Source organism: Dromiciops gliroides, chromosome 3 (assembly GCF_019393635.1).
Source record: "Dromiciops gliroides isolate mDroGli1 chromosome 3, mDroGli1.pri, whole genome shotgun sequence".
Taxonomy (NCBI): Eukaryota; Metazoa; Chordata; class Mammalia; order Microbiotheria; family Microbiotheriidae; genus Dromiciops; species Dromiciops gliroides.
In genome coordinates, this window is record NC_057863.1 from 595,119,586 (window position 1) to 595,250,955 (window position 131,370).

The 131,370-nt window shown below is 44.0% G+C and overlaps 1 protein-coding gene across 7 annotated transcripts; it reads left to right on the top strand.

The window, feature by feature from the left end:
- The first annotated feature begins 18,253 nt into the window (after positions 1–18,253).
- NFYC (nuclear transcription factor Y subunit gamma) lies at positions 18,254–112,284 on the top strand. 7 transcript variants are annotated; one of them, XM_043994730.1, is made up of 12 exons: positions 18,353–18,430; positions 53,164–53,342; positions 55,320–55,380; positions 76,861–76,973; positions 92,253–92,324; positions 94,426–94,539; positions 97,035–97,130; positions 103,079–103,255; positions 105,578–105,736; positions 108,713–108,820; positions 110,172–110,231; positions 111,463–112,284. In XM_043994730.1, exons 4-12 carry the CDS (start codon positions 76,869–76,871, stop codon positions 111,580–111,582), a joined length of 1,011 nt encoding a protein of 336 aa, XP_043850665.1. In that variant the 5' UTR covers positions 18,353–18,430; positions 53,164–53,342; positions 55,320–55,380; positions 76,861–76,868; the 3' UTR covers positions 111,583–112,284. The 7 variants fall into 7 exon arrangements, with proteins under 7 accessions (XP_043850667.1, XP_043850665.1, XP_043850664.1 ...); XM_043994729.1 differs by lacking the exon at positions 18,353–18,430 and adding an exon at positions 50,834–50,969; XM_043994728.1 differs by lacking the exon at positions 18,353–18,430 and adding an exon at positions 52,639–52,655.
- The last annotated feature ends 19,086 nt before the right edge of the window (positions 112,285–131,370 follow it).

Below are 131,370 nucleotides of genomic sequence, written 5' to 3' on the forward strand. Positions count from 1 at the left end.
CGCAGTGGATAGAGCACCGGCCCTGGAGTCAGGAGTACCTCAGTTCAAATCTGGCCTCAGACACTTAACACTTACTAACTGTGTGACCCTGGGCAAGTCACTTAACCCCAATTGCCTCACTAAAAAAAAAAAGAAAGAATGGTTATACTAATTTGCAGCTCTATTCAGAAAACATTTGTGTGCCCATCTTTCTAAAAATCCCCCCAACAGTGTCTATTGCCATGTGTTGTCATTCTTGCCACTGAAAAGTTTTGATCTGAGTTCTGCTTAAGGAAGATGAATCTGATAACCTGTTTAAGATGGATTGTAGGGAAAGAGCAAAGGCAGAATGACCTCTGGGGGGGTGTTGTCTAGACAAGAAGTCAACATAGATACATTTCTTTTAACTTTGAGGCCTGTGACTGGTGATGCCATTGGTCGGTTATGTTGTTGATTGTCCTTTGTTTCTGAAGAGGAACCATGACATCAGGAGGGTGATGTCTTAACTTGCAAACGAATCAAATTTAAGTGAGGCAGGGCTGTGCTGTCATCAACATCACTCTCTCCTCCAGAGCCATCTGGGTCCAGTGGCAATACTGGAGTCAGGACGACTGGAGATGACACCAAAAGAAATGGGAGACCTTGGCCTTTTAAAGCTAAGTTTCCCAGGTCTTAGTTTTTACGGCCATGACATCAGGATGATGCCATGACTTGCAGTGAATTGGATTTAAGTGAGGCAGATCCAGTGGCAAGATATATATCAGGACGACTGGAGATGGCCCCAGATGTGTAAGGTAATTGGGGTTAAGTGACTTGCCCAGGATCACACAGCTAATGAGTATCTGAGATGAGATTTGAACTCAGATCCTCCTAACTTCAGGGTCAGTGGTCTAACCACTACACCAGCTGCCCCCTAAAGCTAGATAAGTAATGGGGCAAAAGTGGGTAAAAGTTTGCCTACTCCAAAAAAAATAATCAAACTGGGAGGGGAAGACTCTTTGGGTTTCTGACCAGAACAGAAACAATTGTTATTTACACTCACTCTGAGCCATCAAAACCCCCCAAAATGACAAAGTGAGGCTTGGACTGGGACCCATTATTGGCCAATCAGTGAGAGCCAGAGTGATTTGGGCTTAAGTTGAGGTCAAGTAGCTCCATTTGAATCCCAATGGGCTTTACCAAAGTCCAGTTTCCCAGAGCTCTATTTCAGGAAATTATAAATAAAACTACAAGGGACAAAAGAGTTAATTGTCCAGGTTTTAAAAAAATGATACAATAAATAAGTAGGGAAGAGAAAAACAGAGGTGAGGAAGGGATTCCTAACCCACAGGGGGTTAGTTTGAAAGGACAGATTTGGCATCTTGTTAAATAGGAAAAATGTATGAAATCCCCTTCTTTGCCAACAATCTCAGAAAATATTTGAGCTTTACTTATGGGGAAACCGGGGCCCAGAGAAGATAGTGGTCTTGGCAAAGTAGTGGGGCTAGGATTAGAAACTGTGTGTTGAGTCCTTCCTTGAAGCGTTTTCTCCTATACCATGCTACCTCTGGGTAGTAATGAGGAAAAGAGAGGAAGGACAGTTGGAGAGAAGGAAGAGGATGCTGGAGGTGACAAGAGTAGAAGGGAGGAATCAGTTATAAGTACACCCCCAAAAAAACCCTACATTCTGAGGGTTCAGTCTGGTGGGTATAGAGGGGAAGCTATCAGATCTGGTGGGAACATCTCATGGAGCAAGGATATTCCAAGCATTGTTGTTCTGGAGCATCAGACTCTCTGTGACCCCATTTGGAGTTTTCCTGGCAAAGATACTGGAATGGTTTGCCATTTCCTTTTCCAGGTCATTTTACAGAAGGGGAAACTGAGACAAACAGGATTAAATGGCTTGTCCAGGGTCACAAAACTAGTGTCTGAGACCAGATTTCAACTCAGGTCCTCAAGACTTCAAGACTAGCACCTTATCCACTATGACACCTAACTGCCTCATTCCAAGCGTAGGAAACAGCAAGTGGATCTGGAGTCAGGACAACCTAGTTCAATTCTTGCTTGGTGTCCCTAGTTACTACTGTGTCTCCACACTTACTATGTGACCCTAGGCAAGTCATTTAACTTCTGTTCACCTTGGTTTCCTCATTTGTAAAATGGGAATACTAATAGTACCTACCTCCCAGAGTTGCTGTGAGGATAAGGGAAAAGAAGAGAAGGAGAATAAGCTTCTACTATGTGGTCCTTGATAAAATACTTGTGAAGTGAATACTTTAAAGTACTGTAGAAAGGCTATCATTATTATCATCGTTGTTGTTAGAGTCAGTTTACCGGTCATACATACTCAGCTCTTATTGTGATTCAACTGTTCAGAAACTTTCCATGGCCTAATAAAGTCCAGACTTCTGATTTCCATCCTCTATCATCAGGCTTTCATCTCTTTCCTTCCACTGTCCCTTTCTATGTATTCTATGCTCCTGACAAACTAAATGACTCACCTCCTTCAGCATCTTAACCCTATCCCCTGTCCCCACCCTCCTTCCCTGCCCCATGCAAAACGCCTCCCCCTCTTTGTTTACACAGCTCCCATACCTGGAATTCATACCCCCAAAACTCACCCGGCCCATCAAAATCCTTCTCTTCCTTGGATGTCTAGCTTGGGAGCCGCCTTCTCTAGAAGTTTTCCTTGATAGGTCCCATCTCTAGAAAATGAGAGTCATTCATTCCTCACCTATGCATTTATGGTCTAATCTATATTACTGGTTTTTTGTTTTTGTTTTTGGTGAGGCAATTGGGGTTAAGTGACTTGCCCAGGATCACACAGCTAGTAAATGTCAAGTGTCTGAGGCTGGACTTGAACTCAGGTACTCCTGAATTCAGGGCCAGTGCTCTATCCACTGCGCCACCTAGCTGCCCCCTATATTACTGTTACATGTGTCTGTCTTTGTCCTCTCTCTCCTATTAGTCAAATATGTCTTATGAGGACAGAGACCACATCATATTCATCTTAGTCTCTTCTCTAGTCTAGCCAGAGACCTTGTACATAGTTGGCCATCAATGAATGCTGATTTGAAATTAAATCACTTGGGGCAGCTGGGTGGCAGAGTGGATAGAGCACCAGCCCTGGAATCAACCCTGATTTAAAATCTGGCCTCAGACACTTACTAGTTGTGTGACCCTGGACAAGTCACTTAACCCCAATTGCCTTCCCCCACACACACAATTTAAGTGAGCTGCTCAGGGTCACCTTGCTAGTTAGCAGCAGAGCCTCAATTAGACTCATGGAAGGCTTTAGCTAGAAGGGATCTAAGAGAGAGTAGCCAGCCCTGAATAGGACCACTATGACATCTCTGACAAGTAGTCATTCAGTCACTTAAAGACCCATAGATTTAGGGGTCCCACTCTACTTTTGGATAGTTTGGATTATTGTTATTATTATTATTTTGCGGGGCAATGGCGGTTAAGTGACTTGCCCAGGGTCACACAGCTAGTAAGTGTCAAGTGTCTGAGGCCGGATTTGAACTCAGGTCCTCCTGAATCCAGGGCTGGTGCTCTATCCACTGCGCCACCTAGCTGCCCCTGGATAGTTTGGATTTTTAGGAAGTTGGGACCCTCCAAATAGGGTGAGCCCAGGACATCCCGAACCAGCCCGTCTCACATTTGGGTAGTTCTAATTGTTAGGAAGTTTTTCTGACTTCAATCCTAAATTTTCCCCTTTTGCAATCTTTAACCACACAGCTCCTGGTTCTGCCCCTCGGGGCCGAACAGAACAAATCTGATCCTTCTTCCACATGGCAGCTCTTCAAAAATATAAAGATAGATCTTGTGTTCCCCAAGTCTTCTCTTCTCCTGTGGAAACATTCCCAGTCTCTCTCTTCCACAAATCCTCCTGACGTATGAGCTCAGGGTCCTTCACTGTTCTATGTTGTCTGGAACCTTTCCAGCTTATCAGCTTCCTACAGAAACTGAGGCAGACAGAAAGAACTGAGCACACCATCCTAGATGGGGTCTGACCAAGGCAGAATGCAACAGGACTATGACCTTCTTGTGCAAGGAAGCTACGGCTCTTTTAATGCCATCCAATATTGCGCCAGTCTTTTTGGCTGCTGTATTATTCTGTTGCTTCATATTGAGCTTGGAGTCCACAAAACCTCTAGATCTTTTTTCTTTTTTTTTTTTCCAGACAAAATACACATCCTCTCATTGGTTCTAGTTTCCCTCTGGGAGCCAAGCCTAATCCTTGTTCATTGTAATAGCCTTTCACATACTTAGTCTTATAATTTAGAGTTTATGGCACCTCAGAAATCATTTCTTCTCCCTCATTTCACAAATGACAAAACTGAGATCAAATAGGTGAAATAGTTTTGCCAAGGTCACATAGGGAGTGGGGACTTCCTCTAACTCCAAACCTAACACTCTTTCCACTTTACCATGTTGCCAACAAAAAGCCAGATGAAAGACTCTCATTTTCTAGAGCTGGGAAACTCTCTTCAAACTTAGGGGACCTATCAAGGAAAACTTCTAGAGGAGGTGGCTCCCAAGCTAGACATCCAAGGAAGAGAAGGATTTTGATGGGCAAGGTGAGGTTTAGGGGTATGAATTCCAGGTATGGGAGCTGTGTAAACAAAGGGGGGAGGTGTTTTGCATGGGACAAGGAAGGAGGGTGGGGACGGGAGATAGGGTTAAGATGCTGAAGGAGGGGAGTCTTCTTACTACACCATGCTGCCTTAGCCAGTGCCCCTAATCAAGCCTGTTTTTTCACTATCCACCCCAGAGCAAGCCATCCTTGTTCCTGTGTCGACTCACAGCAATGCTCCTTCCCCCATCCCCACTGGAAAGATCATTTTCCTCCAAATGCTATAACCAGAAATCCACCTCTTTACAAACTCCCACAGCCCCTAGAGTCTACATCCTTCACCAAATCCCCTCATTGATTCTTTATTGTCATTTAATTGCTTCATAGGTCATCTTCTCTCCCCAACTAGATTCTGAGCTCCTGCATGGGTTGGTGCTGCATCTTACAGAAGCTAGAAGCAGCGTAATTTAACCCAAAAGTCAGACGGTCAATCAATAGTTCTTAAGCACCTTCTAAGTGCCTGGCACTGTGCTAGGGATAAAAATACAATTTTTTAAGAAGACAGTCTGTAACACTACCGTGCTGTAAGAAATGATGAGTGGATTGCTTTTTAGAAGAACATGGAAAGACCTGCATGAAATAATGAAGAGTGAAACGAGCAGAACTAAGAGAGTGTTGTATGTGGTAATAGCAATATTGTTTGAAGAGTAACTGTAAAGAACTAAGCTATTCTGAGTAATATGAACATTAAAATCAACTATGAGGCACATATGAAGGAAAATGCTATCCGTCTCCAGAAAAAGATACACATACACATATACAGACAGACACAGACATACACACACATAAACATACACATACACATCAAATGTTGGCCTTCTCTGATGTAGGTTTGAGAGGGAGGGAGACAACTGTGGAAATTTATTTTTATTTAGGGACCCTACCTTTGGGCTGAGATTAGAAAGCCTTAGGCCCTCAGGATCTCTTCTGTGTAGGAGGTGCTGGTGCCCCTTCCCATCTGCTTCAGCTGAGCCAAAAAGCCCTGTGGGCTGTACAAGACGTCAGGTCAGACAGCTGGGGGAAAAAAAGCCCCTAGCTCCCTTGACCTGAGCGGAGATCCCGGATAGCCTGTGCTGAGGCACGGGATGTTCGAGCATCCCCCCAGCCACAGCCACAGCCCTGGCTGGCGGATTACTTGGTGTGTGGGTGCAAAAGGCCCCGAGATTCGAGTGGAGATAAGAAAGATATATATAGACCTGGGAGTGAGACAGAGGGAGGACGGACTAGATAGAGAGACTGGAGAGCGGATGAGATTAGAAAGGTTGGAGGAGATGAGAGACGGGGGCTACAAGGATGCAGGAGAAGGCCAAAGGACTAGGAGCAGAGAAAAGAGAGGCCAAAGGGCAGACTGATGGAGCAGACAGACAGAAGGTTGGTGAGAGAGAAACACAGGGACTTCATCAGTGGCAGTAAGGAGAGGAAAGTTAGAAGCAGGGGGATTTACAAAGTGAAAGGGGCTCGGAGTTAGAATAAAGGACCTGAGTGCCCTAAGGCAAGAGGCGGCTAACGCCCTTATTGTATTAAAGAAAGTCCAGGCTCAGCAGGTGGGAGAGACTCAGTGGAAAGAGACACACCCAATGCAGTCAGGTTGTACATTTTATTTCCCTGTATTCATAATTTTAAATAGTATCTCATAAATAAACTCTGCTTTGATTATTTAGTTAAGAGGTTTCTTAATATTTTGCTTATCAATTTGGGAGTGGAGCAGTGTGGTGGAAATTTTTAAACGGTCCATACTAAATTAATAGCAGTCAGATAGACAGTCAGATAGCCAAACAGTCAAAAGTCCCCAGATTAGTCCTCCAGTCAGCTTTAGCCCCCAAATTAGCCCTAGTATTTCTACACAACTAAGAACTCAAATGTAACAACAACAACAAAAGACAGTACCTGCCATCAAGGAGTTTATAATCTAATGAGGAAAGACAATACATAAAAGGTAGCTGAGAAGGTGGGGTCAAGGTATCTGGCACAGGAAGGGATATGATGGATAAATCCAAGGAAGTACAAAGCAGTATAGCTATTGGGAGGTGGGGAGATGAGTGTGCTAAGCTCCTTTCTTAAACAGAGGTCCCTCCCCACCCCATGCCCCTGCTCTCCAGAGGATCCAATCAGAGGGGCAGAGGGTACTGATGAGATGTGAGTATAGGGAGATTCAATCTTGCAGGATAATGAGATTTCACAATGATTAATTTACTGGAGAAGGAAGACACAATGAAGAGGTTTATAGAAGTCCAAAAGCATGGTAGCTAGTGGGAGAAGGGGATCACAGGATCTCTATATGACCCTAGCTTCCTAGCCTTTGTATAAGAAGGGTCTATAGAGGCAATCTAGTTCAACTTCCTCATTTTATAGATGAGGAAACTTTGGCCCTCACCAGAAAGGTGAAGTAGCTTGTCCAAGGTCACAGAGATAATAAGCAGCAATGCCATAGGCCTACTGACTACAAATCTTTTGCTTTTTTCCACTGTTTCACATTGCCTCACTGACTCTGAGCACAGCAGTCAGGAAGCCTGGGTTCAAATCTAATGTAGTAGGTAAGTCAATACATCCCTAACTCAGCTTTGAATCCTAGTCTCTCTCACTACCTTGAAGATAAACTGAGATCAGACATGAATTTCCTTTGAAAACTAGAAATGGTCAGGCATGGTGACAAACCATTATTATCCCTGCTACTAGGAAGGTGAAGGCTGGTGGATTGCTTCAGCTGAGGATTTCTGAGAAGTAGTAAGACTAAAGCTAACCAGGAGTCAACACTAAGTCTGGCAAGCCCTCGGTGGTGGGGAGCTGCTAGGCTGCCTAAGGAGAGTAGAACTAACACAGGGCAGATTGAGAGCAGGTTAAAACTTATTTATTTGTGATTAACTGTGGGACAAGCCAGTGAGTGCCCACTATACAGGCTCAGTCATGAAAGAAAAAAGAAAACTGGAAATTAGAGCAACAATGAGTGACATGACCTTTATTTTTTTAATTTAGAATTTTATTTTTTCACAAATTACACATAAAAACAATTTTAACGTTGATTTTTAAAACTTTTTATTCCAAATTCTCTTCCTCCCTCCCTCCACTATATTCTTTTTTTGATATTAAAGTATTTTATTTATTTTTTTCCCGTTACATGTAAAGATAGTTCTCAACTTTTGTTTATACAAGCTTTCCAATTTCAGATTTTTCTCCCTCCCTCCCCTCCCTCTTCCCTCCCCTAGACAGCAGGTAATCTGATATAGGTTATATATATATATATACACACACACACATAATAACATTAAATATACTTCTGCATTAGTCATGTTATAAGAGAAAAATTAGAGCAATGACGAAAAATCTCAAAATAGAAAAACATCAGCACCAAAACCAAAAGAAATAGTATGGGGGCAGCTAGGTGGCGCAGTGGATAGAGCACTGGCCCTGGAGTCAGGAGTACCTGAGTTCAGATCCGGCCTCAGACACTTAACACTTACTGGCTGTGTGACCCTGGGCAAGTCACTTAACCCCAATTGCCTCACTTAAAAAAAAAAAGAAAGAAATAGTATGGTTCATTCAGCATCTATACTCCACAGTTCTTTTTTTTTTCTTGGATTTGGAGATCCTCTTCTATCATGAATTCCCTGGAACTCTTCTGTACCATTGCATTGGTGAGAAGAATCTAGTCCATCACAGTAGATCAACACTCAATGTTGATGATACTATGTACAATGTTCTTCTGGTTCCGCTCATCTCACTCATCATCAGCTGTAACATGACCTTTAAAACATACATGTATGTACATACACACACATACATCATCAAAGGAGATAAGTATTTTGGCAAACACTAAAGAATTAAGAACCAGAATATTCCTTCCAGGGTGATAGGAAGCAGATAAAAAATAATTAAAAAAAAAAAACTCCTCACATCTAAGTAATACTTTAAAGGTTACAGAGTATTTGCAATCCATTATCTCATTGGAGTCTCGTAACAGCCCCAAGGGAGGCAGGGTAAGGGATGTTATCTCTTCCCCTTGGACTCATACAGCATTTTGCTTTATTATATACTATAGTTAACTGTATTTGTGTCTTAGCCTTCTACTAAATATCCCGTCCTGTCTCTTTCACAGGGCTGTTTTAAAGATGGTATTGCATAAATAGGAGCAATTATTTACCTCCTCTGGGTCTACTATGGATGAGAAAATAACATAGTACTTTAAGGCTCACAAAGTATGAACCAGTGCTATCTCGTTTGAGCCTCCTAATCATCTTGTGAAGAAGGTATTACAGTGATAATCCCCATTTTACAGATAGGGCTCAAAAAGGTTAAAAGATTTGCTCATAGTTATCACCCATCTAGTGTCAGAGGTGGGATTCAAAACCAGGTTTTTCCTCAGTTCAAATCTAAAGTTGTTGGGTTTTTTTTCCTTTTAAAAAACTTTGCTTATTTTTCCTTCCAGTTCTGAAATGGATGCTTTTAAAAAATCATCACAGCTATTTATTTATACATTCCCCTCTCTCTTCAAATCTTCCTTTATAATAGAGAAAAAGTTAAGCATAAATAACCAGCAAAATAAACATATTTGATAATATATGGCATATTTTAATTTCCTACCTCTCTGTTGAGAGGAGGAGTCTGTGTTATGTTCTCTGTTCTTTGGAACCAAGGTCATTCATTGAAATTTATCCAAGTTCGGCTATCTTTTACTATTTTTATTTATTGTAGTTATTATGCATATTATTTTATTGTTTCTTATTTCTTCACTCTGCATCACTTCATACAAATATTCCTATGTTTCTCTGAATTTCTTCTATTTGTTGTTTCTTATAGCACACTAATATTCTATTATACTCTAGATGGCAAAAATTATGTTGGGAAATATGGCTCAGATGTAAGGAATGAGAGAGGCCAAATGTAAGAAGGTAGAAGTTTCATACCTATAGATCATTAAAACTTCCTTTGAGAAAAGAATTAGGAGGGTATTAGCCATGGTGAGCTGCAAATTAAAAAATTAAATTGATGGTATTTTTAGCATATGTAAAATGACTCATGATTGATGTGTTATCATTTCTGAATCAAGTTGTCTCTGCATGGTCAGCTCGTAGACTTGTTAGGGTAAAGGTGAAAACTAGGAGAAATAATAAAAGTGATAAAAAGATATAGGAAGGAATTAAAACAACCTAACATATAAGCAAGTATATAATGTGGAAAAATGGTAAATGGATGAAAGAATATCAATATTTATTATAACAATTTTGGACATTCATTTAACTGACATACATCAACTGTCATGATGAAGAAACCAAACGAGCTTAAAGCTTGTCTTCAATAATGTGCCAGGCAAAAAAAAAAATAATGATGTGCCAGGCACTGTTAGTAATGTTAGGGACACAAAGACAAAAAAGCCCCTGACCTCAAGGAAGGGGCTTAGCTTCTCCTGGGGAATATAGTATTGGCAGGCAAGGGAATACATGAAATATACAAAATGAATACACAGTGATGCACGGGAGCACTCACTGGGGGAATCAGAAAAGGCTTCTTTGAGGAGACAGCATTTCAGCAGTCTTAAAGGAAGCTAGTAGTTCCAAGAGGCAGAGGTAAGAAGGGAGAATGTTCTAGGCATGGGGGACAGTTTGTACAAAGTCTGGGAGGTAAGCGATGTGATATCATGTGTGAGCAACAGCAAGCAATTTAGTTTGATTGGAACTTAAGAGCCTGTGAGGAGCAGTAGGGTATAATCAGCCTGGAAAGGTAAGTTGGACCTGAAGGGTGAGATGCTTAAAATGCTGGAGAAGTTTGTATTTTATCCTAAAGGAAATGGGAAGTTACTGAAACTTTTGATCCAGAGTAGTGATATGGGCATACCTATCCTTAGGAATATACATTTGGTAGCTGTATAGAAGATGGATTAGAAAAGGGAGAGACCAAATACAAAAAGATGAACGGGGAGGCCCTTGTGATAGACCAGGAAAGGCTGATGAGGCCTCACTGATGAGGGCAGTGATGTGAGGAGGTAGGGGTGGATAGGAGAGATTTTGAGAAGATAGAATGGATAAGATTTGCCAACTGATGGTACATGAGGGGTGAAGAGTGAGGAATTGAGGCTGACTCCTAAGTTTTGAACCTGAGTAACTGGAAGAATAGTAGTATCTTCAATGGAAATAAGGAAATGAGGAGGAGGAGGAGAGGATTTAGAGGGAGAGACAATGAGTTCTGTTTTGACCATGTCAAGTGTGAGATGCTATGGAACATCCCAGTGGAGATGTCAAGCAAGCAACCGGAGACATAGCACTGGAGCTCGGGAAAAGGATAAGTGTGGCCTATGTAGATTTGGAAGTCCCCTAGATAGAGAGGATAGTTGAATCCACAGGAGCTTATGAGATCAGCAAGAGAGAGAGTATAAAGAGAGGAGAGGGCCCGGGTCAAAGTCTCAGGGTACACAGACAGATTGGAAAGAGGACATGGATGATGAGCCTACAAAGGAGACTGAGGATTGGACTGACCTGTAAGAAGAGAGTCATGATGGAGCAATGTCACAAAAACCTAGTAAGGAGAAAAGATCCAGGAGGGTGTATTCTCTGCAAATGGTGCAGAAAGGTAAAGAAGTAGGAAGAAAGCCTGATAATAATGAAAGAATTTATAGATAAAGTGACACATTGATTTTATTATACTTAAATGGAAAAACATTTTCATTTCACATTTTCACATACAATTCTTTCTCTACAATTAGATTGTGAGTTCCTTGGAGGCAGGAACTTTCTTTTTTCTATCTGTTTTTGTTTTTTTTGTTTTGTTTTGTTTTGTTTTGCAGGGCAATGAGGGTTAAGTGACTTACCCAGGGTCACACAGCTAGTTAAGTGTCTGAGGCTGGATTTGAACTCAGGTCCTCCTGAATCCAAGGCTAGTGCTTTATCCACTGCGCCACCTAGCTGCCCCCAGGAACTATCTTTTGTTTTTCTTTGTATCCCCCAGTGTTTAGCACAGTGCCTGGCACATAGCAGGTGCTTAATAGATACTTACTGCTTGACAATGTATATGGAAATGCTCATTTTATTTGGTGTTTGTTAAGTTCAGATTAAAAAAAAACTTTTCATGCAAGAAGTGGGAGCAGAAGCTAGACTGGAAAGGGTTGAGAAGTGTGTGGGAAGTGAGAAATCAATGAGCACAGACACGTTTTTCTCTAGGAATTTGGTGGTTAAAAAAGAAGCATTGATAAATTGATCAGGTGATGGTATGATAAAATGAAGAGTTAGTTTTTGTTTGTTTTTAGATGATGGAGAGATTTGGGAATGTTTGAAGGTGGCAGGGAAGGAGTTAGTGAATAAGAAGAAAATCAGAGAGAATGATTAAAGGGATAAGTTCCTGAAGGAATGGGAGAGTATGGAACCAAGGGTCCAAGTCGAGGGGTTGGAGTTAGCAAATATAAAGACCATCTAATTCTCTGAGAATGGAACAAAACAGAAGGATCAAGGGGACTTGGTCCCCAAATGTTTGATCTCCTTGCAAAGCAGATATGTGTTAGCCAAGGGCAAAACTGGTTGAGAATATAAACTTGTTTGTAAAATCTTACTGAGGATAGTGAAAAATTATGAGTAGTATCATGCCATAAAACAGAAATTTGTGGGAAGATAAAAACTTTTGAGGAAAGCTTATTGAAAGACATAATTAAGCAGTCATTCCAGGGGTATTTAAGCATGAATTTGGAAGGACAACAACGGAAGAAAGATGGAAAAGATCTGTAAAAGTTTCTTTTTAAAGTAATTGAACTAAACTAGGTATTTACAGAAGAGATATGTGCTGAAGGCAAGACAATTTTGAGAGCTCTGAGGGGGTCAGTTCTCAAGGTATCTGAAGAAGATACCCAAGATATAGGAAAAAGTATTCCAGACCTTACTGTTACCTTAAAAAAAAAGGCAACTTAACAAAAATGATAAGTACTGGCCCATATGCCTACTTTCCCATCCATATGAAATTTCTATAAGAAACTATACATGCATTGAGAGCAGTGGTATGCTGGTAAATATTTAACAACTAGCTCTCTGAAAAAAATATACTCATGACATACTTTTACATTTTTTTGTCTGCATTATTAACATTTTCTCCCTCACTTTCTTTGGAGGTTTTTTGGAGCGATCGTGTTATGAGTTCCGAGAGTTTCTCTTGCTACAACCAACAAAACAATAACTCAAACCCTGCTGATTTCCATGGTGTAAATGCTTACACAGGAAATTTAACAATTGGCTCAAAAGAGCTGCTGGAGCTGGCTCCAACATGCCCCAGGTTGGAGGCATCCCTGATAAGGGTGTTTAGAAGAGAGAAGGCAGGGGCAGCTAGGCGGTACAGTGGATAGAGCATGGGCCCTGGACTCAGGAGTACCTGAGTTCAAATCCGGCCTCAGACACTTAACACTTACTAGCTGTGTGACCCTGGGCAAGTCACTTAACCCCAATTGCCTCACTTTAAAAATAAAAAAAGGAGAAGGGAGGCTTTCACAAGAGACATTCTAAAGTAGGCCACTTTTTTTTTTTTTAACCATCATGCAATTAGCTAGAAGAGGTAGAAAAGCCAAGAAGTCTATATCAAGGAAAGATTACATAGGTAGGGACTCCTAGATGCTTTTGTTTGTAAATGTAAAGCCTTTAAAATGAAATCCACTTAAAAGAGTCTGACCTTTCAGTGCACACAGGGAAATATCTAGCAGGACAAAGAATGTCTACTGCCTAGAAAGATATGTGGCTGATGATGTTTAAAGTACTTCCAGCAGCATGTCTCAGACAGGGAAGAATTTCTGGTTCCAGAGTTGAACAGGAGAGCAGGCTGGCTTTTCTTTGGGAAATTACAAAGTTCTTTGAATGACCACATACTTCTGGAAACAAAAGTTCATTCTATAATTTAAACATCAATATTCTTCATGTGATGCTATATGGTTTCAAGTCCTGGGACACTAGACCCTGAAGAATGGAAAATGAATACTCTCTAAAGCCTAGATTCTTAAACTATGGGTCCTCATATGGGGTTTTGTAACTGAATGTGGGGGTTCTGAAAAATTTGACAACAGTAAAAGGTTAGGAATATCTATTTTATTACATCTATATACCCTAGGGTGAGTAAAAATTTCTTGGGGGAAAAGGGTTCTCTGAAAAAACTTTAAGAAGCCCTGATCTAAAGGTCTGTAGATGGGGCAGAGTGGGCATGAATACGGTATAGCATATTACAAGCAAGGAATTATGGAGAAGAATAAAGAAAGTTGCCCAAGAAATGTATGACCAGAAAAAAAAAAAAGGGTTGGCCACAGAGCAAGAAGGAGGAGTAACCAATAGACAAATTGTGGGCTCTACTGTTATTAGTCAGTCAGTCAATATGCATTTGTCAAGTGCCTACTATGTGGCAGGCACTGTGCTAAGTGCTGGGGATATAGAGAAAGGCAAAAAATGGTCCCTGCCCTCAAGGAGCTCACAGGTTAATGGGGGAGTCAATGTGGAAACAACTATGTACAAAAAAGACATAGACAGGATACATTGGGACATAATCAACAGAGGAGGGCACTAGAATTAAGGGGAACTGGAAAAGGCTTCTTGTAGAGGGTAGGATTTCAGCTGAGACTTGAAGGAGAAGAGAGTGTTTCAGGTCTGGGGAAAGACAGTGAAAATGCCCATAGCTGAGTGATGGAGTGTCTTGTTTATGGAATAGCCAGGAGGCCAGTGTTACTGGATCAAAAAGTGTGTGGGGAATGGGGGTGGCGTGCAGTGTAAGAAGACTGCAAAGTTGTAGTGGGAGAGACTTGTGGCAGGCAGATAGACCTGTCGCTTATTGCAAAAGTCCAGGTATAAGGAGATGAGGACCTGTGTCATGCCATGGTGGTGGCAGATTCAGAGAAGGGGGATGTTGCAAAGGTGGAGTCAGCAGGCCTTGACAATGGTTTGAATATGGGGTTTGAGAGACAGTGAAAAGTCAAGGATGACACCTCAGGATATCTACAGGAATACAGTTCAATGTATCCAGTAGACAGATGCAAGACTGGAGGTCAGCAGACAGGTATGGGCTGAATAAAGAGATTTGAGAATCATCAGCAGAGATTATAATTGAGAATTATCATCACAGAGATAATAATTGAATTCATGAAAACTGATGAAGTCACTAAGTAATACAGTATAGAGGTTAAAGAGAAGATGGCACAGGACAGAGCCTGGTGGGACACCCAGTTAGCAGGATGAAGATACAGTAAAAGAGCCTGGGGAGTGGTCAGATATGTACCAGGAGAGATCAGAGGACCAGGAGAGACTGGTGTATCAAAAACCTAGAGAGAAGAGCTAGGTGGCAAAGTGAGTAGAGTCAGGAAGACTCATCTTCCTGAGTTCAAATCTGGCCTCAGACACTTACTAGCTGTGTGACCGTGGCCAAGTCACTTAATCCTGTCCTGGTTTCCTCATCTGTCAAATGAGCTGGAGAAATCAATGGCAAGCCACTCCAGGATCTTTGCTAAGAAAACACCAAATGAAGTCATGAAGAGTTGGACATGACTGAAGTCACTGAACAACAATGAAAGGAGAGAGTATCAAGGAAAAGAGGGTGGTTTACAATGTCAAAGACTGCAGAGAGGTCAAGAAGTGATAAGGTCTTTGGATTTGGAAATTAAGAGATAATTGGTAACATTGGAAAGATTAGTTTTGGTTGAATGATGAGGTTGGAAGTCAGTTGCAGGACTGAAAATAGAGAGGAGAGGATTTGGAAGCACCTATCATATATGGCCTTCTCAATTTTAGCCACAAAAGGGAGAGATTAGGGATCATGGTTAGTTAGCAGGAATGGATGGGCCAAGTGAAAGCTTTTTGAAGAATCGGAAGATACGGGCAAGTTTGTAGACAGAAGGGAAACAGCCGCACGGAGTGAGAGAATATAGATAAATGAGGGACTGGGGATGATAGAGGGGACATTCTGCTGGAGGAGATGAGATGGAAAGGGATCACTTACACATGGAGAGAGTTTAGTCTTGGCAAGGAGATGGGGATGGAGAACCTAGTTTCAGAAGCCATCTGAGTGATAAAAGATGAGGAGGGGAGAAAAGGGAGCTCTTAGTGAATGGCTTTGGGTTTTTTCCTCCCAGTAAAATATAAGGAAAAGCTCTTAGCTGAGAAAGTCAGGGGAGGGGGAGCCACATCGGATTTGGGGAGGAATGTAAAGGTTTGGAAGAGCTGCTGTGGTGGGTTAACTAGGGAGGTGTAAAAGTATTGCCTGCCAATAGTAAGGGCCCCAGTTAGTGAACTCAGTAAGTTCAATTTTTTTTTCCTTTTAGTGAGGCAATTGGGGTTAAGTCACTTGCCCAAGGTCACACAGCTAGTAAGTGTCAAGTGTCTGAGGCCGGATTTGAACTCAGGTCCTCCTGAATCCAGGGCCAGTGCTCTATCCACTGTGCCACCTAGCTGCCCCAGTAAACTCAGTAAGAATGGTTGCATGAATCACCAACGCTGAAGCTCAGAAGGACAAGATTGGGGATATGAGAGGACAAGAGACTCAAGAGAAGAGGGCAACATAGAGTTGAACTGGTTCACCAATGGGGTCAAGATAGGAAAAAGGAGAGAATGGTTAGTATGGGGAGATAACTAAGGGGTCAAGCAACTGGAGGCGATGGTATGGATGAAGAGAAGAGTTTGGTATTGGAAGGCAGAGGGAGAAGTGGAAAGCCAATAGATTGTGATAAGAATGTTTCAGAGTTCATAAACATGGAGTGATCAAGATTTGTGGGTGAGCAGGACCAAGGGTATGATCATCTTAGAATAGGGTTAAAATGAGGTGGAAGAATAGGTCATGGGGGGCAGCTAGGTGGCGCAGTGGATAGAGCACCGGCTCTGGATTCAGGAGTACCTGAGTTCAAATCCGGCCTCAGACACTTAACACTTACTAGCTGTGTGACTCTGGGCAAGTCACCTAAACCCAATTGCCTCACTAAAAAAAAAAAAAAAAAAGAATAGGTCATGGGAAGTGAGTAGGTAGAGAAACTGGGAGGTTAGAATGTTTAAATATTAATATATATGTTAAATTACCTAGAATGAAGTTAGGAGTTGGGGATCACATATAAAATCCCGTTTGGCATTCAAGGCCTTCTATTATCTAGGTTTCTTTCTCTCCCATCCCCCAACCACTTTCCTAGTCTTCTTATACTTTATTGCCAGGCACATTCTCTTCCATTCAGTGATATGGGCCTTCCTTACTCTTCCATGAACAAGATACAAGGGTTTCTTGACTCCAGGTTTGTTTTTTGTTTTTTTAGTCTTCCAAATTCTTTTTTCCCCATATGACTATATACAGCTTTAATTTCTTCATCCAAAAACTTGTTGTTCATATCCTTTGACCACTTATCAATTGGGGAATGACTTGTATTTTTACAAATTTGACTCAGGGGGGGCAGCTAGGTGGCGCAGAGGATAAAGCACTGACCCTGGATTCAGGAGGACCTGAGTTCAAATCTGACCTCAGACATGTGACACTTACTAGCTGTGTGACCTTGGGCAAGTCACTTAACCCTCATTGCCCCACAAAAAAAAGTAACAAAACAAATTTGCCTCAGTTCTCTATATATTCGAGAAATGAGATCTTTATCAGAGAATCAACCCTCCAACCCCCACACATTTTCTTTGGCTGTTTCCCATGCCTGGAGTACTTTCCCTCCTCATCTCCACCTACTGGCTTCCAAGGCTTCCTTCAAGTCCCAGTCAAAATTCCATCTTCTACAGAAAGCTTTTCCCATCTCCTTAATTTTAGAGCCTTCCCACTGTTTATTATTTCCTCTTTATGCTGTATATAGCTTCTTGGCTTGTATTCGTTTGTTGTCTTCCCTATTAGACTGGGAGCTCCTTGAGGACAGGGAATGTCTTTTGCTTCTTTCTATACCTTCTTGTTCTTACCACAGTACTAAGCACATAGTAAGCACTTAATAAACGTTTAATGATTGATTGATTGGGGAGGACTAATTGTGATCCAGGTAAGAACTCACTGAAGAGGTAAAGGGAGTATCTTGGAGATCTGTAGACAACAGCTACCAACCAGGATTTTGATTGAGTGGCAGTGACCTCTGGTGAGTCGATTAATCTCAGCCTTGTTTTTTCATCCATAAAATAGGCTAAATATTAACATATTTTGCATATTATATTAATAGCACCTACCTCACAGGGTTGTTGTGAGGATCAAATGAGATAACACATGGAAGGTGCTAGATTGCCATCGTAATTATTATTAATTATAAAACAAGCTGGTTATAGTGAACGTCTAAGGTACACCCATCTCTTCCAGTTGTAATGGTTTGATTATAGGAAAACTGTGGATAGGGCATTTCCTCAGATGACCTCAAGCCCTTTGAGTTCCAATGGTTTATGATTTCTAAGCAGGTCGTTTCCAGTCTGGACCTTAATCTCCTCGATAAAAGGTGTGTAGAAAGGCTCTACAAACTCTGAAGCCGGTAGGGAAACCAGGAAAAAGCAGAGCACGGTTCGGCAGGCCCCGCCCCCTGACTTCCCCAGAAAGGGGCGGAGCCACAAAACTATGTCCCGCCCCGCCCGAGGGCCCAGACTTCCGCGCTTCTCCCGCATCTCGCGAGATTTGCGACTGCCCGCTTCTGCGCACTACACCCCGCCAGCAAGCAAGGCGCCAAAGGCGGGGGGAGGAGGGGGGAAAGGGGGAAAGTTGGGGGGGGCCAAGGGGGGGGAGACGGTGCGAACGGCGCGGCCGCCATCTTGTTTGTGCCCCCGCTCCGCGCTCTCTCCGTTCTCCGTCACTCACACGCCCCTCCCCCTCAGCCCCGAGCCGGACTCCTCCACGGCGCTGGGATACGGCGGCAATCCGAACCGTCTATCAAAGCAGCCAGCGGCGCGGCGGGTGAGTAAAGAAGGGAGCGGCGGTGGGCGGGCTGGGTGTGAAGGCGGTAAAGGGACTGGCCTGAGGGGGGCCCGCCGCGAGCTCCCGCGATTCCAGTACTTGGCCTCCCAGCTCCGGACCGTCCCGTTTTCTCCCTTCCCCCCACCTCCCTGCCCCGTAGCACGCGATGGTTCGGTCCGGCCCCGTCCCGCTGCCCCGCGCCGCGCCGCCATGTTGTGTCCTCGCGGGGCGCCGCCGCCTGCGCTCGCGGTGTCCGCGCGCCTTTCGCCGGCCCGCGGGCCCTCTCCCATTGGCGGAGGGGCCGGCGGCGGCGGCGGCGGCGGAGGGGGAGGAAGGGGGGCCTCGATCGTGATTGGTCGGCGGGGAGGAGGCCGCGGACCTGGCGCCTTATTGGTCGCGACGGCTCCGGACTGGAGGGGGAGGGGGCTTTGGGGAAGTGTTGTAGACTAGGGGTTCGAGTTGGCTCTTCCACCTTTCTTGGCTTGGGGCTGACTGAGAGCGAAGAGAGGGGTCCTACGGCGCAGGCGCGAGGGAAGCGGGCTGGGATGGGGGGCTAGAGATGGGGAGTCTGGAAGCTTTGTTGGATGTGGGGTGTCAACCCTGGGGGCGCCGGGAAAGGGAGGCTAGTGCTATGGGGGCGGGGGACACGGGATGGTAAGATCTAGGGGGAGAGACACCCATAGTTAGAGTGCCAGGCCCAGGGTGGGGAAAGGAGCACAGAAAGAGGGGTGCTGTGGGGTAAGCTTAGGGGCGTGTGTGTGTGTGGTTTGGGGAAGGTAAGCCTCGGTTTATGGTAGAGATCACACTACAAGCAGGATACAGTGTCCTGGGGCTCAGTGCCGTTGTTTGGTTTTTGATGGACACACAAAAGTGTCAGGTTTGGAAGCTGGGGGAGTGCCCTGTCTTGGCACATGCCTGGGTATAGGGGTACAGTTCTGGAGTCAGGAAGACCCGAGTTCAGATTTTGCCTCAGTTATTTGTGTGACCTCGGACCCCTTAATAGCCGATGTTTCCTGCAGTTTCCTTATCTTTAAAATGAAGATAATAATAATATCCACCTTGCTCGAAGTTGTTGAGATCTTATATGTAAAGCACTTGGCACAGTTCCTGGCATATAGTAAGAGCTCTGTAAATGCTTATTCCATTCTCTTCCTCTCACTTGTCTCCCCCTGCTGCTAGATCTGAGGGTATGATACAGGGTGAGTGGCATTATGAGGGAGTGATAAGTGTAGGGCTTAGTATGTGTTGGGAAGATGGGTAAGAGGGACGTCAAACCCTTTGGTATAGGAGAGGAGGAGGGGCACTGGGGCTAGGGTACATTTCTTTCTAGGTCTTGGAAAAGAAAAGGAGAGATGTCTGGTTTTTCAAGACAGTGATACAGAGATTCTTGGTCTGGTGTGCATAACAGGGAGTGATACTGGATCTTACAGGAAAAAGGAGGTCTACCAATCTTAATAGGCTTAAGGAAGGTTTTACTTGTCCTGAATATACTTCCAAAGAGCAAGAGAATTCATTTTTGGGGTGCAGCATAGAGAGTATAGTTGCCGTGGGAAGAATGCCTGAGCAACTTCTGGACTGTGGGGAAGGTACAACTTGGAAAGCCAGACCTACTCTTTCTTTTATCCTGAAATAACTGAAAGACCAAGCTGGGCAGAGAACCCAGCACCTGGCTCTTTTGTTTTTCTTTTTGACAGTCTTGAGTTTTTTCTTCTTTTTAAAATATAGCCTTAGCAACAAAAATAACCCAACACATAACTTCTCTTCCTTACATAACAAGATTTGACAACAGTTTCTGGTTCATATTTCATAATGAAATATGACTCTACTCTTCTTCCAGTCCAAAGTTTTAAAAAACCATGGAGCAGGGGGGCACATTCCAACTGTACTGAATCATACTGGCTCAGGTTGATTTCAGAGGACTCATCCTAAGCCACAGGGCAGGTCAAAACACATTTGCACCCAACTCTGGAGTTTCCATAGAGACAACATTTACTGGGTGGTGCTTTTTACCTGCAGTATAAGATAGTTGTAAACACCTGTGCCTTTAGACCATTTTCAGATGAGGTTTCCATCTTTGGGTTAGTGCCTATGAGTGCATCTGGAGTTTGGGGAGGAAGAGGGAATAGAAATTGGAGCTCCAGTAAGATTTTACAGATCTGCATGTGTTTCATGTTTTGCACATGGGCTTACTACAGGGTTTTTATTCATGTTTAAGTATTCTATATGAATACAATTTAGAGTTGAAGATGCTTAGAATTTATACATTCAGAAAGTGTTGATGAAGGGCTTATTACATATTCTGCTGCTTTTAGGAAGAGAAATACATGCTCACAGTTTCCTAGGGCCTAGTTTCTTAAACGGTGGGTCACTACCACATATGGGGTTGAATGTGGGGGTCTCAAAAATTTGGCAACAGTAAAAGGTTATGTATACCTATTTTATATACCCATATACCTGAGGTCACATAAATTTCTCAGGCAAAAAGGGGTTTTGAGTGGAAAAAGTTTAAGAAGTCCTATTGAAGGGGGGTAGGGTATGTGTGAAAGGCAGACAAGTACATGATAGATCTTATTTGATAAGTATTTGAGAAAGGTGCACACAGAAGTGTTCTGTGAAGTTGGGGATGGGGTTGGGAAACTGAGGCATTTGATTAGGGTTCCAAAGAATGGGAACGAATTTAATAAGAAAAGGGGGGATATCCTGGATACAGAGAATAACAAAGACAGGAAATTGGGAAAATACGGTGTTCAGAGATGTGCTGGAAAATGCTTTAACAACTGGCTCTAGAGAAGAAAACCTGTGCTCATGACACTTAAAAAAAATAGTGCTTAATTTTTTTTCAATTTACACATCAAGATAGTTTTCAGGGGGCAGCTAGGTGGCACAGTGGATAAAGCACCGGCCCTGGATTCAGGAGGACTTGAGTACAAATTCGGCTTCAGACACTTGACACTTGCTAGCTGTGTGACCTGGGCAAGTCACTTAACCCTTATTGCCCCTTGCCTTCCCCTCCCCCGCCAAGAGATAGTTTTCAATATTCATTTAAAAAAATTTTTTTTGGGGGGGGTGAGGCAATTGGGGTTAAGTGACTTGCCCAGGGTCACACAGCCAGTAAGTGTCAAATGTCTGAGGCTGGATTTGAATTCAGGTCCTCCTGAATCCAGGGCCAGTGCTCTATTCACTGCGCCACCTAGCTGCCCCAACATTCATTTTTGTAAGATTTTGAGTTCCAAATTTTTCCATTCCTCCTCCTTCTCTCACTTCTCCAGAAGCCAGCAAGCAATGTGATATAGATTATACATTATAATCATGTTAAACTTATTTCTACATAAGTCTTGTTGTGAGAGAAGAATCAGAACAAAAGGGAAAAACCACAAGAAAGAAAAAACAAAAAACCAACAACAACAAAAGTGAATCTTTTAGAATTCTCTCAGATCATTGTATTGCTGAGAAGAGCTAAGTGTCGTAGTTGATCATCCCCTGTGTACAATGTTCTCCTGCTCACATTGCTTTGCATCAGTCCACTTAAGTCTTTCCAGGGTTTTCTGAAATCCGCCTGCTCATTTCTTAACAGCACAATAGTATTCCACTACATTAATATACCACAACTTGTTTAGCCATTCCCCAATTGATAGGCATCTCTTCAATTTCCAATTCTTTGCCACCACAAAAAGAGCAGGTATAAATATTTTTGTACATGTGGGTCCTCTTCCCTTTTTTATGATCTTTTTGGGATATAGACCTTGTAGTGGTATTGCTGGGTCAAAAGGTATGTATGCACAGTTGGGCAAATTGTTTCTGAGTCCAAAGGTTAAGACTGCTCTGATACTTTTGGGGGTACACTGTACTTGCACAAGCACCATATAAATTTGGATTGAGGCAGTTAGGTGGTGCAGTGGATAGATTGCTGGGCTTAGAATCAGGGAGACCCGAGTTTAAATATGACCCTAGATGCCGTGTGACTTTGGCAAATTACTTAATCTCTGCCTCAGTTTCCTCAGCTGTAAAATGAGGACAATAGCACAAGCCTGGCAGGATTGTTTTGAAGATCATTAGCACAGGGCCAGGCACATAGTAAGTGCTATATAAATATTACCTATTATTGTTTTCACCAAAGGTAGTGTGTCAAAGTGGATAGAGGGCTGGCCTTGCATTTGGAAAGAAATGGGTTCAAGTATCACCTCTGATGATGGCAGTGTGTCCCTAGACAAGTACTCCAATTTTCTTAAGATTCTGAATCCCAGATTGATCTTTGTTGGAGGGAGTTTCCATGCTGAAAGCTCCCTACACTAATGAAGTGATAGGTCTAAATTCCCTTCTCTGTCTGTTCCCCTGCCCCCCCCCCCCCCGCAAAAAAACCAAAACAAAACCAAACCAAAAAACCATCACTGAAGACTGTTTAAGTGGAGTGACTTGACTAAGTCTGTTAGTAAAGAAGACTGGATTTGGAAGGGACAGAGAAGGCCTATTGTACAAGTGCTTGCCGTTGTGACTGATTCAAGAGGGGAATGATAAAGAGGATCTCTAACGGAGAAGTAAGAAATAAATACCGGGAGACAGGTGTAAAATGTGCATTAGGGTTTGGGAAAAGTTAGATGGCACCAGAGTTTCAGCCTTGGGGAGCTTGGAGGTCAGTGGCGACACCACTTATAGAAATAGTGAATTCAGGAGGAGGGACAGGTTTAGGAAGAGAGATCATGAACTTGGTTCTGGACGTATGTGTTTGAGTTCTAGGTGGGAGATCATAGAATCAGAGCTGAAATGAACCTCAGAGGTCACCAAGGCCAACCCCCTCATCTTAAAGATCAGGAAGCTAGGTTCAGAAAAGTCAGCCAGGGTCACACAGCTAGTAAATATCTAAGGCAGCATTAGAATCCAGGTTTTCTGGACACCCAAGTTCAGTTGTTCTATTATACCATATCTTCTGGGTCCCAGCTCCTTAAACTGTGTGTCACAACCCCATATGGCATCTCGTAACTGAATGTGGGGCTTGTGAAAAATTTGGCAACAATGAAAGGTTATGTATGGCTATTTTATATGCCTATATACCTAGGGTCATGTAAAAATTTCTCAGGTGAAAAGGGGTTGCAAGTGGAAAAAGTTTAAGTAGCCCTGCTCTAGGCAGTACAAGAGAATTCAGCAGTAGAGAAAGATCTGGTAATTATTTGTAAAGAATTAATAATGATCCAACCATTCTGGAGAGCAATTTGGAACTATGCCCAAAGGGCTATAAACCTGTGCATACCTTTTGGTTTTTTTGGGGGGGGGGGTTGTTTTTTTAGTGAGGCAATTGGGGCCAAGTGACCTGCCCAGGGTCACACAGCCAGTAAGTGTCAAGTGTCTGAGGCCGGACTTGAACTCAGGTACTTCAGGGCCGGTGCTCCACCCACTGCGCCACCCAGCTGCCCCCTGTGCATACCCTTTGACCCAGCAATACTGCTAGTAGGTCTGTATCCCAAAGAGATCATAAAAAAGGGAAGAGGACCCACATGTACAAAAATATTTATAGCTGTTTTTTTGTGGCAAAGAATTAGAAATTGAGGTGGTGCCTATCAAGTGAGGAATGGGCAAACAAGGTGTGGTATATTAATGTAATGGAATACTATTGTGTTGTAAGAAATGATGAAGAGGTGGATTTCAGAAAAACCTGGAAAGACTTACATGGACTGATGCTGAGTGAGATGAGCAGAACCAGAAGAACATTGATGATCAACTATGACAGACTTAGCTCTTCTCAGCAATACAGTGATCTGAGAGAATTCTAAAAGATTCATGATGGAAAATGCTTTCCACATCCAGAGAAAGAACTATGGAGTCTGAATGAAGGTTGAAGCATACTATTTTCACTTTTTTTTTCTTTGTCTCTTGTGGTTTTTCCCGTTTGTTCTGATTTTTCTTTTCATAATATGACTAATGTGGAAATATGTTTAACATGGTTGTACATGCATAACCTAAAAAAAAAGTATAAAAAAAGAAGTAACATTTCAAGGCATTGGAGGAAAAATTAAGGAAGAAAAACCAGAGAAGAGTACCAAAGAAAAACTTGGGGAACATCCCATTTGAGGGGTCAGGAAGAGATGGACTAGATAAAACGATAATCATCATAAAAGTAGCTAGAGAATTTAATAACTCTGAAGTCAGGAAAAAGCCTTGGTGGTCATCAGTGTCTAAAGATGCAGCAGGATCACAAAAGATGAGGATTGAAAAAAGCTGTTGTTGGATTTTTGAGATAGTTTTTGTAAAATTGTGGGTAGAGTGGAAGCAAGCAGTTAAATGATGAAGTGGATGTATCTTAGACAACTTTTTTGATAAATTTGGCAGTGAATGGGAAATGTACCATCACATTTTGGTTGGCTTAGAAGGTCTTTTATGGGATTGGGAAAACCTCAGTCCTAAAAAAGATATGATAGCCAGATTATTCTCGCAGGATTCAGATGGTAATGTTATATCCATGTGTAAGATGAAGTTTATAACTAGCTTTATAAGCTAGAAACCTGGCCTTGGAGCAGAGAAAATTTGGTTTAAGTGCTACCTTTAACACATACTGACAGTGTGATCCTGGGCAAGCTACTTTCACTGCTCAAGGCTGCTCATTTTATAAGACTCTTGAATTGCAGAACAGTTACCATCCTCATTTGTAGAGTTTCCTTATCAGTAGTTCCTGAAAGCAAGGAAGTCCCAGGTCCAGCAAGACTAAAGGAAAAATGAAGGCTTTGTAAATAGCAGCTGAGGAGCCGAAACATTTGTTCACTATGGGCGAGATGGCAGAATTTGCACACTGAACTTAGCCATTCTCTATATGAAATCAGTAATGTGGTCTTTAAATGTGAAAAATATTATGATTTCCGTCCTAATTCCATATTCTGTTAAGTCCAGGGGAAGTTTAAAACAGGTAGTATATGGAAAGAGCGCTGGGTTTGGAGCCTGGATTTGCCAGGAATGGCACCATTTCTGCCACTTGTCTGTGTGACCTTTGTCGAGTGATTTACCCTGAGTCTCAGTTTCCTTATCTAGATAGCAGAAACAGTGCTAATCTTGGAGTGAGAAGAGCTGATCTTGAGTCCTAGCTCTGTTTCTTACCAACTGTGTGACTGGGCAAGTTAACAACTTTCTCTAGGCCTTAAATTTCTAATCATGTATTAGAGTGAGGAGAGTTGGACTAGAAGATTATTAAAGTCAATTTAAACTTGAGCATTCTTGCTATGTAACAACTGTTCTTACTGTATCAGTAAATGTCTTGACTAAAAGCTAATTAAGTTACTGTCTGATTGTTAATGGGAAGCAGATTGGTGGGGGCTCTGATCTACAGGGATAGGATAATATCTTTTTACTTTCTGTGCTTTTTTCTTTTTCTTTTTTTTTGGGGGGGGGGTGAGGCAATTGGGGTTAAGCGACTTACCCAGGGTCACACAACTAGTAAGTGTCAAGTGTCTGAGGTCAGATTTGAACTCTGTCCACTGCGCCACCTAGCTGCCCCTTTTCTTTGTAGTTTTATATAATTTTTAATCCCTGTTACATAAGCATATCATATTTACAATAAATAAATTTGAGCATTCAGTCTTCATGAACGTCCTCCAGTGCCTCACCAGGGTCTAGAAGTAACACTGGCTTCTCCAAGGTTAGGTCATCAGAGTTGCCTTTGACGTGTCTTAACCACATTTCAGGGGTAAGCTTGGAGGAAGTGTGTTTCTTCTGAAAATCAGCGTAGTTAAGTTTTGAGAGGCTTGCACCAGAACATTGGCCTTCAGGTGTTGGGTTTGTGGGTTTTTTTGGCTATAGCAGTTTATGAATCCTGTCTTTGAAGAGCTTGGTGAACCATGACAGTGAGGGAACACCTACATTGAGGAAGGCCTAACTCTTTTGAAGTGATGTACATCATGTAAGAATTAGTTTGAGGATGGCATGCAGAAAATTATTTTTACTGATTTGTGGGGGGAAAAGACTTAGAAAATCTGGGTATGGGGTAAGTAAGTTAGTTATCCTTTTTAATCCTCATTTTCTCAGCTGTCAGGAGTAATACTCCTTGAGCTGTCCTACCTTCACAGGATTGTTCTGAGGATCTAATAAGATAATGAATGTCAAGTACATGGTAAACTGCCCGTCACTTGAGAGCCTCAGCCACTGTTCTTAACATGACTGACTTGCAGAGTTAGCACCAACCTTGTTCAGTCTTACTGGTGTCATGTTGCTAGAAAGGCTGAAGTGATTGGCTTGAGGCCCTCCCAAGGGCACTTTTGACAAGTTAAAGAATAACTAGCTTCTTCATTGTCATGACCAGGTTGGGTTTGCTTTTAAGCTAATATTGAATTCAGTCCAACAAACATTTCTTAAGTGGTAACTGTTTGAGGCCAGAGGCAGCACTTTTGATAGTATTTATTCATGAAGCCAACATTCCACCCATGCTTTCTCTGAATAGGACACGGCAGAATACCAACCAGTAGGTGAAGTAGATGGAAGAGACCTGGGGCTGGTCTGAATCATTCAGTGCCCACTATCAGTCTCTCTCTTGATTTAATAAATTGGGCGTGACAGTACTTGAACTATCTTACAGAGTTGTTGTGGGGAAAAATGCTTAGTAAAATCCTAAAGCACAGTGGACTGAACAAGAAATGTGGGAGACGAGACAAACACAGGGTATCCCCAAAGTCTTAGTGCAGGTTAAGCTCTTAAGGCTTAAGAATAGTTGCCTTCAAGTGTGTGATCAATCATTCAAATATGAGCTGCTCCTGAGAAAGCTAAGACATTTTAAAGTGAAGAAGTTATTCATTCGGTTCAACATTAAGTACTTGCTCTGTATGAGGTGGTCTGCTAGAGGGGAAGAAAAGAAGAAATGGTCTTTGCACTTAAAGAATTTACATTTTACTGGGAAATACCTCTTGTCCACTTGTAGGGGAATGCAAAGTCATTTGAAATGGATGAAAGTGGGGACAGCTAGGTGGTGCAGTGGATAAAGCACTGGCCCTGGATTCAGGAGAACCTGAGTTCAAATATGGTCTCAGACACTTGACACACTAGCTGTGTGACCCTGGGCAAGTCACAACCCTCATTGCCCTACAAAAAAAAAAAGAGGGAAAAAAGAGAAATGGGTGAAAGCAGTGATCAGTATAGAGCAGAGTTAATCTAGGAAGACTTTTGGAGGTGGGTTCCGTAAAAAAAAAAAAAAGATGGGAGAGGGAGTCAGGCAGCATTAGGACCATAGGCCCAATCCCCAGCAATCAAGTTGTATTCTTTGAGTATGGAAAATAGTAAGGAAATGTTAATGGCAGAGACCTTTTGAGTTAGTAAGACTCAAAGAAAGAACAGGTGCTCCTTCACCTCAGCCCGGTGTTGCTAGAGTACAACAGTGGCATTTGACTCTTCAATTGTAGGGTGATCCTCTGGTTTTTAGGGATTTTTTTTTCCCTTCCCTGGCACTGATTAATAAACTAGCTAGAAGGCCAATTTCTGACTCTTGGAGCTCAAGGATTTTTCATTCCTTGGAAGCTTTGGGCCTCGGGCTTCCCTAAGGGGGTGATCCTAAAGGAATGGGAGCATTTGTTCTCAAAAACTTTCTAGATTCTGGACTGCACTCAGAAAAGAGAAAGACAGCAATAAGAAGGCAGCCAGGAAGGCAAGTACAGGCTACTCATCTTTGGTTACTCCTGCAGGTCACAGGGTTGCATGCTTATTGGTTAGGCAAGGGTAGAGATTGGCCTTGAATGCAGATCTTCTGTTTCTTTTCCAGTGCCCTTTCTACTACACCATAAGTGAACAGAAGAGAGTTTGAGTGTTGGTGTCTGTTGGCAGGGACAGTGCGTACATATGTTGGATAGCTTTGGAAATGACAACTGAGATAGGAAGTTTGGAGTGTTGGGCTAAAATTTATAGTCTGAGGATTTGTCTTTGAACAGGGAGTTGACAGGGTAAACATTTTGAAAAAAGAGCAGCCCATTAGGAGAGCCTGGGGATGGAGAGGTGGTTCTAGTGGTCTGGGTAGGAAACAGTGTAAGGACCTAGGCTGAGACCTGGGGGCTATGGAGACAGAGGAAGGATGAACACGAGCAGAACTGCCAGGATAGACTGGACAGGTCTGGGAAGGGATGATGAGAAGTCAAAGGGAGCTCTCAAAGACATCACCGTGAATTTCTCCCACTTTGTAGTCTGCAGTCAGAACGTTATGAGGGTAAGCACTGGGTCTTAGATTCTTCATTCTCCATTAGCTCACAAGTTATCTGGGCTGTGCTCCAAATAGATGCTTGATAAGTAGCTGCTGAGTTGAATTGAATTCCCTTTTTTATAGTAGAAGTCAGAAGACCTACTTCATTTTTTCTTTGTGAAATGGGAATAATACATGCTTGTCTAATTTTTTGTTTTGTTTTGTTTTTGTTTGGTGAGGCAATTGGGGTTAAATGACTTGCCCAAGGTCACATAGCTAGTATATGTCAAGTGTCTGAGGTCTGATTTGAACTCAGGTCCTCCTGACTCCAAGGCTGGTGCTCTATCTCCACTGCACCACCTAGCTTCCCCTGCTTGTCTAACTTTGTAGGGCTGTTGTGTAGAGGGTGATTTGTAAATGATAAAGCAGAAATGGAAGTCATAACTGAAATGATCTTTAAATACATACAGATTTTTTAAAAATTAAAGAGATGTCATTCTGAGGGCAAGATAATTCCTCCTTCTTGGAGAAAAGGATGAACTGCTTCTCTATCAGTGTGCTAAGTTCCCAGGCAAGCACAATGGTGATACCAGGATGGCAGTGAAGCAATTCTGGGCCACTTTGAGGAGCTTATTTTTTATGGGGGGTGGGCGGGAACAGTGTCGTTGTATGTATATTGAAACCTATCTTTGAACTTCCCACTTCATGTTTTTCAAGTAGATGAGAACTCCTATGAACAACACGAGAAAATAACAAATATTATTCATAGTTGTGTTCATAAGCGTTTTATTTACATGATCCTAACTCTTGGTAATTCCCTTTACTACCTCACATTGAAATTTTTGTCTCTCTGAATGTATTTAGCATGTAATGTTGGACATCATAATTCTGTTTGGTCTGTCATCCCAGCCCTAGACTCAGGGGCCAGGTTTACCTAAATGATCCCCGAATGGTTCTCCACATACCACATCCACTTATGTAGATCAGGAGTTCTTAAAACTTATTTTAAAAATATTTTGATAACTATTTAAAGTCCTTTGAAATTCTATATATTTTACATTTGAAAATATTACTTGTAGAAGGGTTCTTTATAGGCTTTACCAGAAGGCTTTGCTAAAGGAGTCCATGACAGAAAAAAGGTTAGGAATTCCTGATGTAAACCAAAGAGAGGTACAGTTTCCATTGTCCCTGTTTTTGTTATTCAGTCACTTTCATTGGCGTCTGACTCCCTGTGACCCCATTTGGGGTTTTCTTGGTAAAGATACTGGAGTGGTCTGCCATTTCTTTTTTTTTTAGTGAGGCAATTGGGGTTAAGTGACTTGCCCAGGGTCACACAGCTAGTAAGTGTTAAGTGTCTGAGGCCAGATTTGAACTCAGGTACTCCTGAGTCCAGGGCCGGTGCTCTATCCACTGTGCCACCTAGCTGCTGCCCCTGCCATATCTTCTCCATCTCATTTGAGGGATGAGGAAACTGAGGCAAACAGGGTGAAGTGATTGCACAGCTAGTGGTTTGTTTTTTTTTTTAGACCAGATTTGAACTTGAGAAGATGAGTTCCTGACTCCAGGGCCAGTACTCATCCACTGTGTTACCTAGCTGTCCTTCCCTATTTTACAGAGAAATGGGGTCAAAACATATGCACTGGGAATTTACTTTGGGGCTTGGAAGCAGGAAACACGAAATCTGCAAAGATGTAGCCAGACCAAGGTTCATCTCCTGATTATAGCTTGTAATGGCTCTGTGACCTTGCCCAAATCACTTCTTCACCCTAAACCTTGGTTTCCTCCTCTGTAAAATGAGGGTGATCATTACTTAAACTACCTGCTGCTGGCAAGGATACAGCCTAAGAGATACATAGTTAGGATTATTATTCCATTCATCAGACGTGGGTCAGTTAAGCCTCACTATGTTTGAAGTCCTATGATCCATTGTCACATTTCCTTGCCATTACCCAATAAAAGTGAAACCAAGGATTATTGTAGGACAGCAACAAGAAGTAACTGATTTAAAAGGCTAGACTTCAAGCTGCTTGCTGAGCTTTGACTGTCTCCGTAGGGGAAGAACAGCAGATAAGAGTCTCAGATCAGTTATGACCTCTCTGAAGTTCATTCCATCCTCAGGCTCACTCCTGTTACTTGTGATAAAAGCAAACTGGTTTTGAGTTACTTGATAGCCAGAAATATTTCTTTTTCACTTTGTTTATATAGTTTTTCATGCGACAAGGGAGGCTACAAGGTTCTTTCACTGTTTTTCTACATTGACATGGAACACCTGCCCAACACCATCCCTGAGTGTATCCAGGAGAGAAATAGAAATGTTGGGTAAGGTGGTGAAGGATAGAGTCTCAGCCTTGGTCTGATCTATTTTGACAGCCAATTCAAGATCACCTTGACACAGAATCTTTCGTAATTGTTTAGTTTTCCTATGTAATCTGTCATATGAGAAGATTTCATTATAATGATGGAGGAAATAACCTCTGAATATGGGGGGGGAGGCTGGCATAGCATTAATGGTGTGTTGTATACTCTAGACCAACAGTTCTCAAAGTGTAATCTGCAGACCCCCAGGGATGTCCTCAAGACCTTTTCAGGATGTCCTTGAGGTCAAAAGTATTTTCATAATGCTAAGATGTTACTTGCCTATTAAATTACTCCTCCCTTTTCCAAGCATATGTCTGTGTGAGGCCAGATTTTCTCCATATACTTCAACCAAATCAATATATAGTAACAGATTGAATGTAGAAGCAGATAAGAGAATCCAGTTGTCTTCCTAAAACTAGGCATTAAAGGAGACTTGCAAAAATATGTAAAACAGTGCCACTTTTCTATTTGTTTTGGAAAAATAGTTATTTTCATAAAGATGTTTTATATTAATAGGTGATATGTTTATTCTTTTTAAATGAATTAATAGTAAATTTTTTATCATTTAAAATTTCTAATATAGTAAATATCAATACACATAACTCACGTTAACAGCTCTTTGGGATCCTCAACTGTTTTTAAAAATGCAAAGGAGGCCTGAGACCAAAAAAATTGAGAACCATTGCTCTAGAACCCCCTTCTTTATGTTGAAGAAAGATAGTTTTCTGACTGCCTCTGTGTGTTCTTCTTACATACTCTGTTCTGATCAGTAGGTGATGAATTTAAAACTGCAAGGGACCTTAGAATCATCTTGTCTGACTTCCTTATTTTACAGACAAGAAATTGAAGCCCAGGTCCTCTGAATTCAGATCCAAAGATGGTTTAGATGAGAAGAAAAGTAAACCTTCAATAACATTTTCCTAAGAAAAGTGTGACTCTTCAAGCCCAAGGAAAGCATAAGTTGTTTTTGTGCTGTGCCTAAAAAATGCAATCTATGTTGTTTTATTCCTTGGTCTGGAAGTAAGTGTGTCAGCTCAAAAGAAATCAAGTCCTGGACTTTTTGGGTAGAAATCCCTCCCTCTGTCAGCATTTTCCCCAGCTTTAAAAATTTACCCAGTTCTCATACTTACTCACATCTGTGCTGGTCCTGTCTTTGGTTGGCCTAGGTGTATGGGCTGTGTTTTTGAGCTTTTAATAAAGTTCATGTCTTTGGACAGATTTATTTAACAGAGGCTTGATTTCTTTTAGGCAGTGGAGTCTATGTATCCATGCTTCTTTACTTGACTGACATTATATATAAGTGGTATGGTTTAGAGTAGGACTTCTTAAACTTTTTCCACTCGCAACCCTTTTTCCCTTGAACTTAAACGAGTGCTACTTATTTAAATCTCATACTGTTTCCTTATAAATGAGATTAAAGAATTGTTCTATTCTTGACCACATATTCATGAATATGGGATATAAATAGTCATCTTTAGCCCTGCTCAAAAGTAGTGACAAGGGACAAGATGACTCATAGGAAATGATTCTGGGATGTGGGATATTTTACATTGTTGTTGGTCTAGCGCCATTCTAGGTTGATAGTTCCTGAAAGTTCTTTTAATTACTGGTATCCTTGCCTTCTTCAGCTGCCAGTTTTTTCCAATGATCTTTGTAAAATGAGGTGATTGTATCTTTGCCCAGGACTCAATCAGTATGCCATCCCCTGTGTCCTTTGCTTCACCCCCCACTCCCCCCCACATTGCATAGCCATTTCAAAAAGGAAATAAGACACTGTCGTAGATCTCTTCATACTAGAGTTGGCTATTTGGATTTTAAAACTTTTTATATAGCTAATTGTTGTTTTAGCCTGTAGCCAAAGGTCAGGGAACATGTTCCTTTTCAAACAAATAAAGACCTTGGATTTGAACTGATTTGTCTCATTGGTACTAAATTATAGGACTTAAAATTCTATTATACATCAATCATATTCTTATTTGTAGATGTCTGTCTATCTGTCGTCTGTCTATCTATCTAGATAAACATGGATATCTATGTAATAGATATTTGCTTTGCCTCTCCCTACCAGACAGTTTGCTCTGAAGGCCTCTTCCTTCACTCGTTGAAGGCAGAGGTCATGTCTGATTGCGTTTTGTAGCCCTTCCAGCACCTGGCACAGAGGATTGTACAGTTAGATGCTTGATAAATGAAAATAAATGATAAATAAAATGAAAGCAAGATTCTGCATAGGAAACCACTCCTGTGGTATTGAGAGACTGCCAGGTTGGACACGTACATTGTCTTTATTTGGGTTTTCTTATTGGCTCACAAATGAACATCCCTTCACCCCCTTCTCCCATCCTTAAAGCCTCTCTTAGAGCTGCTTTTTGTCTAGTACCAGGAAGAATAGAAGCCTTGGATTTTTTTTTTGCCTCAGAAAACCCCAATTCTTAGCTCTTGACCCTTGCTAGATGTCTGACTTTGTGTGAGCCTCTTCATTCTCATCTGTAAAATGGGGAAAATGACAGTAACATTCCCACTCACCTCACAGGTATGAGTACTGTATAAAAGTGGCTACTCATAATACTTGGACAGTACTGTGCCCCTTGTCAAACCAGCTCTCACTTTGGAACAGTGTGATTGACTTTATTTTGAAAACATAGGTTATCTGTGCAAATTAATATCACTTTCAAAGTAGTCACTTTGGGAGGCTTTATATTTATTAATAACAGCAATAGTAGCTTACATTTGTATGGTACTCTTAAGGTTTTCAAAGCGTTTTCCCTGTGAGGCAGGTAGTTCAAGTATTATGATGTCCATTTTACAGATGAGGAAACTGAGGTTCAAAGAAGTAAATCAACTGCCCCATAGTTATAGCTCCTAAGTGTCAAAGCGCCCCCCCCCCCCCCCCCCCCCGCTTTTTTTCTCAATACAACTTCAACCATGCTGCCACGGCACAGAAAAGTTTGGGAGTATCTCCACTTGAGAAACTGCCTTCAGACACGGGATACTTTCCCCACTTCTGGAACTACCTTCAGAGTCTAGAGTACTTTTTCTTGGATCTTCTCTATAGGGTGAATTTGGTTTTTTGAAAGTTTTTTTTTTAACAAGTCTGGCAAATTAGGCAGTAGATTGAGCTGGGAAGTCCTGTTCTAAATTAAAAAAAAAAAAAAGATGTGGCACATGAATTGTCACTGAAAGGCAGTTCTAAGAAAGGAGTTCAGAGATAGAGATATTTACATTATTGGAATAATTGTGTAGTCATCACTTCTCCAGAGACCTAATGTCAGTCCATCTCATGAAAACACTAAGTGCTTTTTAAAAAAAAACAGATCAGAAAGCGCTTAGTTACATAGGAGTACCTGTAGTTTGAGGGAGGGTCTCTATTCATGGTGGCAAAAATTCAGGCTATCTCCAAACTCACATTAGAGCCTTCTGAGACCTAAAACTGTATAATCTTAATAATACTGACTTCTCACAATTTCCCCCTTCTGGACCTCAGAAACTGGATGTTTCCTAGCTGGTAGATCAGGTGAAGGCACTTCCCTCCTTGTCTGTGCAGGCCCTGGGGGCAGTTAGGAGGGGAGTCTCCTGGGCTGTATCGACTAACTTTAGCTATGTTGTAGTGGGGCTTGCTTGCCCCAACTACACTAACAGCTAACCATGTGAAACAATGGAGAGGGTCACCTTTTTCTGAGGGTATTATACCTGTAGAGTCTTTCCATAGACTACTTTGAAGGGGCTGAGCAGTTCATTTGGGTAGAGGAATCTGGGAGTCAGGAAAATTTCTTTCTATTTGTTATGACCAAGGCCAAGCCACTCAACCTTTGTGACTTGGGTAACTCTCTAAGACTACACAGTTTTCAGTCTACAGTTACTGATGAAACCAAGGTCCAGACTGTGATGAAATAATGGGATTTAGCAGATACTCAAAGACCCACCTGGAGATTAATCTATACTGATTGAATCAAGTGAGAGTGATTGACTGCTGATTAAGCCTACTTCAAGTTAACTGGATTGTAATCACACCTGGCTATCCCTTAAGAAGGTATTGTTCTCAGAAACTAGACTGTGAACTCAACTTGAGGACACCTTCAAAGCCAATGGATTTGGATGACGCCAACCAATCAGCTTGAAGCAGTGTGTAAGGACCGCCTCTGTGCCAGATCTATAAAAATTATGGAAACTTATCATCTCAGAGACTAACTGCTCTTACAATGAGTTTGATATAGGCCCTGTAGAGAATATATGTACAACAGGAGGAGAGACAGGTACATGTAAATCTATGGTTTGCTTATGATGGCAACTATATAGACCACAATTGCTGGACACAGTCCAGTTTCTTCCTCTCTCCCTTCTAAGTTTTCTTTTTTCTTTCACTAATTCTGATGGCATGGTCAGAATCCATCCACCTGTGGCCTAGCACAATTACTGGATGTCTCAAAACCATGAGATGTGGTATGATAACCTTTCTATAACATTTTCAGGTGTCATGAACACGTCACTAAATTTGGCTTTGATCCAGACACATGGTGGTAAGAAGTGCTATAGATTGCATAACTACCCCAACCCTCTATTATATAAAGGAGGGAATGTAATGGAATGTATTAAATTTGATCATTGACAATGCTATGCTAAGGTTTAATAAAAAATCCAGCAATTCAAACAGTTAAAGAAGAAGAATCCAGCTTTCCAGACCAGAATCCAGCTTCCTCTTGATAACAAGAGAACTGAGAAAAGACTTCCAAAGACTTAATTATTTTTTTACTGTTTCATCTAGGAACACCTGTTCCTAGAGGAAACAAAGGGGGGAATGTGATGAAATAATGGGATTTAGCAGATACTCAAAGACCCACCTGGAGATTAATCTATACTGATTGAATCAAGTGAGAGTGATTGACCGCTGATTAAGCCTACTTCAGGTTAACTGGATTGTAATCACACCTGGCTATCCCTTAAGAAGGCATTGTTCTCAGAAACTAGACTGTGAACTCAACTTGAGGACACCTTTAAAGCCAATGGATTTGGATGATGCCAACCAATCAGCTTGAAGCAGTGTGTAAGGCCCGCCTCTGTTCCAGACCTATAAAAAGCTTCCACAAACAGCTTGCTAGAGAGTTCCTGATTAAAGCAGGCTTGTGGAGGATGTAACGATTGGAATAACGCCACCTGCTGGATACTTACTGTAGAAGAGTTCTGCCCATGAAGCGAAGGTCTTTGAGGGCAAGACCAGGAGTCTTTTCTTTGGCGGGAGGAAATGACGCGGACTAGTGGGAGGAGGAAGGAAGAGACTGGCGCTGACTCTGGGGCTTTTTTCCTGAGGACTCTGGCAGAGAAGGGAGCTAGAAATGTGCTCTCCCTTTAATAGATAGGAATCTAGGCCTTTCTCTCTCTCTTTACCAAATTCTTATTCTCCTTAATAAATGCTTAAAAGTCTAACTCTTGCTAAAGCTTGTAATTGATTGGCGACCACTCATTAGATATTTTAGACAGTTTAGCTAGAATTTTAGCCCTTAACAAGGAGGACTTGAGGAAGAACCCAACCAGGCTGGAACTCTAGGCTAGGTAGGACTTCTTTTTCTTAACTTTCTGAACTCCTTGTAAATATCTGTATGCTTTAATAAATGTTTAATGCCCAAAGACTAGTACTGAAGCTTTTTAATTTAAGGCGACCACAATTTAGATTTTAAACATCACAAGACCAAATAGCCAACAACAAACAACTTTGAAGGGGACAGTGTTCCATAGTGTATGGTTAAATCAAAGCTTTTGCTTTACGGTTACAACTCTGCCTCGTACACAGGGTGTCCCCAAAGTCTTCATTCAGTTTTAAACTATAATTGACTTTAATGAATACTCAAGGAAGCCTTCTGTAGCTAGGGTTGCAACAACTTGTATGTTGAGTCACGGTTGCTAAAGAGGAACCCATTACTCTCTTGTATCATCCATTCATTGAGTGCAATTTAAGACTACATACGTAGCCTTCATAGGTGCATCTTCCCCTGGGAAGATGTCTTATTTTTCATATCAGAGATGTGGTTTCCTTGGTGTTGGGAACTAACTCCCAGTGACAAAAGTTCCCTCAGTCAATGCAGCTCAGTGTTTGTTCAACAACAAATGGGCTTACTGATGCTAACGACGACGGTGATGATGATGACAACGATCATGATAGTATTATGTGGCATTTATATACTGTTTTAAAGTTTGCCAAACAGTTTACATCATTATCTTGTTTGAGCCTCACTACAATCCTGTGAGGTAGGTGGGTGCTCTGGGCATTATTACCCATTTCATAGGTGAGGCAGCTGAGGCTTAGAGGTTAAGAGACTTGTTCAAGATCACATAGGAATCAGACACTAAACTTCAATCCAGGTCTCTTACGTCCTAAGACCAGACTGCCCCCCCCCCCCATACTGTATATGTGGACATGTACAGGACTTGTAAATAGAGCAAAGACTCAGACAGGCATCAAATGTTCAGGTTCCAAACCAAGGAGAAGGACTGGGAAAGATGTATTGTGTCTGAAAGGACATGTAGCAGATAGGTCTTTTAAGACTTGTTTTGCCCCTTGAATGCCATGATGCATTCAAGGGCATTTTCCAGGAGAGGAGCTACAATTGTCTAGAAAGGAGGGGTGCTTGAGGACAGGGGCCAGAAAGAATTTTGATGGGAAGTAGGCCAGTTGGAATTGCTGAGATTCCTTAATGAATTCTTGGTCCATATCATTGAGAGTCAGGTCAGAGGAGTGAAAGCTATAGTGAGTCAGTCAGCAAGCATTTAAGTACTTACCATGTGCCAGGCCCTGTGCTAAGTGCTGGGGCTACAAAGACAGGTCAAAGATAGTGCCTGCCCTCAAGGAGCTTACAATCTAATGGAAGAGACAATATACAAATAACTATGTACAGAATATATAGAATTAAGTGGAGAAAATCAGCTGAGAGCACCAAAGGAGATTAGGAAAGAGCTGAGGGAAGCCAAGAGACAGAGATGAAGGGGGGGTGGGGGTGGGAGGGTCTAGGCATAGGAAACAGCAAATGAAAATGGCTGGAGCCAGAAGTAGTGCCTCATGTGAGGTAAATTAGGAAGGGGAGAAGGGAAGGGGAAGGTATAAAGAGGATCCTGGAAATAATAGGGAGCTAATGTAGTTGATTGAGTAGTGGGATAACATGGTCAAACTTTCACGTTGGGAAGATCAGTTTGGCATCTGAGTGGAGGTTGGATTGGATGGAGGAGAGACTTGGGTGGGGTGGAGGTAACAAACATTTATTAAGCACCTACTATGTGCCAGGCACTAAGTGCTTTGCATTTGATCCTCACAAAATCCCTGGGAGGTAGGTGCTGTTATTCCCATTTTACAGTTGAAGAAACCACGGCAGACAAGTTAAAACTCACCTAGGATCACACTGATAGGAAATATATGCAGCTGGATTTGAATTGGTGTCCTCCTGATTCCAGGTCCAGTCTTCTTATGCACTGCACCAGCTAGCACCAACCAGCAGGCTACCTAAGCAATGCAGGCCTGAGGTGACAGGCCTGAGGGTCTGTCTGTGATAGGTGGCGGTGTCAAAGGAAAGGAGGTGGGATATATGAAAGATGACTGGCAGGCAATTTGAAATTCAAGGATAATTTGACTTCTTTTTTTCACCAGTAGAACTTGCTTTCTGATTTTGGCCATGGAAAGGAAATTTTACATGTCTTCAAGTACAGACATATTTATTTATTTATTTCCTTTTTATTTTTATTTTTTTTCCATGTAGAGATAGTTCAACATTTATTTTTATAAGATTTCTAGTTTCAAATTTTTCTCCCTCCCTTCCCTCCCCCCTCCCCAAGACAGCAAGCAATCTGATATAGGTTACATATATACAATCACATTAAACATTTCTGCATTAGTCATGCTGTGAAAGAAGAATCAGAGCAAAAAGGAAAAACCTCAAAAAAGAAAAACAAAACAAAAAATAGAAATAGTATGGTGCGACCTGCATCTAGATTCCACAGTTCTTTTTTCTGGATGTGGAGAGCATTTTCCATCATGAGTCCTTTGGAACTATCTTGGACCATTGTACTGTTGAGAACAGTCAAGTCTATCGCAGTTGATCAACACACAATGTTGTTGATACTGAAGTATAGTCATATTTTTAAGGAATATTAGTTAAAATTAATGTTGGCATTTTTCTTAAAATTTGCCCCAAACTAATAACAGCACGATGACATTTGTGAAATACTGAAGAACATAAATCAATAAAACACTAGCATGTTTAGGGACTGGAAAAGCATGGTTGATGGGAGCAGATGTTTGGAAATCTGGCAAATCCTGGGCACCTCTTGGGGATGGGGAGTGGAGAAGGAGTCCAGATCTACTTTGGAAGGTGTTGGATGGTAAATGAGCAGTTTTTTATCCCCTTCTCTAATGCCTTGGATTAGGATGAAAGTTGTTGAGCTGTGAACTCATTTTTGAAGGGTGTGGTGAGGGCTGAACCTTCTCTCTCTCTGGCTTTCATGGTCTTCCAGACCTTTGCTGGGTCTGGGAGATGGGGAAGGACACTCTCCTTATTTTCAGACAAATAAAAGGATGCGATCCAAATCAAAAGATTTTCAGTTCAATTTAGTAATACAAAACATTTTTTAAATGTATACACAAAGATGGTCATAACTTTGATCTTCCTATCACACACAATCGAACCATCTCTGTGGTGTTGGTTTGGTTTTGTTTTTTTTTTTCAGGGCAATGAAGGTTAAGTGACTTGCCCAGGGTCACACAGTTATATAGCAAGTATCAAGTGGCTGAGGCTGGATTTAAACTCAGGTCCTCCTGAATGCAGGGCCGGTGCTTTATCCACTGCACTACCTAGCTGCCCCCTTGAACCATCTCTGTTGGCTTTTCATATTTCCCTCTGCCTTCCCTTACAAAGCCCCACTCAGAATATTTTGACCCTTTGGTTCTCTCCTGATCGATCTCCCTACATTAACCTCTCTCCTCTTCTCATCTCCACTTCTTGGTGAACCAATTCAACTCTATATTGTTCTCCTCCAGTCTCCTTATCATATTCCTGATTATACCTTATCATATTTCTGATTACACCCTAAGCCTCAGCCTTGGATCACTTCCACCATTCATCACTTTTGATCCTCCACATATGCTGCTTGCTGAAGGTGGTGAAACTCAACCATTCTGACAGGGCCCAATACAAATTTGTTAAACAGCCTCAACTGGGCCCTCCCTGCTGCTTGGCAATCCTCCTATACCTCCCTCATTAACTCACTATTCCATTTTCTTTGGCCAAACCTATTTGTCCCTCTTCAAACCTCTCTTTACTCTCAGCTGAGAACTTTGCCTCATATTTTACAGGAAAAAATGAAGCCATTTGCCATGAACTCCCTCTTCTTTTCTCTTTTCTTCCTCATCTCCTATCACAAGGCTGTCTTCTGCCACTCTCTCCTCCTTCACCCCTGTCTCACATGATGAAATGGTCTTAGTGCTTACCAAGGCTAAGCCCTCTATTTGTTTAAGCCATCCCATTCTATCCTATCTCCACCCTTAGATAACTCTTCTGTCATCCCCACTCTTTCACTAATTTTAAATCTCTTCCTGTCTACTAACTCATTTCCTACTTCCTACAAACATGCATGTCCATGTTTCCCCATCCTGGAAAAACCCTCCCTTGGTTCTCCTATCCCCACTTTGTAGGTAAACCCCAAAGGTCATCTGGACTTTCTCTTCTTAACCCCTTACAGTCTGGCTTCCCCTTATCATTCCAGCGACACTGCTGTCTCCCAAGTTACTCATGATCTCTTAGTGGCCTTTTCTCAGTCCTCATTCTCCTTGGCCTCTCTGTGGCGTTGGACATTGTCGATCCCTCTCTTTGGTACTTCCTCCTCTTCAGGTTTTCAGCACACCTGCCCTCTCCTGGCTCTCCTGCCTGTCTGACCATTCCTTCTCTATCACCTCTGCTGTAAACTCCAGTAGATCACAGCCTCTAACCTGAGGATTCTGTCTGGGCCCTCTTTTCTTTGCTCGAGACCACTTCTCTTGGAGATCTCATTGGCTCCCATGGATTTAATGATGTCTCTGTACTGACAATTCTCACATCTACCCCCACCCCCACCCCAAACCTCTCTGCTGACCTCCAGCAGACATGGCAAACTGGGTATCCAGTAGCCATCTTAAACTGGACATGGCAAAACTGAGCTCATCTTTCCTCCTAAACTGTTTCCCCCACTGTCTTCCCTATTACTGTAGAGGGCAACACATCTTCCCAGTTATTGGCTCATACCTCAGTCCACTTCTAGCAACATTTCTCCAATATACTCCCTTCCTTCCGCTGACACTGCCAGCCCTCTAGTGCGTGTCCTTGTCCCCTCACATGCTGGTGGCTCTGCCCACCTCAAGTCTTTCCTCACTCCAGTCCAGTCTCTCTTTAGCCACCCAAGGGATTTTCCTCAAGTGCAGGTCTGATCATGGCACTCCTCCCACCCCCTTACTCAATAAATCCCAGTGGCTCCCTATTGCTCGGACATTCAGAGCCCTCCTTCTTGTTCAGTCCTTTTGACCTTACACTCCTCCCAACATATTCTTCCATCCAGTGACACTGATGTCTGGGCTGTTCCATGAGCCAGACACATCATCTCCCAGTATTTTCTCTGTCTCCCATGCCTGGAACACTCTCCCTCTGCTCTGACTATTGACCTTTCTGGCTTCTTTTAAGTCCTTACTAAAATCCTGCCTCCTCCGGGAATCATTCCCCAGCCCCTCTCAATTTGAGTGCCTTTACACTGTTAAGTGTTTCCCATTTATCCTGGGCATAGCTCGCCTCCTCTATATTTGTTTGCTTGTTTTCTCTCCTGTTAGATTATGAGCTACTTGAGGACAAAGACTGTCTTTTGCCTCTTTTTGTATCTGCAGTGTTTATTAGCACAGTGGCTGGTGTATAGTAAGCACTTAATAAATGTTTAATAATTGATTTAAGGACTTATATGCAGAGCATACTGCTAAACCTACTCTGAGAAAAATAAAGAAACTTAGTCTTTGTAGGAAGCATGCACAGTTAACTAATGATTAAAAAAAATCCTTTGGAAAGATGCAAAACAAAGTGCTTTGTGAGGTCAGAGGAGGAAAAGGTCATTCATTTGGGGGAGTGGAATCAGAGAAGACAGTCTTTCAGTTGGGTTTTTAAAGCATGGTTAGTTAGCATTCCCTGGGAAAAGGGGAGAGAGAGAGGCCTCTCTGTGAGCAGCAGAGGCACAAAAGTACAGGGTGTATGTTTGACAGCAACCTGGTGCGTGAAAAGTGGAGTGGACTAGGCCTGGAAAACAGGGGAGCCCTGGACAGCCGAGTACAGAGGCATTAGGGAGCTTAGAAGTCTTAATCAGGAGAGACATGGCATGACCAGATCTGCCCATTAGAAAGATTAGCTTGGTTACTGTGTAAAGGGGATGGATTTTGGCTTCAGATTGGGGAGATTGAATGCCATTGAGAGAATGAAGTTGGGGGATGGGGCAGGTAGAAATGTTTTATTTTGAAATTGTTGAGTTTTAGGCTCAGTGGGACAGTGCAGAAGTCCAGTAGGCATTGGAGTGCTGACTAGTCTGGGACCAGAGGGAAGTACATAACTTCAGACCCCACAGTTTAGGTTTATGCCCTGGGTGACCTGAGACATGTTAGTGCACCTATCTGAGCCTCAATTTCGTCCTCTGTGAAATGAGAGTATTGTGGTAGATGCCCTTTGAGATCCCCTCCAGATCGGTGATCCACATGCCAACAGTCCAGATTCTGTAGGTTCTGGTGGAAGGGGAGAGGGAGTTGGAGGAAGCAATAACTAAATCTAGTTTTTAATGATGCTCTTTTTGTTTTTTGTTTTTGTTTTTTAGTGAGGCAATTGGGGTTAAGTGACTTGCCCAGGGTCACACAGCTAGTAAGTGTTAAGTGTCTGAGGCCGGATTTGAACTCAGGTACTCCTGATTCCAGGGCCGGTGCTCTATCCACTGCGCCACCTAGCTGCCCCTAATGATGCTCGTTAAGTGTGAAAAGTAATAATGATTGTAACTAGTGCTTTGCAGTTTGCAAAGAGCTTTCCATACCTTAAAAGAGTAGAGTTCTTAGCTTCTTCTAAAGTATAGACAAGGTGCTTCCAGGAACCTACAAATATAAGCAAGGCCTTTTGGGACACTTTTTCTCCCCCACACCCTAGTTATTAATGCTTTTTCCTGTTTGAAATTCCTTTGAATGTATTTACTTGTGAGTAGAATATAAGCTCTATGACCTCTGGGACTATTTGATTCTTGTCTTTGTCATCCTAGTGCCTAGTACAGTGCATTGCACACAGCAGGCACTTAATAGTTGTTATATTGAATGTAATTGTCTCATTTGATCTTTATAACAAGCCCGTGAGACAGGATAAGTAGGGATCCTAATTTTACAGATGAGAAAACTGAGGTTCACAAAGGTGAAGTGATTTCACAGCTAAGAAGTGGACTGAGTCAAAACCCTAGGTGAGTCCAGGGCTGGGACTACCTCTCAGTAGTGTTACTTTTTTTTTTTTTTTTAAGTGAAGCAGTTGGGGTTAAGTGACTTGCCCAGGGTCACACAGCTAGTAAGTGTTAAGTGACTGAGGCCGGATTTGAACTCAGGTACTCCTGACTCCAGGGCTGGTGCTCTATCCACTGTGCCACCTAGCTACCCCATCAGTAGTGTTATGAGTGTCTTTTCGAAATTCCTGTTCCGTAAAAGCAGTGATAGTGTATGTAACCCAAAATTTACAAGACCATTTCTTTTTTCCTTGACCCTGGTTAAGTCACTTAACCTTCAGCCTTCGCTCCCTCATCTGTGAAATGGAAATGATACTAGCACCAATTGAGGCAGCTAGGTGGCACAGTGGATAGAGCACCGGCCCTGGATTCAGGAGTACCTGAGTTCAAATCTGGTCTCAGTCACTTGACACTTACTAGCTGTGTGACCTTGGACAAGTCACTTAACCCCAATTGCCTCACCAAAATAAAATAATAGCACCAATCTTCTAAGTTTGTTGTGATGATAATATTGTAAAATGCTTTGCAGTTCTCTTAAATGTTGGCCAAAATGATAATTATTATTACCACTCTCTGGGGTAGATAGTTCCTAATTTAGCAGTTAATTTTGTTGCGACTTTTTATCCTTTGTAAGGCTGTCAGCAAAATATCTTAGAAATATAGACTTTTTAAAAAAATAAATTTTAATTTATCTCTTGTTTTTATATCACCTGCATTTTTCCCAATTCCTCCCCTCCCAGAGAGCCATCTCATACAACAACTTTTTTATTTTTATTTTTTGAGTGAGGCAATTGGGGTTAAGTGACTTGCCCAGGGTCACACAGCTAGTGTCAGGTATCTGAGGTGGAATTTGAACTCCAGTCTTCCTGAATCTAGAGCCGGTGCTTTATCCACTGTGCCACCTAGCGGCCCCAACAAATATATATTTTAAACAAAAAGAAGATAAAAAAAATCAGCAAAACTGATTGACACATTGACAAAGGCTGAAAATACATGCTATGTATCATAAGCATAGCCCTCCCACTTCTGCAAAAGAATATGGGAAAATTTTTTTTTTCTCATAGCTCTTTAACTATATAGGGCACAGTAACTACAAGAGAACTGCAAAAACTTGAAAGTGGAATGTTGCAAAATTCCAAAGACCAAGGACAGTGAAAGAGAATCATACCTCATCACAATTGGGAGGAGCTGAGCAGGCCCACTCCTCACCCTAGCACAAGAAGCCTTTCTTCCACATCCCACCAGCTGGTCACCTAGCCTCTGCTTGAACACCTCTAGTGACAGGATACCTCTTAAAAGGCAATCCCTTACATTGTGAGGTAACTCTCTTTCCTTGTTATGCGGAATAAAAATATCTGCCTCAATGTGATATTTCACTCACTGGCCTTGTTTTGTACCTGCAGTCAGGGGAGAACAAGCTTTTTTTCCCTAAAGGACAAACCTCCTACTTTGGAAATGGGATTGCTTCATTCTTTGTATTTGTATCCCAAGCCCCCTTTGATTGTACTTAGGTCTTTTAATAAATATTGGTGGGGCAATGGGCCTGGAGTCAGGAAAACCTAAGTTCAAATCCAACCCAAGACATTTCCAAGCTGTATGACCCTGGGCAAGGCCCTTAACCTTTGTCTGCCTCAGTTTCCTCAACTGTAAAATAGGGGCAGTAATAGCACCCAACTTGTAGGGTTGTTGTGAGGATCAAATGAGATAATACTTGTAAAGTGTTCAGCACAGTGCCTGGCACACAGTAGGTGCTTAATAAATGTGTTCCCTTCCCCTTGCTATCATATATTTCAAGACTGGTTATGTCTCCTCAAGGTCTTCTCTTCTTCAGTCTAAATACTCCTTATTACTATTGATCCTTATGTGACATGACTTCTAGTCCTTACACCATAATAATTCAGATTTTTATGGAAATTTTGAGATTAGCAAAGTACTTTTTTCACAACAATACTAATACTACCCCCATTTTGTAGGTGAAGAAACTCATCTACTAAAAAAAGGTGGGGGGAGGCAGCTAGGTGGTACAGTGGATAGAGCACTGGCCCTGAAGTTCATAGGACCTGAGTTCATATCTTACCTCAAACACTTACTAGCTGTGTGAACTTCGGCAAGTCACTTGACCCCAATTGTCTTAAACACTAGGTTCCATCCCCAGTCATCCTGATATGTATCTTTTTTTTTTTTTTAAGTGAGGCAATGAGGGTTAAGTGACCTGCCCAGGGTCACACAGCTAGTAAGTGTTAAGTGTCTGAGCCTGGATTTGAACTCAGGTACTCCTGACTCCAGGGCCAGTGCTCTATCCACTGCAGCCACCTAGCTGCCCCTAATCCTGATACGTATCTTGCCATTGGACCCAGCTGTCTCTGGAGGAGAGAGTGAGATTGGTGACCTTGCATAGTCCTCCTTCACTTAAATCCAATTCAGTGCAAGTCATGACATCACCCTGATGCCATGGTTCTCTTTGAGAATGAAGGACAAACAGCAGATGAGGAAACTGAGAAGTTAAAGGATTTGCCTAGGTTCCCACAGTTGCTGTCAGTTGTGGACTGGGACCCAGTTATTCTTCCTTTAAGACTAGTATTGGTTCCACTATATCATACTTCCTCTCAAAAAAAAAAAGCTAGAAAAGAAAAATCTCATTTATGTGATTTGAATGATTTTTAAAGTTTCTAATGATAGCCTAGTATGATTGAGGAATGGTTTATTCTAACCTGTCTGCTTTCCTGTCCTCTTTTTTTTTTTTTAAATCTGTTAAGGCCCACAGAAGAACCATTCTAATGTATTTTACTTTCCTTATGAGCATTTTAAAAATTAAATTTTATTTTCAAGTATTAAGGATTTCATTTTTCTCCTTTCTGTCTCCCTTTAGGGAGGAAAAAAAAGAAAAACAAAACCTTTGTTTTAAAAAAAAGGCAGAATCAAGCAAAATATTCCCACATTGACCATGTCCAGTAATATGTCTCATTGTGTATGTGTGTCCATCATTTCTCTGTCAGGTGAAGAGCATTCTTCATTATCTGCCCTCTGGAACCATTAGGGGCCATTTCATTGATAAGAATTCTTAAGTCTTCAAAATTACTCATTTTTACATTGTTGATATTAGTGTAAAAATGGTACCTCTGGTTCTGCTCACTCACTTCATTTTACATCAGTCAATATAAATTTTCCTGGGTTTCTCTGAAGCCATCTCTTCATTTCTTGCAGAAAGTAGTATTATATTCCATGCTTAATAATCTAGTAAGTGTTTTACAAGGCACTAAGAATTTGTTTTTCTTTGTGTTAAGGGTTTTTTTGGGGGAGTGGGATGGGGAGGAAACAACACAGAAGAGTAGTTGGTGAAGTACCAGCTGCATCCAGTTGGCCTTTGTTTCGGTGTATGCTTTAATCTCTTAAGAGATTGAGGATTGCATTTCTGAGGACTAATGAGGGAGTTTTCTAAAGGATCTGGTCTTTTTCAGCAAGTGAATAGCAAATGTAGTTTCGTCCTTTTACCTACCGCTGGTTGGCCAACCACCGAAGTCATTTTACTCTTAGGACACTCCACTTAACAGTTTGATTGGAGGCAGCTTGGGGAGCTATTAATGGCTTCTGCTATTAGAGGGATGTCAAGGTTCTGTAGGAGCATTAGTGGAATTATGTATAGCTGAAAGAGGTTTTTGTTTAATTGGGGCATCTTGACTTCAACATGTTGAGGGCATCACCCAGATGCCAAGTGCATTACTTCCAGCTCCCAAAGTTTGAGTAGTTACAGACTGCATGGGACTATACCTGAGATGGCTAAACACATCTCATCTCCAGAACACTGCTTCTCAATCCACTGAGCTTCTGAACACACAGAGCAAGCCAGAGAAGGGTCTCTATCAAATCAATCCTGAAAACCAGCCTTGCTGCTTACATCTGCAAGTTTGGGGGAAAATAAAGGTATTATTATGAATCAAAGTCTTAAGTAGGCTTTCTTAAGAGCTAATCAATAATATTTTATATTGCACTCTTTTAAATGTATATATTTAATCCATCGGACTGTAATGTACTTTGCATAGTGCATTTATCTGATTTTAGTTTTGTTCTGTGGACTTAAAGCAATGCTGTCATATATTGAAGGCCTTTCTCCTTGTCTTGTTTTCCTTTTTTGGCCCTCCTATGATGTCATGGAATGATTCAGCTAGAGGAGATCTTACGTATCATTTAACCCAATCCATAGTGTGCATCCCAGTCGCTATTATACAGATGAGTATAGTGAAGCTTAACAAGGTAAGGGACTATGCCAAGGTCTTGTAATCCGGAATTGATAAAGCCAGGACTCAAACCCAGGTCTTCTGACTCCAAATAAACCCAGTACCTTTCCCCACTATGCCATGTGATTATTTCAGTGTTCCTACTCTGACAGTTTTGTGGTAGTATTTCAGAGTATGTGAAGTCCTTTGCCATGGTGCTGATCTACAATTTACTAGTTTTTCATAGTTATTAGGGAAGATACTTCAAAAAAAAGATTAGGCATGTATGTAGTTTTGGGGAAAAAATAAACTTAATGTTGTTCGGACATGTCTGACTCCTGGCCCCGAACTCTGTCTACTTCACTACCTAATAACTTAATAACTATCAACAAAAAACCAAAAGCGTAAACACACACACACACACACACACACACACACACACCACAGAACTAAATGAATTCACAACCAAGATACTTTTGTTCTTTGGCTCTCTAAGCCTATCCTAAAATTTTGGACCTTTTTGTTTTCTTTTCTTTAAAAAATTTTAAAATGTAGTTGTACTCAGTCTCTATACAGTTTGGGTTCTGCTGATTTTATTCTATTCACTTCATAAAGGTCTTTCTATACTTTGTATGTTTCATAGTTGTTTCATGACATGTTGATTATAATAATGCAACAATTCTGCCATTAGATATATTTCCAATTATTTACTGTAAACAATAGAGCATGCTTTGAAAAAGGTCCTTTTTCCCTTTTAACGATATTTTGGGAATAATCTTAGCAATGGAATTGCTGAGTCAAAAAGTTTGTGACTCTTAGTGTATACTGCTGTGTTGCTATCCCAAATATTTATTTACACAACCCACAGTCCTGCCAGCAGTGTATGTCTGAGTCTGTTTCCTCATGGCCCACCACCTTTGGACTTTTTTGTTTTTAAAAAATATTTTTAACATTCTTGTAGGTGTATGGGTAATAGCTTACGGTCATCATAATTTGTATTTGCACTTTAAACAAAAATAAAACCAATCAATACATTTATTTATAATTGTTTACATTAAAAATGAATGTCTGTGTTCATATATGCTCATTAGTTACTCTCTCTGTCCTTTGTCCATCTCTGTGTTTGGGTGGGTATTTTTCCTTTTATATAATCATAGTGTACAGGCTGTCCTTGTTCTATTTTCTTTTCATGTTACTGCATATAAGTCCACATTTCTTTGTGGTCCTTGTAGTCATCCTGTTTAATGGCACAAAGTTGAACTGTTCTGTGACCTGATGAGACCATACAGAAGGATATGGACAAGTTAGACTATGCCCTGAGGAGGGCAGGAGATTGCAAGGATTGGAACTAGAGGAGTTTAACCTAGAGAGCAGATTTAGGGAGATGGTGATCCTTGTCTTCAAGTATTTGAAGGGCTGTTATAGGGATTCGATTGAACATGCCACCTCCAGCTCCTTTGCCTAGGATGCCCTCTCATGCCTTGTAAAGGTCATCCCCCTTATGGGATCCCTAGCTCCCTTCCTCAGCTCAGGACACTCCCCTCTTACAAGGTCTCTACAGCTCTCCATCAATGCCAAGATAGCTTTGTGTATATTTTGTATTTACTTAGCCTGTAGAATGCATGCTCCTTGAGGCTAAGAACTGTTTCCTTTTTGTCTTAGTAGAAGTAGGCACTTCAAAATTGCCTGTTGAATTGAATTGCTTGGCCTCAGAGGGAGCAATGGCATGGACAATTCAAAGAGCCAGATTTAGATTGGATCTAAAGAAATCTTTCCAGCAATTAAAACTATATGAAAGTGCAATGAGGGGCAGCTAGGTGGAGCAGTGGATAGAGCACCGGCCCTGGAGTCAGGAGGACCTGAGTTCAAATCCGGCCTCAGACACTTAACACTTACTAGCTGTGTGACCCTGGGCAAGTCACTTAACCCCAATTGCCTCACTAAAAAAAACCAAAAACAAACAAAATAAATAAAATAAAAGTGCAATGAGCGGATTTCCACCTTATTGGAGAACTTGAAGCAAAAAATTGGATGATCACTTGGGTATTTGTTTTATCAAGAGTTCTTTGTCTGGTATGATTCTTTGATATACCAGTTTATTAAGCTGTTCAGCTGTTGGACATTTAGGTTGTTTATAGCTTTATGATTTATTTTATTTATTTATTTATTTTTAGTGAGGCATTTGGGGTTAAGTGACTTGCCCAGGGTCACACAGCTAGTAAGTGTTAAGTGTCTGAGGTCGGATTTGAACTCAGGTTCTCCTGACTCCAGGACTGGTGCTCTATCCACTGCATCACCTAGCTGCCCTATAGCTTTATGATTGCAAATAATCTTGTTATATATCTGTTTTTAACGGTCGGGGGGGGGGCATCTCACTAATTTCATTATTGGGTTAGAGTATGATTATTTTTATGATTCTTGTTGTGTACTGCCAAATTGCCCTCAAAAAAGTTTGCAATTCTACTAAAGCAGTGTTTGTTTCTCTACAAACCCCTCGCCCCCAAGAACAGAATTTTGTTACTTTTAATCATTACTGCCAATTTGATGATTATTATCTTGGTTATTTTATTTTGTACTTGCTTTAATTACTCATGAGACGGAATAATTTTTACAGCAGTGTCCTGTTTTATTTAGTCGGTTCGTATCCTTTGACAAATGAGTTAACTTTGTGACTGCTAGCTTATTATAATTGTTGTTAATTAGTAAGCACCTATTCCGTAAGAGAATTGGGTGGTATTCTTGCATCTGTCTCGGTTCCTTATTGATTTTAGATGTTAAGTTTTAGGCGCTGCCTCTTTGGAAATCCCAGGTCTTTGTAAAGCGGCTTTGGGCATCCCAGCGGCTGCTCCTCCTCCTCATAGCAGAGGTCAGTCAGGGCGGGGCCCGGAGGCGGCCCGGGGCTCCTGAGGGGGGCCCTCGGGCTCTCTGCCTCTCCAGAGTTTGCTTTCTACTGCCTGTCGTTAAAACTGCGAGCGTAGTTCCCACAGTAACTTTCCGTCGAGAGCCTGCTGGCTTCTTGCATAAACTATCCGAGGAGACTGTAATGCTGTCATACAGACGTCTTTGGCAGCCAATCAGAGGCAGCGAAATTATCTTCAATTTTTTTAAATGGAACTCTAGCGGCCAATGAGCTGCGCCCGGGCTCGTGAGGGACCCACCCCGCTGTATAATTACGAGAAAAGCCCTGCCGCGGCCTGTGTCGCCCCTCGGGGCCGTGCCCGGGGCTGCGGCGCCGGTTCCGGGGGGGGGGCTTGGCCGGCCGCCCCGCGGCGCCGCCGAGTCCGCTCGGCCGAGGCCCCCGCCGCTGACCCCTGCTCTGCTTCTCAAGGTAACTTTAAAACAGGAAGTGTCCGAAGGAGGGCCCTGATGACGCGCAGGAGCCAATGGCGGCGGCGCGGCCGTCGCCGAGAGGGCGGCGCGGCCAATGAGGCGGCCGGAGGCGAGGCTCGGTGTCAAATAGCAGGATAGATTGAATGCCTTTGCCTGTTAAAGTGGAAGGAGGCTGCAGGGCTCCGGCGGAGGCCGCCTCGGAGTTTTTCACTGAGGCAGGGGTCAGCTGAAAGACAAAGAAAAATGGCGAATAGTTTGGTGGGGGGGCCGCGGTTCGCCCTCGCCCCGGAGTGGACCTTCCCGGCTCCTGGCTCGGCATCTCCTGCGCCTTTTGTTTCCTCCGTCCTTGGGGGGGGAGGGCTAGCAGTGACTTAATTTCTCCCTGTCCGAGGAGAGATATAAATAGCTCCATGTAAAATTAATGCAGTTCCCGTAAGTTTCCTTCTTTGTTTCTGTTGAAATAATCGAAACTGTTTTGGCCTCGCCGAGTGTAGACAAGTTGCACTGTTTCAGAAAATGGCCCCTTTGCATTCCGTGCATAGTTCCCGGCGCACCTCCAGCCCCTGGCTCCTCGGTGGAGCCTCCTGCATGCCCTTCAGGGAGGATGGGGGTGGGGGGACCGGTGGCTTTTTAATTTTTTTGCTTAGTTCTGTGTGGAGAAGAGCAGTTCCCTGAAGAGAAAGGTTAATCATTTCCCGGGGAAACAGCAGCCAAACACTTAACTCTGTGTATTGGGCAAACCAGGCTCAAGAATTAGCTGAACTATTTTCCAAATAATGTTCCTTTGTTCCAGTGTGAGGAAGCTTTACCTATACCGTAGAATAGCCCGACTGTCCAAAGAGGGTTTTGCCAGAGGTGAGGTGTCCTGGAACTCGCCAAGCCTCTATGTTTTCAAACTGGGAAGGCGATGTTCTGAATTTGGAGGAAAAAAATAGCATTTCCACTTATGCTTCAGGGTGTCATGGTGAAGGCCTTGGATTTGCCAAGGGAAATTCTTCCATAACTTTGTTTTAACCCACCTGTCTGTCCCTAGTTCTTACAGAGGCTAGTAAATGTAGGTAACAGTATTTCCTATTTTAGACACATTGACACCTGGACACATACACTTCTCTGCTTTATCTCTCCAGTAACTGAATTTGACACATTTTTCTCATCTTTCTCCTCCTCCCACCCCCACCCTTTTTTTTTAAAACACATTTGCGAACAGGTTCTTTTATATAGTACAAACTAGATTCTTTGATTTTCTGATGACTTGGAAAGTTGAGTCTAGGCAGCTCAGTCTCTTGTCCTTGCAGATGCTGATACATTTTTGCCTGTGAGGAGATGTGAAGCCAATGCAAGTTGCTAAATCTCACCAGTTAGTTCTTGTGGATAATGAAATCTTCCATCCTTTGTACAAACATCCAGGAAATACTTGACAAACACAAGCAGTCCTTTGTTTTCTTATTTGCAAATAAGGAATGAAGGTCACTGGAACATGCCTGCTAGAAGCTGAACACCACCAGCAAGGACAGTCCCAGGAGAGAGGGAAGGAGTAGGCCTGTGCAATTGTCAGGGGCTGGTGGGGACATTCCTCCTCCTAGATGTCAAGGACTTAGCCAGAAGGAAAGACCCGGCTTTGGATTTGGGGCATCTGTGGTTGGAACAGCAGTGCCATCAAAGTTGCTGGAAGCAGGCCTCAGACGTTAGTAAGAGTGACCTTGAAATACTGCTGCTGGAGCTTAAAGCATGAAGGACAAAGTTTGTTTATACAGCTTTGGATTGGGAAACTGTATCACAGATGAAAGGAGATGGAGGGGACTTGGGCTGTTTGGGTGGAGGACAGTGTGGGAATGGAATAGAGATTCAAATTCAGATTTCAAGTCAGACATGCATATTGTTTTCAGTCTCTTTTCCCGTTAGAAAGTCCAAAACTGTGTTAGGATACTTCAGTTAACTGCCTAAAAGATTCAGTCTTATGGCCTCTGGATAGTATTTTAAGAGTTCAGAATAGTTTTGTTTGTGAAACTTCTTTTGGGGAGTTGGAATGCTTATCTTCACTTCAGAAAATGGCCATTCTGGTAAATGAAGTAGGCACTTGGAAAGGATTCGATTTTCCCAGGGAGACCTGAAAGATAATTTTTTTTCTTTTAGCAGTCACTGATCTGCATGTTACCAGCTACTCTGAATTGTATTTATGATTTTTAAATCAGTTGTAGATTTTGGCAAGTGTGTTGTTAACTGGCAAGCACGAGAGCCTTGGAGTTGTGGGGTCTATTCTAACTCCTTCCAGCTGAAGTCCAGGACTGTACAGGGAAGGCGAAGGTGAAGGTGAAGGAGGGGACATCGGAGAGGCCTAGACAAAGCAGCCTACGGGGGCCCAAAACTTTGGGTAAGCACCAAAAGACATTCAGTAACCCTTGTAGGGGAAACTAGTTAGAATCTGGGCCTTGTGGTCACTAAAAATCCCATTAAATGTGATCGGCAGAAACCTTCTAAAAGAGAGCCCTTTCAACACTCTTGGCAGTTGTTTTTCTAGACATTGAGGTAATCTCACAGGGAACCAGAGTTTGCAGAAGGAGAGTGAGTGCCTTCAAAGTAGTTGAAACTTCTCTGGATTGATGGAGGAATTTGTTGTTTGATTCTGTCTCTGGTGATGCCAGGCAGATCCTAGTTAGAGAAGGTTAAAAGCTTAATTATAGTAGGTGTTGACTAGATCCGGGCATCTCTCCCAAGGGGGTGGGGGTGGGGATCTGTTTGTAGTTAAATTCTTTAAAAAGTATTAGAATTGGGATCTTTTTTTTTAAACCAATTCCTACACTTCACTTGAAAGAGAGCAGAGAGACAATATATTTTTCACTTCTGTTTATACAGATGTTTCCTCATCCTTTTAATTTGTATTTGCAAAGGCTACATACCGTGGAAGCCGTTTCCCCTCGAACTAGGACTCAATTCCATCCTGGTTTGCCCTTAATAAAAGTGAGGCCAGTGTAGTGTAGTAGAAAGAACACAGAGTTTGGAGACAGAGGACAATCTCCCTGAGTTTGTCGTTCCTTGGCTTCACCACTTACTACTCTGGGCACCTTGGGGCAAATTTCTTCTCTCTGGGGCCTCATTCTCTTTTTTTTTTTTTTTTTTTAGTGAGGCAATTGGGGCCAGGTGACTTGCCCAGGGTCACACAGTGTAACGATTGGAATAACGCCACCTGCTGGAGATTTTTAATCTTACAACAGCCAGTAAGTGTTAAGTGTCTGAGGCCGGATCTGAACTCAGGTATTCCTGACTCCAGGGCTGGTGCTCTATCCACTGCAACCACCAGTTGCCCCTCAGTCTCTTTTCAAAAGAGAGGATTCTATCAAATGCTCTCTAAGAATCTTCCAGGACTAAATCTAATGATTCTCTGACTAGATAGGTTTGGATTCAGTGTTGTTTGACCTTGGTTGGATGTATTATAAACCTCAGTTTTCTCATCTGCAAGGTAGGGATTTTTCACAGCATGATTGTGAAGAAAGCACTTTGTAAAGCTTTAAGCAGTACATCTCCTTGTGGCCCTCTTATGTTTCAGTGGTTGAAGCTATTATTTTTAGGTAGAAGTCATGTTTGCTATATTCAGACCAATTTTAAATGTAAACTCCGGGCATTTTTTGTTTATCTTCATTTCAGTCCCTGTAGTTATGAGCTGACCTGAGCCAAGTTCCAAGATTAAGATACAGTAGCTATCATTTCTTTGGTTAATGGGAAAATGAGCCTTTTTAAAAGTTAGTTTCTCTTTAGGATTTGAGTATTCTTCCAAATTCCTCATCTGCATAAAACCATGGTTCAAGATAATATAGTGAAAATCTATGGCTTTTTAAAAAAAGGATTTTTGCTATTTGTTCCCAGGGCTGGGGGGGGGGGGGAGGTGGGTGGGAGGGTGGTTTATGATGTGTTTCACTTCCTGTCCTATTAGGCCACTTCCTCTAAAGCCTGGTCAGCTCAGACGCCTCCTTTCCTTGGCTGGAAAGAACTGTTCTTGGGCTGCATTGGCTTCTCTGTAAATTAAAACCCTTTGGGTGAAAGGGGATGGCATTGCTTGGAAACAGAAGCCATGGAGTCTTCTAAAACAAGATAGGAGGGAACCCCATTCTCTTTGGAAACAATCCAACATTTGGACTTTGCTCCTGCTGTTGGGAGAATATGACTGCTTTTATCCTCACCTCTGGAGAGCCCATTAAAGCACCCAAGGACACACGTGGCACAAGAGTTTCCTCATTGTCTTCAGTAGTGATGGTGGTCCAGATTCTTACAAACATCCCATTGATAGAGTGCTTCCCTCACAATAAACCCATGAGGTACATGCTGCAAGTCTTATATCATCTCTGTTTTACAGATGGGGAAGCTGTTGATGCTGAGACTCAGAGAGATTAAGTGACTTTCCCAAGGTCACACAAGTAAGTGTCAGAGCCATGATTGGAAGTCAGGGCTCTGCTGTCAAGCATAAACCCAGCACTCTTCCTTCTTCCTGCCCTGCCCTGCCCTGCCCCGCCCAGCTGGGCCTGTTGAGTTAAGCATTCAGGGATGGCAGCCCAGCAAAGGGACCATCAGCCACATCCAATCCAGCTTCTCACTTGTCAGAAGAGACTAGAGGCCCACAGAGAGGAAGTGACTGGGCAAAGGTGGTTGTTGGCATCTGGGGCTGGGCTGGCAATGCAGACCTCCAGGGTTCTTTGGCTTCCTTCTCCACGGAGCCACCTTCCGGTGCCTGTCTCTCTCAAATATTTCACATTCGTCTTGTCCATCCATAGTTGTCTCCCCATTAGACTGGACTCCTCGAGAGTGCTCAGCTAGCGCAGGGCTTGGAACACAGGAGGCACTTGGTCAATGCTGACTGACTGACTGACCACACAGGTTTACCTCCAGTTGTTACACGGGCCACCCACAGCTACCGATGATAGCTTTAGAGCTGGAAGGAATCTTTGAGCTCGTCCAGAGGAGGCGTCTGAGGCCCATGTTGGGGAAGGGACTAGCCTTTGTGCAAGCCGGGATTCAAACCAGACTCCAAATGTGGTGCTACACTCCACTTGAAGTTTTACAGAACGCATTCTCATTTTGCAAATGAGAAAAAAGACTTTTCGAAGAAGGCAGATGACTTCTTCAATATTGCAGGGTTGATGAGTGACAGCCTGGGAACTTTGACTCAATGAGATATGGTTTAGATGTTTGTGTTTAGTTCCATCAACTTCTGCATTGGAATAATAACAACAACAGCATATGCCTATGCTATGAAGCTGTTTTCCATGTGCTTTTATAAAGCCTGTGAAGTAGGTAGTACAAGGAATATGATTTTCAATTTAGAGATAAGGAAACTGAGGATAGTTTCAAAATTCTTCATGGGCAGGCCACATATTGAAAAGGACAATGGCTACCCTAAGCCTCCTTTCTTTCTCTGGGCTGTTCTTCTTTTTCTTTTTTTTAAAGTACAATTGAACAGTGTTGTCTTCTAACCTCTCAGACACACAAGGGCATGTGAACAGATGAGAGTGTAATCCATTGAAAGGTCTCGGTTAAGAATCTGTTTATTAGAATTGTAAAGCTCTGTATGTCATCTCGTTAGTCTACTAGTTGGGGGCCAGCCTGGAGTATTGGGCAAAGGGCTGCACTTGGACCTGGGCAATGCACATACTGTATGATGCCTGGTGTCTCCTTTCCTCCTCTATAACTCAGGGACAGTAATACCAGAACTACTTGAAGTGATATTTTTAAGAAAAGTTGTCAGCTTTAGAGTACTAAAGAAATGTGAGGTGGGGACAGTAAGAAAAGAGATGAGGTGCAGGAAGCCCGAGGCTTAGACCTGGTTATTCCACTTGGACTGGGGACTTAAGATCTGCCTCAGTTTCTCATTCTGTCATGGTGGTGAAAATATTTGCATTTATCTATTTCACAGAGGTACTGTGAGGATCTAATGCGATAGTGGAGAAGAAATGCTACTTAAATATAACTGTGGTTGTTGCTAAAATCCTATTATGACAGCATAATTCCCTTTGCTCCCCTTTTGGGATGAGAATATCCTGGGTCTAAGTCATTTCTTCCTCTAAAAGCTGAGAATCAGCATGGAGACTAATGGTGGCCACCTGGCTGAGATAGCCTACAGGGGACACCCTCTTCCCTCCTTCCCCCCCCCCCCCCATTAGAAGGAAGTAGAAGCTATGGACTAGTGCACCTGTGTGGGAATCAAGGTTCAGGAATAACACAGTTGTCAGGGAAGCCTGTTTTCAGAGTCCCTCCTTATAATAATAAATCCTTTAAAGCCTAATGTGATGAGGCAGTAAACACATTACAATTCCTTAATTCACCCTTTGATGAGAAAAATGGAGATTTATTTAGAGAGAGAGCAAGCCAAGCACCAATCATGACAAAGCCCTCTTGAATTGCTCTAGTGGAGAGAGCCTTGGGTTTGGATTTGAGAGGGCCTCGATCAAAGTCCTGATTTGGCTGCTTTTGACTTGTGGCCCTAAGCAAGTCTCTCCGCCTTTGCAGGCCTCAAGTTTCCTCCTCTAGAGCCTATGATCCTCCCCTGGATTTGTCCTTTAGCATCACCTATCATGGCATATGTGGTCTAAGACTGAAATTTCTGTTCTTTGGCTTTTCAGTGTTTTATCTGAGAGTTGCCGTTAGCAGTGTCTCTGTGCCTTGGGAGGACTATCACAAAATGACTTAGGGGATATTGAATTACTGGTTTGAAGAGCTAACTGGTGTGGCACAGGAACCAAGAGGTCAGCTGTGGAATCCAGAAGACTTAAGTCCAGACCTGACTAGCATTTAGTAGTAGTGACTTGGGACAGGTGGCTTCATGCTGAGACTCAGTTTCCTGATCGGTCAAATAAGGGTATGGCACAGGGAACTCGGGTACAGATTAGAGTAGATGATTTCTGAGATTCTGTGACCAGATGGCCTCTAATACTTCTTTGACCTGTAGAGTTTGTTGTAACAATTGTAAACGCCTTCATCCAGCAGTGGTTGTTGAGAACTTAGTGGTATAGCCACAGTTCCTAGAAATTCAGTTTGTTTTGTAGTCAATTATTTCAGCTTTTCATTGAGTGGGATCTCCAATCTTTAGAACTTCTCTAGTTTTCCATTTAGAAAAAATTTGCTCATTTGGTCAGTTCCCACTGGTGTTGCTCATATCTGCTTTTCTCTCATGTTTCTCCTCTCAAAACCCAGTTCTACTTCTGTGGTGTTCAATGGAATGCATTTTTTTTTAAATGAAAAGAGTTTGCTGTAAATGCTGTTATGGCTCTGTGCCTTAGGAAAAGGAAGGTCAGAAGGGGAAGGAGTAGAGGGAGGCCCCCTCTAGTGTAAAGGAGAGCTAAAAGAAAAAAGCTTGGTAAATGTTTAACTTTCAAAAGTAGTGTAACTTAGCCTATAACCTTGTACTGCTTGGTTCAAAGGAAGAAAGGAGACTAAAATGACCAGAGCAAAGAGCGTGGAATTATAGACTGTAAGGACTAGAAGGAATCATAGAACATAGATTATCAGAGGTGGAAGGACTTGAGAGGTCCCTTGGATTCCTCTTTTTCTTGGCAGTAATGCTTTCTCTGAGCACATCTCAACAGGCACAGTTACCTAAAAAATACAGAGGGAAATCATTCTCTGTCCTGAAATAGCCAGATTAAGCAGCCAGTTTTCACTGATAACTGAGGTTGTGTTGTATCATTCTGAGCTTTGAGCTACTGCTAAATTGAGGCATTTATGTGTATAGGATGGAGCGCTGAATGCTGAGGAGTGTGGCTCAGAGTCTTGGGCTTTCAGTTAGACCCCAGCCTCAAGGTTATTCCTTTGCAGCCAAAGCCTTCCAAGTTTCATTCCTATGGAGATGTTCGTATTCCCCAGAGTTGAGAGTTAGAGAACTCTCTCTATACACATCTCTTACTTAGAAAGGCCCGGGCTGTTGGGCTTGTTTTCTTTGAATTCCTGCTGAGCTGAGTTGGGGCTGGTACTACCCAGGTTAGTCTTGCAAAGCCCCAAACAATAGCATCGCACATGAAAGTACCTAAAACAGACCACAGGCACACAGGCAGTAATTTTCCCACCAATCCTCAGCAAGTCACTTATAGTGCCATGAACAGGCCGAACACTACAGAGTGGCAGGCACACACGGATAGTCAATTACTGGGAACTGAATGCATTGGTTCCATCCAGGGGATTTAGCAGGGCTTTCAATATGAAAGGCTATATTTAGAGTCAGAGTAGAACATAGTGCTCATAATATTAATTTCTAGGCTAAGCATTTCATAATTATCCTCAACATAAAATCTAAACTAAGGACAACAGGAGGCCAATGGTGGGGACAGTGATGGTCAACTTCAAGCTAGGCTATCTGATTGCATCGACCAAGTCTGTGTGACCGTTTCTTCCTCTGTAGCTATTGGGACATACACACTAATGCAAACTCTCAGAAAAGGTTCCTAGCTTTGTCAAAGGCCTGCGTAGATAAATGGATTCTTTTCTTTCCTCAAAAAAGTCAAGTAGAAATGGAACTGGAAGGCACATTAGGGACCATCTAATCTAATCCACACCCCTCATTTTGAACTTCAGGAAACCAAGGCTCAGGAAATGGGATTTGCCCAGAATTGCTCAGCAAATTAGTGTAGTGTGTTGCACAGAATGCTAACCTAGGAGCTGGGAGACCTGGGTTTTAGTTCCCTGTGTCCCACATACTGTTCTTTTCCCTCTCTGGTCACTAGCCTGGAGTCAGGAAGTCCTGAGTTCAAATGTGGCTTCAGACTCTCACTTGCTGTGTGATGCTGGATTCACTTTACTTCTGTCTGCCTCAATTTCCTCAGCTGTAAAGTGGAGTTAATAATAGCACCTACTTTCCAGGGTTATTGTGAAGTTCCAATGAGATATTTGTAAAGTGTTCAGACAGTGCCTGACACAGTAGGTGCTTAATAAATGCTTGTTTCCTTCCTCCCTCCCTTCTTGGTCCCAATTTCCTTTATCTGTAAAATGAATATGTTGGACTAGATGGTTTTTAAGGTTCATCAATTAATTACAGGCCTGTTCGTTGAAGGCTTTCTCTTTATTCTGCATGTGGTACCTCCACACTGAATTCTAGCCTTTGACTCTTCCATTGCAAGTGAATTTCTTAGCCCTAGTACCAAAGGCTGTATTTTCTTCAGTGTCCTTGTTGCCTTCTGATGAGGCAGTCTAACTGACACTATCGTATGTAAGTGGAACCTGAATCTCATTGATGTGGTTACTCTCTTCATTGAGCTGGGTCACAACCCCTCTGTGGTTTCCTATTATCCAGCTCTTTCTGTAAATCCTCCCTACCCATCCCGGAAGGTCTTCCTCTGGTTCTTTTATTATTTTTCCAGGAACTGGCATGATCCTTTTTATGCCGTATTTTACACACAAGTCATTTTTGATAATGTGTTGTAATTGACTTACTCCCACCACCCATCGTTCCATTGACCTTTGGGTCACTTGTATTTTGGTTCTTGGCTTTGAGATGATAATAACAACAACAGCTATTTCATGCTCGTTTAAGGATTGTCCTGTGCTCCAGACTCCATTAGGCACTGAGGGTGTAAAGACAGAAACAGTTCCTGCCCTAAGAAGCTCATGTCCTTTAAGCAGGAGGGAGAAACATGGACATAGATAAGTCAGTACCAAACCTAGACAAAGTATAGATGAAGTAATGTTTTGGGGGAGATGGAGAGCATTGACAACTGGGATGGGATGCAAAGATAGGGAGGTGGGAGATAGGGAACATTGTGTACAGGGAACCTCAGGTAAAATATTTTTGGCTAAAATGTTGTTTGTGATATGGGGTCATTGGAAGGATAGGCTGGAGCCAGAACGTGAAGGGCTTTAAATGTCCAGCAGCCAAATCTGTTGATCCTTGAGGCCATCAGGAACTTCTGAGCAACCTGATTAGCCCATTTCTTTTTTTTTTTTTTGATTTTTAAAATGTTTTCTCAATTACATGTAAAGCTATTTTTTGAGTTCCAAATTTTTCTCCCACTCTCCCTTCCCTCCCCCCTCCCAAGGCCAGCAAGCAATTTGATATGGGTTATACATTACTATCATGTTAAACATAGAAAACATTTCTGTAACACTTGGAATGTTTCCATAATACTGTTCTCACAACAGTCTGTGAGATCATATTATCCTTGTTTTACAGATAAGGAAACTGAGGCTTAGAATGGTGAAATGACTTTAATGATTTAATTTTAGCTAATAAATGTGACTGACTCCAGGCTAGGGGCCAGAGAGGGAAAAGAACTGACCTCCTGTGCACTGTCTTCTCTACCTCCTAGCAGTGTCACCACCATTTACAGTCTGCTAGTGTAATTGTGAAGAATCTAGCCAGATGATCCTTCCTGTAGCATGTGGCTTTGGAAACATCTTTTGACAAGGGGGCTCGGCTGGGCTAAGGGCTTTCTTTGGAGCCTGCTGTGAACAGATAAGTGTTGCTTCTCCTTTCCAGGCCCTCCAGGGAGCAAATATGAGAGTTCTAGGCCTTTTCCATCTCACTTATTGGCAGGTTTCTTTTGCATTAATTAACATCATATAGTTCAGTCTGCGTGCTGAGACAGAGACATTAGGGGTCACAGAATGTAAACCACCTTAGCGATTGTTCAGCCTCCTCCCTTCATCTGTGAGGCCCAGAGAAGCACATCCGACTGGCCTAATATCACATAGGTAGCAATTGCCCAGCTTATGATGCAGTCTGGAGGGAATCTCAAGTCCAGTCTTCTTTCCCCAGCACCATACTCCCTGCAGCAAATTGGAGAAACATCAGCCTTCTCACCCCAGTTTGTGTCCATTGAAATGTGTAAGAAACACGATCAGAAAATCTCAAGGTATCTAAGGAATTTTACCAACTGGATAATCAGGAAAATCCAAGACTCGTGCATGGTCCTTGAATAAGTTAAATTGGACCTTAGTGATCACAGTCCAAATTCCTCCTTTTACAGAGCTGAAGTTCAAAGGCTGCTTTGATTTGTGTTCCAGGCTGAGCAAGAAGTTGCAAGTTCTTATTTTTAGGTTACGTTCATCTGAGATCGGATTGGCCCTTTTAGTAAGAAGCAGCATGGTATAAGGGGGAAGAATGTTCAATTGAGTTCAGTCACTGCCTCTTGTGGTGACCCCATTTGGGGTTTTCCTGGCAAAGATACTGGAGTGGGTTGCCATTTCCTTCTCCAGCTCCTTTGACAGATGAAAGCAAACAGGGTTAAGTGACTTGCCTAGAGTTGCACAGCTAGTAAGGGTCTGAGGCCAGATTTGAACTAAGAAAGATGAGTCTTTCTGACTTAAGGGCCTGTGCTCTACACACTGCACCACTTAGTGCCTCAGCAGAAGAATGCCTTCCTGGTTAGGAGACTGTTTTTCTCTGAGCTAGGCCATGGATTTGGGTGAATTTGGAGAAAAGTAGAATGTAAGCTTCTTAAGGGCAAGACCTGCCCCTAGCACACCACCCTGCCCATGGTGGATACAATAAATTGAAAACATCATTTCCTAAGGATTTGTTTCCTTATCTGGAAAATGGAGGTAATCAATCCTCCTCTGCACACTCTTGGGTCAGTTGTGAGGATCAAGGGAGATGATAGGAGGAAAAATGCTTAAGAAAGTATAAAATGTTACACAAATTGCAGAATGTTAGAACTACATGGGACCTTTGAGATCATCTCATCCAACTCCTTCATTAAGTACATGAGGAAATCTAACTCCCAGATCACGGAGTCGTTTGTCATTATTACTGCCTGGCATCTGTGTGCAATAAGCTTTTTAGGAGTGGTCAGTTTAGTTCAAGCATTTATTATGCCCCTGCAGTGTGCAGGGCACTGTCCTAGGTGAAAAAAGAAAGCCCCTAATGTGCTTATATTCTTTTAGGGGATACAGCATTTATATATGATGATTTGAGGAGTAAAGGGTCTCAGGAAAAGTTTTAGAAAAGATGACGCCTAAAGCTGAGCTTTTAAGGCATTTATGGGTTGTATGAGTTAGCCAACACATTGAAGGATTTGATTAGTCCCTTCTCAAACAATAAAAGTTTTTGTTATAAACAAAGTAGATAGAATTTGGCAGGGATTTCAGGTTGTCAGTGAATTAGCAGAGCCCAGACTCACATTGACTTCCTTCTTACTCTGTCCATATTTTTAACTGAACCATTACTTTAGCAAAGCAAAATTTTAATGCCACAACAATTTTAGGTAGATTACCCAACTGACAGAACCCACCATTTAAAAACGGTGCCCCCTATCAAATCAGGCTAGATTGGTGATTCTGTTCTGGAAGGTGGAGGATAGGAGTGGGTAATGGGAGTTAGGCAATGGCAGAGAGCTTGCAAAGGAATGATGGGGATTTGTAGGTGACTACACACTTCAGTGATTAAAAAATTAAAAAACAAATTTCAGTTCCAAATATCCTTCCTAGAGTCCGTCCTCTGCCATTGAGAAGGCAAGAAATAAATACCCATTATAGTTATGAAGTCATGCAAGACATATTTCCACATTAGCCATGTTGTGGGGGGAGGGAGGTAAGAAAAATACAGAGAAAAGAAATTAAGCAATTATATTTTCAAGGGCTTTCTCCCTCTACAAATTTCAAGCACCTGTGCTTCAGAATGTGGCCTAGGGATGTCAGGGAGCTAATTGTTCTTAAGGAATATTCTACAAACAGGAGAAGACTGGTGGTAGTACTTGGGCCTGGGATGGAGGAGAAAGCAGGTAACTTAATAAATGTGCAACAAGAATAGTAGCCTGAGCCAAGATGGCGGAGGAAAGACATTAAATACACAGAGCTCCTGATACAATTACCCCAAAAACAACAATAAAAGAACCCCTGGAGCAGAAGAATAGTAGCCTGCAAGTACTTTGGGAAATGTAAAATTAAAAAACTCAATTCACTTCAACAAACATTTAATGAGTATGTAATATGTTCAGTGCTTCCTGGTCCCCCTCATTATGGTGGGGAGGTGCCCTTTGGTTTTAGAAGAGTCTGCTAGTGGAATTCAGGCTTGGTCCAGGTCTTACTAACCTTGAAACCTTGTGTGTCTCATTTGAGAACCACCCTCAGAAGGGGGACCACTGGAGGAAGCTTTTTTTTTTTAAGCCACAGAAACCAAAGAAGATTGCTGCTGAAGTGTATAGGTCCTTGATGTGGAAGGAGTGTGGACAGAGCATTGTGATGGTTGGGGGTGCAGGGGAACCTTGCAGAAGACTTTGCACCTCTGTGGCCCTAAGAATGGACTGTTGTTCTATATTCTAGTTATTCATGTTTGGGATGTTGTCTTTGCTCATCTTGAGCTGAGAAGGAAGTGAGTTCAGCTGGGAGAAGTGTCAGAGGAGAACAATCCAGAGGTGGTCCAAAACAGTGAGAAACTGAGCAGGGAACAGGGGATGAATGGGAACAAGATAGTAGTTTCTGAGAACTGTGGGAACAATTGAGGCAGGAAAATGGAAAGGAGAACAAATTGGGGGGGGTTTGCAGATGCCTGGTAGGAAAACCATCCCCAGATGCTGGGAATTCTTGATTAGAGGGTCTTTGTACAATTAAGCATATGAATCGGCTAACATGTTTTACTTTTTTTTTTTTTTGGTGGGGCATTGAGGTTTAAGTGACTTGCCCAGGGTCACACAGCTAGTAAAAATGTCAAGTGTCCGAGGCTGGATTTGAACTCGGGTCCTCCTGAATCCAGGGTCGGTGCTTTATCCACTGCGCCACCTAGCTGCCCCCCATGTTTTATTTTTTGCTGTCAGATTACAACAGAAGCAAGCCTCTTAAGAGTTGACACCTATAAACCTCCAGAAGTTTTGGTCACATGTTTCAAATGAATAGTCAGGAAAATTCTTTCAGGCTGCTCCCTGTCTGAGCAATTCGAGTCCTTTAAACCTCTGAGTGAGCAGAAAAATGGAATTCCTTTTTGTCATTTCCCTTGAGGCCTTTATTTCTGGACTCTGCCTCCCTCCACCTCCTCCTACGTAGCAAAGAATCCACAGTTCCTAATGTCACTGAGTGGTGAGGGATCAGAGGCAGTGCTGATGACATACATCTCAACACAAATTAGCTCATGTGATTCTCAACAATCCTTGGGATGTGGGTTTGGGATAATGATCCCCCATTTGACACACAAGGAAACTGAGGCTGCAAGGGACCTTAAAGGTCATCCAGTTCAGTAAATAAGTGACAGATCCAGGGATTTGAACAGGTCTCCTGGCTCCACGTCCAGTTCTTTCCACTACACTACAGCTGCCTTCACAAATAATGTTTCAAGAATTATGTCTGTGGTAATGTTGAGACAGCAGCTGAATAGGTACTGATGGTCAGTGTGGCATCCTATTTCCTAGTGATTTATGTCCTGGCCTGGGTATTTCTTCCTTTCTACACCACTTATTTTGAATTCAGATTAAAGTGATGAGAAATAATTTTCTGTTTATAAATTGGGGGAAAGCCATTCACATTCTAATACCCTATTTCCATGACTCTAGCCCTGGGATGCCATCCTCTCCCTGCCCCCACTCCCCTTTTTTTCATTAGTTATTGACATCTGAGACGGAGAGAAGCTAGTTGGATCACCTGTGAGGCTCCTTACAGGGGAATGGTGTAGGATGACTTCAAATAAAATCCCTTCCTATCCCTTTATCCTTGTTCCTCAGCTCTGTGTCTCATGCTAAAAGACGTTCCCTGTTTCCTTTGGAGAAATAGTAAGATTTTTTTAGTAAGCTGAAATTGCTTCCTGTCAAAGCCTTATCTTTTTAACACCAAAATTCTACCATTCTACTATTGCTGTCAGGCTGTGAAGTACTTTTTCTTTGATTCTGCTAATGTAATGTATATAAAGGGCTTTGCAAGCAAGTATGATTTAAATATGAGCTATTGTTATTATTTTTATCATAGGATACCATTATCTCAAAAGAATCACAGTTGTAGGAGACAGGGTGGGTGACTTGCATGTGAAAATCAAAAACCTAAAGGTCTTCTCCCATGAGACTGTGAGTTCCTTGAGGGCAGGGACCCTGTTTTTTTCCTTTCTTGGTATCCCCCCAGGACCTAGCACATTGGAAGCACTTCCCTTGCTTGTTGACTACCTTACTAAGGGGAGAGGAGTTGTGATGGATGGTGAAGGTTTGTCCCATACTACTTTGGAAATGTTGAAGCATAACTTAATCTCACTCATTCTTCATGAAAACCGAATGCCAGCACATACATGGTCTTTGAGAATGGACCAGCTTCCCTGCCTGTTTGGGGTTTAGAGTTAGGTCAGGCTTGCCTAGCTTTGTAATGTTGCCATATTCTTTAGCACTCTTTCTCTACATAATAAGCTGTGACTATGGAGACTTGGGTCTCAGAGAAGTGCAGGGAACAGCCCAAGACTGCCCACAAGGTTGTAGTTGAGTAAAAAAAAAAAGAAACTTGAGACTTCCCAGGCTTCTGACCCTTAGACCCCTAGGCTAGTCCTATTGAGGCCAGGTCCACTAGCAAGATATGTGCTTTTGTCAACACTTACTAGCTGTGTGACCCTGGGCAAGTCACTTAACCCTCATTGCCCCACAAAACCAAACCAAAACAAACAAACAAAACACTGCTTCTATGAACTAGATGCAAAGTGAGGGTCGTGTGCCCCCTGAATAATGATATATTCACATCTCAGAGCAGGCAAGCCTCTTTGAGCAGGGTTCTTAAATAAGTTCATCTAAGCTGCTTTACCTGTTCTCCCTTTTGTTTGAGTTGCCTCTTCTCAGCAACTGGGAGTGGGGGAAACTCAGGTCCTGCTGTATCACACAAAGGCATTCTGTGCATCTGTGGCTTCCAAGGCCTTCTAAGTGTGAATAGCCTTGCAGAAGGAATGAAGAGTAACTCATCTTTCACCCAGTTTTTGGCAGTATCCTGTTGGTCTGTATTTTTGTACTTGAACTGATGGTCTTGGCATGGTGATAATAACCTTTCAGAGAATGCAGACCTTCCGAAAGCTCTTTCTCCCCTCCCCTTCCCAGTTGGACCACTCTGGTTTCATTAGTTCAACTAGTTGTGGTGTATATATTTTTACCAGCCTGATGACAACCTTATGGTTTGGCTTCGAGCCCAAAGAGGTGGTGTTGAGGATAGTAAGTGGAATCTATTTGATGCTTAGGCATCTTTTTTTCTTGTAAAGGTGGGTCTGTTGCCAGTTTGAAATTTTATATGCCCTTGTGAGCCAACCCTAAGCAGAGCAGTGGACTGCAAGCTCAGGCCCTTGGTCTTTGGGGAAGCAGTTTTAAGACCTTAGGAATGGTTTCCCATAAGGCAGTTTGAAAAGCAGGTTCACAGCCTGGCCCCTGGGATTGGAGCTGGGTATACTCTCACATAGAACAAGTAGCATTGATCAGTGGCTGAAGGAATGGTCTCCAATACAGCTAAGTTACACAGACTCTCTAATAGGTTCTCAGAAAGTGTGGGGAAGTTGCTCTCTGCATATAATGGTTTGAAACTAATAAGGTTCCTGGCGATAAGCCTAGCATTCTCTTGCTTGGTTCAGCAGAAACCTTAACCATGTTTAATTAAAAGCTCACTGGGCTACTGTGTTTAGTTCACTCCCCCCCCCCCCTTTTTTTTTTATCAAGTCACTCTGCTTTCCCCAGGGCATTCAATCCTTGTGTTTTAGAGTGCACAAGAATCAACTTTCCCTACCAGAGCACCCCATCCCCTTTGGCCTATGTGAATACAGCTCCTAGGGAAGGTTAAGGGATGTTTGGTAAGTTCTGGAAATCAGATTTAAATCTATACTGAGAATTTATATCTGTCTAAAGAGTCCAAAAATACTAAATCCTGCCTTGGTTTTAGTTTGGGAAAGTTAACTTAGGACAATCAATTCATAATTCCTTTCCCAAACCTATTTATCCGAAGGATCTGGCTCATTATCTTGGGGGAGGGGCCAGGTGGGTGTAATCTGACTGGGCAGAGCCAAGAGAGAGAATTGGATGTAGCCAATGCCCCCTGGACTTATTGCTCCAATCCCATCTCTGACATTTACTTACTGTGTGACCTTGGATAAGCTTCAGTTTGCCGAACTGTAAGAAGGAGATTATCATAGTTCCCTCCCCTACCTCACAGGGTCATTGTGAATCAAGTACTTTTCAAAGTGCTTTAGACCAGGGTTTCTTAAACTTTTTCCACTCACAACCCTTTTTTGCCTGACAAGTTTTTATGCAACCCTGGATATATAGGTGTATAAAATAGGTGTACATAATCTTGTACTGTTGTCAAAATGTTCTCAACCCCCACAATCAGTTACCTGGCCTCAGTTTAAGAAGCTAGGTTTTAGGTGCAGCTAGGTGGCACAGTGGATAAAGCACTGGCCCTGGATTCAGGAGGACCCGAGGTCAAATCCGGCCTCAGACACTTGACACATACTAGCTGTGTGGCCCTGGGCAAATCACTTAACCCTCATTGCCCCACAACAAAAACAAAAAAAAGGAAGAAGAAGCTAGATTTTAGACAGTCACAGAGGGTGATGCTGTTCTTAAAGATGATGTTTTTCATTTGTGTAATGCTTTAAAAACATTGACACACACTTTGATATTATTTTTCTTATTATCAATAATAACTCACCTGTATAAAGCACTTTAGGGTTGACAGAAAGCTTTTTTCACAGCAACCCTATGAAGTGGGCTGTAGAAGCTTTATTGTCTCTTGGGTTACAGGCCCAGGGCTCATAGAACCTAAGGGCTGGAAGGTGACCTTGAAGGTCAGCCAGTCCAACTCCTCCCCTTTCTGAGGGAGGAAAATGGAGGCCCAGACACAGGAACTAACTTGCTTAAGGTTACATAGCTGGTTAATGGTGGTCATGATTCAGAACCCAGGTCCTCTGACTCCCAGTCAGGTGCCCTGGCTACCTTATCATGCTATCTGACCAAGGACACGTAGCTAGTCATTGACACAGGGAGTATGTGGACAGAGGTTTTCAGCACCAAGTCCAGTGTTCATTCGACTTTGCCTCTAAGGGTGTAGTTCCTGCCCTAATGATTGGGGGGGGGGGAGGCGTGCAAACAGCTGCCACGGTGTAGGACATGAGAAGCACAAAAGTGATCTATGAGGTCTGGGAAAAATAGATCCTGTCAGTGATCTCACAGAGGAGGTGACATTAGAACTGAGCCCTGAAGGACAAAAAGGATTTCCATGGGCACAGGTGCCCAAAATGGTACTTGTAGTGGCATAGCTTGGGCCTCTTCTTTTCTGGGTGGTGGCAAAAGTGAGCCTAGCTGTGGCACCTTAGCTCAGCTCTGTCTCTGCCCATCTCTCCTCTACCCATCCCCCTTCCTTTCTGTTCTTTTCCTTCCTGACGATTAGCCTACTCTATTATATAAGCCTTTGGCATAGGGTCTAGTATCCCAGGCAGCAGTATCCTGTGGCACTCTAATCTTTCTTGTTGGAGAACTTTTCTAGCAAAAAGGTATTTTTTCTTCTTTTTGGTTTGGAGATGGTGAGTGAGGCTGGTGGAGATTTCTGCATCTCAGAGGGAGGGACTAGATCATAGCATCACAATATTTAAAGTAAGGGATCTTGTGGATCATCTAAGTTTCTTGGTGCCTAGAGCAAGGTCAACATATATCTAAGTGGCAGAGCTAGGATTTGAATCAAGATTGCCGGAATATGTGGTGTGTAAGCAAATAAAGATCATTGAAGAGTCATCTTCCCAAAAAGGAAGGAGAGAAAGAACCTCCCTGCCATCACAGGGTGACAGAGGCAAGATAGCATTTGGTAAAGAGAGGAATGAGCGCAGAGTGAGAGGAGATCTTTGCAGGGGCCGGGAAGGCCTGAGACTCGCTTTGAGGGAGACTGGAGGGAGGACCTGGTTTTACAGCTCAGGTCTGGGGCAGGCTCTGCATCTGTTAAGCTATGCGACCTTGAGCAAGTCCCATTCTTTTTCTGGGTGTCAGGCCCCTCATGTTCCAATGAGAGTATTGGAATAGATAATCTCTTAAATCTGGTGCTCCAGAGTAGGAACAACTGTAAAACTCACAGAGGACAGGGAAGTCAAGCCCAGAGGCCCAGCTTAGACCAGTATTGCTCAGATCCCAACTGCTTCTCAGCAAGGAGCAGTCTGTCCTCCTTACCTGAGCAGTTACTGTAGTTCTGCCAATTTGGGATTCATCCTAGGCTTGGTAGGCAGTGGATCAAGATGGTGGCCTTTTTTAAAATGTCAAAACTATATCATGTGTGGTAGAGCAAGGGCATGGGTGAGGACCATCATCTCTGAGAGGTAGAGCAAGCAGCAAGTGGCTGGAATGGGACATCATAAAAGTTTGCACTTAACCATTTGTACAATAATTATATTCCTGTACAAATCCCAGAGTGTATACAGTACAAAGTAACCAGAATCTCACTTTTATTGGCCTCTTTGATACAGCTGGCAATGGAGAGTGAAAGGCCTTTGGTAGAGACTCCTTTAGATTCAGCCAGTCTTCAGAGGCTTATATTCATTGGAAACCCTTCTGACTCTTCTGTCTTAGTGTGAGGAGAGAGGCCAGGCCGAGAGGAGGGAGCTAGACAAGACAGTCTTCCCTCCCCCAAAGAAGTCATTTTCTCATCATTACCTTCCCCTCATTACTTTATAAAACTGTATTCTGTTGGGCCTGAGCTGGCTATAAAAGACATCGGCATGAAGGGTTATGACTAGGGCCTGAAGGTATAGAGTATAGAAACCAGGCACGATGTAATCTAATCCTATATTCTTTTGTATTCTTAATGTGTGATGACTTTTGGTACATCTTTTCAGTGTCTCAGCATGTCAGCTTTTAGGAAGATTTGATGAGCCTAGTACCTGTCGAGAGCAAGAACTTCAGAGGTTTTCAGGGGGATCTTTAAAAAAATGGAACACTTTGCTGCTGGGGTGTTTTAGAAATGACATAGTTCACTGTCTCCCCTAGTATGATAAAATGTTAACTGGCTTGATTACTGAGAGCCACATCTCCTTCCCTTTGTGTCTTTTTGGGGGGGGGGGCCATGGGGCGTTTTTTTTTAATCATCTCATGTCAAGAGATCTTTTTCCCTGTCATTTTTTTCTTTTCGTCTTCTTGTAAAAGGATTGACAGGTATGATCAGAGGATTTATGGGTGGGCCAGATCATAAAGATCACCTGGTGCAGTCCCTCATTCAATGACTGTATGACCATGGGCAAGTCCCTTAAGGTCTCTGACCTGCAGGTTTCTTCATGTAAAATGACCGTAGTAACATTTGTATTACAATGTCAGAATGTTAGAATGAGAAAAAAGCACCTGATAACCCATGTAGCAGTTGTAGGTATTACAATTACAGAGGAAAGAATGGAGGCCAGAGAGTGGAAGGGACTGTCACAGTGACCCAGGTGTCTAATAGAGTTGGGATTTGAACCCAGGTCCTTTGAATCCAAATCCAGCACCCATTCTGTTCTGCTAACCTGCCTTACAGGAATCAAACTTACAGGCTTAGTGGTGAGTGCTAGTGGTGTTATTGCTTTAGGAGGGAAACCAGCACTAGTAGAAAAGAGTTTGCTCACTTCTACCAGGAGTCATTATTCCTGAGTAAAGACCCAGGGACATCCTCTTCCTGAGTATTTATTTCCTCTCCTCTTTCCCAAAGAATGGATGCATTTCAGAGTCCTGCCTCTGCAACGAGACCATTCCTGGTACTTAAGCCTCTTGGCTGTCACCTTTCTGGCTTTGGAAAGTAAGTGTCTGAAGCAGGACAGGACTTGAACCCAAGTCTGGCACGCAAGCCAGACACTGCCAGGCTGCTGCTTACCACCCTTTGGGAAGATTACTCTAAAATATATTATTCTAACCTTTTTTTCCCTTTCTTTTTCTTTTTTTTTTCTTTTGGTAAAAGGGTCTGTGATTTCATTGGTATAGGAACCTCCCTCTACTGATGTATGTTGACAACTTAGAATCTTAGAGAGTTGCTGGGGGCACAGAAAGGGGTTAAGTGGCTTGGCCGTGGCCATATCTCCGGCACGTATCACACAGAAAGAATATGAATCCAGGTTTTCTCTTTCTACTATGCCAGGCTACCTCTCTGTTCTAAACTTACTAGGAAGATAATTTCTTTCTTTCTTTCCTTTTGCCCTTTTCTTTTTGAAGTTACTAAATATTTATAGATGAAAACTTTTTTTTTTAAAGCATTTATTAGGCAGGTGGCGCAGTGGATAGAGCAGTGGACCTGGAGTCGGGAAGGCTCCAGCCTCAAATCCAGCCTAAGACACTTATTAGATGTGTGACCTAGGGCAAGTCATTTAACTTCTGCCTTTCTCAGTGTCCTCCTGTGTAAAATGAATATAATAATAGCACCTCCTTTCTTGGGTTGTTGTGAGGATCAGCTGAGATAATATTTATATATAAAGCTCTTTGAAAACCTAAAGTACTGTATGCTGGCTACTATTATCATTTCTCCCCTCCACCTTCCTCCCCTGCCAAAAAAAAAGAAAAGGAAAAAAAAACCCACCCATAACAAATATGCATTGTCCAGCAAAACAAATTCATACATTAACTTTTTCCAAAAATGTATGTCTTCTGTATTTTTAGTCCACCACCGCTTTGGCAGGAGGTAAGTGGTGTGTTTCATCCTCAGTCCTCTGGAATTGTGGTTTATTGTTGCATTGATCAGAGTTCTAAAATCTTTCAAAATTGGTTTTTATTGTATTGTCATTATATAAGTTGTTCTCCTAGTTCTCACTTCCCTTGTCATTTGTTCATAGAATTCTTCCCTGTTTTCCTCTGAAACTATTTCATCATCTCTTTGGTACAATAAACCATAACTTATGTAGCCATTCCCCATAGATGGAAACTCCTCTAAGAAGTAAAATTAAAAAACTAAAAGGCTTTGAGATTCATGAAGCATTTTCTGTAGATACAATCCTGTGAAGTAGGTAGCATGAGTATTATTATTTTTGTTTGACACATGAGGATGCTGAGTCTCAAGAAGGGGAAGCAATCTGTCCAGTACCTAATTGCTAATGAACTTCCAAGCTGGGGCTTGGATCTGTGCCCTCCTAGCATCCATGTTAGTGCTCTCTCCACTCTACTAGGCTGCCTCCATAAAACTTAAAGGAATGTCTTTGACTATTTTTTTTCCTGTTAACAAGACACATGTGGGTTTCTCAGGGAAACTGTCTCACTCAAGTGAAATGTGTTTGTTGGGTTTTTTTTGTTTGTTTGTGTTTTTGTTTTAGTGAGGCAATTGGGGTTAAGTGACTTGCCCAGGGTCACACAGCTAGTAAGTATTAAGTGTCTAAGGCTGGATTTGAACTCAAGTCTTACTGACTCCAGGGCCGGTGCTCTATCCACTGTGTCACCTAGCTGCCCTGGTTTGTTTCTTTAAAGCTCTGTTGCCTTCCTGTTTCCAGAAAGATTTGGTAACTTTGGCCTCTTGTGTGACCCATCTTGCAACAGTCTGTGGCTCTGAGCCAGCCATTTTAGACCCATTCAGGGGGTTCTGAGGCTCACCTTCAGATGTTTGCTGTCAGACCATTCCACCACCTTCATGGCCAAAATGGGAAAACACGAAGGCGTGAAATCAACAGCCTGTGTAGCAGCTGGCCAGACAGACAGTGCCCAGCAATGTGTTAGAGTACTTGCTGAATGTGGGTGGTGCCTTGATTTGGTTCCATTGGCCAGAGGGCAGGCCACCCTCCCTTTTACCGACATCCTACTGAAGGATACCATAGTTGGAATGTTGTTGGAAACTTTTGTGGCCTACATTGGATATCCATGATCTTGTGTGAGGGATCTGGATAGGCTTTTGTAGATGCGACTTGTTGAATTCGTGTTTTCAAAATCTGGGTCCTTTGATGACAGTTGATGTTGGGTTGCTTGGCTCCTTTTTCTTAAAGGCTCCATTCAGGTACTTCAAAACCTTCCCTCAGTCTCTCCAAGTGGAAGAGATCCCTCCCAAAATTGTCCTGGGATGTCCCTGGTTTTTCTTCTTTCCCTTTTGCATTCTGCCTTGTGCTCATTTGTACCTGTGCCATTGTAAGCTCCTTGAAGGTCTGTCTGTTCTGCCTTGTGTCCTCTGCACATGTGGATGGGAGGCACCCCCAACAAGAAAGTTCTTTGACACTGTTCTCTCCTTGACAAAGATTTTGTTTCAGATTGGGCAGAATGGTGGTTCTCTCCCCACTAGTCGATTTTGCCATCCCTTAGGAAGTTACTGAGAAGAAATTGGGTAACGTTGGTCAGTAGCCAAGAATTCTTTGAAATCCAGTCCTACTTGGGGTAATATTTAAACAGTGTAAATGATAAGTGAACATGCCTTGGCCAGTGACTTCCTTTTGGGTCAGACAGTTAATAGTGTTCAAAAAGAGATGATCAATAGTTAGGACATAGCATTATATCAGGAATTCACATTTCATGCAAGGGTTAGGGGACTAGACAAAAGAACTTTAGATTGTCAGAGAACCTGGGTTCAGACCACAGACATACTGCTTCTCTAATGGTGTGTATATACCTTAGATGAGTTACTGTAGGAAGGAATGGAATAGCTGCTTATCAAGTGCCTACCATGTGCCAAGTACTTTCCTAAGCGTTTTACAAATGTCTCATTTGATCCTCACAACAAACCTAGGAGAGAGATACTTTTGTTTAGTTGAGGAAATTGAGGCAGGGGTTGAGTGACTTGCCCAAGGTTATACAAGAGTGTCTGAGGCCATATTTGAACTTAGGTCTTTCTGACTCCAGGCCCAGCCCTGTATTCACTGTACCACTTAGCCACCTCTTTGGATTTCCGTTTCTTCCTTTACACAATGAGGGGTTTGGACTAGGTGATCTCTTAAGGTTCCTTTTAGCTCTAAGTCTATGCCCTCTGAGGTCTTTACCTACTGGGATTCTGTAAATCAACCATTTCTAAAGGTAGGTTAGAATACTGCCCTCTGGTGGTATCTGCAGGGCCAACCTCACTCCCTCTCAGGTATCTCCCAGGAATTAGTTACTCTTAGTTATCTTTAACACCAGAAATTGGCTCAGTGGTTTTTCCCATTACATCACCAGACACTAATGCTATTATGCCTGTGCTAAAATTCTTTTAAATATTGGAAACTTTCTCCTTCCCTAGTCCTGAACTTTGAGAAAGTTAAAAAAAAAATTCTTTAAGGAATTTAGAATCAAAACCCATTGCTCCGCCACTACACAGCATTTCCAACATGACCCTAGGTAATACTTGGGTGGTTGGTAATTGTCATTGTTTAATCCTGGCTTTGACCTTTCCCCTACCCTATACCTTCCCCATGTCTCCTTTTCTCTTCTCCTCTCCCCCCCCACCACCCCTTTTCCTCAAATGAGAAGGAATCTGCTCAGCATCTGTACCAGGACTTCCTGGGCCTGGAGAATAACAAGTTTGGTCATGCAGCATCCTGTTCTACATATATACTCAACACCACACAAGAGCGAGAACACACAAATCTTCTGAATTGAAGCAATTCTTACTGAGCTCTTTGCCAGCATCTTGGCACTGCTGTGAAACCTTTCCAAATGATTCCCAAATACAGGAATTCTTAGGTTAATGGCTTGAATTTCTCTTCCCTTTATGTTTAATTAAGCTATTTTTTTGCCATGGAAGTAAGCGTTTGCCAGGTAAGCACTTAAGCCACCTGGATCTATTCACTTGTCTCTTCAATATTGCAAAACTTGATAGTCGTGTCCAGAGTGTAACTAATCCATGGCTTCTTGTTCACTTTTCCCTCTTCCACACAAAAGCAGTTGCTTAGAATGCTGTCTTTGGTCTTCTGCTGCCACAACAACTCTCTATTGTTTCTCGGTGATCTAAAGCGTGAGCTGCTTTGGGATTCTGCTACCTCAGTTGTTGGTGTTGGCTTGGCGCCACACAGTAAGATTCAGGTTGGGAAGTGGGAAGTAGTTATAGGTTAGTACCTTCCTACCCCCTTTCTAGCGGTAGCTCTCAGACCCTTTTGATAAAACCGTGAAAATCATCCTGTGCTTTAAAAAACAAAAATCCTTAATTCTAAAAGAGAACAGCCATAAGGTCTTCAAACAATTAATGAAGTTCAGGTCCTCTTTTTTTTTTTTTTTTTTTTGGTGGGCCAATTGGGGTTAAGTGACTTGCCCAGGGTCACACAGCTAGTAAGTGTTAAGTGTCTGAGGCTGGATTTGAACTCAGGTCCTCCTGAATCCAGGGCTGGTGCTCTATCCACTGTGCCATCTAGCTGCCCCCAGGTACTCCTATTGAGGCTCTTGTGTATGATTTTTATTGCAGTTGGTTTTGACTAGAGAATGTCTAACAAATTCTCTGGCCTGCTGTAGGGGAAGCCCAGATTTTCTTGGGAGGGTGGATAAAACCAGGGCAGATTTTCGATGTGATCTTTTTTTCTGGTAGACCAGAAAGCTAAAGACCCCAAACAGGTATTTAAATTGGTGGGGGTTTTTTTTTGAGGGTATTCTATTTGACATTTACATGATACTTTGTGGCTTTTGAGACGCTTTATATTTTCATTTGACCTTCAGTACTGTCCTATAAAAATACATTGTACAAGTATTAATATCCTTTTCATTCATTAGAAAATTGAGGCATAGAGAAATGAAGTAACTTGTCTAAGAGGAATCTAGATTGAAACTCAAGTGTCCTAGAAACAGCTGTGTAAGACCACACTGTTGCCTAGTTTGAGGTTTCCCAGAGTTCTTTTGTAGAAGCTGTTTCAGTTGAAATTCCTTGGTGGCTACTGTAGTACAAATGGGGGAGGTGGGCAGATCTTGCTGCTACACATGTTATAGGATTTATCTGGTTTGGAAGCTTTGCTTCCTCTGCACAGAAACATGTTCTCGACATGAATATATGAGTTTTAATAGATTAAAATTTCACAAAGAAAAAAGTGAATTGGGACATTATAGAGTCTCTTAACAGCCTGATCTTTGCTGGACCTCTCTCCTTATTTCTGATATCTTGGATATATGTTTATTCCACAGTTACCAGAATGTCCACTGATGGAGGGTTTGGCAGTACCAGCAGCAGTGATGCTCAGCAGAGCCTCCAGTCCTTTTGGCCTCGTGTCATGGAAGAAATCCGAAATTTGACAGTGGTAAGGAAGAAGGGCAGCCTTGTTTGTCTTAAGAGGCTAGAAAGATAGACAAACTCCAGCATGAAGAAGTAGAATAAAAACAAACAAAATCCCTTCACTTAGATCTAAAAACAACAGCAACAACATTGTACATATAAAGGATGGGGCAGCTTAGTGAACTTTTAAGTACAGTTTGTGTCAGCAGTATAACAGCAGCCACAGAAAGTTTGTAATTTTATACTGTGTTTTTAGAGATGCAGTGTCCAGAAAAGCCCAAGCCCAAGTGATAGGTCCACTCTCCTCTGATGTAAGAAGCCTGAGTACTTTGTTTTAGGAATTGACTGACAGACTGAATGGGTCTAGTGGAGACTGTCCAGGATGGTGGTGGTGTCTTCCTGCTATATAAAGGAGGAACTGGGGACAAAGAAGATTTAGAGAAGGGACTTGATCTTTCTGCTTTCAAAAATTTGAAGTGCTGCATCATGGGGAGGGATTAATTTGTTTTGTTTGGGGGAACTAGAAAAAACACAGAAGTTGCGAGGTTGATTTTTGACTTGACATAAAGAAAAGCTTCTTAACACATGGCATGGTTCTAAACTAGAACAAGCTGATTTGATATAGTGAGCTTCCTATCACTGAACACCGTCACATGGAAGTTAGGGAAGTATTGTGGAAGGGGTTCCTGTTCAGATAATACTTAGAGCTAAATAGCTTCTGAGGTCTCTCCAACTGATCTACTGTGATAACAATGCTAAAATGTGTATAGTGAGTAGCCTGGAAAGGCTTCTTTTATTTTAATTTCAAATTTGTTCCCAAAATGCAAGACGATTAGGAAAAAAACCCCAAAACATCTTCATCTCTAATTTTTAGGAAGGAAAATAATAAGCTATTTAAAGTAGAAAAACATTCATCACAGTTAACCCTGTCAGGTAGATGCTATGAATATTTTTATCCCCACTTTACACATGAGGAAGTTGAGTTTCATAGAGCTGTGAAAGGAAAAGAGTGGAAAAGAGCAGTTGGTACAATAAGTTCAGGCTGGCCTTTTCACACCGCAGTCACATGACTCGAGGCATCACAGTGAGTGCCATGGGAAGATTACTGGCTTGGCAGGGCAGAGATCCTGGGCCTACATCCTAGTTAGGAAGACCTAGTTCGAGTCCAGCCTTAGTCATTTACTAGCTGTGTGATCTTGGGCAAGTCATCTAGTGCCCTTGCCTCAATTTCCTCAACTGTAAAATGGAGATAATAATAGCATCTTCTTCTCAGGGTAATTGTGAGGATCAGATGAGATGATTGTGAATCACTTAGCACAGTGCCTGGCACATGGTAGGTGCTGTATAAATGCTAGCTGCTTATCACCATTTTCACCTTGGCTTTACCAGCTGTGTGAATTTGGGCAAGTAATTTTACCCCAGAGCCTTAGTGTCCTCCTGTGTACAAGAGAGATAACAAAACCTGGATCTCACACAAGGGTGGAGGGATGTGGAAGGACTGGCTTTGGCTGCCTTCTCTCTCTCCTGCTACTGTGATTACTCCTTGCTCAGCCATGTTGTGCAGGCTTTCCTGGGTGCACTGAAGACCCACTGCAAGCATGTGCAGGAAAGCTGTGTAAGTTGTAGAAAGCTCCATACGCAATGCGAGGCAGTGATCCTTGGGGCGTTGTCTTTAAGACCGTCTCATCATCATGGCTACCCCAGCCTAAGGTGGCCAGTGGTGTAGGAGCATCTTTCAGAAGACATGTCTAGAGGTCTTCTCTCCACAGTGGTCTTAGCCAGATTCATCTACACTTACCTAAAGGAGTCTGACTTCCTGTGGGGGGGTGTGTGCAATGATGGTTAAGTGACTTGCCCAGGATCACACAGCTAGTAAGTGTCAAGTGTCTTGAGGCCAGATTTGAACTCGGGTCTTCCTGAATCCAGGGCCAGTGCTCTATCCGCTGCGCCACCTAGCTGCCTCTCTGGCATCTTTTGTAATGAGAATTGGTCATGGCTTAGATTTATAGAGGACTTATTTCCTAACCCCAGGCTGTGTTTCTTGGTTTAAAAAAATAAAAATAAAAAAGATTGGGCAGTTAAGAGGACTTGGCCTTTCCCCTTTTCTCTGGTTTTTGATCCTGCAACTCCATTCCTTTGTAATAAACAGAATTTGTCTGTACCAAAGGCCCCAGGGAGGCCTCAGGTGACTGTGAGTTTTCAAAGGCTGCACCAATAGGGTGTGAGCTCCATCTGGTTCTCTCCAGCCAGAAAAGGTTCCAGTCTAGTAAGAGATGCCCGCCCCTGCCATGCAGGAATCAGCCCTAACAAAGTTCAGGTAGGCTCATTACCAGAAAGATGGTGGCCACTGGGGGATGAATTTTTTCACCCAGAGGAACTTAAGGATATCATAACACTAAAGTGGCAAATCCGCCTCTGTGAAGGAAATACCCATATGAAGAAAACCCCAGGTGCTTGAGATATTGAAGTGTAATAGGCACAAATAACCAGTAAGAGAGATCACGGGGAGGAAACAGTCTTAGAACCTTAACTTGGGCCTCAGTGATCTCATCTGTAAAACAAAGGGCTGGCACCCTTCCTACTCTCTCATACTGTGGTTATTTGGTGAAACATGGGAAAAGATTTTGTTTTTGAAAATGTTCTATATTACGTAAGTATAGGCCATACTTTTGCTCCAGATCTATATAAAATGCAAGTTCAGCCTAAAAGTGTTTTGGGTTGGTTTTTTTAAAAGCTTATTCCTATAGTTTTTCTTCCTTTAAACAAGATCCCATTTTAGGAGATCTCTGTGGTTCAGGTGGACTAACTAAAGTCCCTCAGGGCTTTAGATTTCAAGTCCATTGTGCTTTGTGATAGATCACTTATCTTCCCTACCTGCAGCTGAAATAGAAAAGAGACCTAAGTGAGGAAGTGGTGGAACTTTAAAGTGAGTGAGTTAGTTTTCTTTGGGATTGTATTCCCAACAAACAAAAATACTTTTGGATTTGTGAGTCACTCTCAAAGTTCATTGTTGTTGCTGGAGACAACCAAGTTTAAAATTTTTAAGGCCCCCCCCCCCCCCCCCCCCCCGCAATTCTTGGTGCAGAGATGCTTCAGAGTGTTCAATCTTAGCCCTTTGCTTTCTTCTCTGACTTCTGTGCAGTTTTGACTTCACTCAGACAAAGAGTTGGAAAGGGGAGTATTTTTTTCTTCTTTTTTTTTTCCAGGGCAGTGAGGGTTAAGTGACTTGCCCAGGATCATACAACTAGTAAATGTCAAATGTGTGAGGTCAGATTTGAACTCAGGTCTTCCTGAATCCAGGGCCGGTGTTTTATCCACTATGCCACCTAGTTGCCCAGGGGAGGAGTATTTCCGTAGCCTTTTCAAATGCTTATAAATATTCTTTGATACTATCCCAAAATTACATACAAGGTGAGTTGCATCTGAATGCAACTCTCTGCTCTGTTTGTCATGTTAAAATCCATTGGTGTATCAGGCACTTGTAATGGATTTTTAAATTCATGCATGATTTTGTAACATCATGCATTGATCATTTGGAAAATATTGATTCATTGAGTTATGCAGTTCTTTCAAATGTTGACACATCTCATTATACAATATCCAAAAATTACATTGTTTAATATTACCTTTATCACCAGAAAAGTCTTTCAGTATTTGGAAACTTTCAAGATTATAATGGTAGATAGAAGTTTTCCAAAATTCTAATTTTCACTTGAAAGCTCCAGTTTTATCATTTGCAACAAAAACTGTCAGTTGTTTTCCTCTAGGTGCCAGGCTCACTTTGTTCATTTTCAAGAAAATGTCTGCCAAGTACCCAAGTCTGAGTAATGATAGTCTGTCAATCATTCTTTCAAGTAAAAATGGTGTTGAGTAAAAAAAGTGGCCAGTTCAGCCTGCAGCTCAATCACTCATAGTTTTCCTCAAGATAGCCTTTAGAGGGGCAGCTAGGTGGCGCAGTGGATAGAGCACCGGCCCTGGAGTCAGGAGTACCTGAGTTCAAATCTGGCCTCAGACACTTGACACTTACTAGCTGTGTGACCCTGGGCAAGTCACTTAACCCCCATTGCCCCGAAAAACAAAAACAACAACAAAAAAGTACAGTTCTGTAGACTGAGCTATCAACTCAGCCTTCATGTTTGAAGCCCAGGTCAGGTAGCTTCTGGAAAACTCCACTGTACACTTGGGAGAAAATGAGAGTGAGAAAGGGAAATGATAGCTCAGTAGTTAGTATTATGAAAATCGTTTTGACCTTGAGGATCCTCTGACAGGGTCTTGAGGACTCATGGGGACCCTTGGGCCACACTTTTAGCACCAGTGACTTAGGAGGACTCCAGTGAAGTGTCCAGAGGTCTGTTCTTGGCCGTGTGTTGTTTGACATCATTATTTATGTCAAGAGGAAAAGCAGAGATGAGATCTTTTAGGGTGGAATGTCTAGAGTCAGAACCCAAAAAGATGTCATCAGGCTAGGGTATTGGTCAGATGTAATGGATGACATTTAATAGGGATCAATGAATAAATAAGTCACCTGAGTTCAGAAAATCAATTTCTCAAGTACAAAGTGAGGGAGAATGGCTAGCTAGCAGTTCATCTGAAAAATAACTGGGAGTGTTTGTGGACCTCAGACTCTACACAAGTCAGCCACGTTGATGGGAATGAAAAGAGCTTGAATGAACTCTGGCTGCATAAATAAAGGTTTCCTATCTAGTCCTTGGAAGGAGGCAGTAATACTGTACTCTGCCCTGGGCAGGCACCACATGCAATACTGTTTTATTCTAGGGTCCTGACCACATTGAGGCAGAGCATCCAGAGGGCTCTTAGAATGGTGAAGGGCCTTTGAGATCATGCCATACAAAAGTGTATTGAAGGTACCATGAATGTTTAGCCTGGAGAAGAGAGGATTCATGTTGTATTTAAGAGCTGACTTGTGGAGGAGGAACTAGATGTGTTCTTTTTGGCCCCAGAGGGTAGAAGCACTGGCAGCACAGGGTGGAAGTTGTAAAGGGGCAGTTTTCTAAAAGGGGAAGAGACTACCTCTGGAGTCACTTCCCCCTTCTTAGACATCTTTAAGTAAAAGCTAGGTGATCATTTTTTGGTTCTGTTACATGGGGAATTCTCATTCAGGTATGTGTAATTTAAGATTCTAAATGTCGATTTTAATCTGTTCCCCCAGTTTTGGGGGAAACTGACTAAAATCACTGATAAAACGAGTTTAGGTTTTTAAGGGTTTATTGGAAAATAGAAAGAAAAAGATTGAGAACAGAATTCCAACAGCCTGGCATTCCTATCTTTCCTCAAATTTTCTGTGAAGTCTTCTGCCGCCGCCACCACCAAGTCAGGAACCCAAAAGCCGCAAGAGCTCTCCGTGCAGGCTCCCTTTCCTCCTTCCTGTCTCCTCCCAGAAAATAGGAGGCTCCTCAAGTTGATTGGCTGGTAGCCTTGATAGACAGCACCCACGAGCAAACTTCATTTCCTGACGCCAAGGAAAAGCCACAATGTCTCTGAGGCATTTTCCTCATGGTGGAGCTTTCCCACAGCAAGTCTCCAGTAGGTGGCATCATTCCAATCATTACAGGTATGAGTTAAACTAGGCAGCTGGTGAAGGCTCTTCGACTTCTGAGACATCGTAAATCCTCGTTCTTCCTGAGTTTGAGGCTTACCAAGGGCTTCCCTTGTCACAGCCTTGTGAAAGAGGGAGCACAAAGGTCACTATCCCAGTTTGATAGGCTCAGAGCAAAAGTGACTTAGAATCAGAGGTAGCTAGATCTTTAGAACAGGAAAGGACTCTTTGGCCGCCATCCCCCACGCCTGGATTCTCTCCCTCTTCATTTCCGTTTTCTTTTCCAGGAAGCCTTTCCTGGTCCCCATTAATGCCGTCCCTTCCCTCTGCTGATGCTCTCCAATTCATTCAGTTTCTATGGCTTGTTAGTATCTAATTGTGGGCTTGTTGTCTCTCCCATTAGACTGTGAGCTCCCAGAGGGCAAGGACTTCCTTCTACTCCTCTTTTCATCCCCAGTACTTAGCACAGTGCTGGACATATAACAGATACTTAGCCTATGGATTGAAATCATTAGAGATCATTTAGTCCAACCCATACAGTTTTATAGATTCGGGAAGTGAGGTCCAGAGAGATGATAACTTTCCTAACATCGTATAATTAATAAGGAGCAGAGTTGGGATTTGGACCCAGGCCCACTGCTGCCAAGTTTGTTGCTCTTGTTGCATCTCTGTGAACAATTCTAGGCAAATGAGTGAAGTTGAATATGTGCCTTTGATCTAGGCCTTTCTTTCTAAAATCAGAGAACTGCAGTTAATGACATTTCCTCTTCCAAAGCATTTGAAATGAACAAGAGGAAATGCTGGTTCTGGGTCACTAAGTCCATAGTTCCCCAAAGAAGAGATTCAGCCTTAGTCCCAGCTTGGCCATCACTCTCCCTTCCACCCTAACAGCTTTGTAATTGTCTTTAAATCCAGATGGCTTCTCATTTGAGTGGAAATTAGTTAAAAGCCACAGCACACAAAGATTGTTAAGCTCTGTCCAGAGATAAGATACTGTATTCCTCCTTGGTTACTGAGAAGAATAATCAAGGGACCTCTTTTTGGAATTGAACATTTAGCTTCCTGGACCTCCTGGGAAATAGTAGAGAAAAAAAGGCCAGCTTTGCCCTCTTGTGATTACTACGAAAAGCTGAGTTTCAGAAAGGAAACATTCCAGAATCTCCTGCCGTCCCCTTCTCTGTCTGTCTCTGATGTTATGCCCCAGCTCCTTTTAATCAGTGCATTGAGTTTGTCAACCTCTCCAAAATAGACAGTGACACTTCAGCCAGATCGCCATGCTGTTGCTTTAAGAAAAATTTGGTGGTAATAGGTGAGGACCAGTTACCAAACATTCTCTTGTAGTCCAAACCCTTCCTTCATCATCTTAGAATTGTGAGTCCTCTGTCTCTGGAGGAAATGGGTAGCAGTGTTGGAGCAGGGAGCTCTTGAAGAGAAGCCTTCATGTCTCATCACAATTTGATACTTCAGAGGTACTTGAGCACAACTGGGACTAATTGACTTTTCTTTGGCTCACAGCTCCCATTGGTTTCATCCAAAGGTAGTGTTGTGTATTCAGACTTTGTGAGACTCAGCAGTTTTGCATCTTAGGAGTGCCATAACAGCTATTTTTTAGGGGTGGTCAGAATTAACCCTTTCTACCACCCCACCCCCTGACTTTGCTGACAATTTTTAATTCTCAAAAACAAATGTTAATCCCAAAGAGATCATAGAAGAGGGAAAAGGACCCACATGTACAAAAATATTTATAGCAGCTCTCTTTGTGTTGGCAAAGAATTGGAAACCAAGGGAATGCCCAACAGTTGGGGAATGGCTAAACAAATTGTGGTATATGAATTATAAGAAACGATGAGCGGGAGGAGTTCAGAGAAACCTGGAAGGACTTACATGAACTGATGTTGACTAAGAGGAGCAGAACCAGGAGAACATTGTACACAGTAACAGCACATTGTCTCAGCAGTGCAATGACCCAAAACAATTTCAAAAAGCTCATGATAGAAAATGTTCTCAACATCCAAAAAGAACTGTGGATTCTGAATGCAGATTGAACCATACTGTTTCTCCTTTAGGGCTGGGGGTTTTTTCCTTCTTTTTTTTGAGGTTTTCCCCTTGTGCTCTGATTCTTCTTAGACAATATGACTAATACAGAAATATATTTAATGTGATTGTATTGTAGGGGCCAAATTTTAATTGGAGAGTGTTAATTAGGCGGCTCGCCGAAATATTGGGGCAAGGGAAGGCAATTAACAGCCTCTTTCAAAAACAGAACTGGGTTTATTAACAGGAAAACAAATTCAAAAGAAAAATAAGATTAATAAAACTAGGGACAAAGGAAAACTGGAATGGGAAAAGGAAAATTATATGACCTGTGATCACACCACTGCCTGGGACTCAGCAGAGCACACAGCTGCATCCCATCTCTCTCCAGCTTACATACCAGAATGGCAAATCTCCTCCCTTCTCCTTACCAGCAAGCCCCCCTCTCACAGGAAACAGGGTGGAGAAAGAGAGAGAGAGAGACACACACACACACACACACACACACACGCACACACGCACACACGCGCGCGCGCCACTCAGAAGCTAATTGGCTGGTAGCCCTGATTGACAGAATTAACTGATGATTGTAGAACCAACCTCCCAGTTTCCGAAGGTCACCTAACTGCCCTCAGCAGGCTTCCCATCTTAGGCCTCATTGTGAGGTGGGTAGAGCACTGGGCTGCACAGAGCCTGAGCCCCTGATCAGATTGCTTTCCATCTTGGGGAGAAGGGAGGGTGGGAGAAAAATTTGGAACAAAATTCTATGAAAACAAGTGTTGAACGCTATTCTTTTTTTTTTTGCAGGGCAATGAGGGTTAAGTGACTTGCCCAGGGTCACACAGCTAGTAAGTGTCAAGTGTCTGAGGCCGGGTTTGAACTCAGGTACTCCTGAATCCAGGGCCGGTGCTTTACCACTGCGCCATCTAGCTGCCCCCGAACACTCTTCTTAAGGGCAGCTAGTTAGTGCAGTAGATAAAGCGCCAACTGGCCTCAGACACTTGACACTTACTAGTTGTGTGACCCTGGGCAAGTCACTTAACCCTCATTGCCCCACAAAAGTAAGAAATCTATCCTTGCATGTAACTGGAAAATAATAAAATAATTTTATTTAAAAAAAAAAAAAACAGGGCAGCTAGGTGGCGCAGTGGATAAAGCACTGGCCCTGGATTCAGGAGGACCTGAGTTCAAATCCGGCCTCAGACACTTGACACTTACTAGCTGTGTGACCCTGGGCAAGTCACTTAACCCTCATTGCCCCACCCCAAAATAAAACAAAAAACAAACTAATGTTAGAGTTTTTAGGTCCCATCAATAGATAAAGAAGAAGAAGGAACCTTGATCATCTCTGAACTTGGATCAGATATAGGGTGCTGCTTTGTTATGATAGCAGTAGCATTTATAGACCATGGTCACAGAGATTGGGTATACCAGATCAGGAATAGAGTGACCACGTAAGACTTTTGAAACATCATGCATTAATACTTTGACCTAGATTAGGCATACCCAACCAACAGATTAGGATTTGCCATGAACTCTCTTTTTCTCTTTTTAAAAATGTTTTACTAATGCTTTTTTAAGAATGCTGCAGTCATTTCCCAATATTCTCCTTTCCCCCTCCCCCAACACACTGAACACCGAAGAGTGCAGGTTTTTTTTTACATTTAATTTTAATTTTATTTTTCTTAATTACTTATAAGCAAAAATGTTTAACATTCTTTTTTTTAAATATATTTTGTTTCCAAATTCTCTCCCTCCTCTATTTGAGAAGGCAAGCAGTTTGATATAGCTTATACATGTACAGTCATGCCAAACATTTCTGTATTAGTTATCTTGTGGGGAAAATAGAAAAATCCCAAGAAAAATAAAGTTAAAAAATATATACTTTGATCTGCATTCGGACTCCATCAGTTCTTTCTTTGGGGATAGCATTTTTCAAGTCCTTCAGAATTGTCTTGTATCATTGTATTGCTGAGAATAGCTAAGTCATTCATGGTTGATTGTCACACAATATTACTATTACTGTATACAGTGTTCTACTGGTTCTGCTCATTTCACTTTGTATTAGTTCATTAAGTCTTTCCCAGTTTTTCTGAAATCATCCTGCTTGTCATTTCTTATAGCACAATAGTATTTCATCACAATTATGTACCACAGCTTGCTCAGCCATCTCTCAGTGAATGGGCATTTTCTCAATTTCCAATTCTTTGCCACCAGAGAAGAGCTGCTATAAATATTTTTATACATATGTGTCCTTTTCTTCTTTTTAAAAATCTCTTTGGGATACATAGTAGCGGTATTGCTGGTTCAAAGACTATGTACCATTTTATAGTCCTTTGGGCATAGTTCCAAATTGCTCTCCAGAATAGTTGAAAAAGTTCACAATTCCACCAGCAGTGCATTAGTGTCCCAATTTTTGCACATCTCCTCCAACATATCTGTCATTTGCCTTTTCCAGTTTTTTAGTCAATCTGATAGTTGTGAGGTAGTAGTACCTCAGAGTTGTTTTAATTTGCATTTTTTTAATCAGTAGTGATTTAGAGCATTTTTTTTTCATATGACTATAGATAGCTTTGAATTCTTCATTTGAAAACTGCCTATTTGTATCTGTTGAGCATTTGTCAGTTGATGAATGGCTCCTATTATAAATTTGACTTGTGCGAGATTTAAAATTGGATACTAGAGCATTAACCTCCCCTTTTAACTTTTCCCTTATTTATCTCCCAGACTAGTAAGTGGAAGAAGCCTCTGGTCTCTAGTTAGAGCTTTTATTGTTTGGAAATTACAAGGTGATGTTGATTAGAGAGATAGGAACGTAGAAAATACAAACAAATAGTCTTAGGTCTAAGCTTAGTCTGTATTCCATTCACTGAGAGATGGCTGAGCAAGCTGTGGCTGATCAAAGACTTCACTTCTGTTCTCTCCTTGCCTTTTAAGCTTGCACCCCGGAAGTAGAGTGCTTAGCAGCCAGACTGGCGTGTGTAGCCCATGCACGGCCGTTCGTCACGGTCTCCTCCCCAAAGGGTGGTCCTTCAAAAACTGGCATCTTTCCATTATCGCTAACCGACTGTTAAAAACTTTAATTTTTTTTTTACCACACTTGTTAGTTTTATATTTTTATATATATGTATGTATTTGGGAAATCAGGCTTTTATCAGAGGAACTTGCTGTAAATTAACCCTACCCCCACCCCTACCCCCAGTTTCCTGCTTTTCTTTTAATCCTAGCTACATTGGTTTTGTTTATGCAAGACCTTTTTAATTTTATATAATCAAAATTATTCATTTTATATTTCATAATGTTTTCTATCTTGTTTGGTCATAACTTCTTCCCTTATTCATAAATTTGACGGGTAATATATTCCATGGTCCCTTACTTTGCTCATGTCTAAAGCTTCATGTCATAGCTTTATGTCTAAATCATGTACCTATTTTGAGCATGTCTTGTTATATGATGTAAGATGTTGGTCTATACCTAGTTTCTGACAGTTTCCAGTTTTCCCAGCAGTTTTTTGTCAAATAATGAGTTCTTGTCTTAAAAGCTTGGGTCTTCGGTTTATCAAACACTAAATTACTGTGGTCATTTATTACTGTGCCTTATATACCTAATCTCTTCCACTGTTCTACCACTCTATTTCTTAGCCAGTACCAGATTGTTTTGGTGATTACTGCTTTGTAATAGATATCTGGTGCTCCTGAGCCATCTTTCTTCACATTTTTTTTCATCAATTCCCTTGATATTCTTGACCTTTTGTCTTCCAAATAAATTTTGGGTTTTTTGTTGCGGGGGGGGGGGCGTGGAGCAATGAGAGTTAAGTGACTTGCCCAGGGTCACACAACTAGTAAATGCCATGTGTTTGAGGCCAGATTTGAACTCAGGTCCTCCTGAATCCAGGGCCTGTGCATTATCCACTGTGAAACCTAGCTGCCCTGTCTCCAGTTATCTTAAATGTAGTTTCTCTTTTTGTCAAGCGCAGGATTTAGAATCTAAGGAGTTGGGTTTGAATTCTGGTTCTGGTGAGATGACTTATGTGACTTTGGGCAAATCATTTAACGTCTCTGGAACTCATTTTTCTCACCTTTAAATGAGGGGATTGGACTAGATGACCTTTGAGGTCCCTTCTAGCTCTGGTTCTGTGATCCTTAAAAAAATCAGTTAAGCAAAAGCAATGATCAGAATGACAAGTGTGTATCCATGGCAAAGTCTCACAGTGTGAACAACTGTCCAAGCTTGCAGTCTTGGACCTTTTTCCCAAGAGGCAGGAAATCTGTTTTAGTTGATGTACCATCATATCTTTTTTTAACAATTGAATTTTATCAATGTCTTCTTTTTCTATCACTTAGGTTTCTCCTATACCTTTCCTTCCCAGAAATCCATCCCTTACAACAGAATTTTTTTTGAAGTCCAGTTAACACATTGGAAATAAATTTGCCTTTATATGCAATATACCACATTTGCAGAATGAGCTGCTATTTACAAAGAGGGGAGCAGTCTCTTGTCATTGTTCTTCTTTGAGGCCAGTTCACTCTTTATATTTTTGTAACATCCAATATTGATTGTTTTGTCTACTCTTTAATCTTGAATAGAGTTAGCCATTGTGGCAGAGGGTCAGAAGTTCAGAAACCTGTGTTTTAGTCCTCATTCTCTTGTTAATAACAACTGATGTTTGTGCAGCATTTTGAGATTTTCAATGGCGTTTACTGTAGCCTTGGGGAAACAGGTTTAGGGATGTCCCTGCCTCACCTGTGTTATACAGCTGGCAGGTCCCACAGGGTCTCTTGACTCCAAGCCCAGCCCTGTGCTACTGAACTAATTGTGTGACATGGGGTCGGGCTGTTCCCATTTGTGGCCCATTTTGTACTAACATAAAATGAAAAGTTCAGGACTGGATGGCTCCAATAGCCTTTGTTAGCCATGGTCCTCTGATATATCCAGACCAATTAGCTGGTGCCAGGAAGGAAAAGAGGACATCCAGCAGCAGTGCCCTCTTCTCTCCTTCAGACAAGAAAATGGCCTCTTCCCAATCACTGAAAAGATTCAAGTTTGAGAAAAATATAAAACAGCCTTTTCTTTTTTTGAAAGTTGAGGATTCCCTAACTTAGAACAAAACCATTCTGCCTTTCCCCTTAAGTTTGCCCATATAGAAAATGGGGTTAATAGTAACTTTATCCACTGGCCCTGGATTCAGGAGGACCTGAGTTCAAATCCAGCCTCAGACACTTGACACTTACTAGCTGTATGACCATAGGCAAGTCTCTTAACCCCCATTTCCCCCCCAAAATAGTAGCTTTATCTATACACTCTTCCCTCTGCCCCCCACATACCGTATTCCCTAATTCAGGAAATTTATTAATTATCTCTGAAGTCCATTGAATTCAGTGGAAGACTAACACTCCTATGAAATGATACTTTATAAATAGTAACTGGGTTTGGCTTGCTCTTAGTAACCAGATTGCAGCATTACAGTTTTAGAGCGGGAAATGAGCTTAGGGGTCACCTAGTCCACTGCCACCCACACACATCTTATGGATGGTGAATTGAGTTCTAGAAGAGGGAGCAAGTGGCAGAGCCAACATTCACATTTGGGTTCTTTGGTTCTAAACCTAGGGCTCTTTCTAGGAACAGGCTTTAGGATTTAGGAAGTCTTTGAAAAGCTTTCTTGTGGAAGTTTGTAGCACCTGAGCCAAAGGAAATGACCTCTGTAGAGCAGCACTCATCCATAGTCATCTGTGGGTCCAGTTTTCTTGGTGGAATTGCCGGGAAATGCCATAAAAGTGGGAAGACCAATTATACTTGATTTCCAAGATAGATATTTGTCCCCTTCTTCCCCATCTCCCCACCAGATTGTGAAAAACCAGACTTGAATGTGTCTGACCAACTTGGAGGGCTAGTTAGAAAAGTCTTCATAGAAAATGTTAATGCCTAAGTTTGGAACAGAAAAAATGAGAAATGACTGTTTCCATTTTGCTCAGCTGGGTGGTCACCAGATATTGTGCCAGTCACAGAGTTATAAACAGGATACAGAGAATTCAGATGTTCAGGGGTTATTAGTTTTTCTTCTGAGGTCAAACTGATGAAATTCAATAACAGTGTCTCAGTGTCTTTCTTTGATCCAAGTTCTATTTTTTTAGGGGGCTTGAAAATTTATACTCTACCTGTGCTTGTTAATTATGCTGAGTTTTAGGCATTGGTACTGCCCTTATGGACTTTTGACAAGAATCCCCTAGCTAGCATATTGTGCTTTAATGAGTCACGTTTTTAGCCACTTGTAGACCCAATCATTTGACACCTAGCCTCTGTGGAGATTCTGCTGATATTCACTAATCTGTAGCCTTGCTGCTCTAAAATTCACAATTGATTTTCTTATTTCGAGAATTGTATCCGTCATCAGGCATGTATGCCGATGTCCATAATTTTTTTTAATGCTGTAACTATAAGTACTTGAATGGTGCTAGTCAGAAAAGATGTACTCACATGAGTGTGGGCACCCACATGCACGCTCAGACTCGTGCTCATACATACAAGCACCTCTCTGAGTTCTTTCTTTTCATAAAGCACAGAGTGACTTCATTCTTCATATTTCTCCCAGTGATAAGCACATGATTCTATACATTGTCCTTCTAATTCCATTGATCTGTCTCTTATTGTATCAGTAGCTCCCCCATTCTTCGCCTTAGGGGACATAATTTTATTAGTTGCTATGGTCCTGGTCACCCCTGTTTCCCCTCTCTCCCCCCCCCCCCCCCCCCATCTTTTGGCAATCTTCGTTCTTTGACGTTAAGGTTCCTCCTATATAGCTCTGCAGGTCTCTGAAGCTTTTCTTACTTTGGTGGAGGCCCTGCCAGAGCTGGTTTTGTCTTGGAAGGGCCTCCAAGAACCCAGGCAGGCTCACCTTCACACCTTGATGAGGGGTCAAAGCAGGCCTTGGGTGGTGGTCCACACTTCAGTGCTTAGAGAACACTTCAGATAGACTGGCTATACAGCTTCTGAACCTGCTTAACAGGTACTTAACATGTGTTTGGATTCAATTAAGTTCTGGCCTAAAATCCAAAACTAGCCTTGTGACACACAAGGCAAGTTTAACCTGAAGTTTAAGTGGCAGAGCCTCCCTGGGTGGACATGCCCCCCCCGGAAGGAAGTTGCAGAGGTGAGAGCTATGCTATTAGAGTTGCTGTGTTTCTTGTTCTGGGGTGGATGAGGCCAAAATTAGCAGGAGCTAATAATAATAATAGCCAGATAGTTATTGCCGATGAGCAGTAACACAGGAACTATGCCATCCCACTTGCCCCAAAGCTCATGGCTGTAAAGGAGTAGTAGTGTGGCATCTTGGATACCTCCATCTGTTAAGGAAGTTCTCTTCAGAAGCTGGGAGTCTGGTGGGAAGAATGCAGAAAATGGCATCCCTTGGATGGGCACAGGGAAGAAAACTCACCACTTCCACACATTCACAACTGAACACTTTCATTAGGAGACTAATGGAAGTTTGTCATGTTCTATATGAAATGTACATGCATTTCTAAGACTTTTTGGGTGAGGGGTCAGGATGGAGTGCTAAAGAAAGATATTCATTTCTTTTTATTCTAATTCCTTTTGTTCACACTCTACACCACCACCCTCAAACAGTAGTTGGAACATATTTCTGATACCTTCCCTTGTCCATGGTTTTGATGATAGTGAGTATATTTATGTCTCTCTGGTTGCTTATTATTTCAGAAAGATTTCCGTGTGCAGGAGCTTCCACTAGCTCGTATTAAGAAGATCATGAAACTGGATGAAGATGTAAAGGTAAACTTATATCACTTATTTTGCAGTGTAAAGCTAAAAGTGATGGCCCTGAGCATTTCCCCAGAGTACAAGGTTTAATTAATAACAGCCACAGACAAGGTTTTCTCAGCAAGGTTTGCATTTGGAGTCAGAGAACGTGAGTTTGGCTCTGGCTTATCCTGACTCTGCCATCAGATCCTTTAACCTCATTGGCCCTCACTTTCCTCCTTTAATGAGAGCCTTGGACTAGATGACTTGTAAGGTTCTTCTTGTTCTTAGTACTATGACTGGCTCATAAATGGAAATGTTAGATGCCCTGAATTGGAATGCTTTTAACTGCAATATGGCAAGCCTAGGGCTAGTCTGGCCCACTCAAACGCACTTAAAAAGTACAACTTTTACTTGAATCCTGGTAATATCCTGGAGACCGTCACAATTTGGAGTCTGAATTTTTCCTTTCAAGCCAAGGAGGTATGACTAGCATTGGGTATTATTTGATCTATTTATCATTTCCAAGGGGTTGAACATGATCAGTTATTGAACATTATAAGCATTTTATAGGATCCTCTGCTCTGGTCTGTGTACTTATACTATGTGTACTGTGGTCAGTGTAGTTGTGCTTTTCAGGACTCCTTCCTGACCTAACAGCCTACTCCCTCCAGAGGTGGAGGGAGGAGGTAGTGGGAAGAGCATGGCTTGGCAGGCCTGGTCCTGTCTTTCCCACTTGTTAGCCATGTAACCTTAAGTATGTTTTTATCCATCTCTGGACATCAGTTTCTCATCTGTGAATTGAGCACTTTGGAGTAAATGCTCTCTCTGGTCCCCTTTCACTTCTGACACACTACAACTTTGTGACCCTGTTTTATACAGCAGCCTCATTGCATAGTAGCAACAATGGTAGGAAATCTTAGGAATATTATTAGCTATTTTGTCCCCTTTTTTTACAAATAATATTTTGTAAAGTTTTATTGCTACCCTTCATTATTTTGTTTTGTGTGTGTTGGTTTTTTTTTTTTTTTACAACACAGGCATTTCCCAATATATCCCCCTATCCTTTGTAACAGAAAAAGAAAACAGTCGAGCAAAATTGACTGACAGTGGTACCACATCTGGCAGGGTATGTAACATTCCATACCTGTTGCCCTCTGCTGCCCTTAACCCAGAAAGGATGTGTGTGTGTTTCATCCTCTGTCCTCTAGGATCAAGATCGATCATTGTGTTTGATCTAAGTTGTTTTTATTTAAAATGTTGTAGACACTGTGGTACTGATCTCTTGATTCTGCTTTTTCATTTTGCATCAGTTCATTTAAATCTTCCCAAATTTCTCCAAATTCCTTTATCCATTATTTCTTGTGGTCCAGTAATGATTACATTCATATACTACAATTTTGCTCAGCTGGTCCCTATTAAGTGGACACCTACTTTGTTTCATTTCCTTTTTTTTAATGTAGTATAATTTGATTTTTCATAGATCCATAAAATGTCAGGGATAGAATCCCTTCAGTGAAGACTTAAAGGTTAGAAAAAATTTATTTGCCCAACATCACACTGCTGGGATAAAAAATTTTGTACTATTTTGGCTTGGTCTGTCCTGGACCTCATGCCCTGTGAACTCTAGAAGGTTGTATAGTAGTGACAGCATATTAATTCTCATCCTTTGTCTAGGAAGATTGCACTCCTGACCCACCTTTAGAAGGGCATTGTTTTTAGGTTGTGGTTTCTAGAAGACTTATTTGTTTCCATTTTTTGCCACCACAGAAAGTACTGCTATTAATATTTTTATCATCACATTTTCCACATTTTATCTCATTTCCTTATAGCCTCCTTATGAGATTGGTAGGACAAAGACTATTTAATCCTCCTTTCACAGAGGGGGAAATGGATACAGGAAGATGAAGTGACTGATTGGTTAGGAGTTGAACCAAAACTCCAGCCTATTCTTCTGACTTAAAGAAAGGGCAACAGTGTCATCTTCTCACACTCATCCTCCACTGTTTGCTCCCCAGTCACGTCTGTCTGGTTCTACTCCCCCTCCCCTTCTTCCCTAGAGGCAGGAGAGGAGGTAGATGGAGCATTAGTGGTCATGGCTGAGACCTGCAGGTTACCCTGATTTCTCTTCCAGATGATAAGTGCTGAAGCCCCTGTGCTTTTCGCCAAGGCTGCCCAGATATTCATCACCGAGCTGACGTTGCGGGCCTGGATCCACACAGAAGACAACAAACGTCGTACTCTCCAGGTAATTGGCAGCAGCTTCTCCAGGCCAGGAGAAATCTGGGATCTTCCCTCCTCTTGTCTGCTTAGCTGGTGGGCTTTTGGTCCAGAGGCAAGACCACCTCTCTTCTCCTCCCCAGGGAGAATAGTATAGTGCTGTCAGTTCTCTTGGAAGAATGTCGTTTTCCCCCTTTGCATGCTTACTACCTCTTTATCCTTTTTGCCCTTCAGGCCAAACAAGAGCTCATAGGATAATAGGAATTCTTATCAAATCCTGGGGAGTCAGCATTTTGGTGAGCTGTCAGCTCCATGGGAGTGAATTAACATGGCAGCCAGTACTACCAAACATAACTCACATTTTTGTAGCACTTGAAGGTTTGCAGAGCCAGAAAAACCAATGGTCTTAGGCTGCATTCAAAGAAGATGTTGTATCCAGAGCAAGGGGAGTAAGACTCCTGCTGCTCTCCACCCTGGTCCAGCTCCATTGACAGCATCAAACTCTGGTCTGGGCGCTACCCTTGAGAGGCTGGAGCAGATTCTGAGGAGGGAGGGAGGGCACTGGGGACTCCATTGGAGGAACTAGAACTGAGTATATGAAGGCTTACCATGGGGAAGAGATGATCAGCCTTTGTTCTCCTGGGCCTCAGAATGCACAGTCCATCTTTTTCTGATGGATTCCTGATTGTTGTCAAGGAAAGCTTCCTAACAGTTAAGAGTTCATTGGCTGCCTTTCGAGGTTAGTCTTCACAGGAAGGCTTGATGACTACCCCTTATTAGGTAGGAACAATTCCGGCTCCAATTACAGTTCCTTTCTTATTCTTTGATTCTAGTTGGAATTCTCACTTCCTATGGTGGAAATTCTATTATCATTTTCAGTAAGGGTGAAGACTTGTTTCCTAGGAACTCACAGTCAATACCAGTACTTAGTGCTGCTGCCCTTTTTTTTTTTTTTTAATGTTTTTTTGTTTTGTTTTTTTGGTGAGGCAATTGGGGTTAAGTGACTTGCCCAGGGTCACACACCTGAGGCCAGATTTGAACTCAGGTCCTGAATCCAGGGCTGGTGCTCTATCCACTGCACCACCTAGCTGCCCCTGTGCTGCTGCTTTTTAAAAAGCTACAATCTAGATGTGGGCGTCCCAGTTTAAGCCACTATTAGGCTAATTCAAGGGCACATTCATTCCCTAAGTGGTCTAGGACATTTTGTTTTATGTGTAAAGGTGGTGCCTCTTCTCCCCTGCACCCCTTCCTTGCTTTTCCCTCCACAAATTATGTTTAGGGAGTTGGCATCACCAAGAATGTGGCACAGCACCATCATGTACTGAACCCTGGCAAACACTGTCTGATGTGCCCTGCTTCGGGTTTGGCGTTTGTAGCCCACATTCTAGTAAGCTACTATCTTATCAAACTTACTGTTGGCAAGAATGTTGAACTGGAGTTTTGCATTTCAGTGGCCTGAGGCCATCACAGTCAAGGGAAGGGGAAAAAAAACCCAGAAATTTTCCATTCCCTCCCATCTAGTTAGAAGAGTCACTGCACCATTTCAGTGCCGAGCTTGGGGTCAAATGAGGTTTGGGATTTTGTTTGCTTTTTAATAAGGATACCCAGAAAATGGGCACTTAACAACATGTCTCTAGCCAGACGGAGATGTAATCTACCTTCCAATTGGATGGCACCCCACCCCAACCCCCTCCATTCAGTATCTACCACTGACACTCAGAGCAGCCTCAGACTTAAGTATTGCACTCATCCAAAACCCACACTATACGTTTCAAAACATATCGTCCAGTTTGGTTAAAATTGTTGCCTTGCTTTAAGGAATCGTATATAAAAAACAGAGCGGCAGAGTGTGTAGTGGTTAGAGTGCTGGGCTCAAGTTCTGCTTGGAACATTTATTAGCTGTTGAACCCGGACAAGTCACCGGGACCTCTCAGAGCTTCAGGCAGTGCTTGGAGAATGTGAGCTATAGATAAGGTGGCATCTGCATTGGTGGAAGGCATTCTCTGCCTATGAAATCACCGGTCCTGGAAGCTTGGACTCTCATAGACTCTGTGCCTCCCCCAGGATAGGGTGGAGGGGCTACCTGGGCGCAGGGTATCTGCCTGATCAAAAGGTTTTCTATCTGTAGGGACTTAGTCTTTGGAAATCGTGTGTACCATCCGATTCCATTCCCACCTCCCCACCACATGTAGCTGATTATTTGAGTCTTTATAGGTTAGGGAGAGTTGGCCAGCATTAAAAACATGGGCACAGTGGATAAAGGACCAGCCCTGGAGTCAGGAGTACCTGAGTTCAAATCCAGACCCAGACACTTGACACTTACTAGCTGTGTGACCCTGGGCAAGTCACTTAACCCTCATTGCCCTGCAAAAAAACCCAAAAAAAACATAAAAACACAGGCACACCTATAAAAAGCCATTCACCTAGAACCTGGGGTTGTGCCCTCCCCTGTTCTCCTGGGATTCTGGCTCTGGGTTGATGTTTCATTCTTTTTCCTTTCCTTCCCTCCCCCAATTGTTGCAGAGAAATGACATTGCCATGGCGATTACAAAATTTGACCAGTTTGACTTTCTCATCGACATTGTTCCAAGAGATGAACTAAAACCTCCCAAGCGTCAGGTAAGCTGGACTAGAGTCACGTCTTCATTGCTAGGGGAGAAGGGAGAGGCCAAAGCATCTGGAATGTTCTTACCAAGTAAACTTATTTCCTTCCAAGGCGAGTGTAGCTAATTGTATCTTTGTTTCTCTTTTGCTAAACTGAAGTCACTCTGGAAGTTTCTACCTATTCTTACTTTGTCCAGACCCTGGGTTGTACCTCTGTAGGACGGAGTGGGGGTGGGGAGGAATGAGAGAAATCCACAAGAACAGTCTGTGGTGGGGTCATTTTGTAAATAGAATGCTTCTGGCACTAGCTCATTATAACAACTAGCTGGTTGTTTACAATTTGCAACACACTTTTCTTACCACAATTCTAGAAGGTAAGTAGGACAAGTAATATGATGATCCCATTTGACAGATGAGAAAATTGAGGCTCAGAGAGAGATGAAGTGACTTGCCCAGAGTCATATGTCAACAACTCACATTTCTATAGTGCTCTAGAGTTTACAGATGTTTTTCTTACTACAGTCCTTGTGAGATACTGTTGCAAGTATTATTATCCCCATTTAATAGATAAGGGAGCTGAGACCCAGAGAATTTAAGTGACTTGCCTAGGGTCACACAATTAGCAAGTGTCATAATCTAATATTCAAACCATTCTAAGGGTTTCCAAACTCAGCACCACTTCTAAGACCATGCTGCGTCTCCTCAGTGACAGATCTCAAAGGATATTAGATCTGGCCAGAAAATCAGGGATCATCTAGTCAAACCTGGATGGAGCTGCTGAGGCCCCGAGGGCAGAAGCAACCTCTCCCTTGTAACAGTAACTATGAAGGGGCAGAGCCCAGCCTCAGACCCGGATCTTCTGGCTCCACACGGGGTCCTTCCCGTGCCTCCATCCTTGCTTCTCTCAACAGCTCGTCCACCCTGTGACCTGGAGATGAGGGAGCGTGCCCCACAGGTTAGCCAGAGTGCTTCTTTATAGAGCCACCCTCCCCCAGGGCAGGCACTGGGGTTTGCAGCACATGGAAGGGCCTGGCGTTCTGGCCCAGGAAGAGCTAGTTCTCTAAATGATAGCAAGGACAAATGGCCTGCTTTCACTCCCCACTGCTTCCTCTGCCCCTCCCTACCTTCTACACCTACAAATCATTCCTTAACATCATTGGAAAGATACTCTCTTCCCTTTGGTTTTAGGGACTCAGGTTAAGATGTACAGAAGAACAGTGAGAGACAGCATGGTGCGATGGAAAGTGGTAGATTTGGAGTCTGAGGACACGGGTTCAAATCCTGTCTGCTACTTGTTACTCTGTGATTTTGGGTAACTCATTTACTCTCTCTGGCCTCAATTCCTCCCTCAGTTGAAATGAGGAGATTGGACTGGTGGGCCTTTGAGATCGGTCATGGACAGCAGAAAGAAACCTGGTGTTGAGAGGACCCAAGTTCTGGGCTTGTCGCCACCACTTCACTAGCTCTGTGACCTTGGGCAGTTTTCTTCCCCTTCCTCTTGAAGACTCATTCTTCTCATCTGTGGAGGGAGAAGGCTTGAGTCAGGCAAGCTCCAAGGTCCCTTGGCCGTGGCTCTGAACCCTGGTTCTTCCTGTGGTTTTCATGTACAATGTTACGTGTTTCTAATGAGTGACGTGGTGGCCAGTGATTTCTGGCCACAGTTGCACTGTGCCCGTCTGCCTCTGTCAGTGAGAATAGCAGGCCCTGGAAATGCCTGGATTGGGGGAGGTGGAGGGCAGAACCCTTCTGGTGCTGATGCCCCAGCGCCATTGGAACTGAAGGGGCTCTGCAACACCCCCCACCCCCCTCCCCAAGAACAGCACTGCTGTGTCCCAGCTCTCTGGGCAGTCTTTGCCGCTGTAAACATCCTTGACTGGAAGCTGTAAGGTGCTTGGAGGAGCTTTCAGTCGGATGTTTACAGCGGCAGGCTGCCACAGGCGTCCCGGCCACAAGTAGGGTGGGAAGCAGTGCTGCCTCCAGGGGCTCAGGCACGGGCTTCTCTGGTCCCACTCCCCGAGGATCCCTGAAGCAGGTGAAGAAGCTGTAGGAAAGGGTCAGCCCAGCCTTCCCATCCTGAGCAAATGAAGCCCCAAACAGACTCTGCTTGGTTAGAATTTTGTCAGCCCTCCATGTAACAAATGCTTCCTTTGACAGTGAGGTGTGTGAGCACTTCTGTTCCCATGCTCCTGCTTGTTCTTGTTGGGGCTAGCAGAGTATTTCTTAGACCTTCTGTGGGGGTCGTGTCATTCCCTCATCATATTTTTGGCTCCCTCTAGGCTGCAGTCAGTGCCTCCTCCCCAACATGAAGGCCCTGGAGAAGCCCTGGCTCAGGTTCTTTTTAGAGTGCAGAGAGCTGAAACAGCTTCTTCCTGCTCAGGTCTAGCTCTTTGTAGCTAGTGGAGCAGTTGATTGGCTTCCCATTCAGGACAGCTGCTGTCTGGCCTTTGAAGGGTTGAGATTGCCGAAAGCCGGTCTGAAATTCCAAGATAGCACTTTTAATCCTCAGTGGGCATTCAGCTCTCCTTTGCTCCAAATAGGCTGGCACCTCTTGAGCTACTTTAAAACGGCCAACTCTCCAGATCTCTCTTTCTGAAAGAGACAGCAGTTTGCTCTCCCTGGCAGTCCAGGAGCTGGCCACAGGCTGCTCTGCTAGGGCCTCTTGGCTTCTGGGAATTCACAAAGGGAGGTCAAGGGAAAACAGACGTTCCCTGGCCTGTGATCTTTTATCCGGCCCCTATTTAAAGGTGAGTCGGAGGATGCTGCCTGCTGAAATCCCTGTTTTTCCAGGCAATGGTTTCTGAGGGGGTACTTTCTTCATCCCTTTCTGTATAGGCCTCCAAACTACATCCATTCCCTCTGGCATTTCTCTCTCCTTCTTCTCTCCCCCCCATGTTTCAAGTCTTTCCAGTGGAAAGGAAACTCCCAAGAAGAATGTGTTCTTATTTCTGGTGCTTCACAACAACTTGGCCCAGGTCCTAAAATAATTTTAGGTGAAGGCTACCATCTTCAACTGATAGCAACCTCATCCTTGCTCCCTGTGTTGTTATCCTGCAGTCATGCAAACAAGCACAAGGGATTGTTGGGGTGATTTCAACAATATTCCATATCAGAGGAAGCAGCTCTATAAGTAGTTGCTTCTGGAAGGAGTTGGCTGGGCTTTTGGGGGTTTTTTCTTTTGAAAGGATCATGTTTCCTTTCACATCGTTTGGTGGCGTATTTGCCCATTGGTAATGAGATCATTCAGAGGGAGAGCAGGGCCTGAAAGGATAGAGGAGCCCTCTTGGCACAACGCCATCTCCCCCACAGTACCTGAAAATAAGGCATGGGATACCTTCTCGATGTGGGCCTCAGTTTTAGTGATCAATGATATCGTTTCTTGGTGGAAAAGATAAAATGATGCCTGTTTCAGTAGCTCTGCAAAAATATACAGATCACATGGCTGTCTTTTGGCCAAGGCGAGACTTGGTGTTTTATCTCTGCCGCCACACAGGCCCAGCTGACAGGTTAACGTCTATTATTCTGGGGAGAAGGGGCCAGAGGTGTCACTGTTATGTTGCTTTGGCAACAGAGGCTACAGAATGGAAATAAAAGACTGCAGGCCTCTCTCCCTGTGCCCCAGTTGAAACAGGTTTAGGGTTAACGTTGTTTCTGCCTGGAGCACTGTGATACGTTAACCTCGAAAGTCTGCTCTATGAAGGCAGAAAGCCGTTTTCCTTCATGTACAAGAATTGAGAGTGTTGCAGTCCTCCCAGCAGGCTCTTCAGCTCTCGACCACCTCCCAGGACAGGAGGGAGCAACCCACCCTGGGACTGTGGGCCCATCCCCTTCAGCAATCATGGGGTGGCCACAGACTTTGTGGCCCCCACTCCGCCTCCAATAGATGAAAGACAGAGCGGGAAGGCTCCCCCTTCCACAGAAAGTATGGCCACCTTCCCCCAACTCCAGAAGCTGTCAAATGCCTTTGCTGGGAAAGCCAACCACGGAGAGAGGAGGGGGCAGCTAGCTCAGGGCTCACGTTAATCACCAGGCCACCATCTCAGGGTACCTCAGGACACATGTGACTTTTCCTTGTTACCCCCTTGGGGCTTGAGCCTCTTCCTGCTTAGTGGGCACATAGTCGGTTGCTGAGTAGTGCAGAGAGCCTTTCTTCTCTCTCACTTGACTGTCATTTGCCAGCGTGGCTCTTCACTGCCACGTGTGCCCTCGTGTGACAAAGACCGGCTCCACGTGTTGGCAGGCATGTGTTTTGTTCCTCACTGTCGGCTCCCAGCTCTGTATCACTTGTCTGGAGGCATGGTTTCCTGAAGCCTTTCCACCTTGGCAGGAGAGGCAACACAAGACAGCAGGAACAACATTTTACACCTTACGTGACCGTGTGCAGATCACTTTGTTTCTCTGGGCCTCCGTTTCTACCCTGCACTAGATGGGCTCTTAGTTGGGGGAGCTTGCATTTGAGTGGCGTGTACCCTCCATTGCCTAGTGAGGCATGGGATCTCTGAAATGCTTACGGGTGGAGCTGGGGGACATGAGCACTGTGCAGCAGCTTAGGCGTGCTGCTTCTACCTTGAAGAAAGTGTTTTCTTCTAGTCTTTTCTGCTCAGGAACATGATGTTTTTAGCAACGTCTATTAGACTAGAACAGGGATTCTTAACCTTTTTGTGTGGCATCATGACAGTCTGGCAAAGCTCTTATCAGAATGCTGTGTTTAAAGGCATAAAACAATGCCTAGGATTACAAAGGAAACTGATTAATTTGCAATGCAGTTATCAAATTCTTTTTTCTTAAATCACAGACCCCAGGTTAAGAACTCCTGGTCTAGAATAAGCTAGTGAATGAATGAGGCTAATGTTTTTATTTGACAGATTTCAGGTAATAATTCTTCGGTTTCTGTATCTCTGTGATGCTTTTATTGTCGTTCTTGTAGGGTCCGGCACAGGACCCCACCTCCCCAGAAGTACTGGGCTCTGGGGCTACCTTTTGTTTTCTCAGTGCCAAGGGCAGCCCTGGACTCTTCGGGAGAGAACCATGTTGTAGTGTGTGTAAACATCCTACACTCTCAGCTGTGAGCTCAAGGTGGCTGGGAGAGGGCTGTTTACTCCTTCTGCCATGGAGAACCCCGATGAACTTCGTGAGAAGAGGGGGCAGAAGGGACTGAGCAGAGGTACCGCACGCCAGCAAGGGTGGGTCAGGCCCAGGCTGCAGAGAAAGCTATTCAGCAGGTCCCTGGGCAGTGCTTTCATGGGTCAATACAGTCAATTTCGTAAACATTTATTAAGTGCCTGTCTGTGCAAGCCCCTCTGCTGGAATCAGGAAAGAAATGGGGGTTGTGGTTGCCTGCAGTGAGAAAGGTAACCCCAGGGAGCGGACGCCATGGGCTTGGTTGGCCCCGTCATTGGACTTGGAGAGCCAAAATGGCCTCTGAAACAAAGCAGTGGGGTGCCAAGTCCCACCAGATGAGGGGGGCTCTTTGTCACTTCTGCTGCACCAGATTGAATCAACACTCTTCTTCTTCTTCGGAGTAGGGGGATGTGGGAGACCAGGCTGAGGCATCATGGCTGTGGGGCTTCATTAGCACCTTCCAGTTAGCACTTGGCTCAGGTAACAGGCCTCGAGGACACTTACCGACAAGTCTGCCTGGTGCATGGGCTTTCGCTGCAGTCATTATTTGCAACTCATCATGAAATGGATGATTTGCTGTACTTCAGAAATTTGGCTGGATGTTTCGTGGGGCCTCTGAAATCAGTTATTTTTAGTTTGATTTAGCCTAGCCAGGCTCTTGGAATTCCACTCTCCCTTGGCTTTAGATATGGAGAGATCAGCATCAGGCCTGGGAATGTGCCGAGCGTGTTGGGGGGAAGAGTGGAAATTCACCCGAGGCGGCGGCCGCTGCTCTGGCTCTTGTGATTGCTGTTTGCTGAGTGTGCCCTTTTTTCCTCTTACCTGGGTCTGCTTCCGCCCCACAGGAGGAGGTGCGCCAGTCTGTGACTCCTGCGGAGCCCGTCCAGTACTACTTCACGTTGGCCCAGCAGCCTACGGCGGCCGTCCAGGTCCAAGGTCAGCAGACTGGCCAGCAGACCACCACCTCTACCACCACCATCCAGTCAGGACAGATCATCATTGCCCAGCCTCAGCAGGGCCAGGTCAGTGAGCCGGTCGTGTTTGAGCTGTCGAAAACCCTTTTCCCTCAACCAGTGAATCATTAGCTGCTAGGCTGTCTTCCAGGAGAGGAGGGTAGAAACAGAGGAGAGGTCGGCTGCTCAGATACAAAAGATAGTCACAGAAAACACTGAATCTTCAGTGCAGGAGGGGGCCCCAGAGGGCATTTAGTCCAGTCTCATTGCTGAGCAGGACCCCTGCTCTTCTCCCCCCCCCCCCCCCCCCCCCCGGCTGGAGAAGCCGTCCCCTCCTGAGAGGGAGTGTTCTGATGCTGAGCCACAATGTGCTGCTTTGCATTTTCTACCATTGTTCCTGGTTCTGCTTTCTGGGGCCAAGCAGAACTAACCTGGTCCATCTTCCACATGACAACCTTTCAAACACTTGAAAGCAGCCATCATATCCCATGAGTTGCTCCCAATCCCCACCTACCCAGCAACACCAGAGCCCTCCTCTGGCTTGGCTCCAGTTTATTCATGGAACACTCTCCTAGTGTGGTGTCCGGAACTGAGCACAGTGTCCCGAATGGGGTCAGACAAGCAGGGGAGTCCTCCTAAGAGCATTGCCCTGGCCTGGCAGTCAGAGCCCTGAGCCGGTCCCAGCTTGGCCACTGACTCCCTGCTGGGGAAGCCTCCATTTTTCCATCTGTCAGATGAAGGAGCCAGGTTGGAAGATCAGAGCTTCTGAAATACTACAGTGGCCCCCGTATGGAGCTGTGCTGGCTGTAGAGAAAAAGTTAAACAGGCCCTAGGCTTGCTAGAGAAAGCACTTGTAGTACACTTAGGAAAGGGTGGTAATTGGAATCTTTTCTGAGCCAAAGCAACTCTTTCACCCTCTTGGATGAAGTTATTCATGGAATCCTAAATTGTCAGTGCTAGATGGGCCCTATCAAGCATTTAGTCCAGTCTCCTAATTTTATAGAGAAGGAAACCTCAACCCAGAGATGGGAAGAGACATGCTTAAGGACATGAGAGCTTGGCAAACTAAATCCATGTGGTTTCCACTGCACTACCATTTGTTCATTCAACAAACCCAATAGATTCTTCCCATGTCAGTGTTTGACCAAGAATGAGGGCTACCATAGTCTCAGCAGCTCCTTCTCATCCCTGGGCATAGGTTTGGTTTCATTGTCCTTTGATTCGGCCCCCTGAATACTAAAGAAAGACTAAAGGAAAACCCTTTGAGACCTGGGCTCTTCACAGAGTAACAGTAAGGATAGTAAAAGCAAACCTGTAGACTTTTTTTTTTTAGTGAGGCAGTTGGGTTTTTAAGTGACTTGCCCAGGGTCACACAGCTAGTAAGTGTTAAGTGTCTGAGGCCAAATTTGAACTCAGGTATTCCTGACTTCAGGGCCAGTGCTCCATCCACTGCACCATCTAGCTGCCCCAAAACCTGTAGACTTTTAAAGTTCAAAAATTACTATTCCTTATTTCCTGTGATCCTCCCTGCTTAGTAAATGTTGGCTGATGGTTTGAAATTAAAGGCACTTTTCTTTTTTGTGGGGCAATGAGGGTTAAGTGACTTGGCCAAGGTCACACAGTGTCAAGTGTCTGAGGCCAGATTTGAACTCAAGTCCTCCTGAATCCAGGGCTGGTGCTTTATCCACTGTGCCACCTAGCTGCCCCTTAAAGGCACTTTTCAACCCAAGTTTTGCTCCCTTTCTTTACTTCCCCCGGGTCTTATGGTGTGCAGTGGCATCTATAACTTCCATTGCAATTTTGCCCATTTGTCACTGAGCTGGGGGCAGGAAGGGCAGTGAGCATTTGAAGGACCAGATCCATTTAGTAACTAAAATGACTCTCTTAGAATCCTGTTTGAGAGGCAGACCTAGATGCTCATCTGGCTTCTCTGCCTTCAGGCATCTGTGACTTTTTACAGGTGGGGCTGCTAAGTCCCAGAGAGGGGAAATGCCTCTGCAAGATTTCTCAGCAGGGTAGGGGGTGACCTGTGGGCCTAGATGCAACGGCAGCAGCTTCTGCCTCTCGGTTTATTGGTGTCATGTTAGTCTGCCCTTTGGGCCCTGAGGGTGGGACTGCAAGGGTTATCCTAGCCTGGAGAGGAACAGCACAGGCTGACTACCAAGAGGATCAAACTTCTCTGTAGTTCGGAGCCCTGGGGTTGGCCGAAGAACCGAGCTAATCTTCCTCTTTGGCCCTGACTCCCAAGGCCTTGACTTTTCCTTCTGTTTTTGACCCTTAGCCAGGAGAAATGTAATCAGACCAAGAGAGCGTCTCTCATGCTGTTGTTAATAGCCAGTAGGCCATCTTGCTGGCCCTCAGTTCAGCCTTTTTCCTGTCCTTTGCCACCAGACCACCCCAGTGACAATGCAGGTTGGAGAAGGTCAGCAGGTGCAGATTGTCCAGGCCCAGCCCCAGGGCCAGACACAGCAGGCACCGAGCAGCACAGGACAGACCATGCAGGTGATGCAACAGATCATCACCAACACGGGGGAAATCCAGCAAATTCCGGTAAGCCTGTCAGTGCCGGAGGGTTTGGGAGGACCAGTGCCACTAGGCGAGGCCCGGCCCAAGGACTGGGCGGCCCAGCTGGCCCTCTGTTAGTCCTCTGGCTGGGTTAGGGAGAGGTGTCTGTGGAAAGCCATAAATACACTAGTTGCATATTCATGAGTCAGTTCCCAGTGGAACCCGCAGTAAAGTGTATTTTTGGCTTTCATTTAACTGATCCGTTCCTTCAATGTGGACTGATTTTTTTTTCCCCTTGTGCCATGAGTATCTTATTTCTGAGGAGGATTGGCTTTTTGATTTGTCCTCTCTCTGCTCTTTCCCTTTCCTCCTGCCCTTCCCCACCTTTGTCCCCACTCTCCCTGTTCTCTTTCATTGCTCTCTATCATTCTCTTCTTTCTCTTCTGCTCATCTTCTATTCTTTTTCCTTTTCTCTCCTTTACCTCTCCTTCTGCCCCTCCCCATCTCCTGGGTTATTTTGCGGCCTAAAAAAAAGTTCATGGCATTTGGTTGCTTTTACTACTAAAGGCATCTCTCATATGTAGCAAGTGACCTGGAGGGGCCCTTCCATTCCTCGCCCCTCAGGAGGAAATGTAGCTCCTTTCAGCCAGTTTACCTTGTGTTATCCCGACTTTGTGGAGAAGGGGAGAGGACCACAGTGAGTCTCTGGATTCTGAGCGAATGGCCACCTTTCTCCTCTCTGCATGCAGGCCACATCAGTCTTGATCCTGTCCTGGGCACATACAAAGACCAAGCACCTGCACAGGGGTGGGTTAGCAGCAGGGACCCGGAGAGAGGTCTCTCCTGGAAGATGGGACAGGGGACTGGGATAGGTCTCAAAGGGCATTCAGTCCAGCCCGTCATATCTGATTGGTCACCCATCTTCCTTCATGGGGACAGCCCCTTTCTCCATTGTACAACTGCAGGATAGGCATCTCTTCCCCTTCTGGCCCTGCGGCTCACCCTGCTCTTGGGTGAAGCAGAGGCAGTCTCCTCCTTTCCTATGACAGCCCTTCAGAGGCTTGGAGGCCGTGGTGTCAGAGGAGCCTGCCCAAAGCTGCCTGTGTGGGCCTGTGTGGGTCACTGAGTCACCGAGTCACCGCCATCGAGCTCAGGACACTGAGCAGACAATTCAGGGCCCATGGGAGAGCTCGAGAGAAGACAAGGAGAGAAGGAAAGCCACCCCACATGTTGCAGCTAGAGCCAGTGGCACTCTTAAAGCAACCCGTGTCATTCTCTGCTCTCTCCTCCCCTCCCTCTGGAGGTCTGTCTAGCTCTCTTCCCAGCTCTGTCGAGACTTTCAGACAGTGACCATATGAACCTTTTCTAATTGGCCTTCATCTCTTATTGTATGGCCGTTTGGGGAAAGCCAGGGAGAACCCACTCCCCAGTGCTTCTACCACAACCAGCCATGGCACAGCAGAGGAGATTGGCTAAGCCTCCTCCCACTTTCCCCATGCCTGCCGGAGTTGCTGCCTAGTCATACCAGCTTGCTGGGATTGGGATGAGGATTTTAGTGTAGTCAAGCTGCTCCCCACAGAAAACCTCTCTTCCTCCTTAACCCCTGAGGTTTCTTGCTGTTGGGCACAGAGTTAGGAAGAAAGGGACTCCCTGTGGCCCTTTGGACCAAATGAGTAAAGGCCAGTGGGCCCACGGAGGGGTTACAATAACTGCAGCTCTCAAGTCTCAGAGAAGTCGCATGTTTCTTTGGCAGTCCTTCTCGGTGCCGTGCTCCCCTGATCCCCTCCATCATCTGGGCCTCCCAGCCTCACCTTTCCCGGGAGAGAGCCTCTTATTTATTTAACCCCACAGGGGGCAGAGCCCAATGTCGCATCATCACTTTTCCTGCTGAAACTCAGCATTATGTGGAGACCTTTGGAAAAGTGACATTCCCTGCAGGGGAGTTGGATCCTATAGGGAATTTAGGAAAGCTGCACCACAGTGGAGAAGACTCTTATATAACATCCCTGGGAACCTCCCCGTCACAGGTGAGCGGCAAAGCCAGTCTGAACCAGACCTAGCAGTGCTTGTTTCAGTTGTCACCCAGCTGCTCTTCTGAAGCCTCCCAGTTTATTGTCTGTGCGCTCATTTCTATCTGCAGGTGAATGTATAGAGTTGTAGGATTAACTTCAAGGAAGACCTGGGGGCAGGGTTTCAGGCACTATTCGCTCACTTTCTGACTTCTCTGGCTCCCCGTTCATCTGCAGGTGGGAGCTGGAGCATTGAGAGGTGTGGTTAAGGTGTGGGGTACACTTAGATCTCAGTGCTGCACACAGCTTTTATTTTATCATCTGACAGTTAATCATGAGCATGTGTGAGTCTTGTATTTTTCAAACTTTGGTTGCCCAGACCACTATGAATGTTCTGGGAAAGTCAGTCACTTGGTTGTTTCTTATATTCACCCCACTACACTGGCATTTGCGATGTGGACCCAAGCAAACCCAGAAGATCTGGGGCCCCTACAAACCATCTCCTCCGGCTGCTGTTAGTCCTGTGCCTCTGGGGTGATGGCCCACGGCTCCCACTTTCTGCTGGAGAGAAATGGGTCTAGTGAGCACTAGAGTTCCTGAGCAGGGCGATGGCCATCTTTGATCAGCTCCCTGACAGACATCGGAGCTCTTCCCAGCATCAGTAGGCGGGCGCTTCCCTCTCTACCCCAGTCTTCAGGAGAGAAGGCCTCTGGACTCAAGCTGCTGGTCGCTGGGTCTTCTGCTCTGCGAAGGGGGACCTGCTAGTGCAGTGGTTCTGGCGAGTGAGGAGATGCTCTAGTTTCAGTGAAATCCCGAGAGGAGCAGTTGTGCCGGGGCCAGTCAGTGAAACCCTCCCCATCTCGGGCAGTCACTGTTCTTTTGCCACCTTTGACAGCTCGGCTAGGAAAACACTGTTCCTGGTCTGAGTTTTTTTTGGCTCCAGTTATGGAAAGACTCACCTTCACCTGTTTTAGGCTAACAATGTCTCTGTCTGTCTGTCTGCCCCATCTAGGTGCAGTTAAACGCTGGCCAGCTGCAGTATATCCGCTTAGCACAGCCTGTATCAGGCACCCAGGTTGTTCAGGGACAGATCCAGACTCTCGCAGCCAGTGCACAGCAGGTTGGTACTGACGATGACAATGCCATGGCCAGAGGGGCTCCCTGGGTGAGGTCCTCTTTCCCACTGGAGTGGCTCAGGCTCAGGATTCAGAGCCCGGCCTGCTCATTGCCCCCACCCTTGTAATTGTTAGTGCGGGCAGCCCAGGACGCACAGACGCTCAGGAGCTGTAGAGTCAGATTAAGAGCATGTGTCTGAAGAGTTGGGTACAAAATGCAAAGAGGGAGGGTCCCCGGGATGCTTGGAGATGCAGAGCAGTGACACAAGTCTAGGCCCCAGCTCTGCAGAGTTGTACCAGGCTGCCCACAAGGCTCAGGCACAGCCCCTTTGGGGAGCCTCGATCCCAAAGCCTGCTCAGACTGTCATCCCACCTGACTGCCCTTAGGAAGCTGCCCCTGCACTGGGGAAGCGCTCTCTGTTCTGGGACTTCTAAAGGGGTCATGGGAACCCGTCATGACCACGGGGAGAGTCAGGGTCATAAGGAGCAAGGGTGGGAAAGGGCATGGCTTCCATGGATTGTGACGCAGAAAGGAGGCAGCTGCCATGGGCCATGGGCTGTGGGCCCACTGCTTGAGGGAGAAAGGGGACATTGTTAATGGATCCCTTTTCCTTGAACCCAAAAAAAGCAGCAATCGTTTGAGAACTGGCCCTGTCTGGTACAATTGCATCTTTGGTGATGCATCTATTGACAGTGGTGACAGGCTTAGGTTTCTAGAGCAGGTCTCCAAAGATCTCATTTGGGGAAATGTAAGGAAGGAGCCAAAAATGAGGCTTCCACATTCTGAACAGCCTCTGCGATGTTTAAAGAGCCCTTCTCCAAACCCAGGGTTCTGGCTTAGCTTGACATCTTGTTCTCCCAGCCCACCGGCTTGCCAGGCCCTTTCAGATCCCTATCTGGAATCAGATGGAGAGAGAAAAGTGTCTGTGTCTGTGTCTGTTTCTGTCAGCCACCATCTCGGGCAGTCAGGGTTGCTGTCCCCTTCCGCACAACCAGTTTATCTGTCAGTGCTGCTTTAGCTTTGCCCACAGACATAAGAGCCTACTCTCTTTCTTCAGCTTTGAGCCTGCCCTCTGTGCCAGGCATGTTCTCCACCATTCCCTCAGTTTGTCCAGGCTTGCTTATGCCTTTGGCTGTAAAGGAGGCCACAGGGGGCTGGGAGGGAGATGTTGGGGTGGTTACTGCAGGGATGGGAAGGTCTGCCTTAGGGTGGTGCTTGTGTCATGTGGCCTTGGGGTTCCACATAGAGACCCCTCTAGAGTCTGAGGTTGGGGGTGGGCCATTGGAGGACCTGCAGGGTGGGTTTCTGCCTGCAGCTCACCTTCTCCTTCCTTTTCCCCTTTTTATTTCCCACAGATTACACAGACAGAGGTCCAGCAAGGACAGCAGCAATTTAGCCAGTTCACAGATGGACAGGTAGGGTCCTGGGTCTAGAGAGGGGAAGGGGTGGGGGTGGGAGAGGTTCCTTGGGTAGGCAGCCATCAGTCTGGACGGACTGGACAGCTTCAGAGCTGGCTGGGGAATGGAGTGATCGCAGCAGCCAGCCTTTCGCTCTGTTAGAAACAAATGCTGGGCAGAAACTGCTAGAACAAAGAGTGTTCCTGAGGGTCTTTAAGAACAGGACACACATCGGTATAATGGCCAGCAAGACTTGAGAGATCATCCATTATCTTATTGTGTAGAGGAGGAAACTGAGGCCCTGGAAAGGGGAGGAAGCATGTTGCCTTTCTGTCCTAGAGCAGAGCCAGGGCTAGCAGCCCCCAGACATAGGCACTGTCCAAGGAGAGCTATCCCTGAGCCTCTGGCGTGCTTAGCGGAAATGTGCGCTTCTTCACTTTCCCCTTCGGTCAGGACTCACCTGGAGAGCAGAGGTGCCAGCTTTGAGGCCAGACAGGAGCAGGATGGGCTGTTAGTGGAGCTCTGAGGCCTACAAAGTACTTCTGTCACCACAGGCCCTAGGAGAGGGTACTGGGATTATTACCCACGTTTTACAGATGAGAAAGCTGAGGCTCAGGGTCACACAGTTAGCAAGTGGCAGAGCTAGCATCTGAAGCTGCCAGGGCCTTTCCCCGCCAGGCTGGGCTCCCTACCCACCTCTCTGGCCTGGGAGGAGGAAACACACCTGGGAAACATGCCCATCTTAGGATCCACCTGAGGAAGATCAGTGGGGCAGAACCCAGGGTGGCTTACCAAGGAGTGACTCACCAGGTTGTGAATTCCCAGGCTGAGCCTCCTGTGCTTGTAGAAAAAAGGAGTAGCTACCCTTGGCTCTGGGAACCAGCATCTCGCCTTGTCCATGGCTCCTGCCCTTCCCCCTTCTCCAAGGAGAAGGCCAGGGGTGGGGAGCAGAGGCACAAGCAGTAGGGACAGAAGGGGCTTGTGTTGGGTCCTAGCTCTTGCGTGTGCATGACCCTCCTGTGCCTGGCATTCTTCTGAGAAAAGGAAGAAGTCAGCTTTAAGGGAAGCCAAGCTGGAAGCCATCTGCAAGGAGCCTGTTGGGTCCAGAACAAGATGCCCTGGGGGGAGGTGGGATGGATGTTTCCAGGCTGAGCCCTAAGCTGGGAAGTGAGAGGGTGGCACTTGGGTGGGTCTTCTGACCTAGACTGACGTCCCTTTGGGGCCTCTGCTTCCCTTCTGTTCCCTGCAGCAGCTGTACCAGATCCAGCAGGTCACCATGCCAGCCGGCCAAGACCTCGCACAGCCCATGTTCATCCAGTCGGCTAACCAGGCCTCCGATGGGCAAACCCCTCAGGTGACGGGCGACTGAGCCCGGCTGGGGCCTCACACGGGGCCACACAGACTCCATTTCTGCCGCTGTGGCCTGACCTGAGCGTCCCACCACCCCAGAGCCTCCCGAGGGCAAAGACACTGGTGCACACAGCCCAGCTGCAGGCCAGGAAACCGCCAACCAAAAGAGGCAGCGATGTTTTTTCATTTCCTTTTTGTCTGTTCTGGTTTTGTTTTTTGTTTTTCAAAGGAATCAATATTTCAGTACGTTGAGCTGTATGTCCTATGCTCTTGAAATGGGAAATATCCAACAAAAACCTATTTATAGCATTTTCTTGAGGTAGGGCGACCAACGTGTGCCCTCCTCGTGCCCCTTCTCTCCGCCCCCCCAAGAGCAGCTCTCCAGGCGTGGGAGGTCCTCCCACAACAGCTGCCTTAGTCTTACCTGCCACCTCTGGTGGGTGCCCCCCCTCCCCCCGGTCACTGGCCCCTATCCAGAGCGAAGCCTCTGCCTCTGGAAGCTGCAGAGACAGTCTTCGTGTTCAAAGATGAACTTGCCTCCTGGCGCAGTGTCTCGTCTCTTCTGGACCCCTCTGGCCCAGAGAAACTGGGCCTTTCCCTCTCCCCCTCCCCAATTCTTTCCCCTCAAGAAGCAAATGAATACTTGTGCTCGTCTCCTCCTTTGCTGCATGGACTTCAAACTGCATGAATTGAAATGCAAAGAATAAAGCTCCTTTTTAGAGAACTCTGAGTCTGGGTTTCTGGGCTGGGGGGCGGGGGGGGGGGGGGGCGGTGCTGACAAGGCAGTAGCTGGTGCGCTGGGAGGGAATGAGCAGCTCTGGTCCAGGGAGGGATGAGGCACTTGGGGAGCAGCCTGCTGTGGAGCTGGCAAGAGCCAGGGTGGCACAGGTGGCACCCGCCCTGCCATAGGGCAGCCGAGGTGGGGCCTGAGGTGGCCTCTGGGCAAGGCTTCTCAGGACAAACCCAGGCCCACTCACCTCGCTGAGTTTTCATTAAATGGAGGTGTTAAAATGTAGTAGAAATTCTGGGGACCTGGGCTTCCCCTTTAGAATATTGTGTTTCTAGCTATGACTCTTCCACTTAATAATGTGACCGTAACAAAGTCCTGGCCTCCCTCTGGGCCTCAGTTTCTCCATGCAGGAAATGGGAATGAATGGTCTCTGCAAAGCAGAAGCCACACTCTATCTTTAATAGAATTTTCTTTAAAATGTTCCTTATTCTAAATTTAGTAATACTCAAAATTACCCAAGTAAACGTTTCCCTCACTCTGCCTTACCCTCACAAGTCTCATCAAAGCCCCCAGGAGCCACATCCCTTCTTCCCTCCTCCTTGGACCTGTAGACTCCCTCCATAAACGACAAAGCACTCTGCCAGGGACAAGGGGATGGACTTGAACGGACCTTCTCAAGAAACTTCAGCAGAATGAAGGAGAGAGAGAGAGACAAAATAAGGCTTCAGCAAGAGGATGGAACAGCTTGCTTTGAGCAAGAGAGACCAGGAGAAGCTTTGTGGGAGAGGGGTCCTCAGGAGGAGGAGATGGGGACCAGGAGAAGCTTTGTGGGAGAGGGGTCCTCAGGAGAAGGAGATGGGGGCCAGGAGCCTCTTCTCTAGGTGTAGGAGGAAGAGAAGGCAGATCTCAGGAGCAGGAGCAGCTGTTACTTGGCAGATGGAGAGCGATGAAGGACAGGGCTGCCTTGAAAGCATTGTGAGGCCAAGATCACCAGGAGGCCTCCCTCACTTTAAACAAGGCTCACCCTGTACGTCTGTCTGTCTCCCCATTGAAGACCAAGTAATCTACACTTGACAGGCTAGTTTTGTCCTCCCCTCTGCCCAGAAACTAGATGCTTCCGAAACTTCTCAACCTGAGAGGTAGTAGCTCTCCCACCAACTGTTCTTACTGTTGTCCCCTGTGTGACTAGTCCTATGCCAGACTCTGCAGGAAACTCGGCCAACCAGACCTCTCCACCTGCATAGCCTCAGAGTATAGTGTATTGGAAGAACACTGGCCTCGGAGCCCATGAAACCCTGCTCCCAGCTGTGACCCTGGGTGGGTGACCTTGGCCAACTCCCCTCCCTTTCATATATTCATATATATGTATGTGTGTCTGTATATGTATATGTATATATACACTTATGCACATGTGTATACACTAGCACTAGGAAATCACTTTGAAAAATCTTAAGTTTTATAAATTGGGCGTTAAAAATCTGCCCTTCTACTCTTTCTGCTAATGGTACCAACATCCTCCTTAGGGTCATCTATGCCTGCGCTTTGGTTCAAATCCCAGCTGTTAACACCTGTATGATGGGACAAAGGATTTCCCCTCTCTGGTCTTCAGTTTTTTCATCTATTAAATAAAGGTTGGATACAAAGGGACGAAAGGGATACGTAATCTAAGGTGAGGGAATATATATATATATATTTTTTTTTTTTTGGGTGATGTAATTGGGGTTAAGTGACTTGCCCAGGGTCACACAGCTAGTAAGTGTCAAGTGTCTCAGGTCGGATTTGAACTCAGGTACTCAGGTCGGATTTGAACTCAGGTACTCCTGACTCCAGGGCAGGTGCTCTCTCCTGCATGCCACTTAGCTGCCCCTAAGGAGAGGGAATTTCAAGCCAGAAGATCCTTTCTAGCCTCTGTCTGGTTCCTGCCCTTAAGAAAATTCTCGTCTTTTCTGGGAAGGCACACATAAATGAAGTGGTAAATAGGGAGGGAGGATTTGGAACAATCGATTGACAAGGCATCCTTTCCCCAGCAGGCACAGTTGCTTTGATTATTGTTTCCAGAATAAGAGGTGGAAAGCCACGGGTAGGAAAGAGGTTGGGGAGCAGCAGGAAGGCAGCTGGGGGGGGGGCAGGGATGGTCATAGATCTGGGTTGGGCTAGAAGTGATTCCGATTCATCAATCAGGAACTCGGGTCCTAGCATGAGAAATAGGCGGTGTGCTTGGCATGAGAGGCTGGAGCCCAGCTTAACTTGAAAGTGACGTGCGCGATGGTGGCAGCAGTGTAAATCAATGTTTTTTAAAAGTCTTGAATGATACGGGCATCATCAGTCAAGTGAGCCCCAAGAACAATTGAGAAAACAGCCCCCCTCCATTGCAAAAACAGGATGATGGGGGGCAGCTAGGTGGCGCAGTGGATAGAGCACCGGCCCTGGAGTCAGGAATACCTGAGTTCAAATCCGGCCTCAGACACTTAACACTTACTAGCTGTGTGACCCTGGGCAAGTCACTTAACCCCAATTGCCTCACTAAAAAAACCCAAAAAACCGGGATGATGGGTGTGGAACATTACATACTCACCATCAGATCCAGCCTTGCTGAGCTGTTTGCTTGTGTTCTTTGTTAGCAAGGAATGATTTGCTAGGTCGAGGAGAAGAAGGGGTTAGTGGTGAAAAAACAATCTCAATAAAAAGATTGTCAGTTTGAAGGTCTTTCAAGCTGCTTACCCTGGGCATGTCTTGGGGTTTGCCCAAGGTAGCAGGATTTCTAGTTAGATCTCAGCTCACTGGAACCATTAAGAAGCAATACGATAGGGGCAGCTAGGTGGAGCACTGGCCCTGGATTCAGGAGTACCTGAGTTCAAATCCAGCCTCAGACACTTGACACTTACTAGCTGTGTGACCCTGGGCAAGTCACTTAACCTCAATTGCCTCACTAAAAAAAAAAAAAAAGAAGAAGAAGCAATACGATACAGTGGAAAACCTGGACCCCGGAGATCTGAGTTCAAATCAAGACTGACATGAACCATGTGCTTCTGGACAAGTGTAAAATTGACCCAGCAGTTGGAAGGAAAATGTTTTGTAAACCTTAGAACATTATAGAGATAGAAGCTCTTGTTACTGTAATCACCCATCTTTCATTTCTCCAATCCATGCTCTAGTAATTACTGTCTAGTAATCTTCCTCATGCACAGATCTAACCATATCACTCTCCAGTTCAGAAGTCTTTAATAGCTTTCCATTTTTTAATATGGAAGGAGAGGGAAAGAAGGGAGAAAGGAAGGAAGGAAAAAGAAGGGGAAGACAAGGAAAAGAAGGAAGAAAAAGAAAGAGGAAAAGAAGGCAGAAGGAAAGGAAAGAATGTATTAAGGACTTACTAAATTGCACAGCTAATACCTATTAGAGCTGGGGGGGCTAGGGTTGAGTCCAAGATTGAGATGATGGCCAGAGTGTAAGGAAGGACAGGATAAGCTTCAAACCCTAGCTTACCATGCAAGGCTGGTCCCACTCTATCTTTCCTTTCTTCTTCCCCAATACACTGGACACTCCCGCCACACCAGACTACTCCCTCCCCTCCTGTAGAACAACACCTATGGGCACCCCATTCCCTATCCCCAGAATGGCTTCAACTGGCATCTCTGTAGGCTGAACAAGCTCCAGCTCAATGGTCTCTCCTCCTGCCCTGATTGCCACCCCCATCCCCACCTCCAGCTGGAAGATGATTACCCCCCTCACCCCGCCCCCTGCCCGCCCCCGGCTCCGGAACAATTACAATTCCTAGTTGTGTGGACCTTAAAGGATTCCTGAAGTACTTTCCTTACAATGATCCTGGAGATAGGCAGTACAAAAATTATCACCCCACTTTGCAGTTGAGGAAACAGCCTCAGAAAGGTATAACATAGGTCTAGAGACGGAAGGAACCTTAGATGTCATCTAACCCAGCCCCCTAATTTTAAAGATAAGGAAACTGGGGCGCAGAGATGGCAACAGATGTAGGCAGGAAGGGTCAGAGCCAGAATTTGAATTCAAGTCCTCAATTTATCCCCATTTCACAGAAGAGGAACCTAGGCTAGGGCTCAGAAAAGGAATGAGACTTGCCTCAGAACACACAGCTAGAAAGTGAACCCACGGGGCAGCTAGGTGGCTCAGTGGATAGAGCACCGGCCCTGGAGTCAGGAGGACCTGAGTTCAAATTTGGCCTCAGACACTTGACACTTACTAGCTGTGTGACCCTGGGCAAGTCACTTGACCCCAATTGCCTCACCAAAAAAAAGGAAAAAAAAAGAAAGTGAACCCAGATCTCCCAAGTCCAGGCTTTCTGTACTCTAACGTATTATTTCTAATTTCACATTCAGCCCCAAATCCTTCTCTTCCTTCTGAACAGGGCAAGGACCACCTCCTCCAGGGAGTCCTCCCTCCCCACATTCCTCAAAACACTCCATGCGTCTCACTGTTAGAATTACAATGAGGAGAGTGCTCCACAGACTTTGATGGGCTTTTGGAAAGAGAAGCTGTTCTTTATTCTTGAGTTGGAGGGTTTGGAGAGCACCAGCCTTAGAATCAGGAGACCTGGTCTCATCCTTGGCTAATTGTGTGACCTCAGAGAAATCCCTTGAGCCTCAGTTTCCTCTCCCGTGAAATAAGGACAAATTAAGAACGCGCACTCCTTCCCTGCTAGAGTTGGATGGAAAGCACTTGGTCAGCCTTAAAGCTAGGAGAGTGAGCACGTCCTGTCATGTGCTGTAGTTCCAAGTCCCTGGGAGCTTCCTGAAAGGACTGTGTCTTAGTCTCCCCAGTGCCTGACATCAGGCACAGGTTCCTATAGAGAGGAGGTGCCTGGGAATATGTGTTGAAAGACCTGTGATAAGACCTAGTCTTTGAGATATCACCTACAACTTCCATGTAGAGGCATGATCCTTCCAGCTCCTGTCTGAGGCTCCTTCTTAAAATGCCACATGTCCTGATGAAATGTGTGTGCGCGCGCACGTGTGTGTGTGAATAAGCATTTATGAACCACCTACTGTGTACCAGGCATGAGTGATTTACAAATATTTCATTTGGTCCTCACAACAGCCCTGGGTGGTCAGTGTAGCTACTGTGTATATTAGGATCCCCCATTTTACAGATAAGGAAACTGAGGCAGACAGAGGTGAAATGATTTGCCCAGGGTCATACAGGTAGGTAGTAAGCCGCAGAGGTTTGAAAGTCTCCAAGCGAGGAGACTACACTTCCCAAGGTAACTCATTTTACTTTGGGACAGCTCCAGTTGTTCATCCAATCTTGCAACTTCCACCCACTGGGAGGCAGCACGGCACAAGGAATTGAGAAGGAAGAAAGAGCTGAGTTCAAATCCTACCTCTGAGTGCTTTGTGGCTTTGGGCAAGTTGCTTCCTCTTTTATAGCCTCAGTTTCCCCATCTGTGAAATGAGAGTGTTTGACTACAGGGGCCTCTGAGATCCTTTCTACCTTAAAATCTATGACCCTGTGATCCTAATTGTGCCCTCTGGGGCAAAGGAGGAAAAGGCTATTCATTCTTCGAAGTCATAGCTCTTAAAATATTTGTGTCCAACTAAATGCCACCTCCTCCCTAATTCTTCTATTCCCCAGATTAAACAGTCCAAGTAATTTTGGACAGTCTTTCATCATTCTGGTTATTGCCCTTGCACAGGCTGTCCCATTCCATGAAGTACCCCCTCTTTAGCTGGCCCCTCCCTCTGACCCCCCTCCCCAATTAACCTGTCCCTTTCTATGTATATTTTTCTGTGACCCAGGTTTCAAGCCTGGAACATTTGCACGAAGCTTTCCTCATTGGTGGAGAGAACGATGACCCACCCACATGAAGGCTTGATTTGATCTGGGAGTTTTGAAGGCATACTCTTCATTCCTCCCTCCAGGGAGGGAGCAAATAAGCATTTATATATCACCTACTATCTACCAGGCACTATGCTTTATAATAAATATTGTTTCAGTTGATCCTCAAAACAAGCCTGTGAGGTAGGTGGTGTTATTATATTCATTTTACAGTTAAGAAGACTGAGGCAAACAGAGGTTAAATGCCTTGCCCAGGGACACACAGGGGAAAGGGGCCTATTCTACATGTCCCTGATTTCCAACTTGCCTCCAAAACACTTTTCAAAAAAAAGCAATTGGGGGGCAGCCAGGTGGTGCAGTGGATAGAGCACCAGCCCTGGAGTCAGGAGGACCTGAGTTCAAATCTGGCCTCAGACACTTAACACTTACTAGCTGTGTGACCCTAGGCAAGTCATTTAACCCCAATTGCCTCACCAAAAAACAACAAAAACAATTGGGGGGCAGCTAGGTGGCGCAGTGGATAAAGCACCGGCCCTGGATTCAGGAGGACCTGAGTTCAAATCTGGCCTCAGACACTTAACACTTACTAGCTGTGTGACCCTGGGCAAATCACTTTATCCCAGTTGCCTCACAAAAAAAAAAAAAGAAAAGAAAAGGTAATTGGGGTTAAGTGACTTGCTCAGGATCACACAACTAGTAAGTATCTGAGGCTGGATTTGAATTCAGGTCCTCTTGACTCCTGGGCCATTGATCTATCCACTGTGCCACCTAGCTGATCTCCTCTTAGACATTTCAAGAAATTTCCCCTTGGATGATACTGGGGCCTTTCACTTGTTGAGGCAGGGTATTTCTCTCCCTGGAGAGAAACTCATTCACTCTGTGCATTTTCTGGCATATTCAGATCTGTAGAATTCCACTGATTTCTCTTTGATATTCCCTTATATAAAAGGGTTTACTAAACCCTGTTTACTACTTGTGATGGTCCTTTGTGTTACTAGCATGTAGTGGGAAGGGGTCAAGCCTGTAAGTGCAAGTGTAGGATTATCCTGAGTTTATTTCCATTTTACATCCCATCATATCCCATATTATATATATATGTATATATTATATTTATTATATAAAACATTATATTTTCCTTTGAAGAGACAAAGAAAACAGCTTCAGCTTTAAAAGCTCATGCCCCTACACTGGACAGGGAGTGGGGGTGGGGGGAATAAACATTACTCTAGTCCGATACCCCCTCTCTGAGGAGAACAGAATGGCCAGGCCCCTAGCAGGCTCCTGCTCCTTCAGGAATCAAAGTCTCCCTTGGAGAGGGGTGGATGAGATTCCTGAGATTTCTATTGATTCCTCCCCAGGAGCTACATCCAGAAAACCCACATAGACATACCTGCACAGACGGCACACGCCTCACATTCTGTATCTGTGTGTGCGTGTGTGTGTGTGTGTGTGTGTGTGTGTGTGTGTGTGTGTGTGTGTTCTTTCCCCTGACAGAATATCCTTGAAGGCAAGGGGTTATTATGGGGTTTGCTTCTGTAATCCCAGCCCCTAGCTCAGTGCCTGGTGCATATTAGGTGATGGATAAGTGCTTGCCAACTGGTTGATTAATCGATGACTCATCTGGATGCTCGCTGGCTTATTCATGTCCTTCCTAGCATGAGGGGCCCAGAACTGAACTAAATGATCCAGATGTTGTCTGATGAGGACTATCATCTTCTTCCTCCTGGACCCCGGGCTTCTCTTTATGCAACCAAAAATCCAATCTTCTTTCCATCCTGGATGGAGACCTGGAAGGGATCTTCCATGCCTTCAGGACCAACCCCTTCATTGTAGAGATAAGAAATGCGAGGCAAGGAAGTGACTTCCTCAGGGTTACACAGGGAATAAGCAGCAGGGACAGGATTCGAACCAAGGTCCTTTTGACTCCAAGAACTGTCACTCTTTCCATTTCCCTAGGCGCAGTTTCATACTGTTGGCTCATCCTGAGCTTGGAGTACATTGAAGGCCACAGGTCATTTTCAGATGAATTGCCCTCCGATCAAATGGGCCCCATTTTCTACTTTGAAGTTGAATTTTTGAACCCAAGTACAAGACTTTACATTTTTCCCCTATTACATTTCATCTTGTTAAATTCAGCCCAGCATTCTAGCTTTTCACTCCAGTTACTGAAGTTAAGTCTGACTCACAGTTCTGAGACAGCAATTACTCATTTTGAATTTGAACAGGTGTAAAATATTGGCAAGAATGGAGAACATTATATACCTCTGTGATTTATCTATGGAGAACTGAAGAACTTTGGTGAACTTTTAGATTAACAACTGGGGAAATATGGATACCAGAATTGTTTTTATGTGTGACTAAGGGATAAGTGTAATTTACCTGATCATAGAAGATGCTAATTTGAGTACTAACCATAGGCTAAAGTGTGATCATTTGTAGAGATGAGCCAGTCTGAACCCAAAAAGAACATGGAGAATTAGGAAAAGGGAAGGTGGGGAAAAGGAATCCTTCAAAGAAGCAAAGTTGGAAAGACTTTACCCAGAAATAAGATAAAGCCTGTCACCTTTCCCTAAAATAGTCTGACAATACTACAGTGGGAGGCATTAGCTATACCTGAAGCGATGGATGCTCTGGTTATTATTGAAGACTCCATTCAGCTGATTCCTTGCCTTCAAGGGACTTATCAAAAGTGGATGCATGGATGAGTATGCTACAAAAGAAACTGACAGATGCCAAAAGAAAGACCGGCAAAGAGTTGTGCAAAATTTGAGTAGGAAAATATCCCTTTTAGCTATGGGGTGGAGGCATCAGGAAGACATCCTAGACGTGGAGCCTGAGCAAGCCAAGCAAGATGGGGGAGGACATGGGCACAGTATGGCATTATAGGCTCTCAGGAAGCACTGCCGACCTTGGAGTTAGAGGACTTGGCATTGCTTACTGTCTGGATGACCCTGGGCAGCTTGCTCTTCTTCTCTGAACTTCAATTTCCTCATCTGAAAAATACTTGTCCTGCCTACCTCACAAGGTATGGGGGAAGGGACAGCTAAGTGGCACAGTAGATAGAGCTCCTGGACCTGGAGTCAGAAAGATCTGAATTCAAATCTGGCTTCAGACACTTATTAGCTGTGTGACCCTGTGCAAGTCACTTAACTCCAATTGCCAACAAATAAACAAGGTATATTGGATGAAAAGTGCTTTGAGAGCCTGCAAGTACTACAGAAAGGACTGTGGGATCATCATTGACTCTTCCTGTCTCTCTCACATATCCCTCTTCCCCATCCAATCAGTTGCTGATTCCTGTTTGTTTTACTTGAAGAACACCTCTAGTACTTGTCCCCTTCTCCCTGTCCCCAGGGCTATCATCCTAGTTCCTCCCAGCCCTCATTTCCTCTAAACTATTACAATAACTTGCTCATTGGTCCATGTCCCATATAACTGCCAAGATCACCTTCCTAAAGTAAAGACCTTCAGTGATCCTCTATTGTCTATAGTATAAAAGATATACTTCTTAAGTTTGGCATTTAAGGAATGATCACAATGTTCCCCAGGCAGCATAGTAAATAGAACTCTAGGACTTGGAGTCAGAAAGATGTGAGTTCAAATCCAGCCTGGAATCATAAAGATCCAAGTTCAAATCCAGCCTACAGTTAGAAAGATCTGAGTTCAAATCCAGCACCAGATACTTACTAGCTGCCTGTCTATGGGCAAGCATCTTCACCTCTGTCTGCCTCAGTTCCCTCAGTTGTAAAATAGGAAGAATAATAATAGTCCCCATCCTCCCAGGTTTTTTTGTGAGGATCAAATTTTTTGTTTGTTTTTTTAAGTGAGGCAATTGGGATTAAGTGACTTGCCCAGGGTTACACAGCTAGTAAATGTTAAGTGTCTGAGGCCAGATTTGAACTCAGGTCCTCCTGAGTCCAGGACCGATGCTCTATCCACTGTGCCACCTAGCTGCAAGGATCAAATTTAGGTTGTCCACAAAGCTATAAAGCAGTTACAAAGCTTTAATAGCTTAAATCAGTTTAGAATAAAGTTTAAGCTTGAGTAGCTTAAAAACTGACCTAAGACTTTGGGGATGCTCTGTAAACTTTACAAGCCTATAAAATAGGTGATTATTGTTGTGATTGTTTCCTATTACTTTTTCTTTGGACACACTGTGTTCCAGGCAGACTAACTTCCTGACTGTTCCTTAATTTCATCCTGCTGTCTCTGGCCTTCGTGTAATAATGAAAACTGTGCCCACTGTGAGGGATGTGTTCTCTCATCACCTCTGCCTCTCAGCGGCCTTCTCTTCCATCAGGGTTCAGTTAAGGTGCCACCTCCTTCATAAAGCCTTCCCAGATTCCCCCCACAGCTCAAAGCATTCTCAAATTTTTTCCTGGAGGACAGTCTAGATCTTCCCTCTGCCCTCATCAAATCCAACCTCATATGTATTTATATGCTCTATCCCACATCTCCTCCTCCCATTAGATCATAAGTTCCTCCAGGACAGGGACTGGGTCTTTCTGGCCCTAGAACCCAGAAATGTCCATTGAATGATGACAAAGATGATGATGGAGTCCATCTAACAATTCTTGTGACACATTTTTGAGGTGAATCTGCATTATTCACATTTTCCCATCACCTTTTTAAGTTTAAAAATCAATAAAGGGGCAGCTAGGTGGCGCAGTGGATAGAGCACTGGCCCTGGACTCAGGAGGACCTGAGTTCAAATCTGGCCTCAGTGACTTAACACTTACTAGCTGTGTGACCCTGGGCAAGTCACTTAACCTCAATTGTCTCACCAAAAATAAAAAATCAATAAAGCATCAAATCAAACCCTGATTTGTAGCATTTGCTGATTCTGAGGCATAAATGCTCACTCTAAAATTTTATCAGGTGTTTAAGTTGTCTCTAAACATCACTGAGAAAGAGTAGTAATTTTAGCATCAAAGGACCTGAGTTCAAATCTCCCTTGGATGTCTTTGTGATCTTGGGCAAGTCACACGAGCTCCAAGGGCTTCAGTTTCCTCATCTGTAAAATGAGGGGGCTGGACTGCATGGCCTCTGAGGTTCCTTCCAGTTCTAGAGCTAGGATCCAATAATGATCACCCGGGGTGAGGCTGTTTGTGGCAGGCCTTCAGACTCTCAGCCCAGTCCCCTTTCCTTAGTACCCAATTCTCCCTCCCTAAAATTAGCTCTGAACTTCAGTGAAAAATCTTTTTTGCAGGGAGGAGTCTGTGGAAGAGGAAACATTGGTGGACAGACACCTGGGCTTGCTTCTCTTGACAAGAGGATAGGGCAAAAGCACTGACAGTAGCCCAGACAGGGGGAAGGGGGCTGCTGGACTTCAGTGTGTCCTGGCTACTATCCTGCCCAGAGGAAGCCAGAGAGGCAAGGACAAAGGGCCCAGACCCTCTCAACCTTCCACAAGAGGGACCCAGACTGTAGTGTGAGGGATTGAGGCTGGACAGTGGGAAGGACATTCTGGCCTTCTAGGGAGGCTCCCAGGGTTCTCCTCTCCTTCATGAACTCCCCACTCCAGCCAAACTAGTCTCCACTGGGGCTTCCGAATAGGCTCTGTGCTTCTATCACCCAATCTCTGTCTTCGTATTGGGTTTCCCAGCCTAGAATGACCTCCTTCAGCCCAACCCCCTCCCCCAAGGGACCTTAGAGATCGTTCCTTTCATTTGATGTGTGGGGAAACTGAGACCCATGGAAAGAAAAGGATTTACCAAAGGTCACACAATTATCTAGTGGCAGGGCTAGAAGAAGCCCATGGCAAAGGCTAGGGGAAAAAAAAGTGGGTGCCTATTCACTGGGGAATGACTGAACAAATTATTGTACATGTATGCAACACATATTCATACAAGCAATATTATTGCCATTAAGAAGTGATGACTATGTGGAATTCTAGGAAACCTGGAAAGATTCACTTGTAAGAACTGATGCAGAGCAAAAAAAACAGAATCAAAACAATGTACAAGAAGACTGCAACAATGAAACCAAAATGGAGCTGTGAACTGATCCAGCCATTCTGGAGAGCAATTTGGAATTATGCTCAAAGGGCTATAAAGCTGTGCATACCCTTTGACCCAGTAATGCCACTTTGGGGTCTTTTTCCCAAAGAGATCATGGAAAAGTGAAAAGGACCCACATGTACAAAAATATTTATAGCTGCTCTTTATGTGGTGGCAAGGAATTGGAATTTGAGGCGATGCCCATCAATTGGGGAATGGCTGGACAAGTTGTGGTATATGAATGTAATGGAATTCTATTGTGCTGTAAGAAACAATGAGCAGGAGGAGTTCAGAGAAACCTGGAGGGACTTGCATGGGCTGATGATGAGTGAGATGAGCAGAACCAGGAGAACATTGTGCATAGTATCATCAACATTGTGTGTTGATCAACTGTGATAGATTAGATTCTTCTCACCAATCCAACGGTACAAGAAAGTTCCAAAGGACTTATGATGGAAAAGGCTCTCCAAATCCAGGAAAAAAAAAGGGAACTGTGGAATATGGATGCTGATTGGACCATACTATCTCTTTTGTTTTTGGTGCTGTTGTTTTTCTTTTTTTAGGTTTTTCCTTTTTGCTCTGATTCTTCTCTTATAACATGACTAATGCAGAAATATGTTTAATGTTATTTTATATATATATAACCTATATCAGATTGCCTGCTGTCTAGGGGAGGGGGGAAGGGAGGAGAGGGAGGGAGAAAAATTTGAAATTGGAAATCTTATCTAAACAAATGTTGAAAACTTTAATTAATTAATTAATTTTTTAAAAATGAAACCAAAAAGGCCTTTATAATTTGCCATTATAAGGACCAGCCTTGCCCTTGCCCCTTTCTTGTCGGAGAAGTGGGGGACTAGGAGTGTGGAATGTTGAATACATTGTCAGATCCGATCAAGCTTTTGCTTAACATTTTTTTCTTTGTTATTTGGGAAGGGTCACTGTAGGGGAAGGGAGGATGAATGCAGTGGGTTGTATCCAGAAACAAGCAAGATGTAAAGATTAAAAGCATCCACAAAAATAAAAAAAAAAATCAAATACTTTCCTCCCTCCCCCCAAGCCCTCTAATTCCCTTTACTCCCAGTTCAGAACTCGCACACTGAAGCTGTGCCCAGAGAGGGGGCGAGTCCTTTCCTCGCTGGGAGGGAGCCAGGCCCAGGCCCAGATTCTGAGCTCCAGCTCCCTCTCTCACCCCCATCCCAAACCTCTGGAATCAATGAGGTTTTGCTTTCACGGTCAGTGTGGGCTGCTGATCTCAGCGGGCTGGGGGTGTCACTGATGCTCCCCAGTCAGGGTTGTGTCAGCAGTTCTTCCTCCTCCTTGGCATTTCTCTGCCCTTGTGCGCCCTTGGTGGACTTTGGGGTGGGGGTAGGATGGTGGGAGTAGCGGGGGGGGGGAGGGGAGAAGGAGGAAGTCTTTCCCTAGGTGGACCATGGACTCATTTGCTTGAGGGCCAAGAGCTGACCCCTGGAGGTCCTTCTCCTCACCATCTTTCAGTGTTGGGCTGGCTCGGACCTCAGCTGGGGTGAGGTGGTTTGATATTTGCTATGACACCATCCCCCCTTGCCTGAATGAGTCCCTCTAACAGAGCTGTAACGAGGCCTAGGCAACTGGGGCTTTGTCTCAGAGAGAGCAGGGTCCTCTCCAGCAGGAATCATAAGTACGAAAAGGACAGAGCCAGTATCCGAACCCAGAGCCCTCTGCCTCCAAATCTCTTTCTGCTCTTTTTATTTTTATTTTTTTGCGGGGCAATGAGGGTTAAATGACTTGCCCAGGGTCACACAGTTAATAAGTGTCAAGTATCTGGGTCCAGATTTGAACTCAGGTCCTCATGAATCCAGGAACAGTGCTTTATCCACTGTACCGCCTAGCTGCCCCCTTCTCTTTCCACTCTTAACACACTACTGTGATGCCTTCATTTTACAGATAGGGAAATCAAGGCCCAAGAAGGGGAAATCATTTGAACTCAGGTCCTCCTGAATCCAGGGCCAGTGCTTTATCCACTGCACCACCTAGCTGCCCCTTCTAACAGTGCTTTCAATGTCCTCCACAATTTGTTCCCTAAAGCTTCCTATACATAAGGGCAGCTAGGTGGCGCAGTGGATTGGAATCAGGAAGACTCATCTTCTTGAGTTCAAATCTGACCTCAAACACTTACTAGCTGTGTGACCCTGGGCAAGTCACTGTCTGCCTCAGTTTCCCCATCTGTAAAATGACCTGGAAAAGAAAATGGCAAACCACTCCAGAATCTTTGCCAAGAAAACCCCAAATGGGAGTCACAAAGAGTCAGGAAGGCCTGAACAACAAAAATTCCTTGTACGATATTCCCTCTCTCCTATTTTCCCTGGCTCTCCTTCACTTATCAGGCACATTCTTTGCTTGAGCAATCCAATTTGTTTCCCTCCTTACTCTTCTCCTCACCCACAACCACACGATCCAAAGTTTTACCTCTTCTGGGAAGTCTTTCCCAATAAATCCAGCTCACACTAATCTCCCTGTTCCCTGGGCTCCTACAATCTTTGATAGAAATAAAATCTTCAGAGCCTGGGTTTTCTCCTCATGTCTCTCTGTTGTGTGGGGCCATCTGCAGTTAGGCACACAGCAGTTGGGGGCAGGCATGACAGATCATCAAAAATAGATAACGGGGGCAGCTAGGTGGTGCAGTGGATAAAGCACTGGCCCTAGAGTCAGGAGGACCTGAGTTTGAATCCAGCCTCAGACACTTGACACTTACTAGCTGTGTGACCCTGGGCAAGTCACTTAACCCCCATTGCCCTGCAAAAAAAAAAAAAAAAGTAGATCACATATCTAGGCATCTAGTCTGACCCCCTCATTTTACAGGTGAGGAAACTGGGGCCCAGAAAAGTTAAGTCACTTACCCAATGTCACACAGCTAATAAGTGGCAGCCTCAAGTTTTGAACCCAGGTCTCTGACTCCAACACACTGTCTCCACTGATGTTAGAACTACATAAACAATCATCTTGCTCCTTTCTGGATCCTCCCTGGAATCCCTCCACAAGTCTTTTGCTTTGAGCCACAGGACTTTTCACCTTCTCTGGTCCCTGAACCTCTGGTCCCCAGCCTCCCCAACCTCCTGGGCCCTCTTAGCTTCCTGCACTCAGTGACCTACCAACCCAATCCTTAATGACATTCCCAGCAGTGTGAAGCAGGGCAAAGAGCGTCGTGTTTGCAGACAGAGAATCTGGGATCAAATCTTCCCGAGGCCCTTCATTTGTAACACAGGGGCTTTGGCTTGCATGACTCTCCATCCCCTCCCACCCTAAGTGTAAGAGCCCAGTGCTCTGCCAAGGTCACTGGAGGCCCGAGTCTTGTCCTGACTTCCTCTGACCCTTCTCTCTCCTGCCGCCCCCAACATTCCAGACCAAATCGATGTGCTTCTAGGGTCAAGAGAAAACCTAGAGTCACAAGATTAACCCCAAATTCGCAAGATAAGAACATGCAGGCAGGTCCTTCGAAGGAAGGATAGAAGACAAAACTCCAAGCCAGCCTCGGAGGCAAAGATCATCTCTGGGGCCCACACTTCCTGGGCTGCTTTAGCCCCATCCATCCTATTCTCTGGTCCCGTGGCCCCACTTCTTTCCTGAGGCTCTCCAGCCCAAGCTCATCCGTCTATTGTACCACCCCAGGCTCTCTCTTGGTCAGTCAGGAGGCCTCCAGGTGACTGGGTTTGTGCATTTCCTTACTGTTTGCTTATTTGGGGAAGGAAGATAATCCACCCCATCATCACTTTATGATAGATAGATAGATAGATAGATAGATAGATAGATAGATAGATAGATAGATAGATAGAAAGATAGATAGAAAGATAGATAGATAGAGATAGATAGATAAATAGAGAGATAGAGAGAGATATATATAGAGAGAGATAGATAGAGAGAGAGACAGAGAGATAGATAGATAGATAGAAAGATAGATAGATAGAAAGATAGAGAGAGATAGAGAGATAGAGAGATAGAGAGATAGAGAGAGATAGAGAGAGAGATAGATAGAGAGAGACAGAGAGATAGATAGATAGATAGATAGATAGATAGATAGATAGATAGATAGATAGATAGATAGATAGATAGATAGATGATAGATAGATAGATAATCATTGCTTAGCTCATGCATTTCTCTACTTTTCTTTCCACTTTCTTTCACACACAAAAAAACAAACAAGGGATACTGTTGGGACAGTTTACATTATCACCTCAAGACAGAATAAATAATTCCACTCAATTAAATTAGACCCAACAAGCATTTAATAAGTGCCTGTTGTATGCTAGGCACTGTGTGCTGTTATGTAGGCAACAGGAATACAAGGACCAAAAAACCCCCAAACAAACCAAAAAACAAAACCCTGCTCTCAGGGACTTTTGGGGAGGTGAGGAGACATGGGCATGGTGTATAGATCCTAGATCTAGACCCCAAAGCTACCTGAGAGACCCTAGTCCAAACCCTTTATATCTGTAGCTATAAAATCAATAATTTTATAGATTAGGAAACTGAGGCTCAGGAAGGTTTGACCCTAGATCACTGGGCCAATGTATCACAGAAGATAAATACAAAATAAACTACCAAGTATTTTGGGGATGGGGTGACATGGTGAAGCCCTTAAAACTGGGGGGAGGGGCACCTGAGTTCAAATCCAGCCTCAGACACTTAACACTTAATAGCTGTATGACCCTGGGCAAGTCACTTAACCTCAACTGCCTCACAAACAAAACAAAACAAAACTGGGGGGAAGCAGACACACTTTTTGGAGAAAAATCCTAAAGCCAACTAGAAGTTCCAAGCTGAGTCATCTGGCCCCCTCAGTGTTCTTTGCATGCTGCCCTCCCAGCTCGCTTGCTTTGTAACCTTGGACAAAATCCCTTCCCTTCTTTGGACCCCAGTTTCCTTGTCTGTAAAATGAGGGATTGGTCTTCCATCTCTGATGTTCTGTGAAATGTTCGGTGATTCCACTTCCCACATGCAACACCTTCCATCATCAGCCTGACTTTCTCTCCTGTTCTAACTCTCACCCACCCACCCCAGTCTGAGACTCACTTACCACACTCCCACCTAAACCAGTCAGACTGTGGTCATACCAGCCGCTCCCTCTGCACAGTCCAGTGGCGCTAAGGCAGAGGAAAGGCCAGGGGACGAGGGGAGGCATCCCACGAATCTGGGTAGAACCTGGGAGGGAGGTAAGAGATGGAACACAGTGTGCAGAGAATAACAGGTAAGCCAAGGAGAGTGAGTGACCTCTGAGGGTCACGGAGTGCCCCCTCCTTCCTTAACAAAGGGTCTCAGTAAAGATTTCTGTGATGTCTAAACAATAAAAGGAAGAAAGGAAAGATGATGATGACAGAATCCCGAGTTGGAAGGGATCTCAGAGCTCATCTAGTCTTTCCTAACCTAACCATGCGTCCCTACCTCCTCATCTCTCGCCAGCCTCTGATTGAAGACCGCCAGTGAGGCAGTCTGTTCCATTTCGGCTCAGTTTCCCCCTTTCCCCTGTCTTGGTCTCTGCTCTCTAGTCCCTGGGGGAGGGAGAGACGCAGGTAGGGAGATGATTGCAATAGATAAAATAAAAGTACTGGCCCTGGATTCAGGAGGACCCGAGTTCAAATCCAGCCTCAGACACTTGACACTTACTAGCTGTGTGACCCTGGGCAAATCACTTAACCCCCATTGCCCCACCAAAAAAAAAAAAAAAAAAGAATAGACAAGACTCAGAAACTGATAGAATATGAAGAATGATGGAGTGAGGGGAGTTGGGGATGACGTTGGGGTAGTGAACCTGGGTCACTGGAAGGATGGTGGTGCCTGCAACATCTCATTGTCTTAGTGCCTTCTTAAAGGACCTGTGTTCGTCACAGACACTCTTTTCCTTCCAGTCCAGCCCTGGTGCCCCCTGGTCTGGGAGAGACATGAGCCTTACCCTTAGGGAGTCCCTTGTCCAAGTAGAGAGACGTGACCTCAACCCCTAGTGTGAGGGGGGAGCCGGACCTCCAGCTATGCAACTGAGTGGGTGGGTGCTGAGGAGAGCCCCCCACCCCAGGACAAAGGGGTGTTCTGAGTGAGAAGTTATTGCTCAGGGACTTGGCAGTTATGTGTCTCCTGCCCGTCTGGTGTGGGAGGAAGGGGATGCCACGCCTAGGAGCCCAGATTCTACTTCCTCCTTGCTGAGGTTTCGCTGAGACCCTGAATTGGTGTCTCTAACTGTCGAGGGATTTCTGGGAGGCCGAATCTACATAGAGGCCCCCTGGCAGGGACCCAGAATAACCTCCTGGGTCCAAGACAAACACTGAGGGATTTGGGACCCAGCACAGAGCAGATGGAGTTGAGATCTCTGCAAACTGCTTCCCATTTGAAGGGCCCCAGGGGCGGGGAGGAAGCTGGGATGAATGAGATGACCTCCTCCAGTCTGAGGGCCCAACCCCCAGCCCCTTCCTAGGTTTGTAGACTCAGCAGATCAATGCTGGGCCTGCTGACTCGAAGAAAGCCCCCCCCCCTTGCTCCCAGCTCCCCGGGGAGGGCCTCCTGAAGGATCCACTCAGGCCGAGTTGGCTGCAGTTGCTCCTGGCCCTCCCTCTGCCTCAATCCCACCAGACTGTGCAGAGGGAGTGGCTAGGTACAGCCTCAGTCTAACTGGTTTAGGTGGGAGGGTGGCAAGTGAACCTCAGACTGTGTTGGGGTGGGGTGGGGCGGGGCAGGAGGCCGGTGAAAGCAGGAGAGAAGGCCAGGCTGATGAAGGGGGAGCGTCAGATTGGGGAGGGGGTTGGAAATCCCACAGAATCACAGAGTGTCAGAGGTGGAAGTCCCCTTGTCTCATTTTACAGACAAGGAAACTGAGACCCAGAGAAAGGAAAGGACTTGTCTAAGGTCACAAAGCAAGCGAGCCCGGGGAGGGCAGCACACAAAGAATTTCCCAGATTTCCCAGCTGCTACCTTGGGCAAGTCACTCCCATTTCCCTGGGTCTCAATCTCCTCCAGTAAAATAAAGTTAACAATGGCAAGGGCTCTTTTTTGTGTGTCAACAGTTCCTTACAATGATGCTGCCCACGTTTATAACAGAAGGAAATGCTCAATTTCAGTTAGAGGTGGGGGAGAATAGAGGTGTATCTTTCCCCCCTTGGGACTCTGAGGAAGCCGGTGCACTGGAGGTCTCTAAGAAGCCTCTTAGCGCTAAGCCCTTCTGACTCCTGTAGGGCTCTCCCCCCCCCCCACCCCTTCCCGCTTTGAGCCCTGGTGAGGCTGGGAGGGGAGCCCTACAGGAGTCAGAGAGGA

Bases quoted from the DNA above. Each gene is read 5' to 3' on its own strand.
- NFYC (XM_043994727.1), top strand. From the start codon at position 69,092: ATGGGCACAGGTGCCCAAAATG. The intron at 69,114-76,860 runs GTACTTGTAGTG...TTTATTCCACAG, and splicing joins GGGCACAGGTGCCCAAAATG to TTACCAGAATGTCCACTGAT. The intron at 108,821-110,171 runs GTTGGTACTGAC...TATTTCCCACAG, and splicing joins TCGCAGCCAGTGCACAGCAG to ATTACACAGACAGAGGTCCA.